Below are 144,179 nucleotides of genomic sequence, written 5' to 3'. Positions count from 1 at the left end.
ACTTAAAAGAGGAGAATTAGGATTCTTCCAGTTGAGCAAGATAAGTCTGCGTGCCAATAGTGTAGTAAATGCAATTACAGTTTTTGTCCTTCTCCACTTTAAGCCCCTTTGTGAGCCCACCAAACACAGCTGTTAATGGGCTAGGAGGGATTGTGACACCAGGACTGTCTTATAGGCATTTAAAGATTTTGGTCCAAAATGATTTTAATTTGGTGCAGGCCCAAAACATGTGACAAGTGAGGCTGGAACTTGATTGCAGCGTTTGCAGGATGTATCTTTCTCTGGAAATATTTTGAACAAATTTAAGCGAGACAGATGTGCTTGATATATAATTTTGAGTTGAATAACTATATGATTTGCGTATATGGAGCTCGGGTGAATTCTGTGCATTGCTGCCTTCCACTCCTTTTCTGAGATGTTGAGTGAGAGATCCTTTTCCCACTGTCCTCTGGGATCTTTGAAAGGGAGGCACTTGAAAATGGTTTTATATAATAGGGAAATACTGTCTGAGTCCTCAAGACAGTGAAGCACAATTGGGTTGTTAGTATACTGGCGATAACTTGTATTTATTGGGGTGCATAGCAAGGAATATAAAGAAGTGCTGCAGGATTTTATTTCTATTGCGTACCAAGCCTGTGTATGTTCATCTATTTGTGTCCAGGTTTTTATAGCTTGGCTATTTGCTGCCCACTAATAAAATTGAAAGTTAGTTAAAGCCTACATGAATTGGTCTCTACGGGAGATGGATGTCTGAAGCGGAACTCTATTAGCAGCGGTGTAAATTTATCTCTTATTTTATCATCCTGCGGTATCCTGTATTTGCCCAACCCGAGGAGATTCTATTACAGTATACGCAAGCATATATACACATGAGCAGTAGCAGTAAGAAAGGGCCTCAGAAGAAAAAGGAAAAGAAAACCAAAGCTACACCCAAGTCTAGACAGGCATCAAGTCCAAGTCCAACCTCAAGGTAATAAAATTGAAAGTTAGGTAGAGCCATGCCACCTTCCACCTTAGTTCTTTGTAGAGTCACCCTTTGGATACGTGGATGTTTTGAGTTCCAAATAAATGAGGTTATGGTTGAATCTAATTTTTAAAAAATGATTTATTGATGTATATTGGAATGTTCTGAAATAAAAAGAGAAGCTTAAAGAGGATATTCATCTTAACAATGTTAATTCTTCCAGCTAAAGTGAGATTGTGGGTTTGACTAACTATGAAAGTCTTGCTTAATTTTTTCCATATAGACAGCAAATTATTGTTGATAAAGAGCTTTATATTTACTTGTGATGTTTACCCCTAGATATTTAAACTGATCTGCGATTATAAAGGGGAACATGTCCAATCTAATATTGTGTGCTTGAGAATTCACTGGAAAGAGCACACTTCTATTCAAATTGATTCTGAGACCAGAAATCTTTTGAAATTCTGTTAGTGCTGTTAGGACTGCAGGCACAGTATTTTGTGGATCTGATATATACAGTACCATATCATCTGCATTTAGAGAACCTTTCTGTTCAAGTCCTTCTCTGATAATCCCCTTTATCTCATAAGCATTTCGACAGTGAACTGCCAGTGGCTCAATGGCGATTGTAAACAGTATGGTGACAAGGGGCACCCTTGTCTGGTACCACGCTTTAATTTAAAGTAGTCTGAATTAAGGTTGTTAATACAAACTGAAGCTTCAGGATTGGTATACAGTACTTCACTACTATCTTTCTTAATGGCTGCCCTCATGTTCTTATACACCCTATGATTTACATTGAAGTTATTAATCTTATAAACATTATGCATCTGTTGTTTCCTTTGTAGCTTCTTTTTGATCTCCTTACTTAAGCTCTGTGGAGTTTTTGTCATTTACTACTAATACCAAATTTTTGGATGTACCGGTCCTGCATTATATGAAAAAGGATTTAAAACCTATTCCACTGCTCCTCAAATCTCTGCACAATTAACACTAGAATTACCAGAGCCTACGAAAAAACTCATTGATCCATCCCACTTTTAAACACTTCTCACCTCTCCGTCAGCGTCTTTTGTCCTTTAAATGTGTTGATAAGCAGCAAACAGCAAGCAGCCTGCTATCACATCCCCACCGGTGCACAGTTTTCTCAGCTCAAGTCTGTTTACATGTGTGTCCGGTGCTTAGAGTTATACAGAGTGAGAAGTCAAGCAAAATGACACCTTTAAAAAATATTATATCGTTATTTGGAACACTTGCATTTCATGTGTGTTCCGTAACTACAATGATCTATGCACAGTAAACACATCATTAAAACAGAAACGTTTTTTATGTTTTAGTAATAATAATAATAATTGACAAAATGTAGACATGAAGTGTATAATGTGTGAAGCCTGAACTCCAAATATCAAAGTAGAAGTATACAAGAACAAATTCACTTTTTTCCAAGATTATAACCGAAGAAAAAGAAATCAGGTTAGTGTTGCGTGTTGTCCTGTCTTCTTGGGTAGTATACTGGTAAGAGCTGCTGACTCCAATTCAGAAGGTTGTGGATTCGAGTCTTAATGCCTCCCAAAATAAACATTTTGAGTAGTGAGCTGTTCTTATTGTTAATATTATACAATAAAAGCATACATTTGATTTGCATATGTAACAGCTGCTGTAAATGTATAGTACTTGTCAAAGTTAGCGTCTTTTTCTTGGTTTTACTAGTTTTACTTTATTTACTTATCTTCCTACAGCATAAAGTCACAAGTATACTGCAGAGCTTCCTCTGTTCGATCGTCAAGGGCATGCTTACAAATTACATGTGTAATGCCACGAAAAATACCTGCTGACACTTTAGTACGCGAGCAAAGGTACGAGAATGCAGTTAGACTTTTTTGTGTTCCAAATAACGATATAGTATTTATAAAAGGTGTCATTTTGCTTGACTTCTCACTCTATACAACTCTAAGCAACTGACACGCAGGTAAACAGACTTCAGCTGAGAAAACTGTGCGCCAATGGGGGGGATGTGATAGCAGGCTGCTTGCTGTTTGATGCTTATAAACACATTTAAAGGACAAAAGACGCTGACAGAGAGGTGAGAAGTGATTTGAGGTGGGATGGATTTAGGAGTTTTTTCGTAGGCTCTGGTAAATCTAGTGTTAAAACCTTTTCCTAGTTTATTTTTTAGACATTATTGCATGTGCTCAAAATTTAAGTATTAATATTAAAAATGAAAGTTAAACTCAACAGTTTTAGTCTTTACATTTGCAGTCTTCCAAAACACTGATAATTGTATTATATTATGGTCATCTGACCATAGTGTTTCAATCACCTCTACACCCTCAATTCTATCCAGATAATTACAAAACATAAAATCTAAACAGGCCTCCCCTTGAGTTGGTGCTTTAACATACTCTTGTGCTCCACTATTTGCAAGGTTATTCCAGTCAATATTCAGGTATAGATAAAGTCCTCCATGACTATAATATCCCCCTGTAAACTTGCCTTTTTAATATTATTAAAACAAAGTGCATTGAAATTACTGTCTGCATTAGGCAGTCTGTAACACACTCCTAAAATAAGTCCTTTTTTCCTTATGCTTTCCAGACAAAGCCGGACATCCTTACTAAGATGGCGCACCTTGTCCAGATTTAAAGTCAGTTTCACATAAAGAGCGAACCCACCTCCATTTCTATTTTTCTTTCCTACCTAAAAATGTGTATACCTCTGTGTTATACTCATCCCCACCTTTGTTACTTAGCCTGGTTTCTGTTATTGTTAAAGTATCAGCTACATGCAACTCTGACCCATGTGTTCTCTTTTTGATACTTCTAGCATTAAGGCAAGTTTTTTTTATGTTGTTAGGTTCATACACCTGAAATATTCCTACTCTTGACGGTCACCCAACTGACACTTCACCTGACTTTTGCCTGTGGTTAGGTGAAAGTGGTTTATTTGGGTTGAGGTAGACCATAACATTCATTGGTCATCAGACTACGAGATGCTTGTCTGTGAACAACACTCCTAGGCCTGGGTGTTCTTGCTCTGGTTGAGGCTCACTTTGATTTGTTTATTGCTGTCATGTAATTTGTATTTTTGTATTGTTCTTTATCTGGACCCTCCCATAATGGGTTACCCTGTGAATAGTACATACAGAGAATTCCAAAAGTATTTAGACCTCTTCACTTTCTGCACACTTTATTATGTTGTAGATTTAATTGTAAATTGATACATCTGCCATTTTTGCCCACTCATCTACTCAATCTACACTCAATACCCTAGAATGACAAAGTGAAAACAGGTTTTCAGAAAGTTTAACACATTTATTAAAAACTGAAATCTCTTACTAACTATTCAGACACTTTGCTACAACACTCCAAGTTTTACTCAGATTCATTCTGTTTGCTTTAATTCTCCTTGAGGTGTGTCAAGAACTTAACTGAAGTCCACCTGTGGAAAACTGAATTAACTAGACATTGTTTAGAAAGCCCAAATCCATGTGTGCCAAGCTTGTGAAGATTTACTAGGAAGAGTCAAAGCTGGCATTGTTTCCAAAAGAGAATCTTCAAAGGACTGAATTAAGTGTCTGAATACCTGTGTGAAACAGAGATTTCACTTTTGGTTTTCAATAAATTTGAAAACTTTTATGAGAATATGTTTTCACTTTGTCATTATGTGTTATTGAGTGCAGATTGATGGACAATTTAAAATTAAATCTTCAACACAATAAAGCATGCAGAAAGTCAATGCATTGCCAATCAACTAGATAATCTAGTGCCAAGGCCTGAGACTCTCTCCACAGATCCAAGGTCACAGTGTTTAGTTCACAGATCCATCCAATTCATGTGCTTGCTTATTCCATCATATGATGCTGGAGATGGTGTACAATGGGTCTGCATATTTTCCACAACAGTTCCAAGATGTTTAGAAACACTTAACCTCGTTGTGTAAAAAAAATGAAATCTGCCACAGCAAGATAATCATACACCAGACAGGAACATTGTGAAGAATCGCTCCCTCCCCTTCCACGATCTCTTCTTCCAACTTTCGTTTAGCAGAAGGTACTGTAGCATCCAAATCAGTTGTGCCAAGCACTATTGTACAATAGCCCCTACTTCTTGGTTGTCTGGACTCTAAGTTCTGTGTTGCCCCCCTGCCCTCAGTTCTGCCCTTAGTATTGAATTTATATGCAGTACATTTGTTACATTTGTACTACTATTTTTTATTATTAGTTTTACTGTTATTATTAATTCATTACTATTTCAAATAAATACTATCTATTCACTTACCTGTTATTTATTTACCTATTATAATACAGCATAGTTATTTACCTGTCTTGCACTTGTCCTGTGTATTTTCCACCACAGAGGTCTACTGGGTAATGTTATTTTGTGCCACTGTATGCTGCAATATGGTGTATGGATAGTGTGACAATAAAGTCACTTGACTTGATTTTTTGTGCTATGGTGGCTATAATAATATACATGATGTGTATCTGAATCAACTCTATGGATAAACAGTACGTTATTTGTCCCAAGAGGAAGGTTACTGTGAGTTAAGAAGTTCAAAGTCTGCTAGACATACCAGTTAAGTTCAGGAGCTGCTGTACAGACAACAAAACAGATAAACTATTGGATACATGATGTCCGGCTTTTGTGTTTTATATTTGCTGTCATTTTACTTTTTATTTTATTTATGTGACTTTGACCTCTCTTCCTAGTTTTGGATGATTTGAAATTCGTATACAAGACATTTAAAGCCCTGTGTCACTGGAAGTTTGGAACCACTTTCAATTATCTTTACAAGTATCCTCTCAATATTAAAGGTAAGAAGATGACAAGTACTTAGTGCCCCTTTCTGCTCATTCATGTTAATATTCAAGGGTATAGAGTGTAGGGATAAAGCTATGGAAAATGATTCTCTTTAAGGTATTACTGTGTCTGTAATTTTACTTTGTCATTATTAGATTGTACTTTTATTCTGCAGTCTTGGAGTTAATGTACAAAAGAGCAAACACCTTTTGTTTTCTTCATAGTAGTAAAGTCTATATGTATGTCATATTAAAAATGGGGTGAATACCCTGAAAAAAAATGTAATGAAGAAAGTCCAAAGAGCAACATATTAATTATAAATACAAGACTGGAGACGATCCATTTCAAGTTGTAACTTCTAAAAACATTTTTAGGGGTTGAAGTTGACACATCCTTCTAACCATCTTTGTGGAAAGGCAAATAAAATGTTAGGTAATATTGTAAAAAGCAATTAAATAGAAATCAAGAGGCATTATTCCCAGAATGTATAATACAATGGTGAGATAATAATAATAATAATAATAATAATAATAATAATAATAATAATACATTTTATTAATATACCACCTTTCCCATGCTCAAGGCACTTTTGATAACAGGGAGGAGTGGCAGCAATGTGTGCGCCAGCGTCCCCTACTCTGTTTTTTACCTGGTATCTTGCCTTGTATTTATTAAGTTTCTCATAATTACTCTTGGGAATTGCGCTCAAAGTCTGACTAAGATATGAATTTGTTCCATCTTCATAGTTGGACATGAGAAGTAGATACGGAGCACCCTACTCTTACACAGAAAGGAGGAGAAGGCCTCGGTTGAGAACAACTGACGTAATGATTTTATGGCACCCCTTGCCACACATTGGCACTTATGATGAGGATACTGCTTTAAGCATCCACATCTCAACAACATCTAGTAAAAGATAGTAATGACCACCAAGATGGAACACAAAAACTGAATGAGTGTGAAGCTCAGTGATGGGCATATTTATTTAACAATGAATGATCAATAGCCAAACTTTCAGAAGAATTACCTTCTTGCTGTTATAGCCACTGAAAAGGCCTCATCAAGTAACAGCTATTGAAACTAGCCATGGCTATAAGTCGTGTTTACTCTTCCAGTGTTTCCAATCGTCTATCACAATCGCTTGTCATGTCTCCCTTCATAAACCCCTCTTTTTTTGCTGTGAAGCTATATTTATCTAAAACCCTGGAGGTGTCCACCTACCTTCTTGAACCTTACCAGGCTTGTACATTGTAACATAAATGTTGTAGGGGTTCATCGTTTGCAGAGCTCGGTCTATCTGTGTGACATTTTGCTGTCAATCACCCATCCAGCCGAACTTATCTTCAGCATAATATGCTGGCTACTGCAATACAGTTTTCATTCATATCAGCCTTTTGTGTTGATATTATAATATTGTTTGCTATTCACATATAAATGGTCCTCCACACTTGAGGCAATGATCTTTATGTGCATGCCCATCTGTTTGCAGATTGCTTTAACGTTACCTCCGTGAAGTGTTGAGGAAATATTTAATCTGTGTGATATTTCATGTGTTGGAAAGGCATTTAAAATTTGGAGCAAATTTCGAGAAATGGTAGGTTGTGAAATACCCAAATCATCTTGCAAAGCTACATTTCCCTGTGGCCAAAAAAGTAACGTTACCAACACTTTTGTTTTGGCTGACATTGCATGGCTACTCTGAGTAGATGGATCACTTACGTAACATACAAGATTTGCTACAGATTGTGGCCTGCAGAGGGTGTCTTCTGAAGCCCAAACCCAACACAGACAGATGCAGGACAAAAGTTTGGTACATATGTTTTATTTATTTATTTATTTATTTTCCCCGTGAGAAATGCTTTCCTCCATTTCCCACCTACATAGCACCGTTCCAAAGCACAAACACTGCACATAACATACTTCTCTTCTTTCTGCTTTTCTCTCTTCATCTCCACTTCTCCTCCAGCTAGCTTAGCCTACCTCCTCTCGACACTGGATCTCCGAGTAGTAGCAGCTGGCCCCTTTTATAAGACACCCAGAAGTGTTCCAGGTGTCCAACGACTTTCTTCCAGCAGCACTTCTGTGTGTGGCAGAAGTGCAGCCACACAGGGCTCAACAGTTTCTGCTCCCCTGGCAGTGCCCACCGGAACCCAGCTGGGCTGCACCAAACTCCATTCCCAAGTAGCCTTGTGGGAGTTTGAAGTGCTGCTGCAACCCAGGGGGGTTGCCCCTTAGTGCTGTAGCGGGAAGGCAATGCCCTGAATAAGCTCTTTTCCCCGATCCTTCCACTGTCGAAGCGTTCCAGCTGGGTAAGGGCTCCGGCCTTTTCCAGCGAATATTATTCCATCTTTGTCAATATCAATATGTTTTTTACAAGTTCATGGTTGTCCAGCGTTTCCAAAGCATTTCCAAAACATTCAGGTTTTTCCGGGATATGAGTGATGATCTCTGCCTGAATGCCATCTTCTGGCAGTTCCTAACGAGTTAAGTCCTGATGAACTTTGGGGTACTTTTCTAAATTAGAAAAACTGACAAAATACTTTTACTCCTAAGACAAATATATTTCTGGATTTAAGGATATGTCCTATTCTAAAAAGCTTAGTGAATTAAATCTCTTTAGTCTCCACTGGAGAAGGATGAATAGGAACCTTATCCAGGTCTTCAAGAGTTTTAAAAGCATAAAGTGAATCCAGCAGAATTCTTTCAATTTGTTTTAAATGCTATTGAACAATATTTTTTTTTGTAAAAAATAAAATAAAATGAATAAATAAAAAAATAACAGATTTTGGGAGATTTGTCAAAGGATGCTATTTGTAACTATATGGAATAGGACGTGGTCTTGGCTACCTTGTGGGACAAATATATTAGAATGTATTCAACTATTTAAACTTAAGTGGCTGTACTCTCGTTATGGCCATGCTGTATATGTTAATTAATTTAAAAGTTATTTATTCTTTCCAGATAAGAACATTAAAAACATACATAATGTGATAAAGAAGAAATATTTGTCCCTTGTGGATGCTGGTTTGGCTATAAACTGCGCCTACCCTCTGATGTTACAAGATAAAAGGAAAGTGGATGTGATCATTTCATTGGACTACAGTGATGGGGATGTTTTTATGGTAAGATTTTTGTACTTTTCATATGAATCTCTTATGACTGTACTGTAGAATTATAATGCTATTTTCTATGATGTGTTTTCAAAGTTGCCATTTAATCTGCTTTCAGATCATTTCATTTTTCAACTGTCTTGCTTCCAACTATGTGTTTAAGCCAAATTCTGCATTACAGTAGACTAGTCCAGAGCCAGGTGTGGCTGCTGTTATCATCTCTGTAGTTCTCACCACAATATAAATGTCATCTATTACAGTGCTTACGTTTTATAAAAAGTTGCTAAGACTGCTACCCCGTGACATCTCGGGGTCAAATTTGGCCTGGTTTTGTGTTTGAAATCAGTAAAACCATCATACTATTTACAATGTACAAGATGAAACTTCCCACAATTTATTGTGTTAAGAAGATCATTCTGGCTTCGGTCATAAACGCACTTCCCCTTAATTTCCACTGATTAACCCTTAAGTTGAAAGAATTCTGTTGGATTTACTTTAGCAATGCCTTTAAGGATTTTAAATACCTGGATGATGTCCCCACACCGTCTCTTCTGCTTGGACTAAATAAGTTTATTTCTCTGAGTCTGTCAGAGTAGGACACGTACTGAAGTCCTGGGAGGCACTCTTTCTTGCTGTGTGGTGACCAGAACTGCACACAATGCTCCATATGTCGTCACATTAGTGCATTGTATAGTCCAAGCCTAAAGCCCCTTGATTATTTAGTAGTTTTTATGATATAAACTAAAATTTTACTTGCCTTTCTAACTGCTTCTTCACATGTACAAAGGAGCAAAGACAAACCCATCTGGTCCAATCCCACAAGAGAGCTACTGTAGCACAAATTGCTGGAAAAAGTTATGCAGGCAAAAGCACAGGAAAAAAAGAAGAATTTTAGAGAATGTGTACTGGAGGCAAGTAAAAACATACTCTTTGTTGGCTTAAGCAGTGACATAAACATAAAAGGAAGTTGATTGAGTATTACAGAGTGGCAGAGACAGTCGAAAGTTCAAGTTCAGAAAGTCGCACAGAGCCGGAAGAAAAAGAGGTCAGATATCAAAGTTGCCATGAAAAGGCAAGTCATAGCCCACCGTCTGAGTGCCATATGGAAGTGTATTAGGGTACAGAGGAAAAAAAAAGGTCCAAAATGTCAACTTTAATCTTGAAATTTCCACTTTGATCTCATAGTTTATTTTGTCATTAAATTAGAACATTGTAAACTTCATCTTAAACTTGATATTTAATTTACTATTGTTTTCAAATCCTATCGTAACTAAAGTAGTACATTTAATGCTTCAAATTCTATCTGCTCTATGTGTGTGAATCAATATGTGCTTCTTAAAAAGGCTTTCTCTTTTGTAGACAGAAGCATGCAGGCACTGATCTCCACACAGAATATATTACATTCATGATATTACAGCTGTCTGAACAGAATACTAAGATGTATACTTTATATCATTTTTATGGTGAAATTCACTAAAGCATGTATTAAACTTGGGTACACAGTGGCATAGTGATAGCAATGAGCTGGTGTGTTGTCCAGAGATTGGTCCTGAATCCCACAAGATGCCTGCTGGGACGAGTGCGACCCTCGATGAAATAATTTGTTTCAGCAGTATTGTTTCTGTCAAACATATCAACCCCCAATTCCTGTCCTTCCATTTTCTTCTTCCACGTAACCAATCACCACACAATAAGCTTTGTAATAAATGTCAAACCAGCTGTAAGCTTAGAACGTTGATTCCTCAAAATTTTTAAGGAGCATTGAAAAATCTTTATAATACATGTTTAATTATTCCATCCATCCATGGTCGCGCCAGTCCCAACAAACATACATCGCGAGGCAGGAACAATCCTTGAACAGGGTGCCAGCTCATCGCTAACACTGCGCCACCGTTTCCCCACATTTTTAACATTATTCAAATTAAGTTAAAAATGTATCTGTATAATGTAATAAACATATTTTAATGCATTTCATCTTAAAAATGATATCAAGTATACAGTACACTCCCAAAAATTTGTGGGGGTTATGTTCCTACAGCACCCATGAATTGTGAAAAACCGCAAATTTTGGATGTGGTTAAAAAAATGCCTATTTTTATAGTTTAAACACTAAATATGCCCCCAAAACACTTTAATTTAATTTCAAACTCAGCTTAATACATTACCTAAAAAGAGAATGTAAAGGTAAACCTGCATACTGTACTTCTATGTCTCCCGCAGTGCTAGAATGTAAAATGCAGATGTTACTGCTATATGTACTATAATTCATACAAGCCCGTTTTCATTGCTAGAAGTCTTAAAAGGTGCAGCTCGTTTCCGCAGCATCTTGGGGCTTTAACTCTTAAAATGCCACATACTTGGGGGTTAATGCATCCCTGGACGCCAAATACTTTTTGCTGCACTTTAAGTAAATGTCACAATTCACAAAGAAAAAGTGAAATTTTAATGGACACATTTTTTTTCATGCAAAGAGCATCGCAATTACTGCAACACTTATCATTTTACACACTGCTAATGAACTGCAAAAACTATTTAAAAAACTACTGGAACAATATACTATACACAAGGTGTAACTGACGCTATGGATGAAATCACCGAGCCAACTGCGCTTGAACTGGCAGCACACAAGTACACAGAGTTAAGCGCTGATGCTGACAGGCTAGTCTAGTGCAGCGGCTCAATCCCAGGGACAGTGATGCAGGGTGTCACACTTGGGTCACAGAATTGCACAGAAACACAGAAGGTTGTAGAGACAGGAACTTTATTCAAACACTTCAAAAAAACATGTCTCTTTCAGAAGTAATCAAGCTCAGTATGCAGTTAGTTCTCGATTAAAGAACAGACAAACATCATTGGGGAGCACGAGAAATATATCACGCGACAGAGCAGTCGCAAGTAAGCCCAGCAAGTAATGGAGCAATGTGAAAGTATCCTATCAACATTTTTTAAGAGGGGTTTTTTGAAGAGCGTCCGTGTCTTCTAGGGGTGCATTTAGCCCCCCTGCTCACAAAGGGCTGGCAGAGGTCATGAACTGGCTGCTCAACGAATGTACGGCACTGACTGATCATCTCCTGCATGCTCACAAAGTGACTATGGCTGGTTGTGACAGTTTTTGGGTTAAGATGAACAAAACAGAAACACAAGAACACTGAGCTGGAGATGCATCACAGTGAATCAGCAACCAGGAGAATTGAATAACACTGTAGCAGTCCGGTGCCGCTAAGATTCACACCGTCGAGAAGACGGTGATTTATTTATTTTTATGGTGGAGAGTCCAGGGATGCACCCAGCCTTGGCCCGACCTGCACGTACTCACAAATTCAGACAAAAACAAAGCAAACCGGTAATCAAACAGCAAATAAAGAATGTAATGAAAACAAATGAAATAAATGAAAACAACGATACCACCACTGTTCCCCTTACAACGATTACACATTAAATACAACAAAGCACAAACAAAACACACACTGTAAATCATGAAAACCATTCATGAAAAACAGCAACGGATGAAATGTAATGATGAAGATAGATAGTCCAGAGATCCGCACATCGAATGGAAATGTAAAAATAGTCCTACTGCTTCCTGAAATGGTGAAGATGGGTGGATGTGTTCAGGAGCGCTCCTTTCTTTGCAGGATAGCCATGAATCCACTTACAGTCCTCATGTACACAGGCTAATAAGTACAGGTAACCCAACAGAAGGCAGGCAGACAGGAACTTAAAACACAAATTACAAAAACTTCTCTTTTGCTTTTGGTCACTGGCCCCCTTTTTAAAAGCCGCGCTAACATCCTTTGACCCCAACAGCTCAAACACCCTCAGCAGAAGACCAATCAGAGCCATTTTAGGCACTGCTGGGAGTTGCAGTTTCAAATTCTGTTGGCTCCTTTCACCATCCTAAGCCACATTTTCCTCTACGGTTGCTTCCTGTTCTCTCTACAGTACAGTATTGCCATGAAAAAAGCCATAAATATTGTGGAGGATATTTGCTGTTTCTGCTAACAATTATTAGATAGGTTCTAAGGAAAAATCCGTGAATGACTGAGGCCGCAAACTCTAAACCGCGACTTTGTGGGGGTCTACTGTATACCCAAGTATTCTAAAAGCTGAAAGCTCCAAGAGGATAGTGTTTGGAAATCTAAATCGACTTAGAAGCCAGTCACCATCGTCTGTAAATGCAGAGCATATTTTATTGAATTGAATTCTTTTATTGTCAGTGTATGGTACAATAAGATTCAATATGCAAATCCTCCATAAATTTATTTTCCTATAAAATGATAAAATAATAATAATAATAATAATAATACAATTAAAAACAATGAAAAATATACATGTACATATTGTGCAGATAGTGCAAATGGTTCATGAAGTGTTTCAGGTTGTGCAATATTACAGCTGTAGTGCAAGTTTACAGTGAGGTAATTGTACTTGTCAGTACAAACTGTTCTACTGAGAGCACTTGATGGACTGATCGAGTCCGTTCATAGCTCTTGGGATGAAACTGTTTCTGAGCCTCAAGGTCTGTGTGTGGAAATGCTTCATAGCTGTGATTTCACACTCAGATACAGTGGGTTAAACTACTCTTAGTGGTGTACTGAGAGTAACAACATTAAAACAGCTGTGGTATTTGGAATAGCTTGGCCATTATGTGCACCATTATATTGTTACAGAATGGTTATAAACACGATGCGGTTAATTTCAGTGTATTTGATAAAACATGCATCATGGATGCAAACCTAAAAAAGAAAGGGAAACCACACAGAACTACAAGCACTGCTTTGACTCTGGGTGCCATCAATTTGCACAACTAAGCAGAAATGTTGGGTGGAGCTGCCGTGAGAATGTACGTGGCTTTATGCCAAGTTTAGTTTTTTATACATCGTGATGTGAATGTGGAGTCAGGCGTACGCAACATTTTTGTGGGTACTCATCATTTATACATGATGCCCCTGGTCTTGTGAATCATATTTTCTTTTAGATAGTGTGAACAACTGGTTGCATGTACATCATTTACCTGGGGAAAAGATGGCAGCAGGTAGCACTATTGGAAGAAGGCAAGCTGGCAGAGACAGTGTGATGCTACAGACAGTGTTCCACTGAGAAAACTTGGCAACTGGCATTCATGTGGATGTTACTTTGAAATGTACCACTTACCTAAACATTGTTGCAGACAACATACACTCCTTCATGACAATGGTATTCCATGATGAAAGTGACCTTTCTCAGCTGGAAAAATTGTTCAGTATTGGTTTGATGAACATGACAAAGAGTTCAAGGTGTTGACATGGCCTCCAAATTTCTTACATCTGTAAGATGTGCTGGATAAACAAGTCTGATCCATGAAGTCCCCATCTCACAATTTACAGGACTTTTTTTTTTTTTTTTACTACTGCTAACATCTTAGTGCCAGATATCATAGAATGCCTTCAGAGGTCTTCTGGAGTCCATGCCTCAATGGGTCAGAGCTATATTGGTGGCGTGAAAGGGACCTACAAAATATTAGACAGGTGATTTCAAAGCTGTGGTTAATCAGGGTATGTCATTAATATAAATATTAATATAATGCTCCAAGGACAGGCACCTGAGGGACTCCACTGATGACTTCACTCCATTCTCCTCTTGACTGTAGTTTGTCTCTTTTCAGTTAGCTAACGAGAGATCCAGTTTTCCAGGTTACCTCTGATGCCTACAGCTTCTGGTTTTAGAATTAATCTTTGGTGTGGGGTGACTGAGTCAAAGGCTTTTTGAAAGTATTATGTCATATGCCTTTGCTTTATCATCTATTGCAGTTGCCTGTTCAAAATATATATATATTTAAATGATTGATTTGGAAAGATCTTCCTCTCATTAACTTATGCTGGCTGTTATGTAATAAGTTATTTTCATATTCTTGCTTTTATAATTTATTTTTTATTAAAATGGCAAGCATCAAATAATTTATTCAGCTTCTATTTTTATTTTAATTTTCCATGTCTTTCAATTTGGGTTTAACCCACTATTGACTATAATGAATTTTCCACTGCATTTAGAGTAGCTTGTTCACAACCCATAAAAACATTATAAATCTCATATTTTCCGCTCAAAACTGTAAGGTTTTAGTGAAATGAAATATCTTATCAAAAAGCAAAACTTTTTTCCAAATGTCACATTTTTGTACAACTCCTACACATTATGAACAATGCCATGTCTTTTGGGTCAATTTTAACACACTATTGACTTCAATGAATCTTTCCCTGCTTTTAAGGTGCTGTGTTTGTTTACAACACATAAAACATCCTAAATATCATCTCTTCTAAACGTTAAGATCATTGATGCTAAAGGTTTGGCTGGTCCATCAATACAAAATAAGTTTAGGGTGAAAATGTTGATGATCATGGCACCTAAAAGTGTGGGTCAGGATCAGGTCAAAAAAGACCCAGAAGGCATAGCATTGGGTCAGCATATGAAGACATTGCAAATGTTAAGAAACTAAGAAGATACTTTGACAGAAAAGGTCAAGTGTCACTAAACATGTCAGCAAATACTGTTTTGGAAGACAATAGCTAAACCAAAAGCCAAAGTGCAAAATGGATCAAGTTCTCTGTTCTGAAATCTAAATTTAATTTTGCCCTTGCACTTTTATAAGTGAAGGGGCTCACTAGATATATTATGGGTTGGCCTACCCTTCTGCATGCTAAGCTTAAACAACATACTCAGAAAGACACATGCATCCAGACCCTATTCAAATAACCACTGGTTACGAGTGACACCTGTGCCGTCTGTCACTCCTTGGGTCTCCACATTAGGACTCGCTGGCTTTGGCTTGTGAAGACCACACAGGTGTCCCTCAGACACAGGAGGCTGACACTCCTTAGTTATTACAATGCTACTCCTTCCTGTGCTCCTAACTATTGGAGGTGTCCCTCCTTAGCTGTTAACCCTGTGATAAAGAAGTAGCAGTCTTCCCACACTAGGGGCCCTGTATTTATTTTATTACTACAAGTACTCAAGGTGTGTAAAGAATAGAAATTTAAAACCAAGTTTTACTAAAATAGAATAACAGTGGCATAAAATACAAATGTAACAAAAGAAAGCAAATAAACAAAATAATAAGTAACAAAAAAGTCTGGATGTAAATAAACCTTTGTTTGAAAGTCAAAATGTTCAAACAATACTTTCTGTAAAGATACGAAAGCTGAAGAGTAGCATCAAAGAACACATTTGATTTGGAAAAGGAGCTTGTCCTTGAGATGGCTTGTCTTGATTTAGAAGTCAGGCTGATGGTGTGGATAGTGTCTCCAATGTTCAGATAGATAGTCTGTCTCTTTCTGTGTCTCTCTCTCTCATTCCTCAGTGGATCCATCCTTCATGTCAGATTTCCCAGGTGGGGTTCTGGATCCCATTATATTACGGTTAATTCTTCAATTACTCTAGTGATGGGTGGTTTGAAGGTTTCACTTTAAACAATGTTCAACAGAGTTCAAATTGAAACTAGAAACTAATAAGATAAAATATGCTACCATATGACTTCACACATCAACAAATGCACAAATGCACCCATCAACAACTATTGTGAACAACGAAAACTGCAATACCCTTGACAAAGAATGTTTGAAATGTCAAACAGAATGGAAGTTGCAATTATTATATATAAAATGAAAATAATATGAAATATTTAAAGAACCTGACATCTTCAATGCTTGCAAGGGTTCTAGGTCCCTGTGACAATATGTCAAAAAAACGGGGTTTATATAATTAACAGATAAACAGATTCAAGATTATCTTTTTAAAAGTTTTTTTTACTGTACCTTCACAGTTATAAATTCTCAGACAGAAACAATAATTTTTTGTACAATGGCATTTTCAATCAATACCTGAACCAGCTGTCAATAACAGACACTAAACCTGTTGAAGACAGGTAATAGAATGTTTAAAACATATTTGCTACCTTTTGCTCTAAGTGTACCGTGAGCCCCTTTAGTCTGTATTTGCATATGTGTGAACGTCTCCTAACCAGGGCTCCATATTTCAACAGTGTTCCCTGCCTGCTTCTCAGACTCTGTCATTATTTTTGAGGCCTCATTCTCACCTCCTGTCTGGTTTTATACTTGCCGTCTTTGAAGGTGACTCTCTTATGCATCATATGCCTTTACATCTTTTTGTACGTCTCCCATTCACACTTACTCTGCCATTGTGTCTGCAAAGACAACTGACCAATCAGATTGCTCAGAGGGACTGGACGCACAGACCTTAGTGGATGAATATACAAAAGCATATTTAGCATATAGATCATAACATGTTAATCTAATATAAATAGGTCCATATATAGAACATTAGATCATTGTGTCTTAGATTACATAGAGAAACACCTGATGTATCCTTCTGAAGGTCTAGGACTAGCTTAGGGGTCTGCATAGTAGAATGATCTCATCCTACTTAGAGCAGTTAAACAAAAGGTGGCGCCCTGCCCGGGGATTTGTTCCTGCCTTGTGCCCTGTGCTGGCTGGGATTGGCTCGGGCAGTCCCCTGTGACCTTGTAGTTAGGATATAGTGGGTTGGGAAATGACTCACTGATATAACAGAAATGCTTAATAGGCTAAGAGGCTACAACAACATGACCCATAACCAGATTTTACAGGTGAAAGGTTTCTGATTGATGGCTCACGGTACATTAAAGAGATTCTCATTTATGTTTCATTTAGCAATCAACTTTGTCACAGATGTTTCTACTAAAATTCCTTAGGAGAATTCAATTTAGACAAAAAGGAGAAATGAGATACAAAAGGAGTCAAAATGGAGAATATGTTTTAAAAAAGGTTGTTTTATGAGATCTCCTTCGAGTTCTTTCAAGATTTTTTTCCAAGATGTTTTTTTACTTATTGTTGGACTGATGCCTTTATCCAAGATGAACATTTGAGATACAATTAGTTCCATTTCTTTTGTTTTTCAAATTTGAGTGCAGACTAGATGAAGTGGCTTGCTCATAGTCCCCATGCTGGTGTCAGTTTTTAGGGATTGAAGATCAAAGTTCTAACCACTTTGCCACACTGCCTGCCTTTTCTTCCAGAGTGACTATGATCTAATAGGAGAACAGCAATATACATTAGAACAACTAACATTATTAGTCAGATGCAAGGACTACAGTTTTGTAATCAAAGTAATCTGTTTTATTACCACAATCAGCTGTCCATACATGTCACCATGTCATAGTGGAGCACACAATGCAAACACCTTCAAAATGAAAAAAAAAAATGTGAAGACATTAATTAGAAAGTCTGAGCCCATTGTGTGACTTTGCTGAGAATACCTGGGGAATTTTTTCTTAGGAGAAAAATCTGAGAAGCATGAGACAAAAGAACATGTTTCTAGTTTATTTCTTTCTGATCTAAGTGTTCTCCAGAGAGAGAGACCAAAAAGATATTAAGGAGATCTTTTTTTTTTTTTGATTTTACATTCATATGGGGAGTAACTTAAGATCTTGGACATTTTATAAGAGTTTGCTGTTGTTCAGTATGGGCCCTCTGTGGCCCCCACTGAACTCTGTTGGACTGTAAACTCTGTGATCTCTACTCTCAATGAAAATAAGAGATTAAAAATTTTACTGAACAATTGCTATAAAGAACACAGGCTAAGTAACACATAGAAAATATTATTTTCGGGTGGAATATTCTTTAAAATCAAGGGAGAATGTGTCCCTCTCTATTATGACTGTATCTCACAAGAAACTTAAAAAGATCACAATAAGTTTCATTCTTCACATACTAAGATTTAATCATTGTGTTTTTCTAAACCTTAAGAAATGTACAGTAACTCTGCTTTCATGAGTTCCTTTTCTGTCTGTATTTTGACTTCTGAACATTTAATATATTTGTTGTATTCTTAAAATAAAAACATATCCATTCTTAGAACAAATGCTCTCTTTTTACCTCACCTATCCATACATTTAATGATCCTGGTAAAGCGTAGTTGGCAATCAGTGCCTATCCCATCAGCTCCTCTCTTTAAATTTGCTAAACATATGATCTGATTGATATAAAGTCAGGGAGAGCATTTCAGTATTCTTTCCATATCCTCCTACATCTCAAGGCAAGACCATTATTGGGTAATGTGATTAAAACAAAGTTTTCTTTTTTTCTTTTCTTTTTCTTTTTTAGACATTGAATCAGGCTAAGACTTATGCTGATGCATACAATCTTCCTTTCCCCCCTGTGGACAAAAAAGGCCAAAAACCTCAGGACTACAATGTGTACAGCGATGACTCAACTCCAACAGTGATCCACATGCCCCTGTTCAATGACAGCAATAAATATGGCAAGTAGTGATACAGGAATTTCTGTTATAAATAATATGTACGTGTTTAAGTGTGGGGTTTGGTAGAGACAGTTTTGTCTGGCAATGTTATGAACTACAGAGTTCCTAAGCACACTAATCTCAAAACAATTCTCATAAATGCTAACTAGAAGAGGAAAAACTATCAAAATAACAGCAGGTAGTCACAACAAGGGCAAACATTGAATCTTTATAAAGAAAAGGATTTATTTTTCCATGAAGCCCTAAGGAGCACAAAGGTATAGAAGGCAATACCTTCAAAATAGACCAAAAAACAAACAAGGTCCCAATACAAAAATCCAATGAGTGGTCAAAAAAAAAAAACAGAACAAAAAGTTACAAAACCCAGTAATTCAGAAATATGAAAAGAGTAAAAAACAAGTAGAGAACTCAACCACCTAGCACATTCACAATGAACCGCAAGGGACTATGGGTCTTCCTATGTATTTATACAGAACAGTCCCTTGCTGTTATGGGCAGGTGGTCCCACCTCTTGGGGAGCCACCCAAAAAGCACAAGGAACATAGCAGAAGACACTTTGACATATAGAAACTAAAAAATAACATAATAAAACAAACAAAATGAAAATAAACTAGATTTATGAACCTCAGAAACTCTCACTGAAACATATCAAAAAGAGGAGGATCAAAAGATGAGACATAATCGAAGATACATGCAGAGATCAAAAACGAAGGATACATTGCACTTTCAACAAGCCAAAAAAACTAAGCCCAAAAATGTGGCAAAAAAAAAAAAAAAATCAAAGTCGATAAAAATAAAAGAAAGTATTGCACTTGTATTTTAGGACGTTATCTACAGCCTTAGATTTTAAATGTTCACCAGTGCCCCATACGCATCTGAAGTCACAGCTTGATAATGCCAGTAGATAGATAGATAGATAGATAGATAGATAGATAGATAGATAGATAGATAGATAGATAGATAGATAGATAGATAGATAGATAGATAGATAGATAGATAGATAGATGCTTTATTAATCCCAAGGGGAAATTCACATAATCCAGCAGCAGTATACTGATACAAAAAACAATATTAAATTAAGGAGTAATAAAAATGCAGGTAAAAACAGGACCATATCATCTACAAAAGCTAGGAGATGCAATCCTGAGGTCAGTGAACTAGACACCCTAAACTTCTTTGCTGTACCCAGAAATTCTGGCCGTAAAAATTTTGAACAGATTCAGTGACAGAGGGCACCCTTTGTGGAGTCCCACACTCACCGAGAATAACTTTGATTTACTGTACTGCTGGCAACATAAACCAAGCACTCGCTTCAGTTGTACAGGCACTAAATAGTCTATGACTGCAGGCCCAAAACCCCGTACTCCTGAAGCACCCCTCACAGGACACTTCTAGGGAGGTGGTCGTATGCCTTTTCCAAGTCGACAAAGCAGGTGATTACTGGTTGAGCATACTCCAAATGAACCCTCCAAAATACTTGTGAGGTTTAAAAGCTGGTCTCGTGTTCAGTGAATGGGATGAAATCGGCATTGTTCCTCCTGAATCTAGAGTTTGACCAACAGCTGGATCTTTCATTCCAGAACCCCGGTATACGACTTCTCAGCAGAGGCTAAGGAGTGTGATTCTCCTAAATTTGAAATACACACCCCAGTTTGCCAGTCAAGATGCACTGTCTGGGACCTCCATAAAAGAGGCACTTCAGCCAAGATAGCCTAACAACATCAAGAGCATTTAAGAACTCAAGGTGAATATCATGTGCCTTACCACTGAGGAGTATTTTTAAGCTCCAGTAATGAGTGAGTCCTACTACAACAACAACATTTATTTATATAGCACATTTTCATACAAACAGTAGCTCAAAGTGCTTTACATATTAAAGAATAGAAAAATGAAAGACATAATTATAAAAAATAAATCAACATTAACATCGAATAAGAGTAAGGTTCAATGGCCAGGGGGGACAGAAAAAACAAAAAAACTCCAGACGGCTGGAGAAAAAATAAAATCTGTAGGGATTCCAGACCATGAGACCGCCCAGTCCCCTCTGGGCATTCTACCTAACATAAATGAAACAGTCCTCTTTGGATTTAGGATTCTCACGGAAGGGCTTGATGATGATGATGGTCACGTAGACTTCTTCCTTTTAATCCGTCCATCATTGTTGAAGCATCATGAAGCAGTTCCCTGACTGTGCTTCCTCGAAGGAAGGCATGTTAGTAGGATTTAGGAGGTCCTTGAAATGCTGCTCCCACTATATTGCCAAGTGAGGCACTCCATCCCTGATATAAGCAGCACAGGCAAAGGAAGCACTGCTTGCCCTTCCTGAGTCATCTGACAGTTTTCTTGAGGTGCTTTAAGGCCAACTGAAAGTAATTTCCCATGGCCTCACTGAACTCTTCCCAAGCCTGAATTTTTGCTTCTGCAAATGCCATCACAGCAGTCCGCTTGGCCTGTCAGTACCTGTCAGCTGCTGCTACTGTTCCATAAGCTGGTAAGGCCCCCTTCTTCTGCCTGTAGCTTTACTGCTGGTGTCCATCATGAGGTTTGGAGATTGCTGCCATGAAAAACACCAATGACCTTAGGACCGCAGCTCTGCTCAGCCTCCTCAGGAATGGAGACATAGACCACGTCACATTTAGGTTTAATGTCCCCTTCCTACCTCAGAATGCAAGAAAAATTATTCTGGGGTTGAGAGTTGAAGATCTCCCTGATGGTGGCCTCAGCCAAATATTCAAAGCACACCCTTGCTGTATGTTGGGTCTCCCTGGTCTGTCTAGCATCATTCCTCACCACCTGATCCAACTCATAACTCTTCACCTGAGTGTCATATGGTTGTACTGTAAATCTGATGACACAACCACAAATATATCATCGACCTACGACCTAAGGTTTTAAGGGTTACAATTAAGTCTAATGCTTCTTTGCACTGTAAAAATAAGCAGATTGACAGATTATAAAGAGTTTGGGTCTAAGGGGACACCCCTTTTAATGTCCCAAAATTAAATGGGAAAAAAGAAACAACACAATTGTTAAATATAGCATTTGTGAGCAGCGTAGGCAGGCACCCCAAACACAATTGCACAGACACAAGTCCTGAGTGTAAACACACATATTTATTAAACAAAATACCTTAAAAAAGCTTCAACATAGATACAATAATATAATACTAGTGGGAATCCTGACCCAAGGATGCTTCTATCTAACGTATCGGGTGAGCTGGTAGACCTAGCATGTTTTTTCTCCCTGTCCTTCCATCACACTGTCCTTCCAGATGGGTATTGTTCTTTGGTCCAACCCTACCTGGACCATGCCCACTTTAACCCTGGCATTTTTTGCCATCCTCCTGGTTAAGACAAAGAACATCTTGCTACTCTCTTTGTCCATTTGCTACCTGGGCCTTCTAGCCGGGTAAGAAAGGGAGTCCATTCTGGCAGGACACCAGTCCTTTCATGCAATCCATTAGACTTTTGAGCCCAGTTGATTTGAACACTGATTTCTCATCAATCGGGTGAGGCAGGACAACCAATGATTCTCCAGTAGCGATGACAGAGCTCTTCCTGGCAGTGTTTCTTGACTCTAAAACAGGACATGGAAGAAAGGTTAGGGCCAGTGCCACCTCATTAATCTTTCCCCTTTGTTTCCCTTGACAGAGACCCATGTGACACTGCCTATACTTGTCTATGTGACAACAAATCAGTGCTTTAGTGTTTATATGAGTACTTTGGGGTTCTACAAATCTCGATTTCATTATATTTTTGAAAAGGTTTAATAAATTGGGGATTGATAAGCTATGTGTTGCTGAATGGCTTTTTCATAAGATCGATCTGTGCAGTGAGTGATACAAAATATCTACTATACTGTAGAAAGGATGCAATGAAAAAACAATTAAACACATGAACAGTGTGCTTCCTCATTTAAATTGTCTTCTTTCCTTTTTTTATATATAACTCCTGTTTTCTTGTTGCTTGTTTTTTTCAGAGTCAACCATATCAGACTATGGTACTTATAAAATGAAATACAGTCAAGATGAAATTGTCAAGCTCTTGAAGATTGCCAAAGAAAACATTACGCGAAATAAAGACAAAATTTTGGAAGAAATCAAAAAGAAGATGCATTCGAAATAATAAGATAAACCACTGTCTATCTTAAATATCCATCATTCTCCTTCAATTATCACACAGTAACACTTTTCCTCATTTTATTCAAGATTGGGATCTGTCTGTTTCTAAAGTGGTGTGGTTCAGGGTGTTCAAATAAGTAGAAACACATACATTGCATTTTGTTTTATTTTTATGCACTTCTGTGTTGCTTTCTGCCTTTAGTGCATCAGTCCCACACTCGTTCATGTTTTAATTACTTTTAGCTTTTCTGTTCAGGTTTTTATGACATGGACAATTCATTTTCACCAATTTGAAACTTATTTGAATGATATTTAAGAATGTCAAAAACATTTTGTGGTTTATTACGACAACAAGACTGTTTGTCATCAGCGCCCTCATTAATTTTATTTCTGATGTGGGTTAGTGTTTGGGTTTTACTTCTCAGAGATGACCAGGAATGTACGACATATGAATTCATCAATAAGATGGTTTAAAAGGTCAGTCCTGTACATTTCCTGGTCATCCGTGATTGCAGATTTGTAAATGAAATATTTCTTTATTTTTGTCAGCTTTTCTTTTAGAGTTCTGCTATTGGACTCTTTTGTTTTGTTTTTGTCTTAAGATTTCTGGTTAGTGAATCCATTAAGAGACGACACTTTTTAGTTAAACACTTACCCCCTGGCCATTACTATTTAATTTTCTCTGCTCCTTAGGATGACAACTACAGATTACTAGCCATGAGTGCTACTAATTGTGTTAATTTTGTAGATTATCAATTTAGCGCAAGTTTAAGGTTTGTTGATAGGTTTTAGGCAAAGAAAGAAAAAGTCTGTAAAATAAAGTCTATCTGTGTGCACCTGGAGTTTACAAGTTAATCCCAAAGGAGCATCCTAGGTTAACTGCCAATAGGCTGAGTATTAACGTGTGTGTGAGACTGGGTCCCGTAATAGAGTGCTGCTTAGTCTGACGTGAGTGCCTGTCTTCTGCCTGAACTGCACAGAAATAGATGAGGAATATCTGAGAATTTTATACATTCTCATGCGCCTGAGGAGATGTGGTGTTCAAGTTCAGATTCTGTTTCAATTTCATGATGACCCTTGGCCTACATGAGCAGAAACCTTCTTTTGTTGAGATTGTAGTGCATGACAGAGGGCAAACACTCACTCGTGGACTCCATATAGACCCTGATCTTGAATCTAACCCATGTCTCTAAAGATGTAACGCAGTAGCTTTGTTTCAGCTCTATACTTATGTAGCGATGCATATTTCCATTGATCCATCCATCCATCCATCCATCCATTCATCAATTTCCTAAATCCTCTTGATTACATTTTTTGGGTTCTAAGGTGCCTGATTCTAACTCAGCAGCATTAAGTACCAAAGCAAACCTGTAAGAGTTGTCAGTCCATCAATATTCACCCTTATTATTAACACATACTGGGTCTGCTATCCATCAATTTTTTAAACGTATTTCATCCATTTCTGTTACAAAAGGGTTCCAGAGCCTGTCCTAGCAGCACTGGGTACAAGGCAGAAAACAGTCACGGTCAGGGCGTTAGATTATTGGAACACATAAACCCACATTTCCTCCAGGCTAATTTAGAGTTGCCCAATTTTCCAACATGCATAGAAGTGTTGATAAGAACAGCCATTATGACTAACCTAGCTTGTCAATCTTTTATTACTGTTAGCAAGTCTTTCAAAATCCAATTGGTCGCATCTGTTGTGCTCTGTTTGAAGACAAATAGTTTCTGAATTTTACCCTTAACCAATTCTTCTTTATGAACTCATTTTAAGGAACAGATGACATTCACCCTTTTTATCCAAATCACATTAACACTTCTGTCATTTCACTTTTTAAAGGGATACTCCACCATGCCATAGCAATGATTAGATAGATAGATAGATAGATAGATAGATAGATAGATAGATAGATAGATAGATAGATAGAAAGGCACTATATGATAGATAGATAGATAGATAGATAGATAGATAGATAGATAGATACTTTATTAATCCCAAATTTAGATACTCCAGCAGCAGCATTAATCATAAGCAGGGTCAATAGATATAAAACCCCAAATTGTTTTTTTTTTTTATGTTTCTTACCCTGTGCAATTTATACGAAGAGCTAAGCAAAAAAAAATAGAATATTAGAACATTAGAAGAATTTAGACGAGAGCAGGCCATTCAGCCCAACATAACTCACCAGTCATGTCCTCTCAATTCTTTCAAAAGTACATCAAGTTGAGTTTTGAAAGTCCCTAAAGTCCTACTGTCAACCACACTACCTGATCACTTATTCCAAGTGTCTAAGTTTCTCGATGTGAAGAAAAACTTCCTAATGTTTGTGTGAAATTTACTCTTAACAGGTTTCCAACTGTCCCCGTGTTCTTGATGAGCTCATTTTAAAGTCACCGTCTTGATCCACTGGACTAATTCTCTTCATATTTTTAAACACTTCAATCAGGTCTCCTCTTAATCTTCTTTTGCTTAAACTGTAAAGGCTCAGCTCTTTTAATCTCTCTTCATAATTCAACCCCTGTAGCCCTGGAATCAGCCTAGTCGCTGTTCTCTGGACCTTTTCTAGTGCTGTTATGTCTTTTTTGTAATCTGTAGACCAAAACTGCACACAGCACTTCAGATAAAGCCTCACCAGTGTGTTATAAAGCTTCAGCATAACGTCAATCTCAAGTTATCATGCAGAAGGAGATCACAAAGTTTCTGATAGCATAGACTTCTATGGGAACCAACACTTGACAATAGCACTGAAACATCCATGAAAACATCTGACATGTCAGGTCATCTTGTTGTATGCTCACTACATCCTAAACAACTGTATTTTATTAAAATATTGTTTAATAAACCTTACCCAGAAAATTAAACACATTCAAACACGACCAAGGACTTAAATTGCATTCTCATTATAACATTTATACTTATATCCATAACTCAGTCTGTGGAATCATATTTGGTTATTTGACCTTCAGTGTGTTGAAGAATCTCAGATATGTAGAAGTCCAAGGCTTATGCTCTTCCTGATAGTATTTTCACTCACTTTTCTTTCAATTTTAAATTTTAGTTTCACTCGCGTCTCAGCACACGTTTTTTAATGATCTCACATGAAGCACAATGTTAGCCAATGAATAATTTAATACTGGGCTGGACTCTTGACCAATGAAAGAGACGGGGAGGTGGGTCTTCAGTTCAAATGCTTGTTCACGCCTGAGTGTGTTCTATTTTCGTTCACAAGATCATATTTCACATGTGGTGTATGTAACATTATTTTAATAAAAAATACATGTGTTTGGGGCATTTTGAGCATACGACTGGATGACTTGACATGTGGATTAAATGACACGAGTAATGTCATTTTATTTTGTCATTTGCTGTTCTCCAGCATTAGTCATTATAGACAGCTATTCTGTCAGAAACTGTTATTTCCATTCTCCATGAAAACATGACATTAAAAATTCTTCTTGGCTATCACTCCAAACTACAGGGCATAAGTAATGTATAAAAAATAAAGTCAGTTTAGTGACGATTATTCCTTTAATTGTGTGCCACCCAATGTACAACCAGGACACTTAAAATCAGTTCAAATATAAAATCATTAAATCTACAAACTGAAGGACTAAAGAGTAAGGGGTTTGCTGAGGGGTTTGCTTTGCTACTTTTAGAAAATCACTCTTGCATGATGTTAATGAGGTTTCTACTTTTATATTTCCTTCTATGGCTGATTAAAAATGAATCACTGTTACTTTTCTCCAAATATAAAAATGAAAACATACACCTGGAAGCAATTCTACTTGTAAAGCGCCTAAGGATTAAAAAGTGCTAACTGAATTAAGATTGTTGTATAATACAACTCCAGTCGGGATTGTTGGTTGGTTTAATGTTTTTAATGATTATCTTTGTTATTATTAAAATGTATTTACATGCTTTTAATGATTAGTATTACTCTGTCTTTTTTTCCAATAATCTATTCAATTCAGGGTCATGGGTATCTGGAGTCCACCCTGGCACAATTCCAGTGTGAAAGAGTAGTAAGGAGGGGGCTGAGAAGACAACTCATCTAATGTCCCCTCTGCTCGCAGTGTTCAGAAAGCATTGTCAGTGCAGCCGAAACTCCCTTTACCTCAGGCTGATAAAAGATCGCTGTGAAGGGCCAGATGCTGCACATTTGTGGCTTAGCACTAGCAGTTTACCAAAGTGCAAATCTACAAACCAAGATGAGTCGTGGAGTCCATAAGATTGTAAAACATTTGACAAATGGCAGGAGACCATTCACTCTAATGAGCCTATTTGTTTTATCCGATAGCTAAGCTGGTCCCAATATCTCATCCAAAGGTTGTCAAGGTTTTGGCTTGAACTCCGTGTGTCAGTAGTTTGTTCCAGAGTCCCACCACTCTTTGTGTAAAGAAGTTCTTCCCGGCTTCAGTCTTAAATTCACTTCCCCTTAATTTACACTGATGTCCTCAAGTACCAAATTCACCCTTGAACTGAGGAATGTTGCTGGATCTTCTTTATCAATGCCTTTGAGGATTTGAAGACCCACACAGTCTTCTCTGCTCAAGACTAAACAGATGTAATTCTCTTAAGTCAGAGTGCAGATTACATTGATTGATGATTTCAAATTAACCAGTTAGTCCAAATGTGTGAGTACTTTGTGGTGGACTGATGTCCCATCCAGGGTTGTTTTCCATCTCACACCCAAAGCTGCTTGGACTGGCACCAGTCGCCTGTGACCCTGAACTGGATTAAGCAGATTTCAGAATATATGTACAGGTATGCACGTGTTAAACCAAAAAATTTTGACTTTAGGATATTCTTTTGTAACATTTGGTATTCATGTAATTTTGATTATGTAATCCATCTGATGCATAGTACTTCCATAATAATGTTATTCTTCATTATTTTTAAAAAAATTCTAATTACTTTGATCAATAAAAGTATGACAATGAAATCAGTAAGTATTAATTGCTTGAATTAAAATCTCTCTTATTAAATTCAGACCGTGTCTGCTATTTTTTTTTCTCATTATGCATGCGTGTCTTTGGGTCATCCTTAGGGCTCTTCTGAGGTATGTACTTCCACCCTGGTTCTAGAAGGGGCAGTGGCACTAACCTTATCCTCTCCACCCAGAGTACCGAGAAAACACCCAGTGAGGTCAACTGACTCCACCTCTTCTGCCCTGAGCACTTGGCTCAGGATGAGTGAGCCAAATTCCCTATTGGTGGGTGCAGAAGCAATCTCTAAAAGTCATTAAGTCAAACAGTCAGTTGACGGTTTCTTCATTTTGCTCCATGGCTTACTCAAGTGTGTTGTTATTTGAAATATTATGCTGAATCAAAACTGTAAAGCAAAGTCTGATTTTTGTTAAATATCGAATCACAAAATCTTTCTTCATAATTCATCCCCTGCAGTCCTGGAATCTGCCTAGCGCTGCAATTGTCCTTTTTGTAATCTGGAGACCAAAACTGCGCACAGCACTTCAGATGAGGCCTCACCAGTTCATTGTAAAGCTTAAGCATAATGTCAGTCCCAAGTTATCATGAAGAAGGGAGATCACAAAGTTTCTGACAGCATAGACTTCTATGGGAACCAACACTTGACAATAGCACTGAAACATCCATGAAAACATCTGACATGCCAGGTCATCCGGTTGTATGCTCACTACATTCTAAACAACTGTATTTTATTAAAATGTTGTTTAATAAACCTTCCCCAGAAAATTCCTTTATGAACAAAATTGGAACACATTCAAACAATTGCATTCTCATTGTAACATTTATATTTAATTCTTAACCCAGTCTATGAAATTATACTTGGTTATGGAATCTCAGATATGCAGAAGTCCAAGGCTTATGCTCTTCCTGATAATATTTTCACTCGCTTTTCTTTCAATTTTAATTTTAATTTCACTCGCGTCTCAGCGCACATTTTTTGTTGACCTTAATTTTGAATAGTTTGATACTGGGCTGGAGTCTTGACCAATGAAAGAGATGGGGAAGGCGGGCCTTCAGTTCAAATGCTTGTTCACATCTGAGTGTGGTCCGTTTTCTTTCACGAGATCATATTTCACATGTGGTTTATGTAACATTATTTTAATAAAAATATTGAGCTTATGACTGGATGATTGATATGCGGATTAAACAACACAAGTGACGTGGTATTATGTCATCTGCTATTGTCCAGTATTGGTCATTATAGACATCTATTCTATCAGAAACTTTGTTATCTCAATACTCCATGAATGAACTCTAAATGTTGTGGAGTCAAAATTCAGTTAACGGTTCAATCATTTTCCTCCATGCCCTTCTCATATGTGTTATTTGAAATATTATGCTGAATCAAATTCTAAAGCAAAGCCTGATTTTTGTTAAATATGGAATTAACACTAGAATTACCAAAGCCTACGAAAAAACTCGTAAATCCGTCCTGCCTTAAATCCCATCGCACCTCTGTTTCAGCATCTTTTGTCTTGTAAATGTGTCGATAAGCAGCAAACAGCCTGCTATCACATCCCCCCACCACTGCACAGTTTTCTCAGCTCAAGGCTGTTTACCTGCGTGTCAGTTGCTTAGAGTTGTAGAGAGTGAGAAGTCAAGAAAAATGACACCTTTTATAAACACTGTATTGTTATTTAGAATACATGGAACCATCAAAAACTATGACTCAGGCGCCAACGCGAGTGGCAGCCTTTCCAGCAGCTCTATGTATGACTTTATCTTTAAAGTCTTTATCTTTATCTTTCTACCTTTATCTCTATTTTTTTTTTATTTCACTGTTAACTCCTACCACTTTCTTTTATGTGGACTCATTCCATAGACACTTTTTACTACTTGGAGATGGATTTTTATTCAGCGAGAGTCATCTATTCAAGTAGTCAACTTCAACCAGTGAGAACAAATGCGCACACCGGTGTGGTTCCTTATTTACATGACGAGGTAAAGAAGGCGGTATCAGGGCAGCAAAGCCAGTGCTAAGATAAAAGCCACACGTCTAGCAAGAAAGTGGCGCTACAAACCTTCGGTGCCTTCTGTGATCCTGAGAAATGTGAACTCACTACCAAATAAGATCAACGAACTGGCTGCACTGGTGAAAAAATGTCAGGTTCTACAGAGAATGCAATTTACTGTGTTTTAGTGAAACTATGTTATAAACTAACATCCCAGATGCTAACGTGGAGCTACCCAGGTTTAGCACAGTTAGAGCGGACAGAGACACAAGTACCAGCGGGAAAGCAGAAAGGAGTGGGTGTCGCCCTCTATGTCAAAACAAGATGCTGCAACTCTGGACATGTAAACAATAAAATCTCCACTTGCTGCAAGGACATCAAACTGTTGGCCGTAAGTTTGCGTCCCTATTACTTGCCCAGAGAGTTTGGACATGTCATTGTTGTCATTGTTTACATCCCCCCTCGAGCGAACGCGGAGATAGCGAGTGACATCATCCATTCCGCAGTTGCTAAGTTACAAACGCAACACCCTGAGGCACTTGTGCTAATCGCTGGAGACTTTAACCATTTAACGCTGGACAAAACATTACCTGCCTTCTCCCAGTATGTGGACTGTAACACCCGGGAACATAGGTCTATTGACCTACTGTATGCAAATGTTAAAGACGCATACAGTGCCACCCCGCTGCCTGCTCTTGGGAAAGCAGATCATAACCTGGTTCTGCTCCAGCCTCACTACATACCAAGAGTGAGGGAGCTACCTACAACCACAAGCTCATTTAGGAAGTGGTCCCCTGAGGCAGAGCAGGCTCTGAGAGACTGCTTTGGAACTACGGACCGGGTTATCCTACAGGGATCACATAGTGAGAACTTTGAAGAGGTTGTTGACTGCACTACTGATTACATCAATTTCTGTATGGACATTGTAGTTCCAGTAAGAACAGTACACTGCTATGCTAACAACAAGCCATGGATTACAAGTGACATCAAGGGCCTTTTGAACCAGAAGAAAAGGGCTTTTAAAAGTGGTGATCAACATGACCTCAAGCACGTGCAGAGACAACTCTGAGTCCAGCTCAGGGCGGTGAAGGAGCAGTACAGGAGAAAGCTGGAGCAGAACTTGCAGAATAACAGCATGAAGGAAGTGTGGGATGGGATGAAGATTATCATTGGCTGCAGCTCAAAGCGGTGTGCTACCATCGAGAGAGATGTAGAGAGAGGAAACCAAATGAACAACTTCTTTAACAGGCTTGATCACCCTAACCCACTCTCACCTAGGAGTACTGCACCCTCCACCCATCCTTCTGCTGATACCAGCATAGGTGAGAAATCCCCACCCACAATTATAGCAGCCCAGGTGAGCAGAGAGCTGAGGAGACTTCGTGCCGGCAAAGCAGCGGGTCCAGATGGAGTAGCGCCATGACTGCTGAAGGCCTGTGCGCTAGAACAGGGGAGTCCTCTACAGCGCATCTTCAACCTGAGCCTGGAACAGGGGAGAGTCCCAAAGCTTTGGAAAACATCTTGTATCACCTCAGTCCCAAAGGTATAACGTCCTAGTGAGCTGAATGACTTCCGGCCTGTTGCTCTGATGTCACATATGATGACGACCATGCTGCTTCACCACCTGAGGCCACAGGTCCACCACGCCCTTGACACTCTGCAGTTCACATACCAGGAGAAGGTGGGAGCGGAGGAAGCCATCATCTATATGCTACACTGATCCCTGTTACACTTGGACAGAGGCAGTGTTGCAGTAAGAATTACGTTTTTGGACTTCAACACCATCCAACCTCTGCTCCTTAGGGACAAGCTGACAGAGATCGGAGTAGATTCACACCTGGTGGCATGGATCGTGGACTATCTTACAGACAGACCTCAGTATGTGCATCTCGGGAACTGCAGGTCTGACATTGTGGTCAGCAACACAGGAGTGCTGCAGGGGACTGTACTTTCTCCGGTCCTGTTCAGCCAACATACATCAGACTTCCAATACGATTCAGAGTCCTGCCACGTGCAAAAGTTCGCTGATGACACTGCTATTGTGGGCTGCATCAGGAGTGGGCAAGAGGAGGAGTATAGGAAGCTAATCAAAGACTTTGTTAAATGGTGCGACTCAAACCACTTACACCTGAACACCAGCAAAACCAAGGAGCTGGTGGTGGATTTTAGGAGGCCCAGGCCCCTCATGGACCCCGTGATCATCAGAGGTGACTGTGTGCAGAGGGTACAACCTATAAATACTTGGGAGTGCAGCTGGATGATAAATTGGACTGGACTGCCAATACTGATGCTCTGTGTAAGAAAGGTCAGAGTCAACTATACTTCCTTTGAAGGTTGGCGTTCTTCAAAATCTGCAATAAGATGCTGCAGATGTTCTACCAGACGGTTGTGGCGAGTGCCCTCTTCTACGCGGTGGTGTGCTGGGGAGGCAGCATAAAGAAGAAGGACGCCTCACACCTGGACAAACTTGTGAGGAAGGCAAGCTCTAGTATAGGAATGAAGCTGGACAGTTTAACATCCGTGGCAGAGCGATGGGCGCTGAGCAGGCTCCTGTCAATCATGGAGAATCCACTGAACAGGATCATCTCCAGGCAGAGGAGCAGCTTCAGGGACAGACTTCTGTCACCATCCTGCACCACTGACAGTCTGAGGAGATTGTTCTTCCCCCACACTATGTGACTCTTCAATTCCACCCAATGGGGGTAAATGTTAACATTATTCAAAGTTATTGTCTGTTTTACCTGCATTTTTATTACTCTTTAATTTAATATTGTTTTTTGTATCAGTATGCTGTTGCTGGATTATGTGAGTTTGCCCTTGGGATTACTAAAGTATCTATCTATCTATCTATCTATCTATCTATCTATCTATCTATCTATCTATCTATCTATCTATCTATCTATCTATCTATCTATCTATTTCATGTGTGTTTCGTGTGTACAACAATTTATGTAAACACATTGTTAAAATAGAAACTTTTTCAGGTTTTAGCAATTATTGACAAAACGTAGACATGAAGCGTATAATGTGTGAAGTCTGAAGTCCAAATATCAAATAAACACTTTCACAAAATAACAAGTATAACAAAACAAGTGCACTTTTATTCAAGAAAACAACTGCAGAGAAAGAACCCACGTTAGGGTGTGACATTGACACGTACTGGCTGTGATTGCTTTGGTGGTGTAATTGTAAGAACTGCTAACTGCTAATGAAAGGTTCACGTGTTCAACTCCAAACGACTCCGTTTTAAGAAGTGAGCTTCTCTTATTCTTACTATTTTAGAATAAAAACATACATTTGATTTGAGTCTTTAACAGCCGGTGTAAGTGTATGGTACTTGTAAAGGTTAGGATTTTTTTTGTTATTCAGTTTTATTCTCCTAGTCACGTTCACACTCCCCCCCGATCTGACACTGCTGTTTTCGCATAAAGACGCGCTATAGCAGAGTTGAACTCAGATGATGATGAGGGTTCTACATCAGAGAAAGAATGCACGCCACACTTTTGCTTTTGCACATCGCTGTACTTTGTATATGTACACGGGAAGCTCTGCAGTCTACTTGTGACTTTATGCTGTAGGATGATAATTAAATAAATCAAGGTAAATAGGTAAATAACATTCAATCTGGCTTTTATATACAAAGAACAGCGACAGCAGCTTCCACCTGCAGCTATAGACTCTTCACTACACGAGCGCCTCTCCACTCTAGTGTTTAGATCTGGACGGTGTATGTGCCCAAAAAAGAAGTCTGACTGAATTCTCGTACCATTGCTCACATACTGAAGTGTCAGCATATACTTTTCGTGTCATTACACTTGTACTTTTTGAGCATGCCCGTGTAGATCAAACACTGGAAGCTCTGCAGTCTACTTGTGACTTAATGCTGTAGGAAGTAAGTTTAATAAATCAAGGTAAATAGGTAAATAACATTCGATCTGGCTTTTATTTACAAAGTTCAGGGATGGCTACTTATTGACACATTTAAAAGACAAAAGACACTGACAGAGAGGTGTGAAGGGATTTAAGGTGAGTTTTTTCATAGGCTTTGGTAATTCTAGTGTTAATAATGATGGGTGCCAATGACTTCTATCAGTTTCATGTTAATTAAGAGACAATTGTGGATTCTTCTTTTTTAGTAGAGGGGTACCAACAAGTTTGTTCATGTCCTTATAAGAACACTAAGTCCATTCTAACCTCTACTGGGAACAACCTCTTTTGTTCAAATTGTGTATATCAGCGCACTGACTGACCTCCGAGGGGATAAAACAATACCCACCCACCCTGTTATTCCATGTAACCAACAAAGAGTGCACAGACAGTTTTTATTTTCTTTCCAAAGGAGGAACGAGGAAAAATAATTATTACTAGAAGACCCCTCCAACTTTTACACTGAATCTTACTGACATTTCAGTTTGCACAGGACTAGATAAATCTGAGGTTATTTTTTATTGACTGTTTTAGAAGGTAAAAAGTCTCCATAAATTTTACCGAGATCAAAAAACTGACATGAACGATATGGACAATATTAAAACTACTGAGGTGCTCCAGTAAGAATTACTTTATCCCACCTCCTGATGTAAAAGTAATCCCGTCTGAATAGGCCTGCAGTCTGTTTGCTTTGTTCTAAATGGGAAAATTAGTTACTTTGATTGAAACACGAGAAAGTTTGGTTGTGTTTCAGACTTGCGCACTTGAAGTAACAATAAACACCTCATGGGTGTGTCATGGACTTCTTTTATTGGGCAGAAGTTATTTTTTAAAATCACCACGAAGGGTCGACAAGAGCGGCACTTGTGCACCACCACATTTACAGTACAGTGCCTCCAGAATGTACTTGGACCCTTTAATTTTTTACACATTTAATTATGTTGCCGCCTTGTGCTGAAATCATTTAAATTCAAGTTTTTACTTGAACAACACTCAGCACCTCAGAATGACATAATTAAAATGCTGTAGTGCCATATGCCAACACATAGTGCCACTCTAAGATGTGTGAATGCTATAAGAATAAAACAACTTCAACGTGACTTGATTTGATGACATAGCGAATACAGGATTTTAGGAGTTGTTGCAAAGTCAGGTCCTCAAAGTACTCAGACATTTTGCTATGCCCCAGATAAATCCATTCCATTGAATGTTTCTACACCTTGTTTGGAGTCCTCCTATGGTCAAGTCAATGGATTAGACGTATATGGACAGGTACACAAATGTCTGTGGAAGGTCCACCAGCTCAGTAAACACCAAGAATTAGGACAAAGAAATTGCCTGCAGAGCTTAGAGACAGGATTGTGTCAAAATACAGATGTGAGAGAGGATACAACAGAAATTCCTGCTACGATGAGGGTTCCCAAAACACAGTGGCCACTGTAATTCTTAAATGGAAGGAACTCTTTTAGAACTGGCCACCTGGCCAAACTGAGCCATCATGGGAGAATTAATTAAAATTAAACAAATTAAAAGAGGTGACTGAGAAACCAATGGTCACTCTGGCTGAGCTCCAGAGAACCCCTGTATGGAGTTAAAATGATAAAACCTTAAAAAGATAAATGAAAAAGGCAAGGCAGACCTTGAAAGGGGTAAGGAAACAGACCTCAGCAGATACAGCAACAAACACGAGCATAAAACAATGCCCAGCTTTTAAACACATTCCATCCATCCATCTATCCTCTTCCGCTTATCCAAGGTCAGGTCGCGGGGGTAGCAGCTTAAGCAGAGAAACCCAGACTTCCCTCTCCCCGGCCACTTCTTCCAGCTCTTCCGGGAGAATCCCAATGCGTTCCCAGGCCAGCCAGGAGACATAGTCCCTCCAGCGTGTCCTGGGTCTTCACCGGGGCCTCCTCCCAGTTGGACGTGCCCATAACACCTCACCAGGGAGGCGCCCAGGAGGCATCCTGATCAGATGCCCGAGCCACCTCATCTGACTCCTCTCGATGCGGAGGAGCAGCGGCTCTACTCTGAGCCCCTCCCAGATGACTGAGCTCCTCACCCTATCTTTAAGGGAAAGCCCAGACACCCTGCGGAGGAAACTCATTTCAGCCGCTTGTATTCGCGATCTCGTTCTTTCGGTCACTACCCATAGCTCATGACCATAGGTGAGGGTAGGAACGTAGATCGACTGGTAAATTGAGAGCTTTGCCTTACGGCTCAGCTCCTTTTTCACCACGACAGACCGATGCAGAGCCCGCATCACTGCGGATGCCGCACCGATCCGCCTGTCAATCTCACGATCCATTCTTCCCTCACTCGTGAACAAGACCCCGAGATACTTAAACTCCTCCACTTGGGGCAGGATCTCGCCCCAACCCTGAGAGGGCACTCCACCCTTTTCCGGCTGAGGACCATGGTCTCGGATTTGGAGGTGCTGATTCTCATCCGAGCCGCTTCACACTCAGCTGCGAACCGCTCCAGAGAGAGCTGAAGATCACGGCCTGATGAAGCAAACAGGACAACATCATCTGCAAAAAGCAGTGACCCAATCCTGAGTCCACCAAACTGGACCCCTTCAACACCACCAGGCGCTCGCCATCAAACCCCACCGCCAGGCCTGGCTCCAGAGGGGGGCCCCGGTGACCTGCGTCCGGGCAAGGGAAAACGTCATCCACAGTTTTTATTCTTCTTTGGAGGTGTTGAACCGTTCTTTGTCTCATCCCTCACCTAGGACCAGTTTGCCTTGGGTGGCCCTACCAGGGGCATAAAACCCCGGACAACATAGCTCCTAGGATCATTGGGACACGCAAACCCCTCCACCACGATAAGATGACGGCTCAAGGAGGGGTTTTAAACACATTGTCAAGATGAATACCCTTCCTAAACTTCTTTTTCTATTTCAAAACATTCAAATATACATCAATAAATTATTTTTTAAGAAGTTAGATTCAATCACAACCTCATTTATTTGGAATTCAAAATATTGACGTATCCAAAGGGTGTGACCCTGTAATGATCTAAGGCAACCATACACGCTATAAAAGCCTGGACATGGACGCAAATAGGTGAACATACACAGGCTTGGTCCACAAGTGAAATAAAATCCTGCAGCCTGCGCCTCAACAGTGATGAAAAGTGTAATGAGAATCTGAGAATAAACAGAATCAGTATCAGAGTGTAATGAGACACCTGACAGAGAACATTCAAATCATGTCAATAGCACTCTGACGTCTTCCAGCTGCTAAGTAGTTTCATACTCGGGTCACAAGATGGCGATGTTGGAAAAGAAATCAGTTATGCGTGATTGCAAAGGACAAAAGCTGAAAATCAAAAGCGAGATCATGCAAGCAGGCTGCACCAGCAATTTTAGGCCTTTGAAAAGACATCCGAATAAATTTCAAATGACCAATGTTCTTGATTGGTCCGTTTATCTGGACTGCACCACATGTATACAAACTGACGACAGAAGCAGAGTAGTTGAGCAGCAGAATGCTGGTGGCCTTCCAAGACTGAATTACTAAAAAGCTGTGACAAATGGAAATAATGGGTTGAATCAAAAGAGAAACTGGCATAAACAAGTGGCTCAACAATATGGAGACGGTGAACACAGATTAGTATTCGAACTTTACTGCCAGGCAATGCAGTTATAAGGAATTTCTTTTAGACTGAACTTTATTTTTCCATGGGGGGGATTTGCCTTTTTTTATGGAATCTCTTTAAATAAATAAACACATAAATAGGTAGATAAGAAATTAAGTAAGTAAATAAACAAATAATACGTACACACCAGAATGAGTATAAAGCAAGAAAATTAAAAGAAAAAGATCTGACTTGGCAGCTCCTGTCTTAGTAAGATGCTATACAGGCATATTGGCATTGATATAAAGAAGCCCCAAGTCGTGTTTCTTGACACACTTCTGCTAAATAATTTATTGTCTGAAAGTCCTCAGTGTTTTTGTGTCAGAGAGACAACATGCAGTATTGTTCATAATGGCACTCATTTTGGTTTTAATTCTCTCCTTTGCTATAACCTCCGTGGTCCAGAGTGCGTCCTATAACTGACTGTACCCTTTGAATCAACTTGTTGATTTGGTGGGCCTCTCTTGAATTGATGTTACTAGCCCAGCCCAATAGAAAATTGCACTGGCCATCACAGAGTTGTAGAAGATGTGAAGGATGTCACTTCTCAGATTAAAGGAACACAATCTCCTAAGGAAAAAGACCCTGCTCTACCCATACTTCTATAGTTCCTCTGTGTTCCAAGACCAGTCCAACCTGTCATTGATGTGGACCCCAAGTACTTGTAAAAGTGGACCACCTCTATATCCACTCCCTCAGTATTGACCAGCCATTGAGGATCTTTGGTGTGTTGAAAGTCAACAAGTAATTTTTTAGTTTTGCTGATGTTAACATGCAGACAAGCCCTACAGATAAAATGATCTACTTGACCTAATGACATATCAAACTGACCTGGTGTATTCATTCTAATAATTTAAATTACCACAATTACAGATTTTTCATGCCAAAAAAAGTAAGCACTCCCATGTATTTATACTTCAAATCCATCAAATTAGAATCAGGTGCTCCAGATGAGGTGCCAATAATTAGAACGTTCTTAGAGACAATGGAGGTGGATCTAACTGTCTTATTTAAACCATAGATATCAAGGTGTGGGTGTTCTCTTTGTTCTTGATGTATGTGGTCTCATCATGCCAAGATTAAAAGAGCTCCTTAAGGTACTCAGAAAGAAAGTCGTGAATGCCTATCAGACTTTAAAATCGGTTTAAAAATGATTTGGAAATGTTTTGAAATCAGTCACTCCACTGTACGAAAAATCATCTACAAGCAGCAGTTTTCAAATGACTGGTAATTTGGTCCAGGACTGCTGGCCCAGCAAAATTCAAAGGTTCTCAACACATTCTCCAAGAACCACAACTGTGAAATATGGTGGTGGAAATGTTCTGGTTTGGGGTTGCTTTGTTTCCTTAGCATCTGGGCAGCATTTAGTCATCTATGCCAACTGTGAATTCTGCAACATACTGTATTCTAGTGTACTTGAAGAGAACATGAGGCCATCTATCAGAAAGCAGAAGTTGAACAAAACGTGGACCTTTCAACATATTAATGGTCCAAAACTCACAAGCAAATCAATCAGACAATAGTTCAGAAAGAACACATGGGGGTAATGAGCTCGCTTAGTCAATGGATCCCATTGAATCCCCATTACAGTTAAACCTGAGTGAGGCTTGAGGTAATGTGTAATAATACGCTTTACATTTTTAAGTCCAAATAACACTCAAGACAGTATTCTGCTGCCATCTAGTAGATGAAATAAAATAATGTTGTAAAAAAAAAAATAAATGAATGAATATTTCTGTGCTTTCTGCCACTTTATGGTAACTCATCAATATTGAGTGACAGTGATGAGAATGTGAATTGATCACCACACACTGACACAGAAAGTGAAACTAATTCACGATACTTTACAGCACAGTATGCCAAACCGCCATGATATGCTTGGGAAATTCAGTCATGTGAAGCTTCAGCATGGTGGAACAGTAGTATCTGCATGACGAAAAGGCAAAATAATTGTGATCAAGTGCAAGGATGAGCAAGACCTTAGCTCTGTAAGCACTTTTTACAATGCGGCAGCGGTCAAAGTTTATGTCAGTGGAAATGTGGAAGTTACTAAGCCTTGCATTGTGGGAGCCTGCAATAACACATGGGGAGCATTAATCAAACAGATCAGGCACTGACATTCTACCCTCCGATGTGCAATCAACAGAAAAAAATAGAAGAAAAATGTGCCAAGAAATACGCTTCTAATGTCCAAATTCCAACATCTGGTTGGTGACTATTTCAAAACATCTATCATATGAAAGATGAATTTCCCCTTGGGATTAATAAAGTATCTATCTATCTATCTATCTATCTATCTATCTATCTATCTATCTATCTATCTATCTATCTATCTATCTATCTATAGTGCCTTTAATATCTATCTATCTATCTATCTATCTATCTATCTATCTATCTATCTATCTATCTATCTATCTAAGATGTCTACTAATCTAGCATCAGTACAGCAGTGGACACTAGAAATACTGGACCTGTACTACTGTATTTATGTAGACATTTTGATATTTTACATGTTTCTGTTACACATAATAAAAGATTTTCTTGTTGAAAAAAATTCAACATTTTGTCCTGGGATAAACATAATGCTAAGGAGACCATATCTGCGCTTTGCTTGGGCCACTCAAGGACATCTAGAGCTTTATCCCAAAGGCACTTTAGCACTGTCTATGGAATTTTTAGTTAATATGTATCTTCTACAAATTATTACAAGTATACACTTCGAAATAATGAGTCTCAACACACTAAAAGAAGGTTTGGGGCAACCTCCCGTATATTGTTCCTAGCTGCAAAAGGATTTAGAGAGCACAATTGATGTTGCTGGTTTGAGTTACCAAAATGAACTGCCCTTGGTTTGGCAAAATGGAGGATTTATAGTCCGTAAGCCGGATGTGACTTCAGTCTGGGGGCCAGAACCGGAACTGACATCGAATCAGGCAGGTTTTCCCATATTTGATCTGCAGAATTAACAGAAACAGGTTTAGAGAACCCCGCCACCCCTTGGCCCGGGGGGGTATTTACCTCCACTTGGTCCATTCAGCTCGCTCCTAGTCGCACGTGTGTGACAACACTTAAATGAAGTTATAACAATTAATTATTAAATCATAAGAAACAGGACTGAAGATAACTAAAGGGTTAACTAAACGTGGCTCAAAACTTGAGTATGTGAGGTCTGCTTCATCTCAGAGGAACCAGCAACTTGATTTTCCAAGGTTAGAATGAGGTAAATGAGTAACAAACACCCCTCTAGAAAGCGAGGATTAGTTAGTGGGACATACCGAACACATCAATCACCCCCCCCCAATTAAGAGATGCTATGTTCAATAAAACAATCCGGAAAGCACCCCTGTTAGCAAAGCGACATTCAGATTAATGGTCGAGTCAACAGACTGTGACTGTGCAGGTCCTGCTCCATGCTTACTCTTCTCATCTGGGATCCTCTCAAACCCAACACCATCAGTAATGTAACCAAATGAGCTGGCAGATGAGGACAAATTACACTTGGAGCAAGGGGAAGGTGTAAAGTGTGCAAGTGCTTTTATTAAAAACAGTCATCAAAACTTAGCAGTGTCCAAATAAAGTGCAGTGCTCAATGCTAATCTATACTAATAAAAGGCACTTCCCTCACTCACTCACTGACTGACTGACTCACTCACTGACTCATCACTCCAACTTCCTGTGTAGGTAGAAGGCTGAAATATGGCAGGCTCATTCCTTACAGCTTACTTACAAAAGTTGGGCAGGTTTCATTTCGAAATTCTACACGTAATGGTCATAACTGGAAGCTATTATTCTCCATATACTGTAATGGAGTTGAGCTGGATGGCCGTGGGGGGGCGGAGATTCATGTGACATATCACATGAATCACGTGAACTGACTATCAACGCAGTACGTAGAAAACCAGGAAGAGCTCCAGAAAGTGCTGAAGATAACATGCATTATATAATTGAGAAGGCAACAAAACAATAAGAAGCGAGCGAGTGACATATACCACCATATTCATGAGTGCTGCTACTTCGGAAACAAAGCACAGTGTAAACCTAAAGTTTAAATTAAGTTCATGCCGTTTGTAATTTAGTGCCTGCCCATATAAGGCCGTCCGTCAGCGGCAATCCAATAGAAACACTGCCGCTAAATATTCACGGGTAAAGGACTGTGCTTATGCAGAGGAAGATGAGATGGTCAGGGTGGTGTTTGGCACAAACTCAGCGAAACTGCGAGAGAAGCTTTTAGGTGTCGGGTCTTAGCTAACATTACATACAGCCGTGGACATCACACAAGATGGCACCAGCACAGCTGGGAACCTTCAATGGAAGAACACCAAGCGGCTCACATGAACTGACGCAGTGCACAGACAAAAAGCAACAGTTCCAAAGAGTGCTGAACAAAAAACAAATTACACAATTGAGAAGGCAGCAAAAAAATATGAAACGTGTGATACATACAAACATATTCATAAGTGCAGCTACTGCGGAAACAAAGCACACGGTGGAAAAAGTCAATGTCCCGCTAAAGGAAGACAGTGTTAAAAAAAAACCTGTGCATGCAGTGTGTCACATCTCAGATAAAGAGGAAGATGAGCTGTTTATTGATGCAGTAAGAAACAAATCGATGAATGAAACCTCTTATCTTTACAACGATTGACAAACACGGAATGTAACTTGAACACAACACATCCTACAAATACGACCCTGACTGAAAGAAATAATGATAATCAAATCCTTGAAAACAGCAACACTCAATAACACTCACAAAACAATTACTGTATATTGACAATCATGTTACGTTATTTTTAAAATGTTCCCTTTTCTTTTTCATAACTTCTTTAACACACTACGTCTCCGCTGCGAATATATATATATACCCCGATCTACATACTCTCAAATAGACAAGCCACACGCTGTGGAGCAATTGTAGAGGGTTCGCCTCTAGCGCCGACATCCGAGGTTCGATTCCTTAGAGGGGATGCCCTGAGTATGTACGTGCGCTTCCCGATTCATTTTACCCTTGCATTTCCTTGGTTTGGGACGTATGAAAAAATATGCAGTTAACACAGAATCATGTTACGTTATTTTTAAAATGTTTCCTTTTCTTAGCACAAGCACAGCTGAGAAGCTTCAATGCATGTACTCCATAATGCGTTAAAAAAAATAACGCATTTAATCACACTTTCAATTCCAAGCTAAGGGGAACTTTTGTCAATGCATGATTTCCTGGTACATCGATTACACTGATGCACACATCACAGCTACAAAAATGTTAGAGTCAGAATAAAGCGCGTTCCTACGACTGATCGGAGGAAATTTTCATTTCAAACAGAAGAGAATTTTTTTTGTCACACTCTCAGAGTACTTTACTATAAATGGCATCATAAGTTTTTTACTCAAGAGTGTCTTCTGTCTAGGTCCCCTACCATAAACACCTGATTGATTAGTGCCACTGAAATGTTTGTACTCCCAACAGGTTCTCTTATCTCAGCAAAGGATGTCAAAAGCTCTGATAGAGTGATCATTGGGTTCTTGTTCACCTCCCTGATCAAGGCCCTTATTATCCAGTATCTCAATTTGGCTGGACAGCCAACTCTAAGAATAGTCCTGGTGGTTCCAAACATATTCCATTTTAAAATTATTGATGCCACTGTGTACCTGGAGATACTCAAACTTTAAAAAGTTATTTTATCCCCTTGCACTTTTCTGTACCTCACTACCATTTGAAAGCGGAGGTCTACAGAGAGTTCCTTGGATTTCATGGCTTGTGTTTTGTCCTGACATGAAGTATGAATTGCTAGACCTTTTCTACACAGGTGCAATTTTGCCTTTAGAAATGACGTCCAGTCGGTTGAGTTTTCCACAGGTGGAGTTAACTCAGGAACTGGAGAATTAAAGCAGATAAGGAGGCACCTGTGCTCAATTTGCAGTGCTACAGTAAAAGGTCTGAAACTGTATGAGCGATTTCAATTTTGATTTTGAATACATTTTAAACATATCTGTGAATCTGTTTTCACCTTTTCATTATGGGCTATTGAAAGTAGATTTACGGTTTATCCACCTAAAATTAAATCTATGGCATAATAAAATATGCAGAAAGTTTAGGGGTCTGAACACTTTATTAATCTGCTCTAGTAATGCTTGCTAGCCTCAGTACAGTACTATACAGTTTACAATACAATACAGTTTATTTTTGTATAGCCCAAAATCACACAGGAAGTGCCGCAATGGGCTTTAACAGGCCCTGCCTTTTGACAGCCCCCAGCCTTGACTCTCTGAGAAGACAAGGAAAAACTCCCAAAAAACCTTGTAGGGAAAAATGGAAGAAACCTCGGGAAAGGCAGTTCAAAGAGAGACCCCTTTCCAGGTAGGTTGGGCGTGCAGTGGGTGTCAAAAGTAGGGGGTCAATACAATACAATATACAGAACAGAACAATTCCTTAAGACAGCATAATAATAAAAATTTTAGAAGTACGGTTTAACAGTAGATGATATGACATAATTAGGTTTGGATATTTTTAGAGTCCTGGAGACTTCATCCATCTAGCTGCCTCCCCATTTGGCCATGCCACGGCTGAAACGTTGCTCGATGAAAGGACCCTCTTTCCCATGATTCCTGTGATCCTCCATCAGGGATGACTTTACCATAGGCAGGCAAACAACTTGGCAGGTGGGCGTGGCACCAATTGCCACATTTGGGTACCGAGAAAAGAAACAGAATAGGTGAGGGTTAGTATTCAAATATAATTATCATGTTACTTATGTTATAGTGCTAATGACTAACAACAGAGATGCAGTATGTACAGTTAATCAGCAGCTCTAGTCAGGATATGCTAAACTGAAGTAGTGAGTCTTCAGCCGGGATTTAAAGGCTGAGACTGAAGGGGCATCTCTTATGGAAGCAGGAAGACCATTCCACAGTTTAGGGGCCCTGTAACTAAAAGCTCGACCTCCCACTGTTATTTTATTAATCCTTGGAATCCTAAGCAGACCGGCATCTTGAGATCTTAATGTGCGCTCAGGTTTGTAAGTCATGATAAGTTCAGACAAGTAAGCGGACCTTGGCCATTTAATGCTTTATATGTTAAAAGGAGGATTTTGAAATCTGCCCTAAACTTAACTGGGAGCCAGTGTAAAGATTTAAGAACTGGGGTTATGTGTTCATATTTTCTTGTTCTTGTAATAATTCTTGCAGCGCATTTTGGATTAACTGGAGGCTGTATAGAGAACAGTTTGAACAGCCAGTGAACACCGCATTGCAGTAGTCAATCCTACTAGAGATAAATGCATGAATTAATTTCTCACAATCCTGTTTATTTAGAAAGCGCCTTAATTTCCTAACATTTTTAAGATGGAAAAACATGTTTTGGACGACTTTGTAATATGCTTTAAATGACATGCTAGAGTCAAAGATAACTCCTAGATTGCGGGCTGATTCAGTAAAATTAATTGGGATTCCAACTGAGTTAAATGACGACAAAATATTGCTGTGATCAGCGTCATTCCCTCCAACAATTAACATCTCTGTTTTATCTGTATTTAAAGACAAGTAGTTCTCATTCATCCATTCCTTTAATTCACTAACACAACTAATTAAAGACAACATCGGAGAAACTTCATTTGATTTAAATGAAAGGTATAACTGGGTGTCATCTGCATACAGTGAAAATTAACATTATGTTTCCTAATGAGAGATCCCAGTGGAAGCATGTAAAGTGAAAACAGTAAAGGTCCCAGTACTGAGCCCTGCGGACACCATATTGAACTTCTGTGTATAATGATGGAGTACTGTCAGCACATTTCTGTACATACTGGAATCGATTTGATAAATAAGAACTGAACCAAGCAGCACGGGCCTGTAAGCCCAACATCGTTTTCTAGCCTGTGCAGTAAAATAGAATGGTCAATGGTGTCAAATGCTGCACTTAAGTCCAACAACATAATTACAGTGGAATTTCCTTCATCAGAGGATATCAGAATGTCATTTACAACCCGTGTTAGTGCCGTTTCTGTACTATGACCAGTGAAAGCCAGACTGGAATTTCTCAAATAAATTGTAATGCGTAAGGTGTGACTGAAGCTGACTGGCGACTACTTTCTCTAGTATTTTAGAGAGAAATGGTAAATTTGAAATAGGCCTATAGTTATTTAGTATGTGTGGGTCTAGGTCTGACTTTTTAAGTAAAGGTTTAATGACTGACACTTTTAGTGCATCAGGTACGTGCCATGCAGTAATGAACTATTGATAATGTTAGAATAGGCTGCAAGAACATCCATTGCACTTTTACTAGTTTTGTTGGCACTGGATCTAGGGAACAAGTAGTGGGCTTCATTTTAGTAATTAAAGTTAAGACTTCCTGGTGAGTTACAGGATTAACATTATTAAAGTGCTGAATGCAATGTGGCAGGGTCTGCTAAGCTAGTATTTGGTTTGTACTGTGATGCTGAGATCTGGGATCTTATATTTTTAATTTTCTCATTGAAGAAGTTCATAAAGTCTGTACTGCTAATATCTGTTGGTATTTTGCACTGTTGATCTGAATTCCCATTTGTTAATTTAGCCACTGCTCTAAAAAGTACCCTAGGATTTTTATTATTGCTATCTATTAATGTAGAATAGTATTCTGAGCGAGCTTTAAAGAGGGCTTTTTATATTTATTAACACTCTCTGTCCATGCAATTTGAAAGACATGTAGCTTTGTTGTTCTCCATCTGCTCCAGTTTTCGACACTCTAATTTAAGAGCTCGAGTATTTTCATTAAACCAGGGAGAGTTTCTATGTGCTTTGATCACTTTTGTTTTAGGGGAGCCACTGTGTCCAGAGCATCTCTCAAGGTCACATTATAATGTGATATTAGCTGATCTAAATTGTTTTCCACGTTTACATTTGATGTTAACTGATCTAAATGGTTTTCCACAATTACACTCGACTTACTCAAGGTATCTATAAATTTTGAAGCAGAATTACAATCTAGATGTCGCACTGTCTTTGTTTTAATCTGCGAGTGCTGGCATGGGCAGAACTAAATCAAATGTAATTAAGAAGTGATCGGAAATAACTACATTTAATGGAGTAATATTTAAATTTTGAATTTCAACTTTGTAAGTTATAATTAAATCTAATGTATGGTTATGATTATGAGTTGGACCTTTGACAATCTGACAAAATCCTACTGAATTTAACAAATAAGTAAAACATTTGCTAAAAGTGTCAGTTTCCACATCAATGTGTACATTAAAATCCCCATCAGAACTACGTGATCATAATTTATAGCCAAATCAGACAGAAGGTTGCTAAATTCAGTCATGAACAATGAATATGGCCCTGGTGGTCTGTAGACTAGCACTATAATTGTGTTGGAATCTGTTTTAATATTTAAAATGAATGCCTCAAAGGATGTAAAGTTGCCTAAATTTTTAGGAGTGATTTGCATTTTGTTACAATGAATTATTCCAAGGCCTCCTCCTCGACCAGAATCTCTAGACTTATGAAGGAACGAGTATCCATCTGGTGACGCCTCAGCTAGGGAACAGTGTCACATTTACTAAGCCAGGTTTCAGTAAGAAGACACAGATCAGATTTTGTACTTAATATTATATCATTTACCAAAACAGCTTTAGTGCCAAGAGAGCGAATGTTCAATAAACAGCATTTAAAACTGCATGGTTCTTTCTGAACTGCTGATATATTTTTGTTTTAATTTGAATTAAATTTCTATTACAGATGCCCCTGGTGGAGTGTCTGGTTTTATCCCTTGGTCTAATTATACACCTTATTTTTGGTTATCAATTAATTTATGGTTTGTTCAAGACTAAATTTACTGGATGCCCCACAACAGGGATTATGGGTAACAGCTTCAGGAAAATAACAGGTGGGATAAACAACAGCCTGTGATTTAAGATCACATGACTGCGGCCTGGATGGTGCTCTAATCAGTCAACCAGGCAGTTTTGCTGCCATATTTTGGGATAATACATAAGATCCCTCCAGTTAGGATGAAGACCATCTCTTCTGAAAAATCCAGGCCTTTCCCAAAAATCATCCCAATTGTTCACAAATGCTATGCTTTTATTTGCACACCAGGTTTCTAGCCAGCAGTGAAAGGAATGCAATCTGCTATAAATCACATCCCCTCTATACAATCTTGGTAAGGGACCAGATACAATTAAATTCCGACATTTTGTTTTAGCTTTGGTGCATAGAGATGAAGTTCGCTTTAATACCTCAGATTGCTGTAAATAAATATCATTAGTGCCGACATGCAGCAATAAGGTAGATACTTCATCGTCGGCAACACGGTCCAATGCGGCCTTTATGCCAGAAATCTTGGCCCCTGCAAGGCACTTAACATTAACTGCTGGTTTAACATAGTTTGGAATTCTAACATTCCGCACTATGGAATCGCCAATTATGAGCACTTTATTATTCTCAGTTTCCACAGGCGCGCTGAGAGCTGAGAACCTGTTCTGGGTCCGAATTGGTGACCTGGGTGCTGGGGGACTAAATTTTGGATTCTTAGACCCCGTCTTACTGTTACCCACTCGCCCTGTGGCTGAATTGGTGCTGCTGATTTCGGACTCGCACTGACTACAGTGGGACCTGGAGAGACTGAAGCCGAATCAGATGTAGCCGAATTGTCTAAACAAACCGAGTCGATCCAATTTTCGGTTTGCCTAATCGCTATCAGATTCCTAACGCGGTCCTCCAATTCGCGTATTTTCCCGACCAACTCTAAATTAACTAAACATTTTTGGCAGGTGAAGCTATCTGCACTGTCGGCCGGAAAACCTGAGCTGTACATACTGCAGGACACACAACATATAAACGTGCCCTCGATGGGCAGAGAGCAGATAGAACTTACATTAAATGTTGAAGTCATCTTTGCCGTTTTTATAGGTGCTTCTGCGCTTTCCGTGTTGAACTGAATCACCGTCGCTTTAAGTTTCCACCACCCGCTGAGCGATCGACTTTAATTTCTCACTGCCGGTTATTTCTACTGGTCAGCTTCCGGCTTTACCTCAGGTGAACTTGCTCGGGTGCTTTCGAAGGGCTGCGTGCCTGTGGGAGACGCCACCGCTCTCTGCTTCCGCTCGCTGATCCGCTGCCGCAGTTGAGTGTGAAGTATCCAATCACTCTTCCTAACCACATTTTCAGTTAAAGAAACAGCACATTTGTTCAATGAAATACTGAAAATCAAAAAGTATTTGAAGTTGTCGTAAATGTCATTAAAATTCACAATTTATTTACGCTGATCCTTGTCTTGAAACCAATGCTTCTGAACTAAGCTCAGGTTCTCTACAATCTACTATTGGTCTAAGCAGGCTAAGAAAATTGGAAAGGACTCTGAAGCTGCAAACATAATGTAAGTAAATGTTATGGGAGCAAACCAAGGTATGCTGTCACACACGGATGTCGGAGGATCTCCTCACAGTTTTGATTTAAATAATAACCTACCATGATGAAAGGGGCACTGCTGCTAACATTCTGCTCTCCTTCTCTCCCCGCAGCACCGAGAAACCACCCAGTAAAGGGCACTTAGCCCCACCCCTTCCACTTCCCCAGGTATAAGAACACCAGCTGCCAGGAAGGAGGCATCTTTTTGGCCAGAGACACCCACCAGATGAAGGTCCTGAACAAACAGACCCTAAACATGCAGCTAAAGCTGAGCCTTTTGTTTATCTAAAAGCCCGACAGCAACACAACTAAGAGGCATTGGTTTTTTTGTTGAACTTTTCTGTTAAATTAAATGGGACAACCTAGTTGGCATCCCCACTTTTATTTTTCCAAGACATGTCACTCCTGCACCTCGGCACAATACTTGATAAAGTGAAAAGTAATCAGTTACATTTTTTTGAATTTGATGGTCATGCCGCCCAAACTTATGCCTTGACTTTCTGACTCTGGGCATTGTCAGAGTCCCACCCTTGAGGGGTTGCTCAAAGAACACTTCCCTTCTCTTTACTTCTGCATGCATTGATCGTGACTTAACAAACACATCCTACGGGAGTGTCACTTCAGAATAGTCTGCAACAGCAAAAAACACTCCCGCCTTAGAATATTGACTTTTCCATTCAAGTGTTGATAAAAATACATAATCAAGAAGGGCTCAGTTCCATGAACCATATTTAAAAATAAGCAGCCTCCTTAACCTTACATTCATCCCTGGAAAAATGAGCCAAAAGCACTGACTTTTTTTCAACAACAAAGAAAAAAGATGTATAACAGAAATACATAAATACAAAACGTCCACTTAAATACAGTAGGAAAGGTAAGTCTTATGTTCACTGCTATACTGGCGATAGAACTTTATTTGTACACAGAGGGGAATTTGGCTTTTTACAGAAGCTCTTTAAATAAATAAATACACAACTCAATATGGTGGCACCGTGGTAGCGCTGCTGCCTTGCAGTAAGGAGACCCGGTTTGCTTCCCAGGTCCTCCCTGCGTGGAGTTTGCATGTTCTCCCCATGTCTGCGTGGGTTTCCTCCCATGGTCCAAAGACATGCAGGTTAGGTGTATTGGTGGTCCTCAACTGTCCCAAGTGTGTGTCCTGTGGTGGGTTGGTGCCCTGCCTGGGATTGGTTCCTGCCTTGCACCCTGTGTTGATTGGGATTGGCTCCAGCAGACCTGTGTTAAGATATAGCAGGTTGGAGATTGACTGACTGACAACTCAATATGGCACCCTCCATAATGTTTGGGACAAAGACACACTTTTTTTTTTTATTTCTTCCTCTGCTTCACAGTTTAAAATTACAAATCAAACAATTCAGAACTAATTAAAGTGCACCTTGCAGACTTTGCATACATTTTGTCTACACCAAATATGAAGAAATAATAAAACTTTTTCTACACGACTCCCCCATGTCAGGGCCCCATAATGTTTGGACACAGCAACAGCAGGTCTATTAAAGCCGTCATATTTAGTCATCTCTGGTTTCTTTGTGTTCTGAGACCACTTCAGCCTGTCACTGATGTAGACAGTATTTATAGTGCACCCCCTCTACATCCACTCCCAGACACAGAGGCCCTTTGATGCGGCAAACATCGATAACCAGTTTGAGCGCTTTGAGTAGTAAGAAAAGCGCTATATACTTGTAAAGAATTATTATTATTATTATTATTATAGTTCCTTGGTTTTGCTGAGGTTTAGTTTCACACAATTTATTCTGCATCAAGAAACAAACTTCTCCACCTGACTCCACATGATGTGCTGTTGTATTTATAGTTGAAGGTGTTCAAAGTGAAGAGAAAAAGAGAAAAAGACAACAGGACTGAGGTCTGTGGCACAGCATCCATCCATCCATTATCCAACCCGCTATATATCCTAACTACAGGGTCACGGGGGTCTGCTGGAGCCAATCCCAGCCAGCACAGGGTGCAAGGCAGGAACGAATCCCGGTCAGGGCGCCAAAACACCGCAGGACACACAAACCCACACACCAAGCACACACACTAGGACCAATTGAGGATCGCCAATCCTCCTAACCTGCATACTGTATCTTTGGACTGTGGGAGGAAACCGGAGCACCCGGAGGAAACCCAAGCAGACACGGGGAGAACATGCAAATGGCACAGCATGATTTTTAAATAAATAATTGAGTCTTGGAGCGTGAGGCCGAACCGGACCATGACAAACATTGGCAGCGGTGGGATGAGCCAGTGGTGTGAGGAACGAACATCAGAGGAGAGAACAGCAAGTGGGATCAGTGTCAGACAGTTTTACAAACCCACCCACTTAAGGCTGAAGAGGACTTTTTAGAATTATGTTTCTCTATTGCTGATTTTATTGTCCTTTTTAAAGTTATTATTCTTTTAATGTCTTGTTTTAGAAGGTGACTTGAGCTTTGTTATATTCACGAGTTTGTTTTAGTTCTTTTATTGTTTTAGTGTAGTGAGAGGGCGACGCCACGGACCTTGGCCAACAAGTTTTGAGGCGGTTGGGGGCGTCCCGTCAAACTGGCGGCTTGAGAGGTGAGGTTTGTGATCAGAGGGATCATGGTAAGCACATCTTTAAATAAGTAATCAAATTCAAGGGTTGATTGTGGTGCTTGGCTGAGTGTGCGTTCACGAGCAAATGTGAGCAGGTCAGTCAGGTGGCACATTCAAACCTTCGAGTAGGCAGAAGACCACACCTGTACCCAATTGAGCTGTATATGGGGAGCCTGCGTGAGAGAATTCAGGGAGATCAGAAATACAAAGAAACAGAGAATGGAGGTTATGGGAGGAAGAGAGAGGCAAAATGGTGAGGAGCCTGTGTTGATTAGAATGGAGGTAGGTGGTCAGGAGTATGTCCCTAGGAATCAAGTGCAAGGCCTGCAGTCGTGTGAAGGGCTGGAGAAGGGACACTCCTTAGAACAATGATTAGGAGAAGGAGTAACCCTGTCGTGCTGTGTCCCCCTTCTGTTGCTAAGGGAGATGTGTGTGGGGTTCAGAGGGGATTCCTATGGACGCTGATGAACTGGCAGTAAGACCCTGAACCCAAGATTTAATGGACAGCTCCACCTGTTGGCGGGCATCTCCTCATGCTGTAAGGTCCTGAAGGGTTAAGTTGAATAGATGCCAGATTTTCAGAAGATGCCCTGGGGCGTTTGTCTATTTTAAATGGATGCCGTGATTTTTAACCTTATTTTTAGCTGATTACTTATTGAACATTTCAACCCCCATGTTTTGCTTTTCTTTTCTGGATTATTTACTCAAGAACTTGCACAGCACTTTTGACCACTGTTTTTGTTTGAGTTTTAATAAAAGTACTTGACATTTCGCAACCAACCCCTTGATAACTTTGTTTGTCCACATTTGCTCAGCTCATCTAAGTTCATGACTGTTGACGGTTTTGGGCCTCGAGGTTTCGGGAAGCGACCAGAGGGTGGAGGTCCATTGTTGCTCACACATTTCTTGTGTCTCACAGACTGAGGTCTGCCCAACAGACCATTTTTAGGACACCATGGGCTCATCCACCTGCATATCTTTGAATTTACCCCTTAACAGGGAGGGCTGGATGGTATTGATGACACTGGAAAAATCAAAAAATATAATCGTCTCAGTGCTGCCAGCTTTGTCCAGGGAAGAATAAACCTTGTGGAGCAGAGAGATAATTGCATCCTCTTCTCTAGTCTATTTAGCACACGTCCTTCACGTGTTATGTTTTGAAACACACACATGGACGGAGCAGATGTTGAAAGATTTGTTTTGTAATATTTCCCTCTTGCTTGCACAAGACAGGGTGGAATGTCAGCGCCCGACCCTCACAATCGACATGCCCATTGTGTTCTACCACAGCACCAGGCTTTGTGACTTCCCCATTTCCCCCGTAGTGAGCAGTGGCAGTTACTGCATTATGAACAGTGCTGAGGAAGCAGACATCATTCTTGTCTTTCTATTTGATTGCAATCATTTTGGCTTTTTGTCACGATCCTACTGCTCCACACTGCACCTTCATGTGTTCACGTAACTTGATTCTTCTTTCATACTATGGCAGTTCAGTCGTACAGAGCCGTATGCTTCAGTTTTTCCTCTGAAGAAAGATCTCATGCATTTCATTAGTGGTATAGAAACTGTCTGTCATAGTAGAGTAACCCTGGTCAAGCAAAGGGTCTGCAAGTGACAACACAGATAATGTAACACCGTATTAACTGTACTTGCCTTCTCGGTTGGTCCCTCATCTGGTACAAAGTATTGAGTTTCAGATGTACCTAGAGTTTGCTTCACACAGCAGTTAGGACTTGATACCGAGTCATTTCCATTTGGAAGTAATGTACTGTATCCACAACAGCTTTCCCTTGTAACCCATTAGACTGTTGGTAATACTTATGTCATAATAAAGAACATACACCTTCTGCATATTTTTGATGTTCACCTGATACACATTTTGCAGTTTGTACAGTTTTGGTTCTGTGTGATTGGATTCATCATAGTCATCGTTATAATGAGTGAAAAACAATACTTACTTGTTACACCAAAAATGGGTGTCTGCAATAAATGGTTTATGGACCAGTAGCATCTCTGGATTGGTTTACTCACCATGCCTTGCAGTATCAGGAGACAGAAAAACACCCTCATGTTGGACTGTAGTGACTGCAAAAAGCAAATGGTTTACTGTGAATTGTCTGACACTGCTCAGCACTGTGGTTCATTTCAGCAACTATGGTCTCAATCAGATTATCCTCGACAAATCGTAAATAGTCAGGGTAATCACAATCAATGGTCAGCTGTAGACTGAGGTTACCCTCAAATGGGTAATGAAGAGGTGCAGAGTTATCAGCAGTAGTATGACTATGACACCAAACTGGAACATCACGTAAATGTGGCAGGTTAGAATCTACCAAACAGGTGTCAGATTCACTGTCCTTGTCAACGTCTGATGATCAATTCTCATCATCAACATTATTATGGTATCTGAGCAATGGTTCCATTTCAGTTTGTTCTAAATCTGGCTTTATGACTTTTCATTTGCTATTGTGGTTTTGGTTGAAGGTTCCGCCCCACTCATGAATATTGATGAGTCACCATAAAGTGGTAGAATGAGTAGAAATGTTCATTTCTTTTTGCAGCATGATTTTACTTCATCCACTAGGTAGCAGGAGAATACTATCCTGAAAATTACTCTGGCTTAATACTTTAAAGCGGATCATTACACACACCCCAGTTCACACTCAGGCTTTACCATATTTACATAGCAATCAATGCCAATGAGGTTAAACTGGTCATTTATCAGTTAAAGAAAAACATAAATACACACATGACAAAGATATGTATGATTAGCAATCTGACCTCTCTGTATACCTTTATGAAAATCGACAAAGGCTGCAAAGAAACTCTGCTGAGATTCACATTTGTGCTCCATGAGAAACCTCAGTGCCAGGATACGGTCAATGGTAGACTTCTTAGGCATAAAACTAGACTGCTCCAGATCTCTGGTACATGAGCAAGTGATCACGGATACTATTGAGGATGACCCTAGCGAAGACCTTACCTGGTACCAAGAGCAGTGTTATCCACCTGTAGTTGCCGCAGCCCAGGTGATCACCCTTACTTTTCCAGAGAGGAGCGACAAGTCCCATTTTCCAGTCAGTTGGGATGACGGCATTGTCTGAAATGGAAGTAAAGATTGGTTGCAATGCTAGAAGGACAGCCTTATCACCAGTCTGGAGAAATTCACCCCAGATACCACAGATCTCTGCAGCCTTCCCTTCCCTCAGTTGGTCCACCACCTGTGCAATCTCAGTGAGATTGGGTGGTTTACAGTTAATTGGAGGTTATAAAGAAGTTATAAAGAGAACCTATACTAATTGTAATAATAATTCCTTATATTTATATTGTGTTTTTACTCAAAGCGCTTTACATAGTGAATGGAGAGCCACTTCAACCACCACTAGTATGTTGTATCCACCTGGATGATGTACCATTTTTACGCCAGTACATTCACCACACGTTAGCTAATAGGTGGTGAAGTGGTGAGTGATAGATAGCCAATTAGAAATGGGGATGGAGGGCAGTTTAGCCAGGACATCGTGATACACCCTGCACTTTATGATGGATGACTAGGGTTTCATTAATGACCACAGGGAGTCAGGACCTCATAACAGAAACTCAAAGCAATATAACAAGATTTACAAGCCTTGAACCGAAACCTCTTACTTTTATGTAAGAACTTTTCTTTTGCATTATCCTTTTTTCTCTTAATTTTTGTTTTAAAGTGTTTTGCTTTGAATTTTTACTAACACTTTTAGGACACTTGAACTGTAATAATAGAAATACTGGCATATGTATAAATGTGCCAGACTCATTATCTGAACTCCATGAGAAAGCAGAAGTTACAGAATTTCTGGACACCAAACGAATGCTACACATAGAAAATTGGGTTCTTTAATTTATTTTTACATTCATATATTTTGAATTGTGCACTTGCCTCGACACATCTGTTTAGTCAGTCAGTTATTGTCTAACTCGCTATATCCTAACACAGGGTCATGGGGGTCTGCTGGAGCCAATCCCAGCCAACAAAGGGCACAGAGCAGGAAACAAATCCCCGGGCAGGGCACCAGCCCACCACAGGGCACACACACACACACCAAGCACACTAGGGACAATTTAGGATCACCAATGCACCTAACCTGCATGTCTTTGGACTGTGGGAGGAAACCAGAGCACCCAGAGGAAACCTATGCAGACAAGGGGAAAGCATGCAAACTCCACGCGGGTCTCCTAACTGTGAGGCAGTAGCGCTACCCACTGCGCCACCATGATATATATAGATATAGATATATATGACTACTATTATTATTATCCTTTCCACTTATTTGGATTACACAGCTGGTACTTAACAATAGAATTACCAGAGCCTACGAAAAAACTCGTAGATCCGTCCCACCTTAAATTGCTTCTCACCTCTCTGTCAGCGTATTTTGTCCTTTAAATGTGTTGATAAGCAGCAAGCAGTCTGCTATCACATCCCCCACCAGCGCACAGTTTTCTCAGCTCAAGTCTGTTTACCTGCATGTCAGTTGCTTGGAGTTGTATAGAGTGAGAAGTCAAGCAAAATCACACCTTTTATAAATACTATATCAATATTTGGAACCCATGCATTTCATGTGTGTTTCATGTCCACAACAATCTATGTACAGTAAGCACATCATTAAAACAGAAATGTTTTTCATGTTTTAGTAATAATTGACAAAATGTAGACATGAAGAGTATAATGTGTTAAGCCTGATTTCCAAATATCAAATAAACACTTTCACAAAAGGTACAAATATAACAGAACAAGTACGCTTCTATTCAAAAGTATAACTGCAGAAAAGAAACACGCGTTAGGGTGCGACATTGACACGCATTTACTACGACTGCTTCGGTAGCGCAACAGTATCAGCTGTTGACTGGTAATAAAAACTTCACAGGTTCAAGTCCATTTTGAGAAATGAGCTGCTTTTATTCTTAATATTTTAGAATAAAAACATACAATTGATTTCAGTCAGCCTGTAACAGCCGGTGTAAATGTATGATACTGTAAAGGTTAGCTTTGTTTTTTTTTTTTTATTCAGTTTCATTCTCTCAGTCACGTTCACGACGTTAACATACCAAACCCCCTTCCCCATCTGTTTTCACATAAAGGCGCACTATAGCTCGCATGTTATTTATTTGTGATCCAATGGTGGACAATTTAGTCTGGTCATCGGGAAACACCCTACTCTTTTCGAAGGATGCCCAAAGATGTTTTCTCACCATGAAGAGTCAGGACCCTAATTTTACGTCTCTTCTGAAAGGATGACACCATTCTTACAACAATGTCCCCATCACTGAACTGGGGCATTGGCAACCACATTCAGACCATACCCTGCTGTCCTTGCCAACACCTTTTGCCAGCAGCAAACCAAAGATTTTCTTGTTTGGTCTCCCATCAAAGTACTGGCTGGGCTTAGGTTCAGGTGGATGACCTGCTCTGAAGTGCAGGTGGTATGGCTGCTGGCTACGGATTACTTCAGCATCTTATATCATACACAGCAACCTTATGTTAAGCTCCTTTTTGGCTAACCTCTCTCTCTCTAATTTCTCCTAGGGCACGAAGCAGAAAATGGCCGACAGTGGGTTAACTCGCGTTGAAATCGTAGTTGAGGAGCTCCAAGCACATGATGAATAGACTCAGAAACTTCTGTCCCGACGGAGATACCTGAGAAATCTGAAGGCCCGGCTGTTGGATAAACCGTCCTTGCCATATGGAACCGGCGAAACATCAACCCCGCGTTGTGCCGACCTCACCCCCGTCTCGTAGGAGCGACGCCGCTGCTGACCTCGGTGGATTTCAGCTATGCAGGCGGGGGTTCAAGGCCAGAGCACCTCCATTGGCACAGGTGAGCTTTTTATCTCAGAACCGGTTTGACCCTCTCCACGTCCCCATTTCGCCTTCAGCACCTGGTGATGTATTAGTGGTAGGTGATTCTATCGTTAGAAACCTTAATGTCGCATGCCCTAATGCAAAATCGTTTGTTTCTTGTTTTCCCGGTGCTCGTGTCCGAGATGTAATGAAACGTGCGCCAGCAGTCTACGAAACACAAGGAGAGGGCAGTTGGAGCAATCGTCTTGCATGCCGGCGTAAACGATATAAGGCACCGACAATCAGAAATCCTGAAGGCTGACTTGCAGCTTTGATTAAAGACACGAAGGAGAGGACCCCATCGGCAAAGATCTTCGTTTCGGGTCCACTACCTCTCGTCAGACGATCCAACGAGTACTACAGTCGTCTGCTAGGATTGAACAACTGGCTACAGGGTTTCTGCAAGAAGAAGGATGTCGGTTTCATCAACAATTGGAATCTCTTTTTGGAAAGGCCGCGTCTCTTCAAGCGTGATGGCCTGCATCCGAACAGTTTGGCGCCCGGGTCCTCTCCGAAAACATATCGAAGGTAATTCGTTTTCTTGACTATCTATCTCTGCTCTTAACCCCTTCGAAATGATACTGTTGTGCCAGGACATGATGAATGTTTAATAGAGTCTTCCGTTAAAGTGCACACCATTAATACTGTAATAAGCAATCTCAATGCACGTAGAAAACCTAGGAAATACGGCATAAACTCCAATAATCTAATTAAAATCACTATTTTAGAGGAACAATGTATTAAAACTATAAAACAGATCACAGATTAAACAAAAAATACACAGAGCGGTGCTAATAATAATAATTTAGTTCCTATTCCAAATATCAATAACGCACATAGTACTCATCTCTGCACCTCGAAACATTAAATATGGCACTATTAAATGTTAGAGCTTTAACTAACAAAACGTTTTTATCAACGATCTTATTAGTGATAAAAATAGATCTTATTGCACTAAATGAAACATGGCTTAATTCAGATGCGCGGCAGTTTTAATCGAATCTGCCTCCGGATTACAGTTTTACTCGTGCAGACCGCCAGGGAAAAAGGGGGGGCGGATTGGCTAACATTTACTCGAGCCGATTAAAATGTAAAGATGTCAGTTTTGGTAAGTTCAAGTCCTTTGAGTATCTCGCCGTTGTTATTCATGGAGATTCTCAAGTTCTAGTACTATCCGTGTATAGACCTCCTAAATATAACGCGTCTTTTTGAGGAATTCTCTGACTTAATGTCAATTTTAATTACTAACTATGACACACTCCTAATAGTTGGCGACTTTAATTTTCATATAGATAATCAGTGTGATCTAAAAGTAAAAGAATTTATGAACCTCCTGGATTCTTTTGATTTGAGACAACTCATAAATCAGCCTACACATAAAGCAGGTCATACATTAGACTTAGTGATTACTAAAGGACTGAAAGTTGATATAAAACAGATCATTGATATTGGTCTATCAGACCATTTTCTTCTACTTTTTAATATAGAAATAATGATAAAAACACTCATGAGAAGCATATTGTTAAAAACGCTTCTTTGATTCGTCAGCAGCTTTAAAACTTACAAACATTTTAAGCAATCAGTCCGTTTATAGTGCCAGCTATAATAGCGAGGACAATGTAAATAGTAAGGTGGAAAGATTTAATACTAAAGTGAGAGCTGCTGTTGACATAGTTGCACCTGAAAAGACAGTGAAAAAATCTTCTAGCATTGTTATACCATGGAAGACCCAAAGAGTGTCTGATTTAAAGAGAACATGTGGAGCTGAGCGTCAATGGAGGAAGACTAAACTTACTATCCACCACGAAATATTAAAAGTCAAAATAACAGAATACAATAACACTGTCCGTCTTGAGAGACGCTGCTATTTCTCAAGATTATAAATAACAATGCTAGTAATCCCAGAGTCTTATTTTCTACAATTGATCGCCTACTAAACCCAGGTAGCTCAAAGGAATGCCTCCTAAGTGCTTCCAGTGAAACCTGTGAGGCTGTCGCTGTATTTTCAATCAAAAATTAATGATATTAGAAATAACATAGTATATCCCTCCAACACTAAGGATCCTCCTAAACCCCAGCATCCTGTTATAAACAAATTAAACTCTTTCACTAGGATAGATTTACCTGATTTAAAAAAATAATCTCTCAATTAAAACCCTCCACCTGTCCTTGACCCGATACCAACAAGGTTTTTCAAAGAAGTATCAGGCGTGCTAATTGATAATGTTCTTGACATAGTAAATTCGTCATTAGATACTGGGGTCTTCCCAGACTGTCTTAAGACTGCTGTAGTTAAACCCTACTTAAGAAACATAATCTTGAGCCCTCAGCTCTTGAAAATTTTAGACCCATCTCTAACCTGCCTTTCTTAAGTAAAGTTCTGGAGAAGGCAGTCATTATGCAGTTAAATGACCACCTAAATAAACATGCTATTCTTGATAAATTTCAGTCGGTTTTAGAACAAATCACAGCACAGAAACTGCACTCGTTAAAGTAGTAAATGACTTGCGGGTGAAATGCAGACAGAGGCCATTTATCTGTTCTCATCCTCTTAGATCTGAGTGCTGCATTTGACACCATTGATCACAACATTCTTAGAAATCGCCTTAGTCAATGGGTGGGCCTCTCTGGCAGTGTCTTAAATTGGTTTGAATCCTACCTGACAGGGAGAAAATTTTTGTTAGTTGTGGGAATTACAACTCAAGACACATGATATTCTATATGGTGTTCCACAAGGCTCTATCCTGGGTCCGCTGTTATTCTCAATCTACATGCTTCCGTTAGGTCAGATTATCTCAGGGCACAACGTGAGCTACCACAGCTATGCTGATGACACACAGCTGTACTTATCAATAGCACCTGATGACCCTGATTCTATTGATTCACTAACACAATGTCTGACTTGTATCTCAGAATGGATGAATAGTAACTTTCTCAAGTTAAATAAAGAGAAAACTGAAATTTAGTGATCAGCAATAATGGATACAATGAGGCTATTAGAAATAAACTGGATACATTAGGATTAAAAGTCAAGATGGAGGTAAAAAGCTTAGGGGTGATTGTTGACTGTAATCTGAATTTCAAATCACATATTAATCAGATCATTAGGACAGCATTTTTTCACTTAAGAAACATAAGTAAAGTAAACCTCTTATATCACTGAAAGATGCTGAGAAATTAGTTCACGCGTTTGTTTTCAGTCGACTAGATTACTGTAACGCACTCCTCTCAGGACCACCCAAAAAAGATATAAATCGTTTGCAACTAGTGCAGAATGCAGCTGCTAGAATCCTAACTAGGAAAAGAAAATCAGAACACATTTCTCCAGTTTTAATGTCACTACACTGGTTACCTGTGTCATTCAGGATTGACTTTAAAATTCTGCTTATGGTTTATAAAGCCTTAAATAATCTCGCCCCATCTTATATATCGGAATGTCTGACACCTGACACTGATGATGATGATGATTATTATTATTATCATCATCATTTACAATTACTTTCTGTGCAATTTTCATGCTTAGTTTATGATCACTTTTCTCTATAGCATTAAACAAAATGGAGTGGCACCCGTGGTCAACCTTGTCTAGGGCTTCACATGGGCATTGAACAGCACTGTGTTTATTTTGTCCTTTATTTTCATAAAAATATATAATTTATTGTTATCATTTGTTGTTGTTTTTTTTATTATTATTTGTTTGCAGACTGGGTAATGACCACACAAATCAACAGTAAAGCGACCTCTCACTTGTACAAAACATCTCACCGGAAATTCCTGTGAACTCCCTGAAGTGGTAAGGTGAAATGTCACAACTCGGAGCTCCACATACTCTGAGGCCATGTGAACGCAGCAGGAGACGCTATCATTTAAAGCATTGTGTCGTCCTCAGTTCCTTCCTGATGTCTTACTGAATGGTGGGTCTTACCCTCCATTCCTGTGACACTCCTCTGCAGTCTTTAAACACTCCCATTCATAGCCTTTTGGGTTCATGTGAGACAAAGCTATTAGTTTGGTAATGAGGAGAGCATTTGAATTCTTTTTGCATTTTGGATTTACATTTTTACATTCAGGTTATTGTCTAATACTATTTGGGAAAAATTCCTTACCTTTTGTTTTGCTTTTTTTCTCCACACATTTTCGTATTTGTCCTTTTTTAGACTTTTTTTGCATACAATGTGGCAAAGATTTATTCTTTTCAATGTATGTGTGTGTGTGTATGTGTAAATATAAAGTGAGAGTTTGAGGATGTGTGCTATGTGATAAAGTGTTAAAAAGTTTATTTCAAGTAGTAAATCATAAAGGACACCGGGCCTGTTTCAAGCAGCAGCCTGTATGCTTCTATCAGTGAGTTTATTTGATTATGAATGCCGTATATGCCCTTCCTTATTATTATTATTATTATTGAAATTGGGAAAAAAACATAATATTTTTACTTCAGAAGATACTTACATAACACTAAGAACTGATCTTTACAGCTTTTCTGTAGATCCTTAAGAAGTGTGTACCACAATTAGCAGAAAATGATTTGGGGCCTGACTGACAACAACTCCTTATCATTGCTGTGTCTGCGTATGTGTATATATACAGTATGAGTATTTGGACAGTAAAACGATTTTCCTTATTTTTGCCTCTGTACACCACCACAATGGATTTGAAATGAAGAAATCATTACATGAGTGAAGTGTAGGTTTTCACCTTTAATTTAAGGGGCTTACTAAAAATGTCATATGAGCCACTTAGGAATGACAGTTTTTTTTTATATATGGGTCCCCCCATTTTCAGGGGATCAAAAGTATTTGGACATTTGATTGACTAGTTATTCCATTGCCAAGTGAGAGCAGGTCCCTCATTATTTCATTAACTATTAAGCAGGTAGAAGGTGTGGAGTTGATTCCAAGTGTGGAATTTGCTTTTGGAAGCTGTCACTATGAACTCTCAATGCGAAGTCCAAACAGCTGTCCGTGTAAGTAAAAACAGGCCATCATTAGGCATTTACAGAGACAGCAGAAACACCAGGAGTGGTCAAATCAACCATCTGGTAGATTCTTAAAAAGAAGGAACACACTGGTGAAGTCAGGAATACCAGAAGGTCTAGAAAACCACAGAAGACAACTGTGCTGGATGATTGCAGAATTCTGTCCTTGGTGAAGAAGAACCCCTTCACAACATTTAGGAAAAACCAAGAACACTCCCTGTGGTATAGCGGGTCCGCTGCTTCAAATGAAATAAGGCCATGTTTTAAATCCATAAAGCCATGTCAGTCTCCATGGGTGCAATTGCACGACTGCAGGGAGTTAATAAGGTAGTGGTGGCGAGTCGCATGCAGGTGCGATCATTTTCAATTGCTTCATTGGCTTCCTGCGGCACGTGATTAAGGCGCTATACCCATGGAGACGTGTGTGTGTGTGTGTGTGTGTGTGTGTGTGTGTGTGTGTATATATATATATATATATATATATATATATATATATATATATATATATATATATATATATATATATATATATATATACTCAAAAAATTAAAGGAACACTTTTTAATCAGAGTATAGCATAAAGTCAGTGAAACTTATGGGATATTAATCTGGTCAGTTAAGTAGCAGAGGGGGTTGTTAATCAGTTTCAGCTGCTGTGGTGTTAATGAAATTAACAACAGATGCACTAGTGGGGCCACAATGAGATGACCCCCAAAACAGGAATGGTTTAACAGGTGGAGGCCACTGACATTTTTCCCTCCTCATCTTTTCTGACTGTTTCTTCACTCGTTTTGCATTTGGCTACAGTCAGTGTCACTACTGGTAGCATCAGGCGATACCTGGACTCTACAGAGGTTGCACAGGTAGTCCAACTTCTCCAGGATGGCACATCAATACGTGTCATTGCCAGAAGGTTTGCTGTGTCTCCCTGCACAGTCTCAAGGGCATGGAGGAGATTCTAGGAGACAAGCAGTTACTCTAGGAGAGCTGGAGATGGCCATAGAAGGTCCATAACCCATCAGCAGGACCAGTATCTGCTCCTTTGGGCAAGGAGGAACAGGATGAGCACTGCCAGAGCCCTACAACATGACCTCCAGCAGGCCACTGGTGTGAATGTCTCTGACCAAACAACCAGAAAGACTTCATGAGGGTGACCCAAGGGCCCCATGTCCTCTAATGGGCCCTGAGCTCACTGCCCAGCAGCATGCAGCTCGATTGGCATTCGCCATAGAATACCAGAATTGGCAGATGCACCACTGGTGCCCTGTGCTTTTTACAGATGAGAGCAGGTTCACCCTGAGCACGTGACAGAAGTGAAAGGGTCTGGAGAAGCCATGGAGAACATTATGCTGCCTGTAACATCATTCAGCATGAGCAGTTTGGTGGTGGGTTAATGATTGTCTGGGGAGGCATATCCATGGAGGGTCACACAGACCGCTACAGGCTTGACAAAGGCACCTTGGCTGCCATTAGGTATCAGGATGAAATCCTTGGACCCATTGTCAGACCCTATGCTGGTACAGTGGCTCCTGGTGCACGACAATTCCTCGCCTCATGTGGTGAGAGTATGCAGGCAGTTCCAGGAGGATGAAGGAATTGATACCATTAACTGGCCACCACACTTTCCTGACCTAAATCCAATAGAACACCTCTGGGACATTATGTTTTGGTCCATCCAATGCCACCAGGTTGCACCTCAGACTGTCCAGGAGCTCAGTGATGCCCTGGTCCAGATCTGGGAGGAGATCCCCCACAACACCATCTGTCATCTCATTAGAAGCATGCATCGATGTTGTCAGGCATGTATACAAGAACACAGGGGCACTTGTACATTTTTTCCACCATCCTCTGGCATCATCTGTGAATTGTCCTCATTTGTCAGCTCATCTCGGTCATAACTATCGACAGTGTTGGTTCAGCAGACTCCCATGTGGGAAAAAGGAGTCTGTAAGGGACCGACATCGTCACAGTCCCCAGGAAGTAAACCTGTCATTGTCAAAGTCAACAATTAAGAGAAGACTTCATGAAAGTACAGACAGAAGTTTTACCACAAGGTGCAAAGCACTGGTAAACTAAGATCAATATATACCATTAGGTTGGAAAGTATAGTATGCAGAAGTGAAAATGACTACCACATCATCTGTAAAACATGGTGGAGGCTGTGTTGAGGCCTGAACATTCATGGCTGCCAATGGAAGTTGGTGGTTGGTGTTAATTGATGATATGACTGCTGGCTGAAATAGCAGGATGAGTTCTGAAGTGTGCAGGGTGCTATACTGTCTGCTCAGATTAAGCCAAATGCTGTAAAACTGATAGGACGGCACTTCACAGTTCAATGGACAATGAGCCAAAACATACTGTGACAAGCAAGTCAATTGCTTTTCAATGCAAAGAAGTAAAATATTCTTCAATGGCCAAGTCAATCAACTGACCTCAATGCAACTGGACATGCCGTTCACTTGTTGAGGACCAAACTAATGGCAGAAAGTCCAATGAACAAACAACACCTGAAGACAGTGGCAGTAAAGGCCTAGCAAAGCATCACTAGGGTGGTAACCCTGCACTTGGAGATGACCGTGAGTTCAGACTTCAGGCAGTCATTGACTGGAAAGGATTTTCAGCCCCTGGAAATATGGGGACCATGCATAAAAATGTCTGTCATTTCTAAACACCTTATGCAATATTTTTGTTAAACCTCTGGAATTAAAGCTGAAAGTCTACACTTCAATTCTGGTGTGGAATCGCCCTCTTTTGAGCCCTTTTACTGCCTCCCATGCACATGTGTGTGACAAAATACATATATAGTAACAGAAAGAAAGGACAACAATAAAGAGTTTGAGTGCCAACTCAGCCACCATATATAATTGGTTTCAGAAGAGTCATCTCTGCCGCCATGAGTTCAAAACAGAACTGTCCCCAGATGGTGAAGCGTCTGTTTTTGGGTGCTTCTGACAGGAAGAGGTGGGTCCAGGTGGGCAGACAACAGAAGAGATACCTGTGAGAAAAAAAAAAAATAATACATACACACAGGTACAGTGCCCTCCATAATATGTGGGACAAAGACACACTTTTCATTAATTTTCCCCTCAGCACCACAGTTTAAAATTACAAATCAAACTATTCAGAAATTGTGATTAAAGGGCTCATTGCAGACTTTCATTTGAGGTGATCTGAATATATGTCTGCAAATCTCCCTCTGCAATGTGCACTTTAATCACGCCGAAATTGTCCTATTTGTAATTTTAATCTGTGGAGCAGAGGGGGAAATCAAGAACAAATGTGGCTTTGTCCTGAACGTTATGGTGGGCGCTGTAAATATCTACTGTCTGTTTGATTTGCGTGTGTGTTTATCTTTTCATTTATTATAATTTTATACTTTACTCCAAAGGTTCACCTATTTCTGATTACTGATCTCGTGAAAACATTTTTTATTTTACTGGTGTTCTTTTCCAATGTACTGTAAATGGAGACAAAGCACACAAATCATACAATACACCATTCACGGGACTTATCTCTAAAATTAGGTGGAGGATTGTTTTCAGGGCAGGAAAACGTAAATTTCCTTTGTATTGTATATTTAACTGTAAGTCCAAACATCAGCCGAGCGCGGGGCGTTTATGTTTTCCGGGTTGTCCCACCCCCAGTCCAGTGCATATAATTAGCGCGGCTAGGAAATTTGGATTTGCGAATCAAGTGACCTGTAGCTTCGGTTGAAGGTAAGTAGCAACGTGTTTACTTCTTCTTGTTCACTCTCTTTTAATTTTTTTTTTGCTTCCAGACGTGTAAATCCTCCTCACGACTTATAAATAAGGTGCTGATTACACTTCACGCCGCTCAAAAGTAAAGTTCCGCACAGAGGCGCTCGCAAAGGAGATTGGGGCTCCCGTTGGGGGGATTCCGACTCCGTCGTTGTAAAAAAAGGTGCCACCGCGGTTCTTCAGAGCGATGCCATAGGGCAGGAGTTGGCAACCTTTCAACGGTGTCATGCCGAACCTATGTTACAATGTTATTCCGCGTGCGACATAATTCTAACAATTTTGTTATATATAGTATCAAAATTGGTCCGGTTATAATAGGCATAACTTCTGAAGTCTTGAAAAGAGCGAAAATCAAGTTTTTGTCTGTTATGAGTCATCCATCCATCATCCAACCCGCTATATCCTAACTACAGGGTCACGGGGATCTGCTGGAGCCAATCCTAGACAACACAGGGTGCAAGGCAGGAAACAAACACCGGGCAGGGTGCACCCGGAGAAAACCCACGACAACATGCAAACTTCACGCAGGGAGGACCCGGGAAGCGAACCCAGATGGGTCTCCTAACTGCCAGGCAGCAGTGCTACCCACTGCACCACCGTGCCGCTCCTTTTATGAGCCATTTTAGGGCAATATTTTACTTAATACAGCGTTTCTCAACCTTTAAGCATTTGCGACCCGAGTTTTCATAACAGTTTTTTAATTGCGCACCCCCAACATTTTTTTTGAAATGTAGATGCTTATTTTATTATACCTACTTAACTTTTATCGACATTTATCTAACTCTATATTTATTGTACCAGTATCAGAATGTAGTTTAAATTAATTTGTTTTGGTTTCAATAGATGTATTTTTCTTATATTCTTTTTTTCACATCTTCGCGCCCCCCTTCTTGTTACTTCGCCCCCCTGGGGGGGGGCGCCACACAGGTTGAGAACCACTGACTTAATAATAACAAGAGGTTTGTTGTAACGTACTGTAGCTTGCACTGAACATATGGTTTCCCTTTACATTTGAGTCGCATGCGCAAAACGTAGGTGACGGCACGAAGGCGTGCGCTGTTATTAAAATATAATTTTCTTCTACTATATTTCAATTCAATCAGAGTGCCATTGAAAATCATTCCACGAGCCAAGAGTTTCCGACCTCTACCATAGGGCAAGGGTCTATAACTCCGGTTCTGACGTGCTGCCATGACTGCAGGATTTTATTCTAATCTTTTTCTCAATTTTTCACATATATTTGCTGCTAAGTTTTTCTCCCTTCATTCTACATTTTTTATGACTCCATTCTCTGAATTGCTTCTTTTTTTCCTTAAAAACAGAAATGAGATGTGAAGCGAACAAACAGATGACCGACTAATTCAGAACTTCAAACTCCAACCGTTTTCACTCCAATCAGTTTCTTAATTAGAAACTGATTCTTGTTGTTAATTACACTCCGTTATTAAATTCCATGTCTTGCTGTTGCTCTCATTCTGGCACAGCAGACATTTCCAAAACTGTAGATTTTTTTTTTTTTTTAAGAGTATCATCCAAATGTTTGGTGGACCTGAGCAGATCACATTATTGAGACCTCCACCTTTCTATATTTTCAAGCATTGTATGATGAACACAGGTGAGAAGGTCATGCCTTGCTCGTTTTGTATCTCATTATTGTGTGGCAGCTAATTAAGGAAAAAAGAAACAATTAAGTGGGCTGAATCTTAAATAGCAAGTTAATTAAAATGAAGGCAAAAGAGTTCATTAGCAGCAAAAACTATTCACTAATTAAGAAAAGGGTTAGAATGAAAACCTGCAGCCTGAGTTGGAGACCCCTGTCTTAGGGGAACCAGTTTTGGTTCTCAGTCTCAGTCCTGGGGCTCATGGTGGCTTCAGATTTTTGTTCCAACTGGATTCCTAATCAATGACAACAATTGATAACTCTGATCTCATTTAATTAGCTATTTTTTTTAATTCTCTTATTCTACTTTCAGAAAAGCACAGCAGCATGATTTTTATATTTATAAGACATTTAGCAATACTTCTGCTTTTGCTAGAGATTTAAATACTTAACTCTCTTTTGTGATTTCATGATATTTTGCCATTTCTCTGTGCAGTTTGCCCCCTTGTTTGTATCTTAATAATGACAACTAAAAACTAGCAGAGCAGACAAACCAGGCAAACAACACTGAATTATGAAAGGCAGCTACTTTAGCGTCAGACCCACTAAGTAGTAAATAATGGATTTTAAACAATTTGAACACCTGGAAAAGCAGAATGAAAACCAAGATGAAAATATTGTTAAAAAGGCACAAAATACATTATTCACATATAACTGCTAGGTACATTTATATATATATATATATATATATATATATATATATATATATATATATATATATATATATATATATATATATATATATTAGCAAACATAGCTTTCTAATTTCTGTATTGTTCCCAAAACAGAGAATTTGGGAAATTACAGTTCACTTCATTAGCCCAAGAATCTAATTAAAAACAGAAGCTGATTGGAACAAAAACCTGCAGTCATACGGGGGTCCCCAGGACCGAGTTTGAGAAACTCCACTCTAATGCAGTGGCTCCCAAACTCAGTCCCAGGGACCCCCTTGGCTGCAGGTTTTTGTTCCAACCAGTGGCATCTTTGAAATTTTGTCCCCCTGCAGATAATTTTCTGTGAAGCACAAAATTAAGGAGCGTCCATAGAGACCAATAATTATGAAGGAATAGAAGTTAACAGTATATTTGGTTGATATTAAACATCAATATTAGTAAATAACCCCAAATGACTTTTAATATCTAGTGGCATTTTTTTCATAACTAGGGGGCTTCGCCCCCTGCTCGCTTCGCTCGCCAACCCCGTGTTTGGTTTTCTGGATACACACTTTTAGGGTTTTTTTTTCTTTTGAATTGTTGCTATTTCATTAGCTTCACTTTTATTTCAGAACTTCATTAAAACAATATTTGAAATCTTTTGAGTCCCAGCATCCTGAATCTTTTTAATGAGCTCCGTGAGACGTGTGTTTAATGACTTTGTACCCTAATTCAGGACAGGTTTCAGCACAGACAACACGATCTTCATCATCAGCAGTTAATCATTTTTTTTTTGCAAAGTAACCAATAAATGCATGTGAGGTAAACTCTGCTTTTGAAATTCTCTGACTTAAACTTCAAAACCTTACAATATTTACGTACTTCTGACATATCACCTGTGTCTATATATTCAATCTGCATTTCTTGCTTTGTCTTACTTTATTTTCAATGACACCCGCTCCGTGGTGATTATTTTCTCTTATTTTGAGTAATAATTTCCGTTTCTTTGCGCTACTGCGATCTTTACTTTCTATTTTTTTATGCTTTCTAATTTTTCTGCTTTCATATTCTTTAACATTCTCTGCATTTGTATTGCGCTGTTTTTTTGAGCCTTTCGAATTCCACTGCTTTCATAATCTCTATCCTGCTCTGCATGTGTATAGCGCCAATGTTTTTGAACGTCTTTATGAAGTTCTACTTTGTCTTTTAATTCTGAGTCCGATTGGACGTGCTTTTTTCAATTCCTCTTGTTCTTGTAATTATTACTTTACTTATTTTTTGAATTTGCACTTAAATTATTCTTATTCTTTTTTGCATTTTTTTCTCACCAACACTTTTGAGTCTCTTTTCTCCGCGTTGCTCTTTCTTCTTTGCTTAGTCATCGACATTTCATTTAAAACGTATTGTCCTTATACACTTTATTTGCGCTGAGAGCCCTGGATCTGTGTGTGCTCAAATCCTTTACACGACTGAGTGTTTTGCTGCCCGCTTGTCTTATTTGATATTGGCTGTAAGTAGGGCCTGTCTTGAAAGAATCTCATATTCTACGTCATCGCGAGACGGTCCTGAGTCAATCTCTTGGCACAAAGTCTCATGTTTAAAGTCCCCATGAGATGCTCCGTGGCCAATCTCTTTTGTCACGCGGGTCTTTTAATTGTCTTCCGTGATCTTCACGTGAAGATGACGTCTCGTCTCCCTAGTTTTCCTCTCAAGGGATTTTTTTTTTATATTAGAAAGATAAGCATTTCATTTACTGATATTATAGTCCAATGTACGGAGCCTTGCAATGGTGTTTGTCCCGTTTTGTCGCATTACAATATGGAATTCAAATAATTTTTTTGGGTATTAGCACCATTTGATTGACACAACGTGCCTACCACTTTGAAAGTGCAAAATATTATTTTATTGTAGCTGCAGGAGTGTAAGGCGAGTTCAAGCACTGGAAAAATGCATGTCGAAAGAAATCTCTCAGTCCAAAAGTCAGTCAGTCAGTCAGTCAGTCAGTCAGTTATTATCCAACCCGCTATATCCGAACACAGGGTCATGGGGGTCTGCTGGAGCCAATCCCAGCCAGCACAGGGCACAAGGCAGGAACAAATCCCGGGCAGGGACCCAGCCCACCGCCGGGCACACACACACCAAGCACACACTAAGGATAACTTAGGATCACCAATACACCTAACCTGCATGTCTTTGGACTGTAAGAGGAAACCCTTGCAGACACAGGGAGAACATGCAAACTCCACGCAGGCAGGGAAAACCCGGGAACAAATCCAGGTCTCTTTACTCAGTCCAAAAGTTTGTTTTAAAATATTTAGTGAAAATTCAAAGCAAACAGTCCACACAAGAATAAAAAAAAAAGTTGTTACACCCGTAGAATAAAAGGCAAAAAAAAGAAAATAAACGTATAATCTCTAAAGTTAGCTTTTCTTACAAAACTTTAGTTATTTCTATATTTAAAGATTCTTAATTTCTTCTTCTGTACACTTTAAACGTACGGCTCAGCACTTTCAACTAAGTGCTTTGTCTTACATGTTACTTAGCACACAAAACACGCACACAAGGTACGCAAGGCTAAAAAGGCCCGGTTTAAAACCGTCTGCCCCCTTCACCTCATACATGGCAAGGCTGATCACTAACTGAGAATAATGTTTAGTCAGAGAAGTTAGAAATAGCTAGAATATACCAATTCAATTCAACTTTTGGGGGTTATAGGAACCTCCCATAGATTATGCACTATCATTTAGTAAAACATTTATGATTCTTATGTAACTAGGAAATGGCTCTTACACAAACAATAATTAAGACAAAAAAAATAGAAATCCTGAGTGTGCATAGGTATTCACCCCCCAAAGTCAATGCTCTGTTGAGCCCCCTTTTGCTGCAAATCCAGCTGCCAGTCACTTGTTGAATGTCTCTATTAGCTTAGCTCATCTAACCACTGGGATGTTCGCCCATTCCTCAGGGTCAAACTGCAAATCCGCTATGTGGCTCTTGCAGACAGGTTGTCTTCATGAGTTGCCCTGTACTTCATGCCATTCATCTTTCCTTCAATCCTGACCAGTCTACCTGTACCCACAGCATGCTGTGACACCTTCTTTTAGGGGGTGTTGACTGAAAGGAGCGAAGTCAGCTGCCATCACTGGACACCCTCTCCAGACTATGGAGGGAGAAAGAGACCACATAATTAGCAATAGTGCCCCCTCTCACCCTGGCAAGGTATGGCATACCTCAGATTAGCTCAGAAGGTGACCCTTTTAACGTGCCTGCATATGAATGACACTGTCCAGGACATCGTCTGTCCACCCTGTTAGTTAGTGGTGTTGCCAGTCACTTCTGCTGCATCCTTCATTTGCATCAGTGCCATGAAGACCATGTAACTTACTTACTTACTTATGCCCTCCACCCCTTCCGGGATATGGGCCACCAAAGGTAGATCTCCAGAGATTTCTGTCCTGGGCCATTCTTTCTAGTTGACTCCAGATGTAGCCCATCCTTGTAATGTCTGCCTCGAGGACGCGACGCCAGGTGTTTCTTGGATGGCCTCTCTTCCGCTTTCATGTGTCTCCGAGTTGTCGGAGATCCTTCATCTTCCAGGAAGTTAGTCTCTCTTTCTCTTTGTAACCCTGTAACCCTGTAAGCTCACATAATATTAATAGATATCGACAAATAAAAAAAAATCAACAAATTAAAAACCACGGGTCAGCTGGTTTTCTGTTTTCTATGACCTCACCAAATTTCAATCAAATCAGTCAAATCAATTTTGAAATTTTGGGGTATTTTGTTTTTCTATTGTAGGGTTTGTTTTTGACATGTCAGAATATGTTTTCTTAATGGATACCTACTGCCCAAGATTGTCCATTCTGTCAAATTTCAGATTTTTATATTAGCAGGAAATAACATGTGAGTCAGTCAGTGAAATCTGCATTATTTTCATAGATTTGAAAGTCCCTTTGTTTTTTCTCCACTATAGGGCCACAATCTAACGGAACTCCTTGACCACATTAAATACTCTGCACAATAACGAAAATGAGGATCCTGACCCTGTCACTGCTCCTCTTTAATGCTTTTATGAAGACAGAAGGTACAATTTATTTATTTTCTTTTGTAATATATAGAAAAAAAAAGGTTTTACAAACTGCTTAATTGTTTCTCTTTGAAAGAGTGTATTTCATTGTGATAAAAGTGTGGACCTGAAACTGCCACTGGTTTGAACGTATTAGGTGAAGAAGTGCCTGCCATCTTTGGGACAGGAACAGAAATGAATAGATAAGGACTGATTAATTAAATTTAAATTTCTCTGCCAGTTAACTCCTCTTGAAGTCCACTCCACTCCACTGTGCTATTGGAAGCTTTCAATGCTGCAAGAATGTTTTGGTAGCCTTCCACAGATCTGTGCCTCAACACAACCCTGTCTCTAAGTTCTGTAAGCAGTTCCTTTGATGTCATGGCTTGTTTTTTGCTCACCTGGTGGATGTTCTATAGACAGTTGTGTGCCATTCGTAACGGATTGAATGGACTACAGGTGGACTCCAAACAAGGTGTAGAAAAATCTCGATGATGACTGACAGAATGGGATGCACCTGATCCATATTTCACGTATCATAGTAAAGACTCTGAATACAGTACTTGTGTCAATGTGATATTTAGTATTTTTATTGCTTTTTTAATAATTTCCAGCAATTTCTAAACTCCCATTTTCACGTTATCATTCGGGGTGTTGAGTATTGCTTGATGAGGGAAAAATGAATTGAACTGATTTTAGCACAAGGCTGCAACACAACAACATATAAAGTAAGTGTAGGGGTCTGAAGACTTTCTGAAGGCCCTATAAGCTTAGTGTATTCCTCATAACAAACTCGCTAGCTGTGTCAATTGACTAATATCTTTTTCTTTTGAGATTTTTTCCATTTAAGTCATTAAAAAATTAAAAAATAAATAAAAAAACTACAGAAGCTCCAAGTGTTTTGACAAGTAACACGTTTTTATTAATTTTTTATTAAAGCAGACTGATAGAAAATATGCTATATAAAATGGGTACATTCACAATGAAGTTTGGAATGAAAAAAAGGAATTAATGATTTATATTGCACTTTAGCTACACTGAAATGAAAAAGTAAGTACACCCCATGGAAACTGTTGAATTTTTCAGCATAAATGGACAGGCAAACAGTAGATCTTCATGCAGATGGTGCCTACAGATAAAGACTATATACTTGAACAAAACCACAAGAACATGTACTTTTTCAATGAAAATATCAATAGATGTTAAGGTCTACTAGGGAAAATGTAACTTCACCATTGGCCTCAGAAGCTGAAATTGCCCTCTTAAGCAGACACAACTTCTTATGGGCATTTTGTGTAACTGCCAACAAGTCTCGGAAACTTTTGAACATTCCTGCATGTAAAATTCCTTCAGTTGCAAGATGTTTGTAGGTTTTCTTGCATGTCCTCTCAGTTTCAAATCCCTAACTGCATTTCAATGGGATTCAGTTCAGGACTCTGAAGAGACCAGTCCATTTCTTCTTTTTGAAGCCATTCCTTGATGGTTTTGCTAGTGTACATTGGATTATTATGATGTTGAGAGGTCCATTTCTGGTTCAGCTTCAATTTCTGCACAGATGGCCTCACAGTCTTCCTAAGCACACTTTAATATGATGAAGAATTCACAGTTGACTGCCAGTGGCCCAGGCCCTGAGGCAACAAAGCAATCCCAAACCAGAACATTTCCACCACCATGCTTCACAGCTGATATGAGGTTCTTCTCCAGAAACACTGTCAAACAGGTTTATTGTTACTGTGGCCAAAGAATTCTGTCTTTAAGTCATCTGTCCAGTGCCCATTGTTCCAGAAGGTCTGTTCTTTGCCAAGACATTCAACGGCAAACTTTAGCATTGCTCTAATGACAGCAAAGGCTTTCTCCTGGCACACTTCACATGCTTGTCAAATGTGTCCAATATCCTTCTGATGGTAGATACATGCACTTTAACATCAGATGTTGCAAGTTTTATCTGCAGATCATGCAGTGAAATTTTGGGGTTCTTGGAGACGGCTTTTGCTATCAAACGGTCAGCTCTTGGGCTGAATTTGCTGGGTCGACCGATCCTGGACAAAATAGCAGTCGTTTGGAATCTACACCACTTGTAGATGCTTTCCTTCATCTCAAATAATTTGGTGGTCTTTTCAAATTCCTTGCCAGGCTCATAAGCATCCAAAACCTTCTTTCTGAGGACATTTGAATTTCCCCTTGGGATTAATAAAGTATCTATCTATCTATCTATCTATCTATCTATCTATCTATCTATCTATCTATCTATCTATCTATCTATCTATCTATCTATCTATCTATCATTCGAGGGCTCTTTTGGTCTTAGCATGAGGACACCACAAAGTCAATACCAAAGAGAACACCAGACCCTCGATATCTGCATTTTAATTTAAGACAGTAAGGTCTCATCTGGAACATCTGACTCTAATCTGAAAGATTTGAAGTGGTGATGAATAAAGGGATGGAATTACTTTTTCCACGTAACAAATCTGTATTTTTTTTAAGTTCTGAGAATGAATACACCATGTCAATTTAATGTGTCATTTGTTAGGAGGGAGCTGGTCTACCAGCCAATGAAGTTCTGCAGAACTGTAATTTCAAATGTATGAGGTTGATTAGTATGCTCCATATATTGGAGGCGCATGCAGTAGGCATTGTGAATTATAAACAGTAAATTGCATAGAAATGTGCATACACACATTATTTATAACTTTATAAAGTTTTTTTTATAAATATATATATATATTAGTTTTAGGTATGCTCATTTTCCTGGTTTTTTGGTGTGCACATATTTTTACATTCAAATCCACGCAAACTTTTATAAATGAAGCACCTGATGTTTGCCTATTTAGATATTCTGAAAAAGTTAAAAATTTTCAAACTTACTTTTTCACTTGACTGTGTAAGAAAAAGCCTAGAAATTTAAGTAAAACAACAGGCAAATTAAAATTTTACACAGTTGAGAGAAAAACTTCTTCATTTATGAGTAACCAAGGCTGAAATTGCCAATGATCAATTTGAATTTAGGAGGTAAGTGGGTCAAATTAAAAAAAAAACAACAAATATAAAGATATTGAAAGCTTTACATTTTAAGGATTTTTAAAACATAAGCTACTTCTCACAGTTTCTTTCATTAAGGAGACAATGTTGCTGTTATCTACAAAGCTCTGACTGTTCTCTCCTTCTCTGTCTTTGTCTTTAACAGCGACTCCGACGACAGGTGGGAATGCTAAGGGTGCACCCTGCGTGTTTCCGTTTGTCTACCAGGGAAAGTCCTACAGCTACTGCATTACGTATAATGAAGACCGGAGGCTGCCATGGTGTGCCACCACGAGTAATTTTGATCAAGACAAACAGTGGGGCTACTGTCCAAAGTCAGGTGAGCACTTGAGTGCTTGTTTCAGCCTCTTCTGCTATTTTGAAGCTATTTTATGATTTGGTGAAGAACATCTGTGTTTTATTGTGTTATTGGATCTCTTGTAATGTGAACTTAAAGTTTATGTTATGTTATGTAACTTCTAGTTGTGGGGTTTGTCAGATTTGCCAACAACAGTCACTGATCTTGTCACCGGTTGACTGAAAATTGCTGCCCCTTTCTACTCTATCGACTCAGCACCGATTTTCCCACTCACTCATGTTTTTGCTTTGTTATAACAGCCAATAATGTGCTGCTTGATGGAGCCGGCGTGTACAAAGGGTGAGATCGATAGCAATCTCTGCCCTTTATTTTCTTTGTTCCATTCTGCCATGATATGTAAAACACAAGATATTAGGCAGAGAAGTATCTCTTCTGTTTGTGAGGTCCAAAGCCCCTGTGCTGACTGGTGGAGTTGGCACTGTATGAAGGGTTAACTGGTACGGTGAGTTCAGTTGCAGTCTCGGCCATTTTTTCTTTCCACCCTGCAGTTTTTGAGTGTAAAAACAAGATATCAGAATGACAAGCCTCTCTTTTATTTGTGAAGTTCAAAATATGTGTGTTCCTTTTTCCTCATCATTACTTACTATGCATTGTACTTCTGGGTGAACATTCATTGGTTGTCAGATCTTCTGCGCACAGCATCCCCACCGACGACTAAAGACAAAATCAAACCTGTCTGATGTTATTTGACTGAATCGCAGACTTCATTGAGGATGTCACAATAGGGAATCAGCTTCATGGGAGGTCATTGCCTCCGACTGGCTTAGATTATGTAAATTAAGCTTTTGATTGAAAATCGTTTAATGTGGTATAGCTTTTTTTTGTGATCAAATCTTTTTTTTAAGTTCAATAATCACTAAAAAAATAGGAATTTTGAAAATTGAATACATTATCAGCAAATATTTACAAAGATGTCTGTGCATAGAAGGGTATGTCTATCATTTTCTGAATTATGTGATCATTTTGTTTGTGTTGGCAGCACAACTTTCCCTGTATGTTATATTTCAGCTAGGGGTCCCTCCCTTGGCTGGGGTTCAGTTCGTTGTTCGTTTTTATGTTTTTTAGCCATTGTCAATGTTACTTTGTTGATTATTTGTATTAATTCTTGTTTTTAATTTCTTCTCTGAGCCTTTGTCATGTGCATAGTTTATTTTGTGTGGTTCCATAAGAGGTAGGACCACCTGCCCACCACCCTAGCCCTATAAAGGTGAAGGTTTCACGCAGCTCCTGGTGGTTCATCTTGAATGTGCTAGGGGGTGATGGGTGTTGTGATTGTGATTTTGCTGTGCCTTTGGCTTATTTTCTTAACTGGATGTTTAAACTTCTGCTCTCTTTTTTGACCTTGCCTTTGGATTACTGGATTGAGATTTTGTTCAAGTTGGACTTTCTTTGCTGGCACATTGCCTCTGTGCTCTTCAGAGCTTCAGAGTGTAACAGAGCCTTTTTTTCATTTTTTTTTAATACAAATCCTACACTTACTCTTATTGCTACCCAAATCCTGTAAATTCCCTGTGAAAAAAGTTTTATATCGAACTAAAAACTACTGATGCACACACAGACTGGCGAGAAAAAACAGAAAGACACAGCAAACCCCTGCAAAGAAAGCAAAAGGGGAGAATTAGGAATTAAGATGTGACATGGATCACTAGGCCAACCAGCTCTGAACCAAGCACCTTTCCACTTCTCTATATTGGAGTTAGCTGATTCATTGTGGTAGAAATGTAACATCTTAATAAAGAAAGAAACATCCTCTAACAGGACAAATCAGTAATCAGGCAGGAGAAAAGCTGTTCTTGGTATTATTTAATTACTCCTTTGCAAAATGCCTTAGACAGAGCATTCTTCAAAAGCAGCCTGTTACAGCCTGTTCAGAATGATCAAAGAAACAAAGAATAGAGATTAATTTTATAAACTACTGAATTTACATACAGTTTCAATCAATGCATACATTTGCTCTGATTGGTTTGTTGGTTTACACCCAAACAATTTATCTTATTTATAAACGAATGTATCAAAAACTGGCAAAAATGTGAGGGAGAAATACCTTCACCTAATACGTAAGAAGAAGAGTGGTATCCCTGGAGGGCAAAAACTTTGTGCATTTTATTGGATCATTCACTTTTCTTGTGTGTACTACAGACTATGCCAATGAACCTTCAGGCAAGTGTCTACAGCGTGGCGTTACACAGAAGTATGTCCTGCTTTCAATGGCGTGGGCTCAACACAGAAGTATGTCGGCCATAACGTGAAAAAAAAAAAAGTACAACAACAGGAAAGCAACGTGAAGAACTGAGAGAGAAGCAAACATGCAGCAGCCAGACTGGTTTGCATAAAGGAAAACAAAAGAAACAAACTTGGAACACAAATTTATTGAAAGGAAGAAGTTTAATTGTGAAGTGGAAAAAAAAAACGTTTCCGCTAGCATCATAATTATTAGGGCAGCAGTTATGACTATTAGTGAGCATCAAAAGTCAAAATCTGTAATACAATAAATGGCTAAAACAATGATTTTACTTAATTAAATCCATTTAAACTTACATTCAAGCAGTCAATTAATTGTTTTACCCAGGGAGCGGTTACCCTGTCGCCTGACAGTGCAGCAATGAGGACACTGTGCTGTAAATATGGTGCCGTCTTTCGGATGAAACATAATATCAAGGTGCTGACTCGCTGTCGTCATAAAATTCCCTGGGCATCCTTTGTAAAAAGTAGGTTGTATCCCAATGTCCTGACCAAATTGCCCACCACAGCTTGGTCATTCTGGTCCCCTAATCACCCACTGTATCTAACTGGCTAACTATCTCTCACCCCTTCACCACCTAACAGCTAATGTGTGGTTAGCGTACTGGCACAAGAATGGCTGCAGTTGCCTCATCAAGGTGGATGCTGTACATTAGTGGTGATCGAAGTGACTCCCCACTCACTATGAAAAGCACTCTGAGTAGTGAGAAAAGTGCTATGTAAATGTAAACAATGATTATTCTATGGAAGATGATTTATGGAGTTTTATTCTGATAAACTGGTGAACCTGTTACATACCCAACATCATAAACACAGCCAATCCTTTTCTAACTGATAACATGAAACAGTTTTACTAAACATTGACATTGTATCAGTGAATAAAAGTGATGGTCTGTATGTCTGACGGCAATGTGATTGGTACCTCAGTTGTAAGTCATTTAACTGTTTCTTGTTGTTACCTAGTCTTTTAACTGAAATTATTTTTGTAGTAAATTAATGGCTACTAATTTGCTGTACTATTACAGTTAACATGTAAAAAACTACTGTAATTCGACAGGAGCGTAATGCTACGTCACATTAATTTTTTGTGGGCCAGTGTGCTGAGTAGTCACTGCATAGTGAAGTATTTTTGTTGTAATATACACGAATATGATACAGTCAAGTACCATAAAAGTAATGTAATTAGTAGCCAATAATTTACTGTAAATTTACAGTCCAAGTTTTTACAGCTTATCAATATATTGGTTTTTCCAGGTTTTTATGCCATGCGGTCCATACCTGTATGCTTTATGATTCCTCCCTTGTCACGCGCATGCCTACTTTTAAACTATTCTTTTTTGGTTTTGTCCTCAATGCAGGCATTAAGGCAGTGAACGGGAGAGCAGGTCCCGAGTGTGTCTTCCCCTTCGTCTACAAAGGAAAGTGGTACTTTACCTGCACAAACGAGGACAGAGACAAGAAGTGGTGTGCAGTGACCAGTAATTACGATGAGGACCAGAAGTGGGCTTACTGCTCTAATACCGGTAGGTCATTTGACTACTCTTTATGGCCACATGAATGTTTATTTTTGAGAATTTTAATCTATGTATACAGGGTATGCAAACATATTGTCAGATTTTCAACTATAAAAAGCTGCATGCTGAAAAGTATTTACAAATCTGTCTGCATATACAAGGGTAAGTCTATAATTTTCTGACTTATGTGATCATTTTGTTTGCGTTGGCAGCACAACTTATCTTGTATGTTATATTTCAGCCAGCATCTCTCCCCTGGCTGGGGTTCAGTTCCTTGTTTATTATCCATCTTGTTCATTTTTGTGTTTTTTTAAATTATGTTAATGCTATTTTGTTCATTATTTGCATTATGTCCTATTTTTGATTTCTTCTCTAAGACTTTGTTATGTGCCTTATTTCTTTTGACTGGTTCCATAAGAGGTGGGACCACCTTCCCATCACCAGCAGGGGTTGTCCTCAGCAATATAAAGGCGAGGGTTTCCCACAGCTCCTGATGGTTCATCTTGAATGAGCTGGGGGGACTGGTGAGCGTTTCTTGTGATTCTGCTGGATCCTGTGCTTATTTTGTTGTCTGGATGTTTGGCCTTCTGCTGTGTTTTTTGACCTTGCCTTGGATTACTGTATTGGAATTTTGTTCAAGTTGGACTTCCTTTGCTGGCAAATTGCCTCTTTGTGCTCTTCAGAGCTTCAAAGTGTAACAGAGCCTTTTTATCATTTTTTTTTTAAATACAGATCCTACATTTACTCTTATTGCTACCCAAATCCTGTAAATTCCCTGTGAAAAGAGTTCTATATCGAACTAAAAACTACTGATGCACACACAGACTGTCGTGAAAAACCAGAAGGACACAGCAAACCCCTGCAGAGAAAGAAAAAGGGGATAATTAGGAATTAAGATTAGTGATATGACATGGATCACTAGGCCAACAAGCTGTGAACCAAGTGCACAGCAGCTCTCCACTTCTCTATATAGTGATCCCTCCTCAATCGAGGGGGTTGCATTCCAGAACCGTCGGTCAAAGGTGAAAATCCGCGAAGTAAAAACCATATGTTCATATGGTTATTTTTATATATTTAAAGCCCTTATAAACACTCCCACACTCTTATGAACATTTCCCTCACAGATATACAGCATAAACCCTTTGTATTCTCTTAGATATTAGGTAAGATTCATTACAATTATGTATGTAAAAACACTGTTTATATACAGTCAAACCTAAATATTATTTTAAAGATATTGAGCGTCTCCGATATCATATATGTTACAGCCATTATGATCGAGAGGTCACCAGCAATAAACATGTACAATGTAAGAAAAATTGTATACAGTAAAATGTGTGTACAGTGACACTAAACATACGTACATGTACTAAGTATAGTACGTAGAAAATTAATTATGGTTACTCACCAACAATGACACAATGACTTGTCCGATAACGACGAGTTTAATTTTACTGCAAATAAAAGGAGAGCGTTACAGTTCTTCCAAAGGAGCCTCTTCAGGCGATTGTGTAGCACTGCCGTTGTTCGTCTTTCAGCAGTCTTCAATCCAAATCCCTAAAGCAGATTCCATCCGGACTACCGCCTTATTACGTCCACTTACAACTCATTTTGCGCCCTGGTTGAAGGACATTGCGGCCGTAGATCTTATATTCTTTTCCTCCTTTTGTAAATAAAAAAAATCGTGGACTCATTGATGCCGTAATGGCATCCTACAGTGGTGTAGCTACTCCCTTCCTTCAACGTATCCAAAACTTTTACATTTTCAGCAATCGTTAGCATCTTCCGTTGGCGCTTGGGCACGGCCCCTGAAGCAGTAGCAGGAGTAGATCGTTTTGGAGCCATAACAAAGGGCTTGACTATGCACAAAGATAAACACAAAAGAGCACAAAAGTGAACTCTTTACACAGCAAAACACGTTGATGCTGAATGAGTGAGACGAGACTTCCTGGTTAACGCAGCGGAATCAAATTCGGCACTCCGTTGCTGAGTCAATCAGCATACAGGAACTTAGATAGCTTCTCAGCCATCCGCCAATAGCGTCCCTTGTATGAAATCAACTGGGCAAACCAACTGAGGAACCATGTACCAGAAGTAAAAAAACCCATTGTCCGCAGAAAACCGCGAAGCAGCAAAAAATCCACGTTATATATTTAGATATGCTTACATATAAAATCCGCAATAGAGTGAAGCCGCGAGAGTCGAAGCACGATATAGCGAGGGATTACTGTATTGGAGTTAGCTGATCCATTGTGGTAGAAATTTTACATCTTAATAAAGAAAGAAATATCCTCTATCAGGACACATTAATAATCATGCAGAAGAAAAGCTGTTCATGGTATCATTTAATTACTCCTTTGCAAAATGCCTTAGACAGAGCATCCTTCAAAGCAGCCTGTTACAGCCTAGTCAGAATGATCAGAGAAACAAAGAATAGAGATTACTTTTATAAACTTCTGAATTTGCATACAGTTTCAATCAATGCATATGTTTGCTCTGGTTGGTTTGTTGGTTTACACCCAAACAACTTATCTTATATAGAAACATCTTCATGTGGATGTGTGTGTGTGTCTGTCTGGCCTGGAAGTGCAAGGCTACAGCATGAAACTCAAAGTGCTGGCAAGGCAGCCCGAAGTTAATGAGTCGGAAAAAGAAAGAATTACAAGGTTACAGCATGAAGCTGAAAGAAAGCAACTCTGTCTCCAAAGTGAAACCACCGAGGAAAGACAAACAAGAGAGAAACTCGCTTAGCTGCAGATAAACAAGGGGGGCGAGCACATCTGCAAAACGAAACCGCCGACTCTGCATTTCAATTTTTTTTCTGACAATTTCAATAGTTTCTGGGAGCCCAGGCTTTTTACAGCACAGGCTTACACAGCTAGTATAAAATAAAAGTCTATTATATAATATTCTAGGACTTCCTTTACTGGCAAATTGCCTGTTTGTGCTCTTTAAAGCTTCAGTGTAATAGAGCCTTTTTATTTATTTATTTTAATCTTATAAAGATCCTGTGTTTACCTTTATATCTAGCCAGGGTCTGATGGTAAATCTGCTCCAGTGAGAATTTCTGAAAGTGTTTAGGGTTAGGTCTTTAGTGTTTCACGACTCTCAGTTCATAACTCTGCACACATGTAGAAATATGCAGTGTTTGTACTTTTTATGGGATGCATTGGGGTCAAAATCCATAGAAGGCTTTCAGCACAATATGGAGATAAAATGACAGAAAGATGTATATGAAAGAGACTATATAATAGATAAATAGAACTTTATTTGTCCTTAGGTGTAAATTTGGCTTTTAACAGAAGCTCATTAAATGAATATGTAAATATACACATATGCAGTATGATCTTAACATACACTAGAATAACTGAAAAGAAAGAAAACTTCTGACTTGGCATTTACAGTCCGAGTGAGGCACTATACAAGCATAAAGGAATCCCAGTAGTGGTTCTTGAGACATTTCTGCTGAATGATTTGTTGTCTGAAATTCCTCAATGTCAGTATCAGAAAGAACATGAACAGCATTTTTCAGAATGGTACTGTCTTCATTCTATTCTTTACTACAACCTCCAAAGGGTCCAGAAGACTCCCTATAACTGAGCTTGCCCTTTTAATTAGCTTGTTGATTCAGTGGGACTCTCTTGAAGTAAGTTCACCAGCCCAGCACACCACAGTGTAGAAAATTGCCCTGGCCATCACAGAGTTGTAGAAGATGTGAAGGATGTCACTTCCCACACTAAAACAACGCAGTCTCCTAAGGAAAAAGAGCCACATCGCCCCTTCTTATACAGCTCCTCTGTGTCCCCGAGACCAGTCCAACCTGTCATTAATGTTGAACCCAGTAATTGTAGGAGTGCAGCATGTTGAAATCCACTCCCTGAGTAGTGACCCGACGTAGAGGCTCTTTGTTGCATGTTTGTGATGTGAGATTTTGCATATAACTTGATAAATGTTTTGTATGTCTTTATTTGTAATTTAGGCAAAGCAATCTAATTTAGTGTTACTTTGGTGAGAGGCATTCGTGTTTGCACCCCCCTCCCCTTTACGACTAAGTCTCTTTGTAATTTTATGACAGGATTTGGGGGCTGTGTCTTAAACCAGTTTGGCGAGTATTTCTCTGCTAAAGTCTTTCAACCCCCGCAAGGAAGCCAGGTTACCTTAACATATGGCCTTGGGGGGGTGGCAGGTGTTAAGATGTTCTATTCCCCCATTGGTCTGAGGTATGGCTGTTTGGAATTGGCTTGTCTCAGAGGCCTTTAAGTACCATGATGTTCTATTGGCTGTAGGGGTTGGACAGAAAACCCATAAATGTGCTTGCTTTATCTCACTCTCTCTCTATCTTGCTAAACTGTGATGATGAAGACAACACAATGAAGAGCACAGCATGGCTTCAGCCATATTGAACAGACATGTGGCTGAAAGCTGAGCACCAATGATGCCTTAATTAGAGACATTTCAAATAACTACAAGTCTGTGTGCCGCCTGAACTACACATCACCATTTAATCAGTTGTATGGTTGCCAATATTCAAATGTACTTTGCATTTTGTTAATATTTATGAATATTATCAATAATACATTATTTTATGTGTAACTTAACTCCTGCTTGTCTTTTTACTACATCTAATTGCCTGAGGTTATAGATATAGAAGGGAAGGTGGGGATAAGTTATATACAATAATACCTTATAAACAGTGTTAAGTCTGTGGGATTAGGCATTCTGATAGAGGCTACATCTCAATAATACAAAGGGGAAAGTAGACCAATATATATTACTCTACCAAGATAAAACAGTGCAACAAAAGTCAACCAGTCTCTAGGTTTTGCTGATGTTAAACTGCAGACAATTCTATTGGCACCAAGAAACAAACCTTTCCACCTGACTCCTCTCCTCTGTCTCATCCTCTTTAGCAGCACATCCCATAAGCACAGAATCATTTGAAAATTTCATGACCTGACCCCCTGTTATATTTATAGTCGGAGGAGTACAGAGTGAAGAGAAAAGAAGCCAGGCCTGTTCCTTGTGGTGCACCAGTGTTGCTCACAAAGTCCCCTGAGTCTCACAAACTGCGGTCAGCCTGACAGATAGTCCATCATCCAGGACACCACAGGCTCATTCACTTCTGTATCTCTGAGTTTACCCATTAACAGGGATGGCTGGATGGTATTGAAGACATTTGGAGAGTTAACGGTGAAGATTGAGCACTGCACCACTCTTCACAGCCTCCTCCATGGTGCCCTGCACCATACACCATACTGCAGCAATAATCTTCCCTGTCAACCTTCAGACATGCCTCACGTCACACCTTATCACTCTTCTTTATACATCACTCATTTTTCATAAAGGTTACAGTTCCTGTTGGTTACCCAATACAGAAAAGTGGTCAGGGACCCACAAGGAACTCATTGGTTCTTGAAAACAAATTTCCTGTGGTGGCAAAATGCCTTATGTCATCAATCTTTTCTTTTCAAGCCTAGGACAACTGTTTTTAGATGTTGACATATTCTCTGTGTATTGACAGTGCTGTTATGTTATAATCCAACTCTGAGTTAGCTGTTTCTGATGCTTGTGTTGTTATGTCATAGACGTGTTCAGAATCACTTCAGGCTGCTGCCTTACTCACTGCTTATACATAACCCATTCATCCCTTCCTGTTGTAAGTAATATTGCATGGAGATGACAGGTTTTCATTACATAAAAGTCAGTTATAGTCCATAGGAGGGGCAGGTTGGCCTAATATAGAAGCTTTTGTGGGTATTTCATTTTATTTATTCATTGGCTTAAGCATCCTGTGACCCCAAATTGGAAGTGTTTTTGAAAATGGTTTAATGGTATGATGTTTTCATTTGTATACATTTTTGTTTGTGATGTATTACTTTTATTTAATTTTGCACACAGGTCTTCCAGCAGTTGGTGGGAATGCCAACGGAGCCCCTTGTGTTTTCCCCTTTATCTATCAAGGACAAACATACACATCTTGCACTAACAAAAACTTTGAGGGCTTGTGGTGTGCAACAACAGGCAACTATGACAAAGACACTCGGTGGAGCACCTGTCCAGGTAAGGAGAACTCTGAGTTCAGAGTGTTGAGAAGGTTTTTGACAGTAGGGGTTTCACTGTTGTCTGGCGCTGTGGACAGTGAAGCTCAAGTTCTAATCCAGGCTCGCTCCTTATGTTTCCCTTTTACCCTGTTTTATATTCACAACAAAGAAGAAAGGTCTGACTTACAGTGATGTGAGAAAGGGAGAACCCTCATGGAAATGGTTGATTTTTTTTAGCATATTTTAACTGGCAAACACCAGATCCTCATGCAAATAGTACCAACAGTTAAAGTTGGTATATTCACAAATGACACATCAAAATGACATGATGTATACACTCATTATCTAAGTGGAATGCAGATTTGTTAAATGGCAATAGTCCACCCCTACATTTACTGCCACATCAAATCCAGAAAATTAGAATCGGGTATACCTGACATATTTTTAAATGATTAGAACCTCCTTAGGGAGTATTAGGGGGATCTTCTCTTATTTAAACAACACATACCAAGGGTCTGGTGTTCTCTTTCCTATTGATATGTTTGTTGTCATCACACCAAGATCAAAAGTGCTCTATAAGGCCCTTAGAAAAAAGGATGTGGATGCCTAGGAGTCTAACAAGGAGTTACAAAAAATCACCAAATAATTTGAAATTGATCATTCCGCTGTAAGGAAATTCATCTACAAGTGGCATTGATTTCAAATGACTGTTAATTTGTCCAGGACTGGCCATCTCATCAAATTCATTCCAAGAGCTCCAAAATCTAATTGTGGGAACGCAACAACATAACTATGCACTGTCTATTTATAACACTTGTTTCTGCAAGCGTTTGCTATATATATAAAAAAAAAAAAAACAAACACCAAAAAAAAAAAATTCTATGGCTATCCACTAGATGGCCACTGTAGACACAACCAACATGCTGGGGATATCTGCTGCCATGTCTCAGTTACCTACCATAGTGCTGCCATTGTGAGAAATATATAAAGCTGCTGATGTTTTGAAACAACTAGATTTTTTTTTGCCAGATGAATATTTTGATGGTAATGACAGTGATCAAGATTAAGATGTGAAAACTGTAGGTTCTGGCAATTCTTCATCATCAGTTCCTCCATGTTATTCACGGGAACAACCCACCCTTGGAGCACCATCCCTCTTGATCCCTTGCAGGCCACCAACCGCCCTTCTTCCCTTCCACTACACTGGCTCAATCTCCCTATTCTTTCCATTCTTTAGTTCTTTCTCTGTCTTTCTTAAGTACTAGGGTGTTCTACTGTGTTAGCCATTATGAATGTAGTGAGAAGTCAAGCAAAATGACACGTTTTATTAGCTAACTAAAAAGATTACAATATGAAAGCTTTTGAGGTAACTCCGGCCCCTTCTTCAGGCAAGATGTAATACAGAAACTGGAGTTCCCTGTGTTTATACAGACACCAGGACAGATGCAACATTGGAAAACCTTTAACACTAGAATTACCAGAGCCTACGAAAAAACTCGTAGATCCATCCCACCTTAAAACATTTCGCACCTCTCCATCAGCGTCTTTTGTCCTTTAAATGTGTTGATAAGCAGCAAGCAGTCTGCTATCACATCCCCCACCAGCGCACAGTTTTCTCAGCTCAAGTCTGTTTACCTGCGCGTCAGTTGCTTGGAGTTATATAGAGTGAGAAGTCAAGCAAAATCACACTTTTCAACAATACTATATCGTTATTTGGAACCCATGCATTTCATGTGTGTTCCATGTCTTCAACGATCTATGCACAGTAAACACATCGTTAAAACAGAAAAGTTTTTCATGTTTTAGTAATAATTGACAAAATGTAGACATGAAGTGTATAATGTGTGAAGCCTGAATTCCAAATATCAAAGAAACACTTTCAGAAAATATACAAGTACTGTATAAGAGAACAAATGCAATTTTTCCCAAGATTATAACCAAACAAAAAGAAATCAGGTTAGTGTTGCGTGTTGTCCTGACTTCTCAGGTAGTGTACTTGTTAGAGCTGCTGACTCCAATTGAGAATGTTCTGGGTTTGAGTCTTAACGTCTCCCAAAATAAACATTTTGAGTAGTGAGCTGTTCTTGTTGTTAATATAATACATACAATAAAAGTATACATTTGATTTGCGTCTGTAACAGCCGCTGTAAATGTATAGTACTTGTCAAAGTTAGCGTTTTTTTTTTAGTTTTACTACTTTTACTTTATTTACTTATCTTCCTACAGCATAAAGTCACAAGGATATTGCAGAGCTTCCTCTGTTTGATTGTTAAGGGCATGCTCACAAATTACATGTGTAATGCCATGAAAAATACCTGCTGATACTTTAGTACGCGAGCAATGGTACGAGAATGCAGTTAGACTTTTTTTGGGCACATACACCACGCTAGTGTTTAGATATGGACGGTGTAGCGTTGGCGAGCTCTGTAAGTCGTGCTGTTTCTTTGAAGGACAAGGGATTGGCAGGATGACGCCGGACTTTCACCTTTACACCTGGTGCAGCTGCATTGTTCTTATATATGAGTGGATGTTTCTTGCGGGGAGGTCTTCTGTTCTCTTTATTCCGATCTGAGTTCACCTCTGTTATAGCACATCTTTATCTGAAAACAGCAGTGTACAAATATATGGGACATTGGGTAGAAGATTAATCAGAAAACATCATCTGTTTTAACGATGTGTTTACTGTGCATAGATCGTTGAAGACATGGAGCACACATGAAATGCATGTGTTCCAAATAACGATATAGTATTTATAAAAGGTGTGATTTTGCTTGACTTCTCACTCTATACAACTCCAAGCAACTGACACGCAGGTAAACAGACTTGAGCTGAGAAAACTGCGTGCCGGTGGGGGATGTGATAGCAGACTGCTTGTTGTTTGCTGCTTATCAACACATTTAAAGGACAAAAGACGCTGACGGAGGGGTGGGAAGCATTTTAAGGTGGGACAGATCTATGAGTTTTTTTGTAGGCTCTGGTAATTCTAGTGTTAAGTGAGACATCTTAAATGTAAAAAATTAATACACCTCTCCAGGCTAAGATTCATTTAGCAAGAGAGGAGAACAATGCATGGTCAAGATCATTGGATAAGATAACTGTTCAACAAAGTCTTTTGAAGTTTCTGTCTTTCTTAAAAAATAGACGTATTTGATAAGTTTGGCAGACTCCAATGTAAAGTGCCAGTGCAGGCAAGATATTTTTATCACATTTACAGAAAGCACTTAACTTTAGAACACAGTTTTGTGTGGCAAATGCATATCTAGCATGTTTGTGAAGCAATAACATTGGCTTGATAAACACCAAACTTATCCTTTAAGCCTTAAGAAAGTACGTAAAATGACATATTAAACTTTCACTATGGATTTCATAAGCTGGTCTAAAATATTACTTTGAAGTTTTTAGTGTGCTAAAAGGAAAAATCCATATTAATCCTTTTAAACTCAACCCCATCGTTTTGGACCCACCAGTGATACCAAACAATAAGGCAAATGTTTTTAAAACATCACATGGAATCCTCATTACTATAATTAAAGTAGAGTGTTTTGCCATTAAAATGCCATACTGCATACCCCAATACCATGTTACAATGTTTTTCTTTCTTCCCTCAAAGATGGTCGAATTGCTATATGATAGTAGAATCTGCCTCCAAAATGTCTTCCTTGAATGTCCTGATTCAAATGTGCTGACAGACACACTGGTGTTTACTGAATGAGAGGGCTGTTTCAATTTTCCAATGGCACCAAGTTTCACTCTCTATGTTTTCCGCTTCCTATATTTCAGAATTGTATTCATTTATTGTAAAGATGTTTATGAATCTTGCAACTATTGGTGCCATCATTTTGGATAACATGGAATACTTTCTTTACCAACTCTGTATATTCTGCTAGTGTCTGCCCTGGAAAATGACATACAGGCCAGGGGTCTTATATTTTGATACATATGCTATGGATACTTATTTGAAAACAGTAAAAGCAGAGACAAAAGATTTCAAGAGGGTTGTTTCAAAATAATAAAACTACAAATATTACTTGTAGGTATTTTGTCATTTTTTCCCTGGGCATTCCTTACATATTCACTGACACTTTTATATTTTTTGGAAGTTTATTCCAACACCTATGTGCATAACGATAACATTCAAAGTGCATTTTTTGGAAAAAAAATTCTGAATTTTGCTGCATAATACTGTGTGTGTACAACATAACTGCATATTCTGAAAGAATAATGTCTGACCTTTATTTTGAGGGGTGGAACATGAATATTGAGTGAAGGATGATCATCTTATAGCCAGTTAAATCAAAGTAGCAGAAAACGAACATACATGAGGATTAGAAACACAATGGCCTTTCTGGTTTTGTAATTTATATCCTTATTTAATCAATAAGCAGATACTGTAGCTATTTCAATATATTAATACTATGCTTAACATTGTCTTTCCATGTCTCTTGACAGGTGCTGCTGTCCCATCTTGTGCCTTTCCTTTTACTTACCAAAATAAAGAGTACAAGTTCTGTACCACCGCTAATTGGGTTGAAGGACGACCCTGGTGTTCTCTCAACACCCAATATGATGGCAAATGGACATACTGTCCGACCTCAGGTGAGAGCAGAGGGTCTCCATAATGTGTGCACTCATTTCTGTAACTTGTTTGCATGATTCTTGTTTACACATTTCACGTTAGTTTTTCGTTGTTCCTCAGTCTCAATCGTATTACAGTTCCTCCTACCTCTCGTTAACCTTTCCAAGTTTGACTGTCTTCTCTTGTAAGTGCTTTCTTACTGCTGTCTTTACATGCAGTACAATTATTTGAAAATATGGTTATGGTGTTATATAACAGGACAATCCTAACAATGATCCAGTAAAAATCCTTTATGTTTCCACTGAGGTTAGATCTACATCATTTTAGGGCTTGGTGAGGACCACAGAATGAGGATGATGGCAGTTGATGTTTTACCTTTATGAAAATGCAATATATTACAAAATAGACATAAAATACAAAGAGAAATATTTCAATATAACATCACATATATGTAATATTAGAGCATTATAAAATTAGATTCATCCTAATGAGAACAGGCCATTAAGCATGGCCAGTCCTATCCACTTAATCCTTCTAAAATAAGATCAAGTCGAGTTTTTAAAGTCCTTAAAGTCCTATTGTCTACCACGGTACTTGGTAGCTTATTCCATGCGTCAATGGTTCTCATGGAAGTTCAAATATGTATTTTAAAGATTAGGTGTGAAGTATAAGAAAACATATATTTCCCTTAATATATTGTAACAAACACATTTCCAAATATGCTGTGTATAAGACATGGCTGTGTGTTAGTGTTTGGAAGACTTCAGGCTCAAATCCCATTACTGCCAGAAAGGTTCCTATTCCACTGAACCATTAAGCGAAGCCCACAAACGTCATACAAAAAGACAGTATACCCTCGGGGATTAAAAAGTTGATAAAATCCCCAAAAAAAAAAAAAAATCAAGATACTGTTCTTCAAGATCCACAGCAGATCATTCACGGCTTATCTGATTACCTGGAAAAATGTAAAACCTCTTCCCAGTGATTCAAATGAATTTTCAGCTCCCTGAATCTCACTAAAAGTTGTTCAAGTCGGTTGCTTTGCCAGCATATATATGTTATGTCAGCAGGGCAGATGAGATTTGAACTGACCAGGAGAAGGTTTGAAATGAAAACTGGTCAATACTGGGAGATCAAAGCAAACTGAGCATCGAGGTCAGAACAAATTGTACAAAAAAATGTCCAAGATGTAAGCAAAAGGTCGATACACAAACAAATGAAGCACAAAGATTTTTAACGTACAATAGAATTGTTTTCTTTTTTTTAATCCACACCTTAAATAGTGAATGGTTGCTCTGGAATACCTTTTAGATTTCTCTTGTATTGGATTAATCAGGTTGTAACCTATGAGGACACTCCTATAATACATCATACGTCCTAAAAATGGAGGCCCAACAATGCAATGAAATGAACAGTTGCTTCTAACACAATAATTCCTACCAACATAGGCTTCAATTTACTTGTACTCGGTTAATAATTGGTTCATTTTTTTGAGCTGAACATCTAGGAAACATTTGTTGGATAATATTTTCAATGGCAGGTTAATATAGCTTTAAACTATTGCAATATAAAAAATGTCAAATATCCATCCATCCATCCATTATTCAATCCACTATATCCTAACTACAAGGTTACGGGGGTCTGCTGGAGCCAATCCCAGCCAACACAGGGCGCAAGGCAGGAAACAAACCCCAGACGGGACGCCAGCGCACCGAAGATCCTGAAAAATAAACTCTAAAATATATTGTACAGTATATTATAAATAGCATTTACAGTACAAAAAACATATTTCAATAGTTTTCTAAAATGTATCTTACAGTATATATTTCCTACTATTTTTAATTATATTAAGAAATATATTTCGATACTTTTAGAAAATATTTTGTAATATACAAAAAAACTGTAATTTGCATATTTTCCAATATGTTTCATCACATCACACTGTAAGATACAGTGATGCTCTATATTTATATTTGATGTATTTGTGTAACATACATAAACAAATATAGGTAATTAATTTTTTTTTAAATATATTAGCTTTTTTATTATTTTCAATGGCAGGTTAATAGAGTTTTAAACTATATTGAAATATAAAAAAATGACAAATCTTGAAATATAAACTGTAATATATATAATACAGTATATTATAACTAGCATTTATAGTATTAAAACACTGCAATAGTTTTCTACAATGTATCTTACAGTATGTACTTCCTACTATTTTTAAGTAAATTAAGAAATATATTTTTATATTTGTGGGTGGCACGGTGGCGCAGTGGTATCGCTGCTGCCTCGCAGTTAGGAGACCCGTCTGGGTTCGCTTCCCGGGTCCTCCCTGCGTGGAGTTTGCATGTTCTCCCCGTGTCTGCATGGATTTCCTCCCACAGTCCAAAGACATGCAGGTTAGAAGCATTGGTGATCCTAAATTGTCCCTAGTGTGTGCTTGGTGTGTGGGTGTGTGTGCCCTGCGGTGGGCTGGCACCCTGCCCGGGGATTTTCTCCTGCCTTGTGGCCTGTGCTAGCTGGGATTGGCTCCAGCAGACCCCTGTGACCCTGTAGTTAGGATAGAGTGGGTTGGATAATGGATGGATGGATTTTTATATTTTCTGAAAATATTTGGTAATATACAAAAACAACAGTAATTTGCATATTTTACAATATTTTTCAGCACCTTGCAAGATACAGTGATGCTGTGATGGCGCACTGCTGTAATGATAATGTGAATACACTTGACTAGAGTATTCCTAGTTTTCCTCCTTTTTCTCTGTACGTTTAGCATTCGTTTGCTGAGAGGTTGATGCGCTTGCTGCTTCCTGAGCAGCTCTTCTTTTCTCCACCTTGGTGGCCCGCTTCTTTTCTTTGTATTAAAACTGATTAAGTCAGTGTTTGTGTTTCAATTACTTAGTACATTTTCCTTAGTTTTTCACTTAAGCTGGCACTTAAGTCTGCAATCTGCCTCAAGATTGATTTAAGATATGAAGAGGTAGGGTAAGTGACAGCAAAGGTGGTAGGGAATGAGAACGGCGCCTGTATGCATGTGCCACACGACCACCCTGCTGGCTGCTGCTGAGAGTTGATTCTACAATAACCCTGGAGATCAATCATCACCCCTAAAGAGGTTAGTAGACGTCACGTAGTATATGTGTACCAAATTACAGGTCAATAGGTTTGTGAGCTACAGGTGATTTTAAAATCCTGGACAGACAAACAGACAGCCATGACACTTTATTAATCCTCAAGGGGAAATTCACATACACCGGTAGCAGCATACTGATAACAACAGTATTAATTAAAGAGCAATAAAAAAGCAGTGCAAGTTAAAAAAGTAGAGAGAGTTTTTTTTTTTCAAAAATATATTATGCATGTGTTTTTATTTTTTTTTTGGAATAAAAGATCAGGGTGATAGTACTTGATATCACTTGATACGTGTCTTCCCCAGAGAAGGCAAGAAACAAACCTGGGCAGGCCGCCAGCCCACTGCAGAGCGCACACACACACACACTCCAAGCACACATCCATCCATTGTCTAACCCGCTTAATCCGAATACAGGGTCACGGGGGTCTGCTGGAGCCAATCCCAGCCAACACAGGGCACAAGGCAGGAACCAATCCTGGGCAGGGTGCCAGCCCACTGCAGAGCACACACAAACGCACACACACACCAAGCACACACTAGGGACAATTTAGAATCGCCAATCCACCTAACCTGAATGTCTTTGGACTTTGGGAGGAAACAAAAGTAAAGGTAATTTGAAAATTTCAATGTAATCAAAATGGAAGGAAGCTGATGCAGTAGGACACCTACCTTGACATGGCTTATTAGTGTCTTGAACACTCACAGCACACCGTTCTACCATTACTGTAGTAGAAGACAACATCAAATGCACATGGACACTACACTGTGGGATTACACCATTGCTGAACTACTTGCCGTAGTGAGATTTCTTTGGGCAGAGGGAGTGGATCCTGCTGAAATTCACCAAAGGACGTTGGCTTGTGCAAAGCCGTAAGCTATTGGGGTCCTCATCTTGCGCAACATGTTTGGCATTCCAAGTCATCATAGACTACAGCGTGTGCACAGATCCATAGCTGATTACCAAATGTGCAGCGACATGCGGAATCCGCTGGTCTTCCCTGATGAAGGCACTCGTCATGTCGATGTGAGCTTCTGTGAGCGATGCTGATGGTTGACCAAACTTCATCAGTTTCACTTTTAAAACTTCCTAAAATAAAAAACATTTTACAAAATTCCTTATAATAAATTTCAAGACTCACTTCCTAACATTTTAGCAGAAATTATGTGTACCTGCCTGTGTTTTTATGTTTGATTAAGAAACATTAGGATGTATTTAAAATTTTTCACATACTGTAATATTTTATTTATTTTTAATTAATTGAAGTCATTACTAAGGCATGCTACTTTTTCAAAATTGCCAGTATTCTTTTTTTGTGATCTTATTGAAGTTTGTGGAAGGAGATCTCCGAGGAAGACAGGAGTAGTTCAATCAATCAGCTTTTATTCAGACACAGTTGAGTACATAGGATTCATGCTTTGCAAAGCAGAAGAGCACATTTCACTTTTTGGTCAAATTTTTTATAGTTATTTCCTTCTCTCCCCTTTACTAATGAAACAGCATCTAAGCATTTCATCTTATATTGTGCAAATCGACCAACCGTTTCTTTTTTGTGTACGTGTCAGAGGGGCCCTCAAAGAAGGAAAGGTCATCTTTCCTGTGTCTAACAGACGTGTTCATGAAAGAGGAAGTTCTGGTCAGCTTACTGCATCCTGTCTTGTGACAGACGCCTGTATGAATAACCTGCCGTTATAGCAAAACAGCTTTGTCAGCTTTTAACCCTTAGTAGCTTGCAAACAGTTCAATTTTCTTTCACAAGTTTAAATAAAATTAATGAGAAATAGAAATAATGACACCACCGGTTTCTCATAAAACAAAGAGTCAAAAGAAAACAATTATAAAGGCAGTAGTAACAGTAAAAACACAAACCTGACCAACACATAAAACAGCCTGAGAAAAACTTAGGAGGGAGAATCAGCCCAAACATCAGACCCCACCGAGTCAGGATTTAAGAAGCAGAAAGAAAAGAGTGACAGCAGCTTCTGGCTATCTGACCCCATGGCTTATCTACTAGAGCACGTTAGTTTTGTAACATATGACATGGGTGACATATTGATCTCCACCTCCTGAGAGCTCTAAGAGAGTAAGAATGAAAAGTGTGGCTTACCAAGATGCAAAGGACACAGAAACATCAGACTGCCAGTAAGAAGCTAAAAATGTCTTTGCAGCTATTGTGCCTTGAAAAAAAATGCCTCTACTGAATAGAAGTTAAAAAGAGAGGGATGAGGGGTCCAGAAAAAGAAATATGTGAGGAAGGGAAGGCGTGTTAATGTGAAACAGAGTCAAGAAAAAAAACAATATTTAAAAAGAAAAAAATACCTGTTTACAGTTTTAGTGCTAAATAAATAACATGGTCAATGTTAATAGGGGGCGGCATGGTGGCGCACTGGGTAGTGCTGCTGCCTCGCAGTTAAGAGACCCGGGTTCGCTTCCCGGGTCCTCCCTGCATGGAGTTTGCATGTTCTCCCCGTTTCTGTGTGGGTTTCCTCCCAAAGACATGCAGGTTAGGTGTTTTGGTGACCCTAAATTGTTCCTAGTGTGTGATTGATTTGTGGGTGTGTGTTCCCTGTGGTGGGCTGGCACCCTGCCTGGGGTTTGTTCCTGCCTTGCGCCCTGTGTTGGCTGGGATTGGCTCCAGCAGACCCCCATGACCCTGTAGATAGGATATAGCGGGTTGGATAATGGATGGATGAATGTTAATAGGTTCATAGGGTTACTAGCTCTGCTACCCGTCGAAGATGGGTTGACATCTAAGTAATCAACATAGACCTCAGCAGTAACATTTACAATGCATATTTCTCTGTTATATACCATTTGGTATTGGATTCATTCATGCAGTGTTACTGATTGTAATGCACCATCTGTTGGAATGAGAAATGTAATGCATATGTCTCTTTTTTGGCATGGAATTCATAAAAGGAGTGTTAATGTTAGTGGTGTGCCAATTATTGGAATGACACATGCAATGCATTTTATTACTAAATATGTTTGTGATGAGGCAACTTTTGGAATGACTGATACACAGTAACCGGACAGACACACAGACAGACTCTCAGACACTTATCCTAATATTAAGGTGGATTATTGTCACATATGCCAAGCACAGTGAAGTTCTGTCTTGCATGTGCTACTCAACGTGCAACATGTTGCCACTCATCGACACCACGGTTTATCAGGACAAACCCTCTTGTCTTCATCATCTGAAACAAACAGGAGTGCTGAATTGTGTCGGTGGCATCCCCAAGATGTAAAACTAGACCAGTTTCTCTCTTGAACGCTGCATACTAATGACCTTGCATTATTTCTTTTGATTTCAGGGGTTCAGACATTTTCCGGTAATGCAGAGAGACCCGACTGTGTGTTTCCCTTTATCTACAAGGGGGTAACCTACAACTCCTGTACCAAAGTGGACAGCCATGAAGACTGGTGCTCCATAACTACTAACTATGATCAAGAGAAGCTCTGGGGTTACTGTGAAACTAAATGTAAGAAACCTTTGTAATTATTCATACACTTTGAATTGAAGATATCGAGAATATCAAGGAGGTCACCAACGCCACATACTCAGTACAATGAGGTAATTTGTGTGTGTGTTTTATTTAATTATTTTTACTTTTTTGTTTTCTAATTATCTTTTGGTATAAATTCACACTTAACGGAAATTACTCAGATTTAATTTGCATTTATTTGATCCAAAGTGGCTTAGAAAAGATGTTAACATAATCAAGTAACATCAGTCTGGGGAATGTTTGGGAACAGGTGTGACAGGGCAAGATGACAAAATTGATTACCATAAGTGAAAAACTCAAAACAAATTATAATCGTGTTACAATGCCCAGACTGACAAAACTAACAGCCAACTGAAATTTGCCAAACAACAGAGTCTTCCAGGGCTTCTTGAACACATTGAGGGAGTCAGAGTTTCAAATGGAAGTGAGCAGCTCATTTCACCAGTCAGGAGCTACACATGAAAAGAGTCTGGACTGAGATTTGATACCACACCGAGGTGGCATCACCACATGCCATTCACCAACAGATCTGAATGGTCGAGAAAGATCATAGGACCTCACAAGTGTCTCCATATATTTAGGTGCAGATGCACTGACTACTTTGTAGACAAACATCAAGGAATTGAACTTAATATGTGCCACTACAGGAAGCCAGTATAATGATCTGAAGGGAAGGATGACATGAACACCAGACATTTTGCTATTTTTTGAATCATCTGCAGTGGCTTGGTGAGACATGCCAGTGCTCCTGCCAGGAGAGAGTTGTAGTAGTCCAGCTGTGAGAAGACCTGAGCCTGGACCACGAGATAGGCTGCATATTTGTCAGTTTTGGTCTGATCTTATAGATTTGCTTTGTACAATATCCACAAGACCAAGAGAACAGAGAAATATTGTCCCTGAAGGACAGCTGATCATCAATAATCCCGAAGTTATGTATCTACTTGGTAAAGGGGTTAATGATAATGAACCAAGCTGAACAGAGATGGAGTGCTGAATAGATGGACAAGCTAGAATAACAAGCAGATCCATCAATGCCAGGCTGAGCTGGAGATGGTGTTCCTTCATCCAGGTTCTAACATCAGTGAGACATGCAGAAATTCTAGCTGATACTCTGTGGTCCTCTGGAGGGTGCAATAGGTAGAGTTGTGTATTATCAGCTTAACACTGATAGGAGAAACCATAGGACTGAATGAAAGGGCCTAGTGAAGAGGTGTATAGAGAGAAGAGGAAAGGGCCCAGCACCGATCCTTGGGGCACCCCTGTGCATGCCTGACCAGTCTCTACGCCAGGGCTCATGGTAGGATCTGCTAAAGAGATAGGACTCAAACCATAGCAGGATCTTGTGGTTGACTGTGTCAAAGGCGGAGGAGAGATCTACAGAAGCAGGATGAGAACAGATGATAGACTGGTAGCTCTAGCATGCTGTAACATATCAACAATGGTCAGTAGAAGCTTACATGTGAAACGTTCCCTTTAGTATCCTGACTGATTAGGACTGAGCAATCTGTTCTGTAGAAGAAAAGAAGAGAATTGGTTAGGGACAGCACTTCCAGAGTTTTGGATAGAAAGGAGAGGAGAGACACAGGTCTTACCTACATGAGATGGGTCAAAAGTCAGCTTCTTGAAGAGAAGAGTTACAAGGATCTGTTTAAACATTGTGTGAAAAGTGCCTGTGAAATAAATCGGCCACTTTACTGCAGCTTTGGAACTTTTGTCCAGTGTTAAGTAGATCTTCCTTATTGTGCGTTTATAAATGTTTTCTCAAATTTTCTTCATCAGTTTTAAGTGACTACTTTTACAACAGTGCTTTCAGAAGGTATTTGGATCCTTTCACCTTTTTCTCATTTTGCTATTTTCCTTTATCAAACAACATCCAATACCCTTGAGGGGCATAGTGAAAACAGGACTTTTATCACTGTCTCCCTCTTCATCTTTTCCCACTTCTATGTGATATTAATCAACTTTTCCGTACTGTTGAGTCCTAGTTGTACATTTGGGGATTTTCTGCCATTCTTCTTTACAGATCCTCTCAAGATCTGTCAGGTTGAATGGAAATCATTGTTGGACAGCTATTTTCAGGTCTCTCCAGAGATCTCTCCTAGCTCTATTTTGGTAACTCAAGGACATTCCCAGAGGTGTTCATGAGCCGCTTCTGTGTTATCCTTACTTTGTTCTTAGGGTCAGTGTTATCTTGTAAGGTGTATCTTTGGCCTGCTATCTGGCCACTCCGCTGTAAAGCCCAGATTGGTTTCAGTGTTGCGGTGGTGGGTATCTTTCTGAAAGATTCTCTCACTGATCTCCACATATCTCCCTGGAGCTTGGCCAGACTGGCCATTAGGTTCATGGTCACCTCACCTACCATGGGTCTCTTCCAATAATTCCTCAGTTTGTACCATTCAGCCATGTCATGGAATTTTAATACATTTGCAGAAATTTCAAAAATCGAGTTTGGGTATTGAGTGTTGCATAATGTGAGGAAAAACATATTCAATGACTTTAGCACAATGTTGCAGCACAGCAAAATGTTTAAAAAGTGAAGGGAACTGCTGATTTCCTGAAATAACTGTAAGTGTTGGTAAATCCAAATGTCAAAAAAGATAAATTGTCCTGTAAATATGCAGATTTTTAGAGTGTTTTTGAGTGTTTTCTTGCTTTTGACATACTGTAGGCTCCTAAGTGGATACATTCATCCCAACTGACACCCATTCAGGCTCCTGCAAAATGAAAGTCTACTCTCAAACATAACTATAATTCAGCGGAAATGTGCAACAGTGGAGCAACGGAATTAATGAGTTACTTTAGAGCTGTTGGTGTTCTCCTTGTTTTGAGTTGTTCCTCACTAAATTCTGAAAGCCACTCATTGTTTGATCTTTCTCTCCAGCTGAGTTTAGGACAACAGGTGGGAATGCCAATGGTGCACCCTGTGTGTTTCCCTTTCACTTACAAGGGAAAACCCTACAAACACTGCATTACCTACGATGAAAAGCGACACCTGCCTTGGTGCTCCACCACAAGTAATTATGATGATGATAAAATTTGGGGCTACTGCCCAACCTCAGGTAAGTAAAAAGTTTTGTATGTGTGCCTATCTATCTATCTATCTATCTATCTATCTATCTATCTATCTATCTATCTATCTATCTATCTATCTATCTATCTATCTATCTATCTATCTATCTATCTATCTATCTATCTATCTATCTATCTATCTATCTAAATAGAGTCACTGTTCCCCACATATGTCTCATTCATTTTATCTGTAGCAATTTACTACCAAAAATATGTCAAAATAGTTAAAAGTAATTTTATTATGATCATTTATTTGCTTAAAATGTGTAGGGTCGCTAGAAGCCCTAGAAGCAGTGAAGTGTCAGTTTTTACTCCTGCACATTTTAAGTGTTGTGTTTGCAAAAAGCATTTGAACAGAATGCACTTTTTTAGGATTTCTTTGTATCTTTATATGTTCATTGCATCTTTTTACTTTTTATGTAAGCATTTACGAGTTTAGAGAGGTAAGAAATAAGAAAAGAAATGCTTATCAACACAGTGAGCCATTGAAAGAGCCCTTATCATTGATAGTAGATACTAGTTAGAGATAGACACATTGCAGGGTTACACTTCTGAATCCATCAGATCATAGAATGATCAGACAAGGAGCTGGAAAAAAGGTGGAGGTGGCAAGCAGCCTCAAAGAGTGAAACAGTACAAGTCATGTCACCTTAAACAGCTTCTTACAGAAGCAAAAGTGGACAAACACAATCCATAGAAGCCATGTTTTTATCACGTTGATCATCATTTAGGCATTTATGAGTTTAGAAAGATAAGAGATAAAGAAAGACATCTCATGGATGCTTATCAGCATAGGAAGCCTTCCAATGAGTCAAAGTGAGATGCAGTGCAGAGTAACACTTCAGATGCCATCAGATCACGAACGTTGTGGGAAGGAAATTGTAGAGTGGCACAGCTCAGACGAGGAGGACATTAAAGGTGAAGGGGGCCGGCAGCTGCAGCAGCTACACAATGTGAAACAGCATAAGTCGCATCACCTGAAACAGCGTCTTACAGAAGCAAAAGTGGACATAAAAACAGAGAGGTGTCAGTACAGCTGTGTTTCTATTGTTTTGCCCATTATTTAGGTATTTATGAGTTTATAGAGTTAATCAGCATAGGGAGCCCTTTAAATATTCCCTATTGTTAAGAGCAGATGATTAGTCAGACAGAGACTCAACGAGATGCAACAGAGAGACAAATGATGAACAACAGAGTAAGGCAGAGCACAGTGACACTTCTGATGCCATCAAATCATGAATGTTCTTTGCAGGGAATTTTAGAGGGGCAGAGATCAAATGAAGAGGAGAAGGTTAATAGTGAAACAGCACAAGCCACATCACTTGAGACAGCTTCTAACAGAAGCAAAAGTGGACGAAAAACATGAAAGATGTCACATACAGTATGTTCAGTATCGCTGGACTGCAAAACAGCCAATCACTTTAGAATGTTCCAGGAGCCACATTGCATTGACAAAATTGTAACTGTGGTCTCGTGTTCAGGGGTAAGGTTTCAATAATGGTTTGGAACACTGAAGTTATCTGTAGCTTGATTTAAACAGAGGTGGGTAGAGTAGATAAAAATTGTACTCAAGTAAGTGTAGCGTTACTTCAAAATAATATTACTCAAGTAGAAGAAAAAAGTAGTCATCCAAAAAATTACTCAAGTAAGAGTAAAAAAGCATTTGGTGAAGAGACTACTCAAGTACTGAGTAACTGTTTGATCATAATAAATGATTTATTTTTTAGAAATGTTGTAATAATAAAGACAAAAATATAAAATAATGTGCAAATTCTGCTATTTCCAAATAATAAAATAAAAAATGAGTAAAAATAAAAAACATCTTTACAAAATAAAGACAAATAACACAAAGTTCCAAATCTCAGTTTTTCACAACAAAGCTTTTGAAGCCGATACCTACAGTAGGTAACATGTATGTTTGAGCAGTGCAAACTGCTTACAGTGACGAGATCTCCTGTACATTGACAGTATAATACTACTGTGTATTCACTTGCCCTTCAAATAGCACAGCTGATAGAAAATAACATTAGAACAAGGCAGCTTGTGCGCATACAAGAAGTCTCACTTTACCTTGACTGTCTGTGTCTGTGCATGGTAGGTTAAAATGTGCTTGTTCTTCACTCAGTGAAGTGATGGTTAAGCTTCAGCAGGAGTTGGCTCTCATTTTTCATGTATTCTTTCTTTCCCTGTCTACTGTCTGTGAGGAGTTTGTGCCGCTATACCGCCACCATAGACATACTGTATACTGTATAAGTAGACGTGCATTCACTGTGTTGCCCAGTCGACACGATACGTCAGCACATCCGCCATATTGCGAGTGGCAAAAGTGCCATTTAAACTAATACAGGTAGGCATGGAAACCGGGTTTTCTGATGAAAAAACAATGTTTAAAACAGTATCGTTTACATACAACAGATTTTGGCGAATCATTTAAATGCAAGTATTTATATCCATTTATACACTAATAATGGAAATTATTAAATAATAATAATTATTATTATTAAATAATTCCTCCCATATAAGTAACATTCCTCGGACTGCCTTCTTCCATCTCTGAAACATTTCTAGACTTCTTACACAGCACAGTACTGAAATATCGGTTAATGCCTGAGTCAACTCACGTATAGATTACTGTAATGCTATTCTTTCAGGCATCCCACAAAAACATATCCATTGCTTACAACTTCTTCAAAATTCTGCTGCCAGGATAATAACCTGCTGTTCTAAATCCACAGAACATATTACACCAATTCTCTCTCAACTTCATTGGCTCCCTGTTAACTACAGAATACAATATAAAATAAATACTGCTCTTTACATTTAAAGCTCTCCACAACCTTGCTTCATCTCCTCCAGACTGACACTCCTCTCTATCTCTCTCAGATCCTCATCTGCAGCTCGACTTTCTGTACCACACATCAAACTCTATTCTATGGGAGCTCGAGCGTCTATCATGGTGCTCCTCAACTCGGGAATTCTCTTCCCTCTCATATTCGTCAGCTCGATTCAATAACACAGTTTAAAACTGCCCTCAAAACTTATCTTTTCAAACTGACATACCAATTGTGAATTTTGCACTGTTACTGCCAGTTATCTTTGTTTGTTTTCTAATTATCGCTTTTTGATTTATCATTCTTTTGCTTTAGTTTTACTAATGTTGTTTAATTTTATTGTAAGGTGACCTTGAGTGCTAAGAAAGGCGCTTATTAAATAAAATATTATTATTATTATTATTATTATTATTATTATTATTGTTTATGAGACAAAAACTTGACCAATGTCTGAAAGTCAAAATAGTAAGACTGCAACTGGCAGTCTGGTCTTTCTTTTAGCAGTGAAATTATCCACTCAATGACAAAAATAAACAATTCTATTGTATACAAATTGGGTTAATAATTACTGAAAACATTTCACTTATTCCTCCCTCAATCTCTCTCTTTCTCTCTCTCTCTCTCACACACCCACACACAATGTGGTTAATTAAATATATACAGGATAGGATCTCAAATCCTTGAAACAGAACTGTCTTACATAGCTTTTTCCGTGTGTTGCCACTCTGTAATTTGAGAGTATTCAGTCTGGCAATATGGTGCAGCCTTAGTTTGTGGAAGACAGATACACCTGAAGACATACGCATAAAATGATGGTTGTCAATTTCAAACTGTGTTTCCCCAATGTACTCCTTGCGAAAAAACATATCATCTGAACCAATCTCAGCCTGAACAAACTGATTTGTTCAAAGATACACTGACAGCTTGCCCTAATGTCGACTGTCGGATAACACGCTCAGCTTCCTTGACCACCTTGACTGAACGCTCAGAAGGAATCATCAAACCTCCTTTGTTTTTTAATATGAGTGAGTGGTAGCTTTGATCATACTCGTATGATGCCGGTACACCATCTGTTACCAAACTAGCACGACACACATCACAGAACAGCTTTCTCAAAATCCCATCTAAGGGCTATCTGACCTCCCACAGCTTCTTGAGGTGGATTTCTTTGGGAAACCTTCAAAGTTTAAGAAATGTTAACAGCTTACAACAACCTACATAGTTATTGACTAAATATGTTTAGCCAAAACATTGTTTGGAGGCTCACTTGAGTACATAAATGCATAGCTTTGCTATCTTAGTCTGGCGTAGCTAAAGTTAAGATTATAAAACGGGATTTTCTAATTACCAAATACTGTATAACCAAAACAATTGTTCAGCCTTCCCTATGATAAGTAATCCCCTGGGATCTGGTTTGGAGCATACAGTGGTTTGTACAATCCCAAGCAGCACATGCTTGAGGCATCTTTATCCATTACTTCACTCCACAGCAGTGCCACACGCAATATGACGGTGATGTTGACGTACGATGCTGCTGCTCATGCAGTGTCTAGTAATTCTACGTCTATGGACATCACAGTTTGTGTGTGGTCATGTAACTGCATGGCTACGTCTGATTTGGGAAATGGAGACATATGATTATTGTTGCTACGTCTGATTGGTGATTGGTGGAGTCTTCTGATTATTGTTACGTCTGTGAAACAGTCATACAGTAGATCCACTGGTGGCTTCTCTCTGGCAAAAATATAACGTTATCTAATGGAAAAAAAGTAACGATTCCAGTGTTGCCCAATGTAGCAGAGTAGCGTTTCTTCTTCACAAATGTACTCAAGTAAAAGTAAAAAGCATGGTGAAAAAGTAAAACTACTGTTAGAAGTACAATTTTTAAAAAGTTACTCAAGTAAATGTAACTTGTTACTACCCACCTCTGGATTTAAATATAAATATATGCCGGGTCTGCAATTCTGTTTGTTGAAAGTCCCATGCATACAAAATATCAAATACAGAATTTGATCAAAGAACATCATTTTTGAGAAAAATTAAACAAACAAAATTGTAAACACCCCAACCCAAATACACCAAGCACTATAAAGAAATAGATCATATAGATTGTGATTGTTACCCAGATGTGATTGTCACCTAGAGTAGCATGGGACACTATCCATAAACAGTCTCCATTGGGAAGAAGGAGAAAAGATCATTTGACAATGGAAAAGTAAGATATCAACAGTAAATGTCTGCTCAGTTGGGTAACCGTCATAAGATCCTAAACCAGCTTCAGCGCTGAATCCTACCTGTCAATTTTGTGGCCTGATGACGCACTGATCCATACTGTAGAGAGTCTGACAAGAGAAGATTATGGAAAGAAATTTTCCAAAAATTAAAAGAGAGAGAGTCAGTGGGTTTCCAGGGAGAGGCTAATGTTGCTTTTGCAGTAATTACTCCTTAAGAGAATAACCTCTGCTGGATAAACGTAAGGGGAAGAGAAGAAAGGCCTACAATCAATGAAGAGTCAGTCAGTCAGTCATTGTCCAACCCGCTATATCCTAACACAGGGTCACGGGGGTCTGCTGGAGCCAATGCCAGCCAACACAGGGTGCAAGGCATGAACAAACTCCGGGCAGGACTCAATGAAGAGTAGTATACAAAAGTAAGTTGTATAAGTTGTACAAAGGTCTAGCAAAAGAAATATTTGAGGTACTGTGGGAATATTAGGAGAAATAATAGATGACAAAAAGCTGAACATAGAGGACCAGAAAGTGTGAGCCGGTAGGCAATCCCAGAACATGTGTAAAAATGTACTATGAGCTTTCTTTGTAATAAGATGACATTTAGGATCCACAGTCAGACCCATGGCATAGCACTTAGGAACGGTAAAATATAAACAGTGTACATACAGTATTTGAACTGAGTATGCTGATAGTTTGGGTTCTTAGCAGAAAAAATGTATATTTAAAAAAAATGATTTCCATGAGGTAGGAGGGACTTAGTAACAGATTGAAATTACAAGCGCCTGTAGAATGCTTTATTGTTATTCGTAATTTATTTCAACAATGCCTTTATCTTAAGGTGACTTACCACATTTGAGATACTATTGGTTACATTTCTTTTGGAGCACAGGTAGGTTACGTGACTTACTGATGGTCACACAGTCTCAGAAGAAGGATTTTTAACCCACAACCTTAATCACTACACCATACTGCATGTCTTCCAAAGGACTGTATAACAGGCTACCACTGGTTTTATGACGCGGGAAAGAGAGAAAAGAAAGTTATAAAGAAGGTGGGAAGGAACGGGAGATGAAAGTGGTATGCCAGTCACCTAAAAGCAAGTCTGAGTTGGAAATATTAGTTAAAAGAAGAAGAAACATTGTAAATGGAGCTCAGGGACTGGAAGATCCAGACCCCAGTATCATTATCAATAACCCAAGAGTTAGAATACCCTGATGGATCTAAGGAGGGGAAGGGATAGAGTTTTCACTAATAAGTAGAGCTAAATTGTGAAAAATAGGTGTATGTGAGTACCAAGCAGGACATTGGCCAAGAACCTTTCCACCCTTATTCATTTTATTGTTTTTGTTTTGAACTACTGAAGCAGGAAGTGTAAAACTCAACAAAATATGAAATGTGTATTTTTTGTTTAAACCATCATTCACTCATTATTAGTGATGAACAAAATTCAAGAAACTGAATTCACAAAACTCTGTATTTTCACTTTACAAAAAAATGTGCGAAACAAATGAGCAGCCATACCACTTGCGCTTTAGAGCAGGTCATCCACCTGAAGCTAAGCATGTTCGGTCCATTTAGGAAAAGGTTGGGTTGTTGCTGGAAGAGGTCTTGAGGAGACCAGCAGGGGACGCTTAGCCTGTGGTCTTAAGGTGACACCCAATGCACTACTGCAGTGATGGGGACACTGTGCTATAAAAAAATGGAGCCATCCTTTTGATGAGACGTAAATCCTGAGGTTCTGACTCTCTGTGGTGGTCATTAAAGATCCTTGGGTCCTGGTAGAGGAGAACATGTACAGAGTTTCTCAATGGAAAAAAAAGCAGCAATGTACATAATGGTGTGCTTTACTGCGTCTTCATGCGGAAAATATGCAGCAAGTCATGTTATTAATAAAAATGTACTGTATTCCCCCACTGGGATGTGAACAAGTATAGACTGAATTGAGTTTAACAGTACGTGGGTTACATTCATTATCAGAATCAGAATTAGAAAAATGTATTAAACCTGAGGGAAATTATTTATGTTACAACTATAAATGTAGACAAGGCACAAGTAACACTAAGATCAAGTGTAAACAATAAGCAACAACAACAACAACATTTAATTATATAGCACATTTTCATACAAAAAATGTAGCTCAAAGTGCTTTACAAAATGGAGAATAGAAAAATAGAAGACACAGTAAAAAATAAAAATAAGTCAACATTATTTAACATAGAATAAATAAGGTCTGATGGCAGGGTGGACAGAAAAAAACAAAAACAAAAAAAAAACTCCAGACGGCTGGAGAAAAAAAATTAAATCTGTAGGGATTCCAGACCAAGAGACCACCCAGTCCCCTCTGCGCAATCTACCTAACATAAGTGAAACAGTCCTCTTTGGATTTAGGGTTCTCATGGAAGGACTTGATGATGATGGTCACGTAGACTTCTGGCTTTCAGTCCATCAATGTTGGAGCATCATGATGCTTTGAGTAGGTGGTGGTAGCGCAGGTCGCCACCACAAATAGAAACCAGAAAAAGAAACAGAAAAGAGAGTTGGGGTCAGTACGGATTTTAGAGCCACTATGAATAGTTATTATAATGAATTGAACATACAGAGTATCAGGATTAAGTTAAAGTGAAGTTATAGAAAGGCCATGTTAAAGTAATGTGTTTTCAGCAGTGTTTTAAACTGCTCTACTGTATCAGCCTGGCGAATTCCTATTGGCAGGCTATTCCAGATGTGAGGTGCATAGCAGCAGAAGGCCGCCTGCCCGCCTCACCACTTCTTTTAAGTTTTGTTCTTGGAATTCTAAGGAGACACTTGTTTGAGGATCTGAGGTTACGATTTGGAATATAAGGTGTCAGACATTCCGATATATAAGATGGGGCAAGATTATTTAAGGCTTTATAAACCATAAGCAGAATTTTAAAGTCAATCCTGAATGACACAGGCAACCAGTGTAGTGACATCAAAACTGGAGAGATGTGCTTGGATTTTCTTTTCCTAGTTAGGATTCTAGCAGCTGCATTCTACACTCGTTGTAAACGATTTATGTCTTTTTTTTTGGTAGTCCTGAGAGGAGTGCGTTACAGTAATCTAGTCTACTGAAAACAAAAGCGTGAATTAATGTGGCAATGCTACCACACACTCATTAAACATCCACAGCATAGTGTTGCAGACCCTAAAAGATCTAAGGCTTCATAGGAAATACAGCCTACTTTGACCCTTCTTATATATGGTCAGTGACCACTATAAATCTTAACTTGCCATAAATTTCGTTGTTGCTTTTTCCTGGATTCAGGTATAAAAGCAGTGAATGGAACAGCTGGCCCCCAGTGTGTCTTTCCATTTGTCTACAAGGGAAAATGGTACTTCACCTGCACCCAAGAAGACACAGACAAGAAGTGGTGCTCTGTGACCAGTGACTACGACCGAGATGGCAAATGGGCGTACTGTGCAAATGGGGGTGAGTCATCCAGAAATTTTTCATAGGAGTCATGTCTGTCTTTTTCTTGAAGGCTTTTGTCCCATACAGTTGTTTATTTAATTATTGCTGGAAGTATGAAAGACATCGCCAAGGGTTTCAATAATCTTGGCAGTCCACTGTTTTCGCTAGAGGTTTATAGAGTGGTGTGGGTTTATGTGTGAATAGCATGACATCCAAAATAAGTTTGTGAAATAGCTGGCGTGCGTTCAGTTGTTATCCACATCGAGACTTAAGCCGTTCACAAGGCTAGCCGGGTGGTCTGCCAGTTTTGTACGACCGACTTCAACTAAACTGGTACTTGGATTATGAACAGAACTAACATTTTTTTGATTATCTGTTTCAATTTCTCTGTCTCGTTTATATTTTTACATAATCCTTACAGTATGTGCATTCTTTTTGAACTGCCTTTCCTGAGGTTTCTTCCATTTTTTCCCTACAAGTTTTTCCTTGTCTTCTTGGAGAGTCAAGGCTGGGGGGCTGTCAAGTGGCTGTTAAAGCCCATTGCGGCACTTCTTGTGTGATTTTGGGCTATACAAAAATAAAATGTATTGTATTGTATTGTATATATGCTCACATTGCATTTCATTATTTATGGGATATTTGTTATTATTTTCAATTGACTTTTATCACATTAATTGTATCGTTTTGCATTTAATTTGTGTGTATTTGTGGCTGGGGAGTATGCAGAGTAAGATTTTCATTGGATGGTGTGACTGTTTACTGTGCTTATGACTCAAGTAATGGTCACCTTCTCTGAAGTGCTACCAGGGCCGTAGTTCAGAGGGTATGGCACATTGAAGCACCAGTTGGCACATACAGAATACCACTAGGAAGGCTTGCATTTGAACCCGAGGGGCCCTAACATATTGAAAGGTTGTCTGCATAGCCTGTTTGTATGTTCTGCTCCAGGTTTCCTTCCACAGTCCAAAAATATACAGTGGTGAACTGACATTGTTATGTGTGAGACTGTGCCCTGTAATGGACTGACACCCCGTCCAAGAATTGTTAATGTCTTGCACCCAATGTTTGCTTGTAACCTCCAGCTTCTCCACAACCATGTTCTGGATAAGCAGGTAAGGAATATGGATGGATGGATCTATAGTTGAGAACAGTCTAAACTAGGACAATTAAGGCAGGAAGTGTAGGACAGGCCATGTCTAACTATTCATGTAAATCATCATGCAGCAAAAAGTGTAAAACAAAACTATCAGTAATGAACTAAAAGGTGTCTTGATGTCTTCATCATAGATATCTGATTTGTCCTGGGCCAAAAATTTTGGTTATAATTTATGCTCTTCTGTAGCTTGGGCGAACTGTATTTTACTTTATATGCAGGTCTAACACTCCCAATAGAACTTTGCTGGAGCAGCACAAAAGGTCACCAACTTTTGGAGACTTTTGGTTGGTATTGCATGGGAATTATTATAAAGCAAATCTATTGTGCAGATGAACATATAGGCAGTAGACCCCTACACATTTGGCTAATATCATTTAAATTAAATGTGCTCAATACCCCAGAATAACAAAATGAAAACAGGATTTTAGACATTTTTGCAAATTTGTTAAAAATAACAAAACTAAAATGTCACAAGTATTCAGATGCTGTATTCAGTACTTACAATGTAACCACTAGGGGGTACCACTGAGCCTCAAATCACTATGTCACTCAACATATCTCCAGTCTTAAAAAACAACACGTGATAACAACACATTTCCACTTGAGCACCAGCTAAATCAACACAAGAACATCAAATAAGCAATTTCTTCCTCCAAGTGAGTGTCACCAGCTGCCTCCCAACTCTGACTTTCCAAGATGTGGCTGCAAGCTTCTTTTTAACTGGGCCCAGAACTGCTTCCGGTGTCCAGCACTTCTTGGTCATGTGGAAACCAAGGCGATCCTTGCCTGGTGGCACCCAAGGACCCCAACAGGGCTGTGCTTCCAGACTTCATTTCCTAAGCTACTGTCCTAACCGGGAATGAATGGCTCACAGCATCAATAATTACCCAGTCCATCCATTATACTTCTCTAAACAAAAACAACATTTATTTATATTGCACATTTTCATACAAATGTTGTAGCTCGGGCGGCATGGTGGCGCAGTGGTAGTGCTGCTGCCTCGCAGTTAGGAGACCCGGGTTCGCTTCCCGGGTCCTCCCTGCGTGGAGTTTGCATGTTCTCCCCGTGTCTGCGTGGGTTTCCTCCGGGCGCTCCGGTTTCCTCCCACAGTCCAAAGACATGCAGGTTAGGTGGATTGGCAATTCTAAATTGGCCCTAGTGTGTGCTTGGTGTGTGGGTGTGTTTGTGTGTGTCCTGCGGTGGGTTGGCACCCTGCCCGGGATTGGTTCCTGCCTTGTGCCCTGTGTTGGCTGGGATTGGCTCCAGCAGGCCCCTGTGACCCTGTGTTCGGATTCAGCGGGTTAGAAAATGGATGGATGGATGGATGGATGGATGAATGTTGTAGCTCAAGGTGCTTTACAAGATTAAGAAAGATAAAGTTTATCTACAAAAATAAGATTAGGTAATACTCAGTAACAAAGAATAAAGTAAGGTCAGTTGGCCAAGACAGAAAAAAAAAAAAAACCCAAATGGGCTGGAGAAAAAAAAAAAAAATCTGCAGGGGTTCTGAGGCCAAGAGACCACACGGCCTCCACTGGGTATTCTGATCTCAATCAATCCTCATGGTTTTCAGGCTTCACATGAAAGAATTTTATGATGTTGGTAATGTGGATATCTGGGGTACTGCCTTCAATCCATCAATGTAGAGACAGCATGGTGCTTTAATCAGATAGTAAAAAACAGCAGACAATAGCAGGGACTAGTACAGAGTGATGAGCCTTCAATGCACATATAGTTTAACAGGGATACACTAAAATGTAACTATGAGAAAATTGTGTTAAAATAATGGATTTTTAGCAGTTTTTTAAAATCTTTCATTACAGGCAGGATGAAGACTGTAAGGTATTATGGGCAGGTTAAGTTTCCACTCCCTCTGTCCTTCCATCATGGCTGCCTGGCTGGGCAAGAAATCATCCTCCATCCTAGCCATATTTGTGAATGCACCGTATTACACGTAGAAAGTGAAACATTATAACACTCATTGGAAGAGTTATGAAACTTGAACATATAACTCATAAACAACAACAACATTAATTTATATAGCACATTTTCATACAAACAGTAGCTCAAAGTGCTTTACATAATAAATAATAGAAAAATAAAAGACACAGTAAGAAAAATTAAATAAGTCAACATTAATTAACATAGAATAAGAGTAAGGTCCAATGGCCAGGGGGGACAGAAAAAACAAAAAAAAAAAAACACCAGACGGCTGTAGAAAAAAATAAAATCTGTAGGGATTCCAGACCATTAGACTACCCAGTCCCCTCTGGGCATTCTACCTAAAAAAAGACCTAAGAGTTGTGGCAAACTCTTCACTGTCCACATCTAGACAGAGGTCATCAAGAAGACTAACAAAATGTTGGCATAATTAGCATTTTGTGGTGAGGGTGTTCCTAAGCTGTAAAATATCCACTTTTCATATGCATAGTGCAAAAAGACACATCTGCCCTAGAGAAACTTCAGAAATGAACCACTAGATTGCAGCATATGGATTACAAGAAATGACTGAAAGAGTCAAACCAAGAGGTGGCATGATAGAAATACTTAAATGGAATGACTGTGCAAATGCATGATGTTATTTTCAAATTGGCCCTTCAACAAGAAGACAGGGGCACAGATGGACGCCAGTTCAATTTCACATAAATGCAAGTATTGCTTCACATTGAGAACTATACATATATGGAATGAGTTGCCAAGCAGTGTAGTAAATGGCAGTACTTATTACTTTCAAATGGGTATTTGTAAAAAGGTTGGGTGAATAAAAATGGAACTGCGTTCAGTTGAATGACCTGTTCTCATCAATAATTTACTTTTCTCATGTTTTTATTTATACTACAGCAGCTTTACCAGTCGTACAGGGAAATGCCCATGGAGCCCCCTGTGTTTTCCCTTTCAAATATGACGGACAAACATATACTTCCTGCACTAAGAAAAACTATAATGGTCTGTGGTGTGCCACAACAAGTGATTATGCCAAAGACAATCTATGGAGCACCTGTCCAGGTAAGCACTCGAGTATTTTACAGTCCAGTAATGATTTTGACAAGAACACACCACTCATCCCCGTATGTTTTCCAAACATATTTAACATCCAAACTTAACACATGTTTTACAGATATGTGAGTGTATCATGGGAATGGCAATTAAATAATTTTCTATGTAAGATAAGTTTGTTTGTTCTTTTGAGAAAAAGATTCTCTTCCATCTTGGGATTAGTAGGAGTCTGATTATTAAAGTATTAAAAAAATCAGTTTTCTTCTCAAGGCCTAAAAAGGATCTCATGGAAGGACTTGAAGATGACGGTAACGTGGACTTCTGGCCTTTAATCCATCAATGTAGGGACGTCATGGTACTTAGATTAGGTGATGGTGGCGCAGATCGCCACCAGAGAAAACCAGAAAAAGAAAAGAAGAGAAAGTAGTAGTTAGTACGGATTTTGGAGCCACCATGAATAGTAATGATAATTAATTAAATATACAGAGCACCAGGATTAAACTAAAATGAAGTTATGAGAAAGCCATGTTAAAGTAATGTGTTTTTAGCAGATTTTTAAAGTGCTCCACTGTTTCAGCCTGGCAAATTCCTATTGGCAGGCTATTCCAGATTTTAGGTGCATAACAGCAGAAGGCCGCCTCACCACTTCTTTTAAGTTTAGCTCTTGGAATTCTAAACAGACACTCAAGAACTTGAAGATCTAAGGTTACGATTTGGAATATAACGTGTCAGACATTCCGATATATAAGATGGGGCAGATTATTTAAGGCTTTATAAACCATAAGCAGAATTTTAAAGTCAATTCTAAATGACACAGGTAGTGACATCAAAACCGGAGAAATGTGTTTGGATTTTCAGTTTCCTAGTTAAGATTCTAGCAGCTGCATTCTGCACTCATTGCAATCGATTGATGTCTTTTTTTGGGTGGTACTGAGAGGAGTGCGTTACAGTAATCTAGTCGACTGAAAACAAAAGTGTGAATTAATTTCTCAGCATCTTGCAATGTTATAAGATGTCTAACTTTTGCTATGTTTCTTAAGTGAAAAAATACTTTCCTGGTGATCTGATTAATATGTGATTTAAAATTCAGGTCACAGTCAACAGTTACCCCTAAATTCTTTACCTCCGTCTTGACTTTTAATCCTAATGCATCAAGTTTATTTCTAATAACCTCATTATATCCATTATTACCAATCACTAAAATTTCAGTCTTCTCTTTATTTAGCTTGAGAAAATTACTACTCATCCATTCAGACACACAAGTAAGACATCGTGTTATTGAAACAACAGAGTCGGGATCATCAGGTGCTATTGATAAAAAATCTGTTCTTTTATATCAGACACACAGTTTCCTCTAATATTAGTCTTAGATGTTCTGGGTTAATTCCATACGATTTCTGTTTTTTTCAAAATTAATCTGAAGCATGATGTTTACTGTAAACTCTCTAGCATGTCTGGTGCAGTGTGTCTGGGGTCTGTGGTGGTTCAGGGTTTTTAATGAAAACAGTGAGGCAGTTCCATAGGTGTAGGTGTGTCAGAAGAAAGCCATGCAGCCACAGAGGTCTTGATAAAGGAAGTTGCTAATGGTACAAAGGCGGTTAGTGCAGCTGTCCATCATCTGAGCTCTGTTGGTCATTTGCCATATTTGCACTCCATGGGGTTAAAAGGGATCTGAGAGGGAGAGATCAGAGGAACAAGCAAGCAAGAGTGAAGGGGAAATTGAAAGCGAACAAAGAAACAGAGTATACACCAGAACTTGAGGTTGAGCCACAAGCAGAGGAAAAGGCGCTAGGCAGTCAGGAAGCCATGTGTGGAATGAGAGGAACAGTGCTATGGGGCAGAGTTGCTCCTACTGAGCATTGGAGAGGAGCAGGAGTGGGTGATCTCTCCAGCAACTGTTCCAAGGACACCGAAGGATGGTGGTGGTACAAGAGAGTAGGTCTCGGTGATCCCCACGTATGACAAGGGGTGGTGGTAGAGAAAAGAGTTGAAGGTTATTGATCAAACTCACCGACCTCTTTGTCTGTTGAACAGACCAAAAGGATGAGCAGAGGGGACAGATTAAAGAGATGGATGCACTGGACCTCGAGATCTAGAGGAAAGAAAAAATAGATGATCTGTTTTAATTCTTGATTTTAACATATTTATGGCTTCATTTATTTATGGATTTAATATCCATGTAGACATTGTTTTATTGTGGATTATTTATTTCTTGAAGAAAATGTTCACTGTTTGTACATTGCCTAAATTGTATGCATTAAAACTGCACTAAGCATGATGCACCACTTTTGCTTCTTTGTTTCCTCAAGGCAATAGTCTGTTCTCAGTATAAGTGAAACGATGCCCTAGGAATTGACTGATTTCATCATAACTATTTGTTTAAAGTATCAAAATAGTTAAAATATCTCGAGATAACCATCACAAATAATTATAAATATCTCTTCCATTACAATTTTGGATGAGATATCAATAAAATGAAACAAAATGTTAACACATGGTCCAATCTCCATCTTAATTTACCAAGGATAATTACTGAACAGCTTCCTAAGCTATTCTATTTATTTCAGAATATTCTTATATACATCAAACAATAATTCTTTAAAAACTGACACTCAATTATAATATCATTCATCTGGAATTCAAAAAGTCTTGCATCCAAAAGGCAACTCTACAAAGATCTAAAACAGATGGTGGCATGGCACTACCTAACTTTCAGTGTTACTACTGGGCAGCAAATATACACACAATAAAACGTTGCAAATTAGCAGAAATCCATGCGTCGACACCGGCCTGGCCTGCAATGAAAAACAAACCCTGTTCTATGTCTTCCTTGTCTGCCCTGCTCTGGGCTCTAATCAATAGTAACTATTGTCAGTTTACCAGTAATCCAGTCGTCTTCCAATTATTGAAATTATTGAGTTTATGTAGGACATATTTCGAGGTGGTGAAGCTCCTATCTGTGGCTCACTAAGCATGATAATCACTTTTTTCACTTTCTCAAGCAACAACAACATCATATATTTCCAACTCACATTTTCAAACAAATGAAGTGCTATACAAGATGCCAAAGAAGTACTTGCAAGCAAAGGAAATGAAATTAAATTTAGATAAGAATAATAATGAATAAATAATATAAAAAACTAATTAAATAATTGCATACGATAAACACATATTTAAGAGAAATAAGAGTCCTCAAATATTGAATGTAGAATTTTTTGATTTTTAAGTCTCCATGATGATAAGATTTTAAAAGAATTTTTAAAACTCTTGTTAAGTTGGAGAAAATAAAATCTGTAGGGCTTCCAGGTCAAAAGACCACCTAGCCTCCACTGGGTATTCTACCTAACATAAATGTTCTTAAGCAGTTCCTTATTGCCTTTTTTGGCTTCAACACAGTGGGTCTCATGGCAGGTTGGGGTATCCACTTTCATTCAAGCATCATAGGTGACGCAGAACACCACAACAGAATAACCAGAAAAGAAATGTTTAATTTATGGAAAACACTAGAGATTAAGACACTTAGAAATCATTATTTAGACAATGTATTTGCATCTTATGAACTGTTACACTCAAAATGTACCTTTCAGGCTATATGTAAATTAGAATTTCTACCAATTTCCCAGATTTTATTATGCATATATTTGCTGTCCAATAGTAAAACTGAAAGTTAGGAAGTGTCATGCCACCATCCTCCTTAGAACCTTTAAAAGAAACCTACCAACTTTCCACATCTCGCACCCATATCAATCCCAGAGGCCATACTGGTTAGTCTTGATGAAGATTTAGACAGCATTTTAACAATATATAAAGATACTTCACTTTGATCCCTGGTTGTGAAATCTTTTTTGTCTTTTTGACCAAAACTTTTGACTTTACATTTTGGCTCAGAGTTAGTACATATCCTGGTTTTTGACTAACAACGATTTTGGTTTTGTGTATTGAGGAGGCTGAACATACATCCAAGAACCTCTCACTGTAACTCATTAGTGTCTGTTTCCACAGCACTTGAATGAAGGCACCATATTCTAGATTTCAACAAAACAGCTGCTGCATTATTATTATAGTTTTAATATGATATGACAGATTATATTTCTATTTGCAGGAGCTGATGTCCCATCTTGTGCTTTCCCCTTTACTTATAAAAATGAAAACTATAAGTTTTGTACCACTGATAACTGGGTTCAAGGTCGTCCTTGGTGTTCTTTAGATTCCACATATAACAACAGATGGAAGTATTGCCCCACTTCAGGTGAGAACAAGTGTGATTTGTAATATTGTGAATGTATAAACGAAATGTATTGATTTAGAATTTAGTATTGAGATAAATATGAAATTATATGTTGATGGTCAGCATGATTATTCTTAATCATCCTCATTTTCACTCTGCTTATCCTGATAGAACTGTGGTAGCATAATGTTGATCTGACATGATTTGACCAGGCCACACTTTCCTTAGCAACATCTTCCAAATCCTTTTGAAGAACAACTAGGTGAACCCAGGCCAGATGAAAAACATACAACCCTCCCTACCTAATCATACTCTGTTTCTGTCTCAGGTCTTCTTCTCGGTTACCTTCTGTGGGAGGCACCAAGGGAATTATAACTAACTATCCAAATCTCCATAACTGACTCCTCTATATCCTGAGAAGCATCAGTTCTTCACCATGTCCCTAATTTAGAATGAGATGTTCAGTGATATCATGGACTGGTGGCTCAACACCACTGCTTACGACCCTCATTTTGGCCACTTGTGCTCCCAATATTTTGTGTGAAGCACAGGTTATTAGTATATTGGCAATGACTTGCATTTATTGGAACACAAAGCAAGCAATATAATGAAGTACTGCAGGATTTTATTTCTATTGCAGACCAAGCCTGTGTCTGCTCACCTATTTGTGTCCATGTCCAGGTTCTTATAGTTTGTATCTTTGCCGCCCAGTAATAAAATTGAAAGTTAGCTAGAGCCATGCCACCTTCTTCCTTGGTTCTTTGTAGGTTAACCCTTTTGATATGTGAATGTTTTGAATTCCAAATAAATTAAGTTATGGTTGAATTTAATTTCTTAAAAAATGATTTATTGATGTATTTTGGAATGTTTTGAAATAGAAAGAAAAGCTTAGGAAGGATATTCATCTTAACAATGTTAATTCTTCCAGCTAAAGTGAGATGGAGGGTTGACCATCTATGCAAGTCTTGCTTAATTTTTTCCATACAGATGCCGAAATTTTGTTGATAAAGAGCTTTAAGTTTACTTGTGATCTTTACCCCGAGGTATTTAAACTGATCTGCGGTGATTAAAGGATTAAAGGGAAGGTGTCCAATCTAATTTTGTATGCTTGAGAATTCAATGGAAAGAGCACATTTTTGTTCAAATTAATTTTGAGACCAAAAATCTTTTGAAATTCTGTTAGTACAGTTAGGACTGCAGGCTCAGTTTTTTGAGAAGAGCGACTAGGCTGATTCAGGGCTACAGGAGATGAGTTATGAGGAAGGATTAAAAGAGCTGAGCCTTTTCAGTTTAAGCAAAAGGAGATTAAAAGAATGACGTAGGTAAAGTGTTTAAAATTATGAATTAGTTCAGCAGATCAAGGCGGTGACTTCAACATGAGTTCAACAAGAACACGGGGACACAGTCAACCTGTTAAGGATTAATTTCACACAAACATTAGGTTTTTCTTCATGTAGTGAACTACAGAACCATAGGAAAAAGTGACCAAATTATGAGGTAGACAGTTGGACTCCAGGGACCTTCAAAACTCGACTTGATGTTATTTTGGAAAAATTAAGTGGATAGGACTGGTAAGCTTTGTTGGGCTGAATGGCCTTCTCTTGGATAGATTGCTCTAATGTTATAATTACAACATTACAATTAAACATGACAACTTAATGAAAGAAATTTATTGTAAAGTTGAAATATTTTACAAAATTTATTTTTCTGATTCCAGGAGTTCAAACATTTGGTGGCAGTGCTGACAGGCCAGAATGTGTCTTTCCCTTCATCTACAAAGGCGTGACCTACACCTCCTGCACCAAAGTGGACAGCAGTCAAGAGTGGTGCTCCATCACCACCAATTACGATAAGGATAAACTCTGGGGCTACTGTACTACTGAGGGTAAGAATACATGTATGAATATGAAAAACATTTGTCCTTTCCATGCTGTTTTCACTAAATTTTCTGTACCACGTTGCACATTTTTTTTTTCTTTTTTTAAGATCTAGTCCAAGCATCTCCCACAGATGGCTCATATGCTGGATGAAGGCCTTTTGTTCATCATTAGTGCAAGAGTTCAGCTTTTCTTCCAAGGTTTGAATGTTGCCTTATTTCTGTTTTGGGCCAAAATGAAAACCCCATTTGGTGTTAGTGGAATTAGTAGGCTAGATCAACTATATATCCAAAATAATATACAGTTACGTCCATAGGTGTGGGGACAGTGACACAATTTTCATAACTTTGGCTCTAAATGCCATAGCAATGGATATAAAGTGAAGAAATAACTGCGTGATTGAAGTTGAAGTGTTTAACAGAAACAGAATACACTGGTCTACAAAAAATATTTTTTGTTTGCTACTGGGAACTTCAGACCAGCTCTCTCTTAAGTTTAAACTGATTTCATGTATGAAATTGGAATTAAGCTAGCACATCAGATTTTTGAGATATACATCATTACCATTTTGACACTTTTGAATATCAATATAATGTATCAACACAATATCTAGAGTTTGGACTGTCCCACCAAAAATGTTTGAATGTGTTTATTCTGAAAACAAACCAGAAGACGATACCAAAACATGTTTATGTCAATTTACCTCAATATGAAAACGAGGTCAGTGTGCTCAAAATTGTCTGAGGCATTCGCTTTTGTGCTTGTACTGCCATCCGTCTCTCTTTGCATGAACAAACAGTAGTCACCCATCATGCTCGGAGTAAATTTTCCCTGATATTGGTTTTCCATCAACTTTGTATCTTGATGAAATATTTCCCCATGCTCATTTCTGACATCGCTTAGATTTGGTGGAAAAAAGTCAAGATGAGAATGTAAAAGATTTGTCTTCAGTGACATTCTGGCTCCCATAAACTGATATACATTCAGCAGGTTCTCCACAAGCTCAGCATTATTCTCTGCTCTGTGCTTGTCAAGAAAAATTCTGCACACCCCGCACGAATGAGAGTGCTGATCCAGTGGGCTTCAGTTTCCTTTTGAACTTATCGTCAAGCATCAGTTCACGTATTTCAGGACCAACAAAAACACCATCCTTAATTTTGGCTTCACTTTTCTCGAGACCAAACTAATTTTTTAAATGCTGAAACACATCGCTTTTACTGTCCAGTCACCCTAGTTGTCTAACATCATAACTAAAAAATGGGATGTGCTGGATGAAAATGGTTTTCAGATTTGGAGTCAGCAAGTGAAACCTGTTAAAGTACAGATGAAAGAATCTCAGTAGCAAAATGCTTGTTGACCAGTGATATCATATAAGCCATTTAGGAATGACAGCCATTTTTATACATGGTCCCCCCAAAAGTACTTGGACATTTGATTGACAAACTGTTCCATAGCCAAATGTGAGATGGTCCCTCATTATTTCATCAACTATTAAGCAGGTAGAAGGTCTGAGGTTTGGAAGCTATCACTGTGAACCCTCAATATAAGGCCCAAAGAACTGTCCATGCAAGTAAAAATAGGCCATCATTAGGCTGAGAAAACCAAACAAACCCATCAGAGAGACAGAGGAGAAACATGAGGAGAGATCAAATCAACTATCTGGTACATTCTTAAAGAGAATGAACACACTGGTGAGCTCAGCAACATCAGAAGGTCTGGAAATCAACAGAAGACAGCTGTGCTGGATGATGGCAGAATTCTATCCTTGGTGAAGAAGAACCCCTTCACAACATTTAGCCAAACCAAGAACAGAGGTAGAGTTATCATTACCAACGTCAACAATCAAGAGAAGATTTCATGAAAGTAAAGACAGTGTATTTATCATGAGGTGCAAACCTCTGGTAAACCTCAAGCATAGGAAGGACAGATTAGACTTTTCCAGAAAATGTTTTAAAAAAAGCAGTCCAGTTCTGGAACAGTTTTCTTTGGATAAATTAAATTAAAATCAATATGTACTGGAATGGCAGAAAGAGGAGAATATGGAGAAGAGAAGGAATGGCTCATGATCAAATGAATACTACATCATCTGTGAAACATGGTGGAGACAGAGTTATGGTATGGGCATATGTGACTCCGAATTGAAGTCAAGTTGCAGGATAATTTCTGAAGTGTACAAAGTTATATTGTCTGCTGAAATTCAGACAACTGCTGCAAAACTGATGGGATGACACTTCACAGTACGATGGACAATGAGCCAGAACATACTGTGACTGCAAACCAAGTGCTGTTCAACACACAGAAATGGAATATTCTTAAATGGCCAAGTCAGTCAACTGACCTCAACCCAACTGGACACACATTTCACTTTCTGAAGACAAAACTGATGTCAGAAAGTCCAACGAACAAATAGCAAATGAAGAAAGCTGCAGTAAAGGCCTGACAAAGCATCCCTAGGGTGGTAACTCAGCACTTAGAGATGGCCATAGGTTCAGACTTCAGGCAATCATTGACAGGAAAGGATTTTCAACCAAATTAAAAAAAAAAAAAATCATTATATTTATGATTATGTTAGTTTGTCCACATACTTTTAAGCCCCTGAAAATGGGAGGACCATGTAAAAAATATGGTTGTCTCTCCTAAATGGCTCATACAATATTTTAATTAAAGGCCTGCAAGTCTACAGTTCAATCACATGTTGATTTCTTCATTTCAAATCCATTGTGGTGGTGCTCAGAGCCAAAATGATGAAAATTGTGTTACTGCCCAAATATACTTATGGACCTGACTGTAGCTATCTCTCCAAACTATCGAGTAGGTATTTGGTAAAAGATACATAAAATCAAATACATAACAATGCAATATCCATTGACAAACATTAATTCAGTCATTCTGAAGAGCTCAAAGTGACATTAAATGTTGGACGGTTCAACGGATGTGTCATCATTGCCTCAAGTAAGTACATGAAATTTCTTCTTTTCTGCATCTTCTCCAGTCAACTCTAAGTGCTATCATTTTGAAGTGGAATTGTCGTGGGGCAACAGCAGCTCAGCAACAATGTGGTAGACCATGCAAATTCACAGAGAAAAGCAGCCAAGTTCTGAAGCTCATAACATATTAAAAATCACTCACAACATAGAACTTAAGAAAATGAGAAAAGTGAAAAACAAGAGGAAAACATTTATCCATCAATGTGTGTTTAGCTAAGAGCTAAGCTGTCCGGATATCTCATCCAGATCTTTCATAAAGGTTGTAATAGTCTCAACTTCAACTTCAAGCATATGCATATGCAAAAACAACAGAAAAAACTAAATGGGAATTGTTTTGCAAACAAACCAAAATTTACTTGAGAAGATTTCTTAAAGTAAGCTAATTAATCGTAAATACAATTTTTTGATAAGTCCAAAATTCTTACAATAAGTAGAAGAAGATTTAATGTCATGATATAAATGCTTTTCTACTTGCTTAGAGTTCATTTGCTTTGCAGTGCATTAATCAGTAGTTTGGTCCAGATTCCCAAAATTCTTTGCATAAAGAAGTGCTTCCTGGCTTCAGTCTTAAATTAACTTTCTATTAATTTTCACTGGGGTCAATGATTGTGTGATTCCCTGCTAAGCTGAAGGAATTCTAGTGGAATTATATTTTCAGTGCTTTTGAGGATTTTGAAGACCAGGATTTCCTCCCCATGCAGTCTCCCTTTCTCAAGAACAAATAGTCTCTTAGTCTGTCACAGCAGAAGATGTTCTTCAGTCCTGGTATACACCTGGTTGTTCTTTTCTACACAGCTTCAAGTGCTGCTATGTCTTTCTTGTATTGTGGTGACCAGAACTGCACACAATTCTCACTAGCGCATAAAGTAGTCTCTTGAGTTATATGTAACAAATTTAATGATACAACCTGATTTCTCCCAGGTATGTAATCCCAACATGTCTAAGAGAGGATGATGCTGCTAAACATGCTGTCTTCCTTTCCCTCCACAGTTCCAAGAAACCACCCATTGAGGGCAACTGACTACAACCCTTCAGTCCCCAAGCCATAAAAGCACAACAGTCTCAAAGGAAATGTCACTTTTTGACCAATTAGCAAACTATTTCGAGCTCCTTCACAGCTTGACCCATTTAATACTAGAATCCCTGAACCTTACGATTTTTTTTCTTTGTCCATGACCTCCTTAAATTTTCCTGACATACACCAAGAAGCTCGTAGCTCCTTATCACTGCGCTAATAGTGTGCTTTTGTTTTGCAAATGTGTGGATTAGCAGAGTGCAACCTGCTACAATAGTCAGATGAAGGCATCACCCTGCTGAAATCCCTACAGTTCTAGTCTGTGTTGAAGTGTTTATCTGGCGATGCATTTATAAGTAAATATATAGGTAATGAAAAAATCTTGATTTGAAAGTATATACATTTCATGTGTGTTCCGTGTCTACAACAATCTGTGTAAATACAGAATGACAGAGAAAATGCTGAACACATGACTAAAACGTAAAATGTTTTCAAATGTTATAGTAATAACGACATAATTTGATGTGAAGTGTAGGATATGTGAAGCCCAAAAATAAAAGAAACACTTTCACAAAAGATGTAACAAAACAAGTATGCTGTTATTCAAGAATAAAACCGAAGACAAAGAAATTGCTCGATTGACATGTTGCTGAAGCCCCGATATCAGTTGGTACAAAGTAAAAGACATTCACATACTTGTGTATTTGTGCGTTTCATTTTCAGCCAGTTGTCACAGTTGTAATGCTGCTCAGTAATGGATATGTGCTAATGGCGCAGTGGTTAAGCTACCATTTAGCAGTGGTGAGATAATAGGTTCAAATCCTGTGTGTTCTCTGTATTTAGTGCTTTGAGTAGTGAGCTATTATTATTATTACTAGCCGACGCCCGCCGTAGCATACAACGGTGTAAGAATAGGAACGGAAAACGGTGAGAAAGGAATTCAGAAATCAAGAAGAAATAACAACAACAACAAAATTTATTTATATAGCACATTTTCATACAAACAGTAGCTCAAAGTGCTTTACATAATAAAGAATAGAAAAATATAAGACACAGTAAGAAAATAAAATAAGTCAACATTAATTAACATAGAATAAGAGTAAGGTTCAATGGCCAGGGGGGAGAGAAAAAACAAAAAAAAAACTCCAGATGGGTGGAGAAAAAAATAAAACCTGTAGGGATTCCAGACCATGAGACCACCCAGTCCCCTCTGGGCATTCTACCTAACATAAATGAAACAGTCCTCTTTGGATTTAGGGTTCTCACAGAAGGACTTGATGATGATGATAAAAAATAAATACTTCATGAAAGACACAGTTGTGAATGGGTGTTTTGGGGGAGATGAAAGATAATGAGTCAAAAGATCTAACCCTAGAAAAAGCCACGCACAACTGACCGTGGCTGAAGACTGGTTGTTAGAATTATTGTGAAGAGTAAACAGCATGTGGACATGAGGAAGACCGCGCTTCTGAAATTCGACTATGTAAATATAATCAATAACAACCCCAAAAAGATGTTGTTGTAGAAAGTAATTCCCACAGCTTAATTCAAAAGACTCGTACTATAATATCAGGTTTGTGCTCTGGTCTTTGGGTATCCGACAGTGCAAGCAGGATTACATGTGAAAGTGATAAATAAATGAGGCTTTCCGAATTTACGTACTATGGCCATGGCATCCTGATAGTTTTGTTGCATGTATCTTGGACTTCCTGGAAATGTGGATGGTAATATGATCATTTTGCCTACACGTATGTTGTTATTTTCAGCGTTTTCTTGCAGAGCGTCTGATAGTCCTTTGTATTGTTCCACACGCAGATCTTGATAATGTAATCTGAGATAGCTGAGACGCACGCCCTCTGTTTTAACATACGCATCTACGACATACTGTTGGAATAGTTTGCCTCTGGAGTCCAAAATACTAAATGTAGTCCTCATTGCTAATCTGTACATGTAAAATTGGCATTGAGTAAGCCTTATTCATTTGGTGGTTCTTTTATCGGGAACATGTTGTAAATCTTTTGTGCCAGCCAATGTCTCCGTATGGATGTCTGTAACATCCTGCGTAAATTTATGGTACTTGTAAAAGATGTTACTTTTCCTCACACACGGACATTCATATCAACATGTCATTTGAATGATTTTTTTTAATTCAGTTTTATTATTGGGTTCTTGAATAAAACTGAATTTTAATGTATTTTTTGTTCAGTTTTATTCTTGAATAAAACTTCATTTGAATGATTTTTTCAGTTTTATTCTTGGATTCTTAAATAAAAAAAATGTTCTGAAAAGAAAAAATTTAGATTCTGAAAAGGTTATGAAGACATCCAGCATCTTTCAGAATAAACAGTGACTTAAGGTTTTGTTTTTTCCCCCAGGCAAAAAGAATTGACAGCCATTGAAAGTAATCTAGATGAAGGAAAACCTCTGGGATGTTCATTAAAACTACTTCTGATTGTTGCTTTCATTTTTTGTGCTTTTGGTTTTGTTTTATTGAAATGAATTGTAATAAACTTATAGGAATTTTCTGCTCAAAAATATTTGTTTACGTGTTACTTATTCCAAAAATGTAATTCATGGAGAAACAAAACGACAAAGTTTCAGATAGAATGAGCTTGTATGGATTGCTGCTCAATAAATGTTTGACAAAAAGTAGACATAAAAAAGGTTTGGGCATGTCCATGAGCCTGTATAATGAAAATAATAATAATAATAATAATAATAATAATAATCTTTTTACAAAGATAGCAATGACTTATTTTCAGATGGAAGCCAAAGGCAGAACTAACTTAAACATGGCTGACCTTCTGGTCATATGGGATCCAGGCAGGAAGGGGCGAATCCATGAGGGCAGCAAATGGAAGTCATGTCAGCTGCGGAATAACTGTCAGTCTTCCATTTTGTAGAAAATCCTGCTGACTATGCTACTGTAATGAAGACAGAAGAAACAGATAAAGAGTTGGGGTACTGTAGTGATCCACATATAATTGGCAGATAAAAATGCAAGTTTTAGGACTTTTCAGATGCCTATCTTTAACTGACTCCAAAACAGCACTAGAGCCATTTTTCAATCTGCATGTTCAGGCAGTTGGGAACCAGAGGTGACATATTTAGGGATGCGCCTGTCAGCCACTACTTCTGCAGTGGGAGGAAGAGAAAAGGCATTAGCACATAGTGCTAACTTTTGGTTCAGCAGGTAACTACCATCATCTTAGCTCTTAAGCTGCTTCCCAAGTGCACACGCATGACAACGTAAGCCAAATGACTGCTTCATCGTGTCTGGATTGGAGTCGAATACATAGATAATAAAGAAAAACCCAGAGCAGGAGGAGGAACAATGTACAGTATAGGGTGATTTATGATTCCAAGCTTCACTTGACAAATTCAAAATAACACTCCAGTTAAAATTATATAATGTTTTACATCATGTGGTTTATATTTTAATCTCATGTTTTTTTGGGAATGGAGATAACAAAATTTCTAATAGAAACTCATCATGCATATCCAGATGCCAGACAACAGCATATGATTTAAAATCTCATGTTACTCATGTCATATAATCCATCCAGTAGAATGCTTGCAATGGGCAAAACGCATGCAATTTTTGAAATTGGAACATGCAGATGAAACACATTAATTCAGGATTAAGCCTTTGAATTAAAGTCTCACCTATTTTTTGAGGTCTTGACTTCAATTCAAAAGCCTAGTCCTATGTGAACTGTTCTGATTTTTGATCCATGGCTGCTTGACACTCGGCAGCAAATTGCTCAAATATTTGCCGAAGGTCACAGCCAGAGATGAGGCCAACATCATCTGTGTAGTGCAATGACGCTAGCATTTTGGTTTTCTCTGTAAAACTCACAGACCTCATCAGGGAATGACAGCTGGAAAAAGTGTTTAAGAACATCCATGTATTCACCTGATCAGCGCAGGTAGCCAAGGCTGTTCCAGCAGCATATGGCACAAAGTCTGAATTAGCAATGGATGTGGTGTTATTCCACTGTACGGCATGCATATTGTACATATGTCAGTTTAGAGTCGAGTCATTAATTACTCCTACTTATACCCCATTCTTTTTCTTCCTGGCAATGAATTTCATAATGTGACAGACTGCAAGAGAAACTGAGGCAGGTATTATATGAACAGCGACTGCAGATGACATTGTCTTGTCATCTTCATTTTGCAGGTGACATTGAGTTTGCAGATGACATTGTCTTGTTAACAGAAACAATAAACCAGTTGCAAGAGCTCACAAGCAGACTACAGGAAAACACCAATAAAGTATGATTACAAATACACCTAAATACAAAGAAGATCATGCTCATTAATAACAATCCAACATACACTTACAGATCGGGGAACAAAGTCTCGAAAACACCCAACAACTCATCTACCAGGGCAGCCTGATGAGCACTGATGGTGGTATTGAGTTTTGAAGTCCCTAACGTCTTACTGTCTACCACACTACTTGGTAGCTTATTCCAAGTGTCTATCGTTCTTTGTGTAAAGAAAACCTTCCTAATGTTTGTACAAATTTACCCTTAACAAGTGTCCCCATGTTCTTGATGAACTCATTTTACAATAACAGTCTCAATCCACTGGACTAATTCCCTTCATAATTTTAAACACTTCAATCAGGTCACCTCTGAATCTTCTTTTGCTTAAACTCTATAGGCTCAGCTCTTTTAATCTTTCCTCATAATTCACCCCCTGTAGCCCTGAATCAGCCTAGTCGCTCTTCTCTGGACCTTTTCTAGCGCTGCTATGTCCTTTTTTTAGCCTGGAGACCAAAACTGCACACAGTACTCAAGATGAGGCCTCACCAGTGCATTATAAAGGTTGAGCATAACCTCCTGTGACTTGTACTCCAGACATCAAGGCGCTATATAACCTGACATTCTGTTAGCCTTCTTAACGGCTTCTGAACACAGTCAGGAAGTCAATGGCTTAGAGTCCACTATGACTCCTAAATCCTTCTCAAAAGGTGGACTCTCGATTTTCCGACCCCCCATTGTGTATTCAAACCTAACATTTTTACTTCCTATGTGTAATTCTTTACATTTACTGACATTAAATTTCATCATCCACAAATCTGCCCAAGCCTGTCTGCTATCCAAGTCCTTCTGTAATGATATAATGAAGTGCAATGGGCAGCCTTCACAATTTTGTAATGCTAATTTAGAAGAAGCTGAACTTACTGAAGATGTCTGAACAAAGATGAAAAGATGTTGAGAAGTCTTGAGAATAAAGAGCTTATTAACACAAACCTAGAATCAAAATAACTGAAATAAATACACTAACATAAAAATTAGGATTGTCTCACTCCTTACATTGTATTTATATACAGCGGCACAATGCAAAATATGTAATGAAACATTTTTAGATGCCACTGTTTTTGTTCACTTATTTTTATTCAAATCCTGCAAATCATTATCACCACCTTGGTACATCTTTATTAATTGGCTCATGGCCAGTGTGAGAAATATCCCATGGTAATCGGGGTGAGTCCTGCTGGCTCAAGACTGAAATCATGCACCAGAACTGCAAAATTCACAGTAAATTAGATATGGAGAATGTTATCAGTTAGGATATAAATATCTCATTATATTTAGACACACAATCTGCAAACAAGAAGAACCCAGCATTACTTGGAAAAGGTGCTTTTCAAGTACAAGTGAAACAATGTCTGTTATGGTGTATAAAATCTGTACATTTTGGTTTCCATTATACTTTGTTCAAGACAAGACAACAGATAAACTAAGACAAATTAAAGCAGGTTTTCTTTCCCTTACACCTTACTTTTATAACACTTGTTCATAGCTTAGAAAGAATGCTCAGCTGATACCTCAGGCTATTGATTACTTTATGGATGGACATCTGGAACAACAATTTGGTTTACAGCCTGGGACAGGAAGAACTACTGATACCTCAGAGTACATCAAAGGTTTTGTTGTGTGGGAAAACGGACAGTGAATTAATTCATCAATCATTTTGACAGCCAGCCAATCAGGTGCATGTGTTGTGAAACCAATGCATGACATTTCATAATAAATATGCCTTGGTTTGAAAAGCAATAGAGAGAAGCAAAGGGAGAAGAAGAGAGAAGCAAAGAAGAAGAAGAAGAAGAAGAGGAACGGACGAAGACACCCTGGTCGTCAGAAAGGCATCACGAACATCGATTGCTAAATCAAACGCCTCCCTGGGACATTCATCCTTGTCATCTGTAACTTTTTCGTAAGCTTTTTCGAAAGATTATATATATTCAGACTTTCCTATCAGTACCTATTTTCTAGTATTCTTTGTTCTTGTGGTATTATTATTATTATTGTAATAAATACCATGCTGCTTTTAACTTTCAATGCTTTGTCTTAATGTCTAGAGTGATTGAAGTAATAAGTTAGACTTCTTTGAGCACCTGGTGACAGCCGGATTTTTGCCATTATTTCTGTGCTGCGAGGTATATAAGGCTTAGAGTGAGAGCGCTATACTCAATAGAAGGAACAAATACGAGAAAGAAGGTTTTCTTGGCTGATAAATGGCCTATAGTCAAGAGTGCTGAGTCTTTGTATGTTTAAATGTATTCTTGTAGACCAAAAGTAATATTTAGGTCTGAGATATAACTAAAACATCGTATGTTGTTCGTGCCGAAAATAAGTAAGTCTCTTGAAGTGCTGAATGACAGGCTGTTATTCCTATAGCACTTGTGTGGTTTAAAATGCTAAGGGTTATTCAGCGTGTGTGTCATTCATGGAGCACTGTTGTGGTTAGGGTCTGTGTGTGTGTTCATCTTAAAGTGCAACAGTAGACCAACCCGATAACGAACTTGACGAGAACACTTACCCTTGAGGAAACAGGTAAAAGGGCAAGTGGAGGGAAATACCACGATAATACATTTATTGTTTTATCTTGGTAGAGTAATATATGTATTGCTCTACTTTCCCCTATTGTATTATTAATATGCAGCCTTTGAATGCCTAATCTCACAGACTTACCACTGTTTATAAGATATTATTTTATATAACTTATCCCCACCTCCCCTTCTATATCTATAACCTCAGGCAATTAGGTGTAGTAAAAAGACAAGCAGGAGTTAAGTTACACATAAAATAATGTATTACTGATAAAATTAATAAATGATAACAAAATGCAAAGTACATTTGAATATTAGCAACCATACAACCTGATAAAATGGTGATGTGTAATTCAGGTGGCACACAGACTTGTAGTTACTTAAAATGTCTCTAGTTAAGGCATCGTTGGTGCTCAGGTTTCAGCCACATGTCTGTTCAATATGGCTGCTGAGCTGTGCTCTTCATTGTATTATCTTCATCATCACAGGTAAGCAAGAGAGATGCTTCTTCATCATATGTTGGTTAGAGAGAGAGAATGTGGTTGAGCAAGCAAATTTATAGGTTTTTTGTCCAACACATCCAGCCAATCCAGACAGCCATATCTCAGACCAATGGGAGGAATAGTACATTTTAACACCTGCAACCCCCCCAAGACCATATGTTAAGCTAACCTGGCTTCGTGTGGGGGATGGGAGAAAAGACTTTAGCAAAGAAATACTCATCAAACTGGTTTAAGACACATCCCCAATTCCTGTCATAAAATTACAAAGAAAAGTCGTAAACGGGGGGGCAAACAAGAATGCCTCTCACCAAAGTATAGCTAAATTACATTGCTTCGCCTAGATTACAAATAAAGACATACAAAACATTTATCAAGTTATATGCAATATCTCACAGCACAACAATGTCAAAGGACACTGAAACTATACCAGGACCATTTTGTTTCCGTCTGAAGTCTGAAGCTGAACGACAACCTCTTTAGAAGTGCTCATTGATCTCCCGTGGGCCCCTGCTCACTCCCACTGGATGCAGGGAGTTGAAATCATCTCAGCAGAAATGCCTCAGGATCATCCCGATAGCAGGTTTGTTTATTGAACAGTTCAAATACACCAACAATGCAATCCATGCGAGGAGCTCTAATTTATTCATTTCCAATGAGAGACTCAGCTGTTTTTTTCTTGAACCCTCTTGATTAAAAAGGATGCGAATTGCTGCCACTCAAACATCCAGCCCCGCCCAGGTTGCTCTCAGACACTCATCTCACCCATCCAGACTGACAAGCACCTGTAAAGAGCTTGTTATACTCTGTCACACTTTATTCTCCCAAACGTAGCAATGGGCACTGATTAATTCATAATATGAAGGGATATGAAAAATTGGTATCTCTCTGTTTTGTATAACATAAAAATGTGAAAAACATTTATTTCTGATTTCAAAAATTAATATATATGAGGGGGTACCCATAAATATCCAGAATCTGTACCTGGCGCACAATCTAGATTTAGTTGCTCATTTTGCCACTAGGTGTAGCATACTTAAAGTATTTTGTGGCAATCTGCCAAGTGGCGTCGCTCTGTATTGTTCTTACGCCATTCTGTGTTGGTTCAAACTGTTCTCTATACAGCCTCCAGTTAATCCAAAATGCGGCTGCAAGAATTATTACAAGAACAAGAAAATATGAACACATAACTCCAGTTCTTAAATCTTTACACTGGCTCCCAGTTAAGTTTAGGGCAGATTTCAAAATCCTCCTTTTAACATATAAAGCATTAAATGGCCAAGTTCCGGTCTGAACTTATCAAGATTTACAAACCTGAGCGCACATTAAGATCTCAAGATGCCGGTCTGCTTAGGATTCCAATGATTAATATACAGGACCCCTAAACTGTGGAATGGTCTTCCTGCTTCCATAAGAGATGCCCCTTCAGTCTCAGCATTTAAATCCCGGCTGAAGACTCACTACTTCAGTTTAGCATATCCTGACTAGAGCTGCTGATTAACTGTACAGACTGCATCTCTGTTGTTAGTCATTACCACTATAACATAAGTAACATGATAATTATATTTGAATACTAACCCTCACCTATTCTGTTTCTTTTCTCGATACCCAAATGTGGCAATTGGTGCCACGGCCCACCTGCCAAGTTGTTTGCCTGCCTATGGTAAAGTCATCCCTAATGGAGGATCACAGGAATCATGGGAAAGAGGGGTCCTTTCATCGGAGCTACGTTTCAGCCGTGGCATGGCCAAATGGGGAGGCAGCTAGATGGATGAGGTCTCCAGGACTCTAAAAATATCCAAACCTAATTATGTCATATCATCTACTGTTAAACCGTACTTCTAAAATTTCTATTATTATGCTGTCTTAAGGAATTGTTCTGTTCTGTGTATTGTATTGTATTGACCCCCTTTTTTCTTTTTGACACCCACTGCACGCCCAACCTACCTGGAACGGGGTCTCTCTTTGAACTGCCTTTCCCAAGGTTTCTTCCATTTTTCCCTACAAGGTTTTTTTTGGGAGTTTTTCCTTGTCTTCTTAGAGAGTCGAGGCTGGGGGGCTGTCAAGAGGCAGGGCCTGTTAAAGCCCATTGCGGCACTTCCTGTGTGATTTTGGGCTATACAAAAATAAACTGTATTGTATTGTATTGTATTGTATTGTTTATCTTGTTGCTTATTAAACGTTTTCTGTGATTTTTGTGATGGGTATTCATTAAGAACAACAAGTCTGTTTTAAATTTTGTTTTCTCTTAGGGAAAACAGCTGCTGAAACTGTATTGATGCTTGAAACTGCTTTTAAAGAGGAAGCTTTAAGTAAAACACAGGCATGCGAGTGGTTTTCGTATTTCAAACAAGGGGAAATATCTCTTGAAGACCAACCAAGATCTGGCTGACCTTCCACAATTAGGAATGATGAAAATCTTTGCAGTTTGCAGTACAATTTATGAAGAAGAGATCTCTGAATTGACTTGTGTGTGTCTCCTTGCCACCTTCCCTACTCGCCTAATCTTCATCCGTTTGAATTTTTCTTGTTCCCGTATATGAAAAAAGAAATCAAAGGAAAGCGTTTATGTACCATGGAGGAAGTCAAAGTTCCTCTTCAGCAATTTCAAAAATATTTCCACAAGTGGGAAAACCGTTGAGACAAGTGCATTCATTCACAGGGAGAATACTGTGAAGGAGACTAAAGTTTCAGTAAGTAAATATTTTTAAAAAATGTTTTAATTCCTGTTATTTTTGAATACCCCCTCATATTGGTGTGTTTGGCTTTAAGTACATCTGATGAATGGGCTTTTTTTGGGGGGAGACCTCGATCTCTCCTCAGAGTGTTGTGGGGTCATAAGCTACGCCAGGGTGATGTGTATATACGTATACACATATACATGTTTATTGCATCATTCCACTGCTTGCTTTTTCAACATCACGACAGCCAGAGCCGAGAAACCCCGTAGGAAGGATTCATACCAGCCACTGCCAGGACTTTTCACGGTGAGGTCGTTTTGCTTTCGGGAATGAGGGCAATAACACTACAGCCAGTATCAATACCTCCGGACTTTATTTTGGACTCATTCTTCACCACATTTCAACTGCTGTGTTTAACTAATCTGCGTTTGTATTTGTGTTCCATGTTTCTATTAATTGTTTAGGGGCAAGGGAGGGTTTTTTGTAAATATTAGTCTATTCGTGTTTTATATAGTAATTAGTCACTGGTGTCATGGGGATAGTGGTATTTTGCGTACACATATCTACGTTATTGAATATTTGTTTGTCTTTTCCATTTAGAATATATCCGTGTTCGATTTTACATTCCTGTCCACTGTTTGCTGGTTATTTCATCATGTGGGAAAAAAGGTACAACTTGTAAGGTCTACGGCTTGTTATTAGAGCAAGAAACCTCAGGTGGTCCAAGGAATAGTCTTGGTAGTGTAGTGGCTGGTCTGGGTAAGGGGTTGGCTGTTACATATTAACTGCTCAAAAAAACTAAAGAAACACTTTGAAAATACATCAGATCTCAATGGGAAAAAAATCATGTTGAATATCCCTACTGATATGGACTGTTATGGTAATGTGTTAGGAACGAAAAGATGCCACAATGTTTGATGGAAATGAAAAATATCAACCTACAGAGGGCTGAATTTAAAGACACCCCAAAAATCAAGGTGAAAAAATGATGCGGCAGGCTAGTCCATTTTGCCAAAATTTCATTGCTGCAAATCATACTCAGTCATTTGTATGGCCCCCACATGCTTGTATGCATGCCTGACAACATCGGGGGGGAAGGTTGGTCATGCTCCTAATGAGATGACAGATGGTGTCCTGGGGGATCTCTTCCCAGATCCGGACCTCGGCATCACTGAGCTCCTGGACAGGCTGAGGCGTTGGATGGACTGAAATATAATGTCACACCCAAAGGTGCTCTATTGGATTTAGGTGAATTTAGGCGAGCATGGGAGGCAGTCAATGGTATCAATTCCTTCATCCTCCAGGAACTGCCTGCATACTCTTGCCACATGAGGTCGGGCATTGTCGTGCACCAGGAGGAGCCAGCATAGGGTCTGACAGTGGATCCAAGGATTTCATCCCGATACCTAATGGCAGTCAAGGTGCCGTTGTCTAGCCTGTAGAGGTCTGTGATGTCCCTCCATGGATATGCCACCCAAGACCATCACTGACCCACCACCAAACCGTTCATGCTGAATGAGGTGACAGGCAGGATAACATTCTCCACAGCTTCTCCAGACCCTTTCATGTCTGTCACATGTGCTCAGGGTGAATCTGCTCTCATCTGTGAAAAGCAGAGCACTCCAGTGGTGGACCTGGCAATTCCAGTATTCTATGGCAAATGCCAATCGAGCTCCACGGTGTCGGGCAGTGAGCACAGTGCCCACTAGAGGACGTCGGGCCTCACACCACCCTCATGGAGTCTGTTTCTGATTGTTTGGTCAGAGACATTCACACTGGTGACCTGCTGGAGGTCATTTTGTAGGCTCTGGCAGTGCTCATCCTGTTCCTCCTTGACCAAAGGAGCAGATACTGCCACTGCCGCTTTCTACGGCCCTGTCCAGCTCTCCTAGAGTAACTGCCTGTCTCCTGGAATATGTTAATTTGACAGTGTAAAACTGTTAAATAGCAAAGGTGAACAACTGTAAAATGTAAAACAGTAATGCACAGCTCCAGCAACAATGAACTTACAATATTTGCATAAGGAAACGCCTCCTTTAACATATTATCCCATAGTCAATAGTCCCATATATTGCCCCAACATAATAATAATAGTCCCAACATATTGTCCCATAGTCAAATGTTCACTTCTATTGCAATGTGTTGCAAAGAAGAAACAGTTGTTTACTATAAAGCTGTACCGTACAGATAAAATTATTGTCACCTTATTTTTACAGTAAAATTCTGGAAACCAGAGCTGGCAGTTTTTTTACCATAAATTTTATATTTTTTATTTTACAATGTGTGAAGAATGAGCTGAAAACACTCAATGGTTGTTGGGTAGATCTGAATCAGCATCCCGACAACTGATTTGAAAAATGGACGTATAAGCAAGTCACTTCACCTGTCAGTGCTCCAATTGGAAATCCAAAAGAAATGTAAACCAATTGTATCATAAATGTTGTAAGTCGCCTTTGATAAAGGCATCAGCCAAATGCACAAATTTTGTGTCTAGGACTGAGATGGAGCTGCTTGGTCACACTTTGATTTCCTCATATTTAGACTTTTGTGATGGACTTTTTACTTATCTGAAAAATTCATTGTGGGACTATTTCCAGTCAATCCAACATACTGCTGAAAGGCTTTTGTGAGAACAAAAAGAAGACCCCTTATTGCTTCTGTTTTAATGGTGTTACATTGACATTTTGATTAATTTTAGAATTAATTTTAAAATTCTTGTTCTTACATATAGTGTAATGCATGGCTGAAGCTCCTGCACATGTGGTGGGATTTCATCCATCCCTATTCTCAGTCTCTTAGGCCCTCTGATCAGGGTCTACTAACCCTCCCGAGGATTCGATTAAAGACTTGTGGTGATTGGGATTTTGAAGTGGCAGCTTCAGAACTTCAGAATGGCCACCTCCTCTGTCCTTGCACTCCAAGAGCATTGTGAAAAATTGTAAAAGAAAGTTTAAGACTTATATTTCTAAATGGGAATTTGATTAATTTCAAGGTTTTATTTATTTTAGATGTTCTAGATAAGTGATATTAGCTTTTTTTTCATAATTGGTTTCATATATGTATCTATGTATGCATGTCTGTATATATCTATGTATGCACTGTGGTGATAACAGGGCGCTCCAGCCACAGTCTTGCCACACAACACAGCTTTGTTACTGTGGAGGAGCGCTCTTGTCTCTTTCCGCACTACACAGCACAGTATAAGTACCAATAACACTGGACAAACAGTCCTTTGTTCCTTCCTCTCTCTTCCTCGTTCCATCTCCACTCCTCATCTGGCAAGCTTCTACCCTTTTCCTCCCAACTCTGGCTCCCCGAGTGAAGTTAGGTGGCTCCATTCATGATGCTCCTGGTGGCTCGTTAGCCAGATCTGGAATCACTCCCAGGTGTGGTGGAAGCCCAAAGTAGGGCTCACCAGCTTCCCCTGGTGGTCCCCATGGAACCTAACAGGGCTGTCCCGGACTCCAACTCCCATGAAGCCCTGCAGGAATCCATGGAGCCACACCAACCCAGGGGGGCGGGCTGCCTTCTAGCACTCCTCGGGTGGCAGTGTCCTGTGCACATCTGCTCCCCCGTTACTTCCAATATATCAGCCACCACATCCATCTGTAACAGTATGTATGTATGTACTGTATGTATGCATGTGTTGTGGTGGTCACCTGGGGGCTGTGCCCAGTCACGACACCTGGACGGACCAGGAGAGTGACTGTGCCACCCAAGGAACAGGAGATGGCAGCCGCCCTGCCTGGTTTGGGGGACACGGGGTCTGAGCATGGAAGCTCATCCCTGTAAGGGCCCGTGGCCACCGCCAAGGGAGCTGCACGGCCTAACGAGCCCATCTTGGCAGGAACGCAGCCACACCCAGAGGTGCAGCCAGAAATAGGCCAAAGAAGCACCTGTAGCACTTCCGGGTGGGCTATAAAAGAGGCCGAGAGCCACCACTCCAGGTTGGAGTCAGTAGGAAAAGGACAGAGCTCGGTGGAGTGGAGTGGAGGCAGTAAAGGACCTGTAGAAGGACTCAAGCGGGTGATTGGTGCAGAGGCACCGTCTGCTGTGTGTGAGAACTTTGTAAATAAACGTGCTTTTGAAGACATGGAGGTGTCTGTCTGTCTGTGTTCAGGGCTGGCTTCCACAGCATGTATTAATTTATTATACTATCTGTGCTACCCAACTAAGATGAGTTGAAATCTAAGCAATCAACATAAAGCTCAGCATTAACATTTGCAATGCATCATCCAAAGCATATGTCTGTCATATTTCATTTGAAATGGGATTCATAAAAGCAGTGTTAATATTTGTGATGCTTCATCTGTTGGAATGACAAATGCAATGCATTTTATTACTAAGTACAAACATTACTAAGTATGTTTGTGACATGCCATTCTTTGGAATGACTGATATATAGCAGCTATATTGATATACAGATCAGACACATATCCTTTTGTTAAGGTGGATATGTGAATTACTTTCTTTCTTTCTTTATCCTTTATCCAACCTGCTATATCCTAACTACAGGGTCACAGGGGTCTTTGTGACTTTATTATCAATTTTTAAATGCATGCAGGATAAAAAGAAATTAGCAGAGTTTCACAACCTTTGTGGCTTTCAGACCCAATTTTCCCTTTTTACGTTCACTGACAACACACATACAGCATCTGAAGAGCCCTGGGGGTTGAAAAAACACCAGTGTCCCAGATGGCGAGCTGAGCTGGGTGGAAAGGTGGCGATGCGTCTGGGAGTGAAGGATTGTATTATTGTTATTGTGATTATAATTAATGAGTATTGTGGAGAGGAGGGTGCTTGGTGCACTGTGCAGAATAAATATAGTCTACTTTTGGACTTTTATCTGGTGTCTGGCGTATTGGACAAGGGTTCAAGGACATGATAGTGCCCCCTATCTGTCACACCACGTACTTCACTTCAGAAAATAACTGGGTATTTAAGAAGTGTAATCAACAGCTGTAAGTTAGTCATCTCCTTCCATGTACTGAGTGACTCCATTGGGTGTCAAATAAATGTTTTCTACTCCTGATCTGACTTCATGAATTTAACAATAATTTCCTACACAAAATATAGTCCAAAAATTGCCTAAAGATGGGATTTTTTTTTTATGGACCTATAGAACCAAATTGGGGGGAACCCCAAAAATCTTGAAGTCCTGTATAACTAGACAAGGAGAATGGTATGTCATAAGTGAGGGTGACGAAGAAAAAAACAAAGGGATTTCATGGCATTCAGAAGTAATCGTTATGAACACAATATGAGAGAATATGTAGTAGAGGTGACCTGTAAAGCATCACGATATATGGAGATCACGTACAGTATAACATTAATTTAATAAACTGGCATAAAAATCCCTCCATCTCGCAGATGGCTGGTGGTGGAGGGAGCTATAGCACAAATGGTGGAGTCACAGACTTCACCTTCCCTGGAGATTGATAGCTTTTCCTGGACAACCTGAAGCTCGTTGTGATGCATGGCGACAGAAAAACCTCACCTAGCGTGTGGGCCAAGCCTGACCAGATGGCAGTGCCACACCTCCCCATGCACCTCTGTCCTTGGATTCAAAATGGAGGGTCAAGAGTTAACTGTCTGAGGACCGTCTTACATTTCATTTAATTACTTGTGTTACTGCTGCCTCACAACACAGAGACCAGAGTTCAAGTCCTGGATGCTCCATGCATGGAATTTTCATGTTCTCCACACTGTGGTGTCCTCCTGTAGGTTAGGGGGATTAATGATGCTGATGTGTGTGTGTGTGTTCATCCTGTGATGGTTTGGTGTCCTGTCCAGGTCTTGTTCTTGTCTTGTGCTCATTGCTTGCTGGGATAGGTTACCATATCCCTTCTTTGGATAAGCAAGTTTTGAAAATGAATGGATGGATTCTTTTGCTCTACTGATTACATTCTGCTGATTTACTGTGTACATGATTTGCATGTCCTTATCATTTACTTTGTACACCACTCCTATTTCTCACATATTTATTTTGTTATCTCTGTTTACCTATTGATATGCTGATCTTGTATCATTTACTAGTGTTCTATTCCAATGTAAACAGTGCCAAGGCACACAGGACCTCTTTACTATTATTTGCTTCTCTCTCGTTATTCTCCTTATGGAGTTTTATGATCAAGTAAGGCCCTCCTGTGTTCTGTGTCCACAGGACTTATCTTCAAAATTAGGATTATAATCAGCAAAGTACACATTTAAGAGAAAGTCCAAACATCAGTCCAACGTGGGGCATTTATGATCTCCGGATTGACCCTCCCCAGTCCAGTGCAAATAATTAGCTCTGCAGAAGCCTCAACTGGAGAGCTGACTGGGAGGTCCTAATCAAATGACCTGAAGCTTGTGGGGATAGTCAGTAACAACAGGCTTTTTTGTTTTTTTCTTCAAAACCTTGGAAGATAAGAGTTAGTATTTAAATAAAATTCGATGAAAGTTAATTCTGTGCTTAAAAAAGGCTGGAAAGTTAAAACAATGTCTAACTGTGGCTTTATGGCTTCAGAATGAAACCTTTTGACATGAAACCCTTCAGATCTGGGTGGCATGGTGGCAGGATCTTTTCCTGTCCTACTTATCATTCTCAATGAGCCTTTTTAAATAATCTGACCAAAGTGCTCAATCGGTTAAGCTCACTAATCCAGACAGTCATTATTGTGGGTTGATTTTAACATTGATACTGATATTCTGACTTGTGTAAATTTATAAAATGAGTTCCTGTTCTTGCTGGACTATTTTGACTTGATGTAGCATGCTCATTGTCCTGCTCACTTTGGAGGTATGATGGCACAGTAGTATTATTGCCTTGTAGTAAGCAGACTGTGGATTCACATCCCAGGTCCTCTCTGCGTGGAGTTTACGTTATCCTCATGTTTGCGTGGGTTTCCTACCAAGCAACAATTTATTTCTTGTATAGCCCAATTTGATGGTCTGGGTCGGCTCCAGACTCCTTTGTCACTTGGGAGCCCCTTCAACCCAAAACCGTTGATAGTCTTGAGTCGGGCAAAAGAGGACACACACATCCAGCAAGGGGTTGGTGCAAAAGTGCTCAGTGCTTTTATTTAAAGTCCAAAAAATTAAATAGTGTTCAGTAGTGCAATACATAAAATTTAGTCAAAAAACAAATAATCCAATAAATTTTGGAGGTTAAAACATTCCTGAGGGTAAATAATCAATTAATATTCCATAAAATCGAGTTTAAAATCCAGAGACAGTTCTTAAAAACTCACAAGCTGCAACGCGTCCTTCTAAAGCCCAGGGTCTCCTCCACTTATCCTTGACCTTGCAGCAAGACGAGACGCCCCCGACAAGTTCAGTTAACCCTGTATAATGGGGAGCCATTCAGGGAAATTAAGAGGACTGCTGGTGCAAAGTGAAAGAGAAGACGAGGGAGGGTTGGCACAAGACTACAGGATTATTTCCATGAGTTGGCTTTTAGATGCCAATTACTGAATCTTCATCTTCTTTTGGCTGCTCCCATTTAAGGTTCAAGGTTGCTTAATATAGTTGTGTTTACATTAGAAAACATGAAATCTGCCTTCTCAGTTGCATTTAATAACAAGACAGAAAGAAATGAAACAAAACAAATAGAGACGAGACAGGTTAAGGTTTGCAATTTGATGTGTATTTGCACAAAAATGGTTACAAGATCCATATCAAATCTCTACTATTTTCTCCCATATTCCTTATTAAAAAGTCATATGGCACTAGGAAGAAAGGAATTTCTGGATTGATTTGTGTGGGTTTTCAAAGCGACTTTCCTTCCTGATTTCCTGAAGTTCTACATGTAATGGGTGTCTATCGTCAGTTGAGATGATTTCCAGTTGCTTTAGCACTGTCCTCTGACGCACACTTGCCAGATCATCTACATTAGTCACAAAAACTTTAGTTGCATGCTTAGTGATCAGCTGGTGATTTTTGAATTTTTGGTTTGTCAGACCACTAAACCGGGCAATGAAACTGAAAGTGATAGCAGAGTGGATCAGACTGGGATCAAAGGACAACACGAGGTCCTTGTCTACTTTAAATAATTTGAGTTCACTGAAGAGAAATAAATGCTGTTTGCATTTAGAGAATATATTTTAGTATTTGCATTCCATTTAAGATTGTTATCTAGATAGATAGATAGATAGATAGATAGATAGATAGATAGATTATTAAATTAAAGAGTAATAAAAAGTAATAAAAATGCAGGCATAACAGACTATAACTTTGTATAATGTTAACGTTTACCCCCCTGGGTGGAATTGAAGAGTCACATAGTGTGGGGTCTCCTCAGTCTGTCAGTGGAGCAGGACGGTGACAGCAGTCTGTCGCTGAAGCTGCTCCTCTGTCTGGAGATGATCCTGTTCAGTGGATTCTCGATGACTGACAGGAGCCTGCTCAGCGCCCGTCGCTCTGCCACGGATGTCAAACTGTCCAGCTCCGTGCTTACAATAGAGCCTGCCTTCCTCACCAGTTTGTCTAGGCCTGAGGCTCTTCTTTATGCTGCCTCCCCAGCACACCACCGCGTAGAAGAGGGCACTCGCCACAACCTTCTGATAGAACATCTGCAGCATCTTATTGCAGATGTTGAAGGACTCTAGCCTTCTAATGAAGTATAGTCGGCTCTGTCCTCTCTTGCAAAAAGCATCAGTATTGGCAGTCCAGTCCAGTTTATCATCCAGCTGCACTCTCAGGTATTTATAGGTCTGTACCCTCTGCACACAGTCACATCTGATGATCACAGGGTCCATGAGGGGCCTGGTCCTCCTAAAATCCACCACCAGCTCCTTGGTTTTGCTAGTGTTCAGTTGAGTCGCACCATTTAACAAAATCCCTGATTAGGTTCCTATACTCCTCCTCCTAAGTTAGTTCCCACATATTTATATTCATTCACTATTTCTACCATCCATTCATCCATTATCCAACTCACTGAATCCTAACTACAGGGTTATGGGGGTCTACTGGAGCCAATCCTCCTCCCTCATAACAACAATGGGTGAGCATACAGATTTCTGTCTCTTCAAATCAAATATCATTACTTTGGTGTTTTTTACATTCAGAGTGAGCATGTTTTTATTACACCAGTTAACCATGCAGTCCACACAATTTAGATAATGGCTTTAGTCCTCTCTAGAAATACATTCTATGAGCCTGATGTCATACTTGATAATGGAGTAGTGGTCAATGTATCGTCTCGGTTGCCACAGATGATTATCTGTCTCCATCACTTTCTGTCTTTTACATCATTTTTGCCACACCAACTGCCTTCATGTTCTCCCTCAGTACATCCATAGACCTCCACTTTGGCTTTGCTCTTTTCCTGTCGCCTGGCCACATTGTGTTATGAAGCAAATGGCTTCACTAACAACATTGCAGTTATCAGCTTAAGGTGAGACCAAGATAACACAAGACTCTGTGTAAGGGATATCACCACAGGTAGCTTCTACCCAAAGATTTAACAAGGACACAACAAAACTCCTTTTATTATCAAGCAAAGTTTATTGTATGGCACTTTCCACAGAGTATACTACCATTTGAATGTGTGTTACAAAGCACACGAGAATACAGCTCAAAGCAAAGCAAATCAAAGTTAAGCAAGTTGCAGGTTAATTATGATCGGACACTGTGATGGGATGGAGGACATTTGCTTTATATTTTTAAAGTTAAAACACTGGAAAGTGTTGCATCTTTCGAGAAGAAATCAGATGAAACACTGGAAGGACTTAGCAAACTGAGACAAATTGAAAAAGTATCTTATCCAGGAAAGATAACTATAATTCATGTCAGTCTGGTCATGGAGTTGTCCACTTGGTTTCTGGTTTTAGCCAGAACTGGCAGTAAAGGGTGATCTTGCAAACAAGGGGTCACTTGAAATATTTACTTCACTCTTCTATAGAGCTTCTAAAAGTAAGGATTATGGACTAGTGCTGAATTGGTTAAACTTAAGTATATCTATTGACGGTTAAATTAAAGGACATGGACACACTCTGTCTTATCCGTTTTTCTCTCCACCTGATCAATGGGATAAAAATCAGCAAGCTGTGGACACTCAGCTACAGGTTCAAAGGCTTCTGAAAAGACCAGTCGGGAGAAAGGGCTGGTGGTGCATCAGTTTGCAATGAATTGCTACTCAGAAAGTGTCCACATGTACAGGGTCCATTTTAGCTCATTTACTCAACCCCCATGAATCAGTTATACAGAATCAAAGAGCAGGAGCACATTTTGGCAGAGACCAGCCTTGGATGGAACACAGTCCATCGGAGGGCATGAACACACAAATAATTTCAGTCATAATATTGAATACAGGGTGGTCCAGATCTAATTATGCAGATCAAGATCATCTGGATGACTTTGATTTATGCTCTGACGATTCCAGTTCAGCGCGAAGACGATTCTTCATGTCGTCAGTTCGCACACTTCTCAATGGTCCAGGATTTTATGGATGATTTTCTATGTAATAAACTTAATAAGTTACAGCATAATGAAAACTGCATAATTAGATCTGGATCACCCTAAAGTACCAACGTTTACCACAGAGATTAGAAATGGCAACATACAAACTATCTGTTTATTATTAAGTTGAGTTAATGAATGGGTGGGCGGAGGATGAAAGCGTTTAGAGCCACGCAACTTATCCAAAAGCAATGATCATTACAAATAATCGCTACGCTATTAATTTGCCCGCAGCGGCTGCTTGTACATGCCATGTACATAATGATTTGGGACCTTTCACAATTTTCCAAAGCCAGTTACGACAATGCAGATGTTGGGTGACTGTGTGTGTGTGTGTGCAGACTTTCTTTCCCAGCAGCACTGGATGAAGTATAGGACCCATCCAAGACAAGGTGCCAAACCGTCACTTCACACACACGCGCACACACATAAAACCAATTTAGAACTGCTAGCCCAGCTGGCACCCCTTTAGGATGTGATCATCACTGTCAAATCATTTCTCCACATTTCTCTCACATGTACACTCTGTGTGTGTAATTTGCATATTCTGTCTATGGGTTTTCTTTGATTTCTCCCTCTTTTGCCTTTAATCCAGGGGTGTCCAAGTGGCTGCAGGTTTTCATTCTAAAAATCTTCTTAATTAGTGAGCTGCTGATTAACTTGTTTTGCCTTCGTTTTAAGTGACTTGACTCAGACCTTTTTCCTTAATGAGCAG

At 39.1% G+C, this 144,179-nt stretch overlaps 1 protein-coding gene across 2 annotated transcripts; it reads left to right on the top strand.

Moving 5' to 3' along the window:
• The first annotated feature begins 66,252 nt into the window (after positions 1–66,252).
• LOC120526374 (epididymal sperm-binding protein 1-like) lies at positions 66,253–125,531 on the top strand. Of its 2 annotated transcripts, XR_005633143.1 has the most exons (9): positions 66,253–66,336; positions 72,665–72,775; positions 75,945–76,118; positions 79,757–79,921; positions 85,811–85,972; positions 90,403–90,549; positions 96,981–97,148; positions 100,054–100,231; positions 108,590–108,697. XR_005633143.1 is itself a non-coding variant. In XM_039749507.1 (8 exons), the coding sequence occupies exons 1-7, from the start codon at positions 97,110–97,112 to the stop codon at positions 119,145–119,147; spliced, it is 906 nt and encodes a 301-aa protein (XP_039605441.1). In that variant the 5' UTR covers positions 97,000–97,109; the 3' UTR covers positions 119,148–119,194; positions 125,372–125,531. The 2 variants fall into 2 exon arrangements, 1 of the variants encoding a protein (XP_039605441.1); XM_039749507.1 differs by lacking the exons at positions 66,253–66,336; positions 72,665–72,775; positions 75,945–76,118; ... (1 more) ...; positions 85,811–85,972; positions 90,403–90,549 and adding exons at positions 112,734–112,898; positions 116,992–117,138; positions 118,835–119,002; positions 119,104–119,194; positions 125,372–125,531 and having other exon boundaries at positions 97,000–97,148; positions 108,590–108,754.
• The last annotated feature ends 18,648 nt before the right edge of the window (positions 125,532–144,179 follow it).

This window comes from Polypterus senegalus, chromosome 3 (genome assembly GCF_016835505.1).
Source record: "Polypterus senegalus isolate Bchr_013 chromosome 3, ASM1683550v1, whole genome shotgun sequence".
Taxonomy (NCBI): domain Eukaryota; kingdom Metazoa; phylum Chordata; class Cladistia; order Polypteriformes; family Polypteridae; genus Polypterus; species Polypterus senegalus.
The sequence above is the reverse complement of the archived record's forward strand: the minus strand, read 5'-3'. Positions and strand labels throughout refer to the sequence as shown.

Coding starts and splice junctions, on each gene's coding strand:
- LOC120526374 (XM_039749507.1), top strand. CDS start 97,110: ATGATCAAGAGAAGCTCTGGGGTTACTGTGAAACTAAAT. Junction 100,232..108,589: donor GGGCTACTGCCCAACCTCAG/GTAAGTAAAAAG, acceptor TCCTGGATTCAG/GTATAAAAGCAGTGAATGGA. Junction 108,755..112,733: donor GGCGTACTGTGCAAATGGGG/GTGAGTCATCCA, acceptor TTTATACTACAG/CAGCTTTACCAGTCGTACAG.